Raw genomic sequence first — 141434 nt, forward strand, 5'->3', positions numbered from 1 at the left:
CGACGCGTTCAGCTTGTCCACGTCAAGGAACATGGAGAACAACTCCTCGTCGTTCTCATCCGACAGCGAAGGCCCGTCGCCGCCTCCGGGGGCGCTGAGGTCGAGGTCGTCGGGCAGGCTCAGGATCTCGGAGTGCGCGCGCCGGTGGCCGGCGTTCCGCGTAGGGAAGTCCGGCATGCGGCTGATGTCGAACTCCGGCGGCGGGGTCGACGACGAGGGCGGCGCTCCGGCACGGCGCGTGGCCTGCGGCGGCAAGCCGTCCCCTGAGCCGCCGTTCCCCGGCATCGGAGCCTTGTCTTTGTTCATCTTATTGGCTACAACCCAAGATTCGGGGGGTCAAAGATTGCGCCGCAAAGGGCTCGAGGAGATTCTCGTCCACGAATAAGATCTACGCGCTGGGTTCCCAGAACACGAAGCCGAGCATAAGCGAGAGGAATGATGGGGAGGATTGGAGAGGGAAGGGCTCTGGTCTCGTTTGCCTGAGATTTGAGCTTTGCTTACCTCTAGTTGATCTGCTCGACTGATCCCCTGGTCTGTCAGGTTATCCCTTCGGTTTCGGCATTTTTCGCGTGAGGTAGATGGACATGGAATGCAACAAGCAAAGAACTAAACTCTACACATCAAAGGAGAGTTTATATCCTGTCTTCTTCTAATAAAAAAAGGATAAAATGGGAAAGATTCGGGTCATTTGTTTCGTGTGAATGAGGAGGATACTCCGGTTTTTCTTTTTGCTCAAAGAGAATACTATGCCCAATACAATTTTACAAATCGGAGGCAACGGCTTCAAATTTGAGTATTGACTTCGAGCCATTGGATCACCTGAGCCGTACGGATTAATATCTACGAATATGGCGCCAAAGTATTTTTTTACTTTTACTTTCGACACTCATGTATAGTTTTCTTGCATGTTGATCAATGGTCATTTCTCATTTGGGTCTGAATTGTGGTCATAATGATAATAATAGTTAAATATAGCTCCAGCAACAAATGCGGCGAACACATTCTTGTGTGGAATATTTGTAATGTCAAATTTAGTAGAGAGCTTGTGGTGATAAAAATAACGAGCGGGACATTAACGAGCAAGAGCAACATGCTCATTTTATGTGCTTTTATTCTCGAAAGATATGTCATAGTAGCTATGCCTACATTGGCGATAACAATAACATTGACGATGGGTAAGTTTTTTTGAAGGGGGCATCAGTGAATAATGTCAAGGATAGGTGTTGATAATGCCAAGGATAGGTGGTTGATATTCAAGTAGAGGACGACTAGCTCATCTAAATTAGCAAAAAAAATACAACACCTGGAATGGTTCATTTCAATCAGCAATGGAGGAAACAATGTTAGTTGTCAAGAGGTTCAAGAAAATAGTGTCAACAAATAGAATACGAGAGACCACAACTTGGGCTGCACAGAAAACATGAATTTGTTCAGGTCAATTTAATTAAAAGATAAAAAGAAACCAAGTAAAAGTGGCTGCTATCAGGCGTTGATCTTCCAAAATCTTCCCTCATAAAAGTTCATCGATTTATTCTTTATTTGGCATACAGTTCAAGATTAGCAGCTTGAAGGTTAGTATGGCTGAGTCTTTTGTACTTTTATATGGCAACATTAGTTTTTTGTGGCAGTGAGTCATACAACATGTGTGCCAATTTCAGCAATTTTTCGGTTGGGATGCATTGAAATGATTCGCTCTATTCAATTGGCTTGTCAGCCAGCCAGTCAGAAGTGTTTTTCTTTTACACCAAATCAGCATCAACTACCAGTAGCAATCTTCGAACGGTATGTAATCTGAGGAGGGAAAACTTCCTATAACGGAACAAGAAGCACTCATAGTTGCGTACTTGCGTTGACGAGAAAGGAGAAAAGGAAAAAAAAAAGGGCCAAGAACGGTGCTGTGGTCATCTTCTGGTACCACTCGCGACTAGACAAGCTACAGTGCCCCGCCCCTCTGTCCGTGCAGACCTTGTGACAGCTCTGTTCTCAAGTCAACCCACGAAGCGATGCGAGTGTGCCTTGGTTCAACTATGAACAAGGTTTTCTTCCGTCACGATCAAGAAACAGCAAAAAAAAAAAAAAAAAAAAAACTCTTCTCTTCCCCTCTCGAAGCCTCTCGGTGCTACAGTTGAGAGCGGCGAAAGGGAGGGCTCGCGTCCCCGCCGGCGGAGCCGGTGGTCTCCTCCGCCTCCGATGGCCCGTCGGGCGTCGTGAGGTGGCGGAGACCGCCGGAGTTTTGCCGGCTGGTAGGTTAGGTTCTAGTAGGTTTAGGTTTGTGTCTCCTAGCGGCGTCGTTGAGGCGGAGGCGACGGCGGCGCCATGGAATAAGTCCTCTCGGTCTCTTCCTCCCCTCGTCGGCGTTCCACTCCGTCGTCGACGACGAGGCCGTGGAGGTGGGGTCCGGTTTCACCGGCTCCTGCTTAGGAGTTTGCGGCGGCTGCTGCTTTGCCGCTGTGGTGGGGTGGCGGTGCTCGTGCCGCGTTCTTGCTTGGGAGCGGAGGTGGCTGTGGGTGCGGTGGACGGCGGGAGAGCGGGTCGACCTCGACTTCCCTTCGGCTCCGGTCGATGGCGGGCGTCGATTCGAGATCTGCGAAGCTTGGGGCGCGTCCCCGGCCGACGTTCCTTCAATGGTGTCTTCGTCCCGGCCTTCGTGTTGGGCATCTACTGCGGCTCGATAAAGCCTGTCGGCGATGGAGCTTCGTCAGATCGGAGGCGATGGCGATGGCGACGGCAGCGGCAGCTGCGGCTTCGTCCGACGGCGCGGCTGGATGGGGAAAGGGTCCAGGGACCTGTTTGCAATTTCTGTTTTTGTTGTGGCCCTTTTCGCAAAGTGTGGTGGACAGCTCACCCCTGTATCCCGGATGTATCTGTATTTGTACCGTCCATGTATGTTTTCCTTAAGTCTTAATACAGGTACTTTCGATCAAAAAAAAAAAAGAAACAGCAAAAAAAAAACACAGCACAGTAGTGTGACATGACATGACATAATATATGATCTCAAAAGAAGTATACAAAATACCACCAGGCCACATAAAAGGCCATCCCAACATGCAAACATAAGGCTAGAAAGCCCACAATGAAATATCTATATCAAAATAGTACATGAAAATAAAACGGAGAAAGAGAAAACGTTTCTGGTAAAGCTTGTCTTTAAAGAAAAGCGGAACTGGGATAACTACGCTGATTCCGTCGCTGTCCGGTAGCGGTAGGTGGGTATCAACTAGGAGTACATCCATATCGGGAGGGTAACGACTAACGAGTAGCCACTGACACCATGGGCCGCATCTGTTGAGGCGCTGCAGGAGAGGAGATGAAGCATAACGAGTTGGATTATCGTTCTTTCTTTCTTTCTTTTTTTCCCTGTTTGTCAGAGACAATCCGAGCTGAGATTTGACTTTTGAGGGTACCTACACACAAACGTACGCTACTGTCAGGCATACAATGCTGAAGAATCTGACTTGAGTATGGATAAAGAGAAACGATTATTGAACGCATAGTATATTTGTTAATCACGAATGTACTAGATTGCAGGAAACGCATCATGAAAATCCCACAAGTGCATCTTGCAAGCCATTTTTAAGTCGCAAGATAAATTTAAAAATAAACCGGCTGAAGCCTAAGCGTATGCGACATTTATTTGCCTGGACAGAGAGAGGTTAGACCTAAAGCCTAAAGACCTAAACAGTTGGGTGAAGCAAGCGCTGCAGCTGCATTTGCCACATCAGACACAACACGGTCTAGTGCTGTATAATTCAGCCCAGCTTGACTTTTGACAGCTAGAGACAGTAGCACGAGCACGACTGGGATCCAAAGCTTTTCGCTGGCATTGTTTTGGCGATTTATACCCCCCAAACGTCCGAGAAAAGAAAGTCGTCGTGTCTTCGTTATTCGGGAATTACCCAGTAAACGGGGAGGTTCCGGCGTTGGCCGTAACGATTAGCGGTATCCACGTGCACAACGAAAGAGATCGTGCCCAGGGAGACCGAGGGAGCCAAGGGGGTCGAAAAAGCGTGCGCCGCACGAACCGAATTGTTTTACCGGCAAGCTCTGCGCACATACGATTTTTTTATGATTTCGTGTCAGATACACGCCACAAGATGACGCGCGCAGCAGATAGTTCTACAGATGAGGAACGCAGCAGTGGAACGAACGCAGCTGGACCGGTCGGCGCACAGACGCGGATATGCCCGGAACGAGCGAATAACGAGCCAAGGGCACAATCCTGAACCTGACTACTTGAGTAGAATAAGAAAACGGACACGGTTGATTTTGTTGCATATGGCCGCTAATTACCATAGAATTTTGAACTTGGTGATAAATCCGCTTGTTTATACAGTAGCTTGAACAGGAACGGAACTGGTTCTCACTTCCCAGAATGTTAAAACTTAAAACGTGACACCACAATGCTAACGATGACGGTTGCGATAACAAATGCGCCCTTAGTCCTAAGCTGTACGTTGGGGCTGAAGTTGCCCTGTTTCTCACCTTCACTAGCCAACCAAAAACGTTGATATGAATCGGAGAATCAAAGAACACAGCTGAATGGATCGATGATACCTATGTGTAGCTTTTAGACTTAGCTAAATGGATCATACCAACCACCACTAGCTTTCAAAGATCGCAGTCCACTGGTTGTTCACTTTGCAGTTTCATTGAATCAATAAACTCGATGCCGTAACAGAATAAACGTGAGGCTTGAAAAGTGGATGAAATATTCTACAAGGCCTAAGCAGGTGATCTGGAAGCACATTGTTGTACAATCAGGCATGCTGTTCGGTATATTGATTGTCTTAAGGTTAGCCCAAGGTCAGATGGTCGATCCTACATGGTACATGTGAGCTATACTCAGTACTGCAAACGACGGCAAGGCTAGCAGAAGAAATGGTTTGATGGTAAATGTGTGCTTTACCGAGTAACGCAAATGACCGCAAATATAAGTGCTGTTGTATGGTTTGATGGTTTCTCATCGTGGCATGAGAAATGTGTATTTCCACTGCAGCGTGAGAACCAAAAAACGGCGTGCCAAACTGTTGAAGAATTCTTTTCGTGTTGTTTTATTTCAATGTAACCCCAAGCTTCTCGAGTATAGATATCACAAAGCCATTACATTAAAGATGTCCATACATTTACCAATTCTAAAGAGCTAATGTTGCCTCAAGTAAGGTATGCAGTGTTTTAGCATGCCTGTCATACTGGGTTTACTGTAATGCTAAGACACTCACAAAAAAGATTATGCAGATATCAACATTTATGCAAGCATCCTCACAAAAAAAAAGTAGTATACAAGCAAATACTATTAAAAGCAAGTGTGCAAAAATGGTTTAACTTAACAAGACTTAACTTTCTGTCATTGCAACTAAGTGTTGCTAATCAGAAGTGCTATAAACCCTTGTGTCACGTTTCAGTGTGTTTGATGTGCCTTGTGCCTAATAAGCCAACTTAACATCAGCTATTGATGCCAAGCAATGGTCATTTTCTGGTAATAGTTCTGCTATATTGTCTAAACATAACTATTTTGTGTAAATTCGTATTTTTAACTTAACAAATGCATGGTACTTGTTGGGCTTAAGATTAAGTAACCAATGATTAGCTGAACCATGCACATAAGCAGACAGGATATATAACAACAACAAAAATCAGATGGAGTGGACTTACCTGAAGATATAGTTAGGTCTCATGACTGATTTCCAGATTGACGCTGTATCTGAAGCAGTAGGTTTTGAGCCAACTGGAGGGTCGCCTGGTACTTCTTACTTTTATCTGCCTCATCTGGAGCTTGTGCAGCCCCAGGAGCAAATTGTTGTTGTTGTCCATGAGATGAGGGCTGGAGCTGGGGCAAATTTCCTATCTGATTATTTGCTGGAGGTCCACGGTTTACTTGCGGAAGGGGAGGGGCAGGGTTGTTAGCATTGCTGGCTTGAAGGTTAGAATGGCTACCCGTAGCTAATGGACCATAGTTGCTTTGTGGCACATAATACTGCTCTGGCTGATAAAGCTGCTGGTTCGTCTGTGTGGGCAAACTGTGTCCACCTTGAGATGGTAATGTAATAGAACTGTGTGTTGGTGTAGGATTTGGTGGCGGTGGCGGTAGGTTCAAAGCAACTTCGGGGTTGTAAGCAGTATGCTGTGCTGAGTGCTCCAGAGCACCCACCATGCTCCCATAGTTTGTCAGATGAGCAGCTGAAGTTTGCCTGCTGAACTGCTGCCCTGGCTGCTGAAGATTAGCAATTTGGCCAAAGGGTAAATTTGAAGCTGAAGATTGATTTTCTGGATTCCATGCTTTAGAAAGCATAGATGGATCATGCATCTGTGATTGTCTGTCTGTGGAGTTCATTGGCATCTGACCACTTACCAGAGTTGATGATTGCACACTTGGCATAAGCTTTGCCAAGGTAGCCATAATATCAGGCTTGACTGGAGGTTGAACTTGTGTTGCAGCTGTTTGATTTGTCGGAAAACCTGCAAGAGCTGGCTGAACTGCTTGCCCTTCATCCATCCGAGGCCTTCCAGCTATTTGCCCCAAATGATGCATCGACTCCTCACGTAAAGATCCACGATAATCAGCATCATGATGGCCATTGTCACTGGGAGAAATGATACTATACTTTCTTTGTGAAGTAGGCAGAGTTCCCCTTTCATCATAGTAAGGTTGTAGTTCTGGTCCAGTCAACTGTGGCCTGAGAGCAGCAGCAGCAGACATTTGTGGAATATGCAATACTACACCATAAAGGCGCTCTGGGCCGTCAACTTGCAAGACATTTGTCAAGAAATCTGATGGCGGTACCAAAAATAAAGTAGTCCCTGCATCAACCTTTACAACCCCTGCTCGGCTTTTCGAGCCCAAATAGCGCAAGAACTCAGTATAAGAAACAAAGTCATCTTCACTATCTGGTAAGAAAAACACAACATCAAATCCAGTAGCATCCGCATAGTGCTTTGCCAGCATATCTAATCCCGCCCTAGCTGAACAATTAATAACATCCGGTCTGCAAAATTAAAAAATAGCAAACAAAGATCATCAACGTTGCACAATCAGCTCGATAAAACAATAACATTTGGACAGTGATGCTTGGACTTACAGAGGTATATTACTGCCCTTTGTTATAGGCAAACAACGAGCACGGCAAACAGGAGATCCACCTTTGGAGATATTACCACGCCAAAAATGCTCAAGGTATGATGTTCGATGCACTGTGCCTCGGACTCTAATAGCAGGACTTGAACTCCCCTCGGCATGCACAGTGCTGTCACGATTGCGGAACCCAGTAGAATAAAGACTTGTGCTGCCAGCCCTTACATCGTAAGGGTCAACACCAGCATCAAGCCTCATTCTTTTTGCTTCTCTTGGATCAAATGGTTCAGGTGGTGGAAGGATTCCACCTGGAGTAGGTAAACCACCATAATCAAAATGTCTTGATCTTCCTCCTCTTGGTGGATCATACCCTTGCAAAGTACCACTTCCAAGACCATGACGACCATCACTGGAATATATTTCTGATCTAGAAAATCCAGAAACCGATGTTGGGTTATCTAATTTATTTGGTGCAAGCTCACTGTTTGAGAAAAGAATCTGAATCCTGGGATCATCGAAAAGATGGCCATCTAGATTCGTCTTAGCATTATAAGCTTCCACAACGCTTGAAAACTCAACAAAAGCATACTGCCTTGACTGGAAAATTTTTATCTTTGTAACCACACCAAATGCTGACATAGCTTGCTTGAGCGCCTCCTCATCAATAACTTTATATGAACCAGGAAAACCAACCCAGAGAACATTGGTAGGTTGTGCTTCTCGCGCCCGTGTTCCAGCAGAACCCTGGAAGACAAACAGACCATGATAATGAGCAACAGCTGACAAGGGAGAAAAACAACCAGCACAAAAGAGATGAGAGCAACTATATAAATTTAAACAGAGCATACCTTTAGAGGGGCAGTGCCTCTCTTGTCACCTGGCAGCCCTGATACTCTACCATTGAAGCTGCTCGCTTCTGACCATTCCTGTACAAATCAGCAAAAACAGGTTGTCATGAGAAAATCCTGCCATAAACTTTCGATAGAGGAAATACAAATCCAGTAAATAATGGATACACACCGCTCTTCCCTTGGACCTCTGGAAATCGACACACAATTCTTTGCCACCTAAAATTCTTCCATTCAAAGACCTGTGAGCAGAAATCGCATCTTCCAGTTTCTCGAAATCGATGTACGCTGAAGCCTGATCTTGGGAGAATGCAAAACCTTCAACTTTTCCAAACTTTTGGAACTCCTCCTCTAGCTCCTCCTTTGAAACCGATGGGCTAATGCCACCAACCCACAGATTCCTAACAGCTCTGGCCTGTAAAAAACAAATCAACAAACAAAATCCATAAGGCCTGGTACCCTTTCCAGTTCCAGCAAAACAATGGAAACATATGACCCTCATTCAATCCTGTATTATCACGAAATAGCTACCAAAAATCCTAAGTCTAACCTAACATTAACCATATGTCATACAGGCTATGCACTAAATCTTCAAAGCAAGTTAGAAGCTGAATATGCATCATCCTGCATTCGTGCATAAATCATCACACAGAGAACGATTACTGCATAAGAAATTGCACCCTAAATAAGCATCATCGTTTAGAACAAGGACCTAATCAGCCTGACTGCAAATAGATTAACATAACATACGGCCAGTATCCTCGACCAACACTGCCTGCTGTATACCAGCAGCTCCATGTTACAGATCAGTCTCTATCATCACACATTAATTAGGCGGACCTTTCCTAGGTAGTACAGAAATCAAGTCACGGAAACACAAATCGCAGCAAAGCAACGAGGGGAAATCTAGGGTGGGAGGGAGCAGATCCCAGGGTGGGGCAAAGCAAGAGAGAAATTACCGGCCGCGCGAACTCGGTGCGCATGGCGGCGCCCTTGACCTTTTCGCCCCGGGTGGCCTCGACGGCGGTGCGAGCCTCGGCGGGGGTGCGGAAGAGGACGAACGCGTAGCTGCGGGAGCCGGCTCGGGCGAGGGCGCAATCGAGCGCGCCGTGCGGCGCGAACAGCGCCATCAAATCGCCCTCGCTCACATGGGAGGGCAGGTTGCCCACCCAGAGCGTGTTCGTCACAAGGACCCCAGCAGCGGCGGCGCCCTTCGGAGGGGATGCGGAATCGGGCGCCTCCGGGGACTCCGCGGGCGGCGGCTCCGACGACATCGCAGGCGCGGCGGGGCGGAAGGGGAATGAGATCGCGTGAACCCTAGGAGAGAGAGGATGGGGAATTTTGGGTTCAGTTTTCAGGCGCTCCTGGCCTGGGCTATGGACGGTGGGTCGGGTCGCGTGTGTGTTCCAGTCGGACCAGGTTCGCCAACTTTCCCGCGCCACACCTGGGTCTGCGTACAGGTGCACATTTTTTAATGGAACATGTCTCGTGCACTTTGTGTGTCCTGAATACAGATATTATATATGGTTGTCTCTTATATTTACGTATTACATACACGGTATATGTGTGTTCTCGTAAGATCAAATGTCTATCTCGTAGGACCATATCCGCATATATCTATCCTCTAGAGATATAGTAGCATGTTATCTATCCCGTACGGATTTGTATATGCACGTACCTATCTCGCATTCTCGCATGGCTCCGTATCAATATCTGTTTGTCTCATTAATTGCATATATCCATTAATCCATGTCATATATGACTCGTTCATGTGGAATTTATTTAGTGCGACTCGTGTTTGCATAATCTATACCTAAGACTGACTCCAACGGCAAAATAGCAAATTGGAGAGGCAAATGGGAATTGCCTTCCGTAAATAGTGGTTGAAACAAGGTATTTGTTTAGTCTCTCCAACCGTTGGAGAGGCAAATGCATTCGACGCTTCCGTCGCCTTGCCGCTGAGCTCCGCCAACGTTCGACCTACGTGTCGCCGGCCCCGCGCTCCGCTCGCCCTGTCGGCCATCCGCCCCCTCCCCTCCTCTTCCGGCGAGGGAAGGGTCCAGGGCAGAGATAGCGAGCACTCGGCGTCCGGGGCACCATGGGTGGTTGCTACTCCGCCATCGCGGCCACCAAGCGATGCTTTGCCGCGGAGGGCGTGGCGCCGCCGCCATCATCCCCGTCACCAGCCGCGACGGCCCGTGCTGCTCCCCGGACAACGACGCCAAGGAGAGGAAGAAGAAGGGCAGGAAGCACGCCCCCATCCTGGGCGACGCCGGCGCCGTCGACCCGGACTTCGTGCGACGGTACCGGATCGGCGCGGAGCTAGGCCGCGGCGAGTTCGGCGTCACGCGGCGGTGCGAGGACGCCGCCACGGGGGAGGCGCTGGCGTGCAAGACGATCCGGCGGAAGCGCCTGTTGCTGCGTCGCGCCGGGCCCGACGCGGACGACGTGCGGCGGGAGGTGGAGATCACGCGCCGTATGTCGGAGCTTGGTGAGGGCCGGGTGGTGCGGCTGCGCGAGGCGTGCGAGGATGACGACGGCGTGCACCTCATCATGGAGCTCTGCGAGGGCGGCGAGCTCTTCGACCGCATCTTCGAGTGGGAGCACTACTCCGAGCGCGCCGCCGCCAAGCCTCCCTCGCCGGAAGCTCCCCGGCCACCCCCGCCACCCCTTCCTCGCCGGAAGCTCCCCGGCCACCCCACGCCACCCCTCCCTCGCCGGAACGCCGCCGCCGCCAACCGCCGCAGCTCCGGTCGACTGCTGCCGCTCCAGCCCTGCTCCTCCACCTCCTCCACTGCCGCTCCGCCCCACCGCTGAGCTCACGGCCGCAGCAGGGGAGGGCCGCGCAGGCCCGCCCGCGGCGGTGCTCTGGCCGCCATGCCACGCCGGCCCGCGCCGCGCCACGCCTCCGCCTCCAGCCCGCGCCGCGCCTCCGCCTCCCTCCTCCCCCGGTCGGCTGGATGCGTTTGAGGAGAGAGGCGATGCAATTATGCTTCGCCTCTCTCCTCGAAGGCAGATTGCATCACTGGTTTGCCTCCTCTGTTGGAACTCCTCCCTCGCGTGCACAGTGGCGTTTGGCGAGGCAAAATTGCTTATGCATCATCTGTTGAAGTCAGTCTAAGACTAACATTTGTCATGGACCATTGTTTATAGGGAAGTCGAGGTCTTTGATGTTCTCATTAGTCCTTGTTGATGTTGGGCCCGGGACTAATGAAGCATTTTGTTCCAGGTTTAACGTCTAGCTAGGTGGTTGGGTGCAGGAACATTTAGCCTCGATTGGAGACACCAACCGGGCGGGAAAGTCCCTCAATTGTCCTGATTGCTAACACTAACATGTACTAAATGGTTTTTCACGAATTAATTTAAAACGATAGTATGACAATTAGAGTTACAAGTGTTGTGTAGGTGAGGTGTGGTAACAAAACTATGCACGAGGCAAGAGGTCACATGTTCGAGTTTTAGGTGCGAAGTGGTGTGGGAACCGGGAATAAAACGGGTTAGTCCCGGGTGTGGGAAACGGGAAAAAAAGGGTCGGGAACTGGATCTACTAGCCGATCCTGTACTAGTCGGATGCATGCCCATGTATTTTTATCTGTGTTGTTTAATGGGTGGGGACAGAGAAGAAACAGGTGATACATAACCCCATTGCATTGGAATATATAATTTTCTCACCAAATAAAGAGGGTTTGCCTCGCATGGTTGGATCATAGATCTATGCAGTGGTGAATTGGATTGATATACTTATGATCGCTGATGAGTCATTGTTGGACGATAATATTTCGAATCATCTATGTTCTCCTTATTGCAACTTATGGCTACAATAGGCTACATGCATATATCTATCGGCTATCTGTTATTTGGATGTGATGCACACAGCTGTTTGATACTTTTCTAGAACGCTGAAAATAAGATAATATTTTGGTATATCATTTAGGGGTGTCAATTAGTTATTCTTAGATGCACCTCCTACCATTTTTAGTTTAAAATTTTGTACTACTTCTCCAAATCAGATCTCATTTTGAAAAATTAGTACAAAAACTTTAAACTAAAGGGGTTGGAGGTGTAAGGGTCATCAATTTGCACCCCTATATCTTGTATAGAGTCCATACATTATTCATTCATAAGACTCTAAATTGGTTAATCAGCATACACGTTGTACGGTTCATACAACCCTGAGTTATGATTGTTGGTTATTTACACCACTTTAGTGCGTGTTAATAGAGACTGATGATAGATTATGCATTCTATGATATTCAAATTTGTGTGTGGTACTCACGATTCCTGTATTTTTGCTTTATTATGCCAACGGACATAGGAGTAGCAGTTTTTCTCAACCATTAATTTTGTAATTGCCATCGAAACATATATCTCTGTTGGACTGTGGCACGTTATGGAACAAGGCTCAATGTGGCAACCCTATTGGGAGAGGAAGATGAACGATACGAGCATGAACAACGTGAGAGGAAGATAGACCAAGATTTTTTTTAGAAAGACATCAAAAAGTGTCTCATATCTGATTCATATTAAGAAAAATAATTAGTAGTACAATATAAGGATAACTTAACACAAGACGACATACAGAAAATAAAATTATATCGAAGAGATCTCTGGTCGTCTTCTCCATCTGATTGTTCGTCGTCCACCGGAGCTTGAAGAATACACTGAAGCGACAGTAAGGGAAAGAGACACATGCAAACGCCATCACCACACAAGACTTTGAAGACCACAAAAATCACTCGCTGCTTGCAATGAGATCTAGCAACCGCACAAAGAACATCAGCTGGGAGAAACACCCCAAACAACACAGGTTTGCAATCCCTGACCACCAAAACAGAGGGTTGAAGAAACCAGATCTTGTACAGAATAGATCGAAAGAAGGGGTCGAAGTCCCCACAACAAAGAACAGCCAACCACATCTTCTGATTGACACACCAACAACAAAAACCTGGAGAGAATCTTCGGATCTGGCAAAACTAACTCTTACTTGACCACCCATGGACTTGGTTGCACTATATACACGCGCCCAATCTTTCCAACACGATCCCGCCCCACCTGAGAGCCCAAACTTCTTCAGTACGGAACACATAAATGTCTGATCGTTTAGTACGAGTAGACCATGCGTGAGCACAAAACACAGCAGCTAGTCTTTTTTTTTTTGAAAAACACAGCAGCTAGTCAACGTTGTGAAATCTCATAACAAATGGAGCGACGTTTGCACCACCAATACACTTTGCATAGCATCTTGCTGCATGTCAACTCACGGATTCTAATACAGCAGTAAGCAAATTTGGGTAAATTGTAACAGAACATGTGTTAGCATAAAAGAACTAAGGCCTTTTCATAAAAGAACTAAGGCCTTTTTACAGACAAACGCAATGGCAGCAACACCTTCAAAGAGTATGTCAAATGTGTTCTAGCAACAAAGCATAACTAGGTCATGGTCATGGATGTCTCCTCTAGGATATATATGCCTTCAAAGAAGCTGGCAAACGATCGACTACTCTGTCCATTAGCCACTTGATTTTGACAGAAGCAATTGACACCAAGCTGTCAATTTCTTCCTCGCATTGTTCGTAGACAATGAAGACGATGAACAAGGATGCCAGTACTGCATGCAGGAGAAGAAAGTTGGACGATAAATTTGTCCTACGGCAGTAAATGTACAGTTGAGCACAACTTAGTAAGTGGCAAAATATAATCTCTTACCAAGACCCAACAGCACTCTGAATTGAAAGTTCAACAATAGCTTTGCACTGTACAAAAATGCAAATACCTGCAACACAGAAGAAACTATGGGTTAATCATTTATAAAACACTTTTTTTGTCACAACTGTACCATTGTTACACCAACAGCTACATTTTCCCTGGCATTTATGGATCCGTTATTGATTTGCAGTGAATTTCTTCAATAAAGCCTATCCTTTGGTCGCGGAAACCTGTCACTATTTTGTGCATCCTTCTAAACACCACTAGACAAGAAGGATTATCTAAAAAGGATGAGTTATTAACTGACTGAGATGGAATAGATGATAGCTTCTAACAATAACCAGACTGAGTAGCTTACAAACATTAACCAAACATGAGGAAAGAAACAGTGTATTTTAGATACATGAAGGCAGTTTACCCCAGATATATCACTTAACATGACTGCACATACATCTCTTTAGACAAAAAAAAGTGCAGAAATATCAGTAATGCAAAAAAGTTTGCATATATTAAAATGTGTTAAACAACTGAACCTATCGCATAACTGTCAGAAACATAAAACACGGTTTATGAATATGCTTGACCTAGACCACTTATAGCAAACACCGGAGTAGATCAAATTCAAATGCCAAATGTGGGTTCAAGGAGCCCAAACTTATTAGGTAGCACCTAATGTAAAATGACACATCAAATTGGGTATTCTAATGCCATAAAGCATCCAGGGGACAATTCTCAATAAAGCTGAACACCAACCTTTAAAAGGGTACTCCAGTCTTCGCCTTCTGCTAGAACCCTCAGTTTATGAATGCTCCCATTCCATGCATAAGCCAGGCACATAAGTGAATTCCTCAATGCTGAGTGTGATAATTCAAAATGATCAGAGGTAACCTTCTCAAATGTAAAACCAAAGCTGCAATGCAATAGGAGCTCAACTTCAGTACTCAACCATAATACACTGCAGAATTCTTGTGAGTGAAGTAGGAAACACCCACATCAGATTAGTCTACTCAAAAGATAGCTGAACAACCAAAATACGTACACTTGTGAAGGCAGCACACCATGGATGAAAAGAGCAAGGGATGTCACTAGAAGAAATTTGGCAGCCGACGAGACAAAAGTTCTGTCTGAAAGCAGGAACCAGTAGAAAAGCACGAACAATACTGTCACAAATGAAAAGGTTCTCTTTTCATCCCTCCAAAGAAGAATATCAGCAGCTGTATTAGAAAAGTTACATGTCAACAGGGAAAGAAGATATATACTCCCTCCGTCCCAAAATAAATGCACATCTCGCACTTCGAGGAGTCAAACACTTTAAAGTTTGACCAAATATATATTAAAACAATATTAACAATTATAATACTAAACAAATATCATTAAATTAATCACATCATATATTTTCATGACAAACTTATTTAGAGACACAAATGTTAATATTATTTTTTATATATACAGTCAAACTTAAAATTTGTTGACTTTTCGAAATACGAGATGAGCATTTATTTTGGGACGGAGGGAGTATATCACTATGTAACGAACAGTGAAAAGAATTCTACACAACTGCATACAAAAATTGTTTCCAAGGCTCTTGTTCATTCAGTTTGGTGGAAAGCAGAAAAATATGAGATATATTTTTTTGTCTAAAGAAGAGGGATTGTGTCACCTGTTCCACTTCCTAGCAGTTTATCTGCCTTCGATGGTCCACAGGAGCGTTGCTTCCTTGAGAAGCCCAAATTGTCTGATAATTCTGAAAATGACCCCACAGTTCTCATAATTCCATCCTGATACATGTTAAACATTAGAATGTATTAGCTATCAACATCTGCATTGCAAGAAACAAAAGGTCTTTGTAGAGGTCTCATGTCCCTTTTATGAGAAATATATGCAGCAATACAGATGGGGAGTACCACAAATGATCAAAGGGAACGTATGTAATTGCAATACAGCAAGGAAAAGAAACAAGCTCACCTCCAACGATACAATTGGGTAGTACCCAAGTAATTTTCTAGCTTTTGAAGTGTTAAAAAATCTTGTGCGTGACAAGAAGTATATTGTATCTGGATGCAGAAGAGGAGTTGAAAACATTTGAAAACCAAGCCTGTGATGAATCATATTGGAGAACAGGGATACAAACAATAACATCTTGGCAGGAAGATTAATCCTGGGCCTAAATGGATGAGAAACCATAGCACATGTTAACTTCACGACTTGACTTCAAAGAGTAGAGAGGGGCCAAGAGGGAGGAAGAAATACCTCTGAAAACCCATAGCTTCCATTATGCAGTTCATAAATTCCCATGTTTCCATAGGTTCATCATTGGTGACAAAAAAAGGCTGTAAAAGTTCGGTGCACAGAATTAGTTGTAAAAGTAATATTGTGGAAACATGGATCTTTATCTGTAAAAATGTACCTTCCCAGCAACAGAAACTGCATTTGAACACAAGGCTTGCTCCGCACAAATATTGGCATGGGCCACATTTTCCACATAGGTAAAGTCAGACATGTTACCGCCACCACCTATTACAAACTGAAAGGAACTGCATAAGAAAGCTAGTATTTCATAGATCAATGAGGCTTGCGGAAAGTTTGCAGTTCATATTTTTATAATAGCAAATCCCAGATTGGAGTTGTGGAAACGGCAAATATGCAATTTTCTCTCCAGAAGATGCAGTGGAAGCAACTGCATCAGCTAAAAGGATCCTACTAATTGAAAGAAAATAGAAATCCACATTGCATATCCCACACATAAACCAAGACTGCTCTAGGTCCATTACAATCGCGAAAGATTACAGCTACCAATATCATCTGCATAAGTGACCCCATTTACTAAGAGATGTTAGCCAGAGCCAACTGGGAGAGTAATGTTAAGTCTAGCAGATCCATTAATTCAAATGGCAACCAAGAATTCATGATCTCGAATCACTACTGATCAACAAAACGGAGAAATTCTAGAAGAATTACCAGTTTACCACCAACCAGTACAAACTCTGTACATGCTTTCTAGCATACTCTTGTAACCGCAGAAATGCAATATGAATGGTAAAAACAGCAGAAATGCAATATGAATGGTAACATAATTCTTGATCACATATTGGGATGGAAAATTTATAGGTTTCTACAGCAAAGCTCTATGTATATTCAACAAATTACCAATTATAGCACATAAAACTCCATGCTATAAATAACACCTACTGCATCCATGTAGTTTAGCTCCACTCAGTTCACTAACCATGCTAACACGCAAGACAGAATCTTAATCGATTTCAATTATATGTAGTTCTCCCACAACGAAATAGAGGTGCCAAAATCTGAATTGTGGTGGCAGGTAGTACTGTAGAACATAAACCAGTAGTTTCAGTTTGGAATACCTTGCCCAAGGGAGACCTTGCATATCCAGCAACAAACCTCACCAGGCTCGAATCGCCAGGCCCGAACAGATTGCTTGGGCGCAACACGCACGTCTGCACCCCGTCCACCCCGTCCGCACTCAGCACCATCATCTCCACCTGCGCCCTCAGCTCGCTCACCGCGTTCCCAAACTGCGCCCACAAGCAAAAAATCATGCACCGATCACTCCACGACACCTCCTCCAAAACCAAGGATCCCAAAATCGATCGGATCACGCCGAGGAAATGCAATGTCGCGAGTCAGCACACCTTGTCAGGGTAGGACAGGGAGTCCTCGTCGGCATTGACCACATCCCGGGCGCCGGCGGCCACCACGTCGGCCGAGCCGGTGTACACCACCCTCCCCACGCCGGCCGCGCGGCAGGCCGCGAGGAGCCGCCTCGTGCCCTCGGCTGCGAGGCGGTGGAGGGAGAGGAAGGACCCGTCGCTCCCAGGGACGGCTGCCGTCGTCGCGTCCACATGGAAGACGGCCGCAGCGCCGGCGATCGCGGAGGCGAGACGCGCGGGGTCGGAGAGGTCGACGGCGTGGTGGCGGACGAGGGGGGAAGCCAGCGGTGGGGGAGGGAAAGGGGAAGGGTCGAGGACGGCGACGGCCGACCAGCGGTCCGAGGCGGCGAGCGCGGCGGCGAGGTGGCGGCCGAGGAGGGTGGAGCGGCCGAAGGTAACGGCGCAGGCGGGCTTGCCTGGGGTCGGGCCGGCCTTGGCGGTCGCCATCGCGGGTGGGGTGGGAGTGGGAGCGTGGGACGGAGGTGGGGGACAAAGCGAAATGGGGAGGGGGCACAAGGGGTTTTCGTTCGTGTCTTTTCCAGCTGATTTTCTTTTTCCTGAAATTAAGGGTGTGTTTCGATAAAAAAAACTTTACACTAAAAACGTTATATCAAATATTTAGACACATAAAGTATTAAATAAAATTTATTTATAAAATATTTTGTATGGATGGGTTGTAAATCGGAAGATGAATTTAATGAACCTACTTAATTCATGATTTGCAATAATTAAGTAGGCTCATTAGATTTGTCTCGCGATTTAGAAATCATTCGTGCAAAAAAATTTATAAATAGATTTTATTTAACACTTCTAAATAACAAGATTCTCTTTCAATTTTTTTTACCGAAACATCTAAACACCGCCTATAATTTTGTTTGCCACGTATAGATACAGCAGTTAGATTTGCCACTGTGAAAAACTAGAGCATCAGGGCATACAGCCTGGAGTACATCAGGGCGTCAGGCATTCAGGTTCGATCCCGTCTAGAGCCTGGTCCTGTGCCCCGTGCTCAACTGAACAGTTCCTAGAACAAATATTTCTTTCGACAACCAAAGAGGTAAGTTTTCTTTGATCCAAATGCTAATGGATAAAAGTACTAAATTTTAGCACTAGCTCATCCAAACAAATGTGCTGATGTGGTTGGCTAAAGTTTAGCCAAGATTTGAAAACTTTAGCATGTGTATAAATGCTAAAATTCTATGCACTGTGCTCAACCGAACAGCTCATGGAATCAAGCTTTCTTTCTACAGCCAAAGGGTAAAGTTCTGGTTGGATCTAAGTGCTAAGGCCAGTTTCAGTGGGAGTTTCATTGGCACAGTTACCTAAACTAGGAACTAGGTAACCGTGCCAGATGAATTTCATTGTGATGAAACTCTCCTCACATCCCATGAAACTCTATCCTTCTCTTTCCTTGCCATGTCAGCAAAATTGATAATATTTAATGCTATGAAACCCTCCATAAAACTCCCACTGAGACTGGCCTAATGGAAAAAAGTGCTAATCTTTAGCACTAGCTCATCCAAACGAGAGTGTTAATGTGGTTGGCTAAAGTCTAGCCAAGATTTAAAAAACTTTAGCACGTGCATAAATACTAATAAATACTAATGTATGTTAAAGTTTATCACTCAACACATCCAAACATGCCCTAATCTGCCCCATGCTTTCAGTGAAAACAATAGCTAAACTGATGCAACTTTTGGCTGGTTCGGGGATGAACTGTCAATTTAGACAATTTGGTCGTCGGCGAAAAGCTTTCATACTACGGGCCAAGAGTTAAGCGTGACATAAACACCTAAAAGCTGTTCAGATTGCCAGGATCACGACACTTCGTGTTATGCTTCCTCTTTCGGCAACGCATCACATCGAGAATGGTTGATGATTGATCACAACTTTTTATCAAATGTGACGTAAACTCCAAGCTTGCATTCACACCATCAAGCAAAGGACTCATTGCATGTACCTTCCGTATAAAACAGCCAAGAAGTTCAGTACCAAGCATTGCAATGGGAACTCGGATTCACGTGGCTTCAAAGATTCAATGGATTCATGCAATGTCACATCATCAGTACATTCAGCGAGTAATCACCATTGCCAAACAGACCATCAAGACAATACAAACACAGCAAAGTTAATAATGTATTGAACTGCAAAAACTGAAATTAACTATCGAACAGCTAACTCACATTTTTTTTTACAACGTAGATGATAGCAGAACATGTTTATTTGCAGTAGACAAAAAAAAATCACTGGCTGCTATAGACAAGCACTGCCCAAGCTACATACATTCGACACAATTTTGCCGAAGCATTTCAAAATCTAAGCCCAAACTTATATACCTTTCTTTCCTACATTTCTTGTGTTTCAGGTGTTTCTTTGTCCGAACTTTAACAAGATAATTGGTCATGTCACAAGAGTTTCCTTTTGTTAGTCAGAAGTTATCTTTTGCTCGACGGACAACTTCAAGCACACGATCTTCATCGAAATGATCTGGAATGGACAGAGTTCTCTTAATTTCTGGATTGGAGGTCCGCAGGAAAGGATTGCATTGCTTCTCTCTCCCAATTGTTGTTGGCACCTGGTAAACATGAAACTTGGATTAAAGTCAGGGAAAAGGTGGAAATATGGTCCACCATCCACTTATGCATCATTCAGTAATCCCATCGATGTAATATTGTACGCATCATGCTTTCAGAAATGTGCACAAGAAAGATGGAATCAAGGACTTATTAAGTAATCAAAGCAATAAATGTATAATATTTATGTTTAAGAAGCATTAGCTTATCAAACGAAGACTGTGAATAAGCCATATTACCGTGGGTATATTCTTATTGCGCAACTCAGCTACATTTGCAGCATATTCCTGTAATTCTTTATTTCCTGGTTCTACACTCAGGGCAAATTTTGAATTACTCTGCAGAGAGGAACATTATGGATTAAATGGCGGGGGAGTGCAGTAATTTCTTGACCTGAAATGAAAAAGTACTGACCAAAGTATATTCATGCCCACAGTATACTTTCGTCTCATCAGGCAGAGCTATAATTTTCTGAAGTGAGGAATACATCTGCAGTAAGATAAGGATAAAATGGTCACACAAATCTACGCAAAAGGAAAATGCGTTGAGCCATTGATGATCAACAAAACTACAAATAGTTCACCTTATAAATTCATATTAAATGATTGAAGTCCGACATCTCAGAAGTCCTTTTTTTAACATTTCAGGTTCATATAATGTATTTTACTTGCTCATTGTTTACAGGTATGCGTATTGGTCCCAATTACAACAGAACTAGCTTGTTACAAAGTCCAGTGGGAAACATGAACCACACATCCCAGAATTTTAAGTATCTTACAACAATATACATGAATATGGAAGCATTTGCAAGCCAGTAAAAACAAACCTGCTGTGGAGTCCCTTCAAAAAGCTTTCCACATGATAGACTGAACAAAGTGTCACCTGTAAATATGGCTCCAGAACCAGCAAAATAATAGCACACATGACCTGATAGAAATACATGAATAGTCAGCTGGGTGAAAGAAATCGCATTAGTAACTTCTTTTGCCAAAAAAAAAGATAAGATGTATATTCTATGTTTGCTTTTTCCTAAGAAATAAAACAAGGCTCGACTTACATATTTTAACAGCTTCCATGAACTGAACCACATTGTTCTCCTAATGTTAATGCAAATATATCTCCCATCTAATATGAAACCACTCATGTTTCATTTTTTGTTTTTCATATTTTATTAGTTTTCCCCCTTTTTGTTGGTGGCTTATATGAGTTTCTCCTTTAGCTTACCCCAAATTGCTTGGGACTAAAAGGCTTTGTTGTTGATGATGTAATGAGAAGCTGTGTACATTGCAGTAGTTGCACTTGAAACATTCAAATTGAACAAAAGAGTAAACATAGATGAGTTAGAAGAAATTTCTAATTAAAGACCTGATGTATGCCCAGGAGTTTCCAGTACAAGAACTTGATGACCAGCAAACATCCATGTGTCACCCTCCTTAAGACCGATGTCAATGCCAGGAATTCTATCCCGGTCCTTTTCAGAACCAATAACCTAATTAAAAAATGTTTATGATTGTTAGAAGATGAAAGCAGATGACATATCTATCAACACTTCATATTATGTATTTGACTACTTGAGGGACAACCATTATTATCTGCTGGATTTAAAACTTCAGCTACCTTGTAAATTATTAATCAGCTTGAATTTTACAGATACATTACTGATAAGTATAATGGATGGCAATATAAAAAAGTTCATTGTATGCTCATCCTTGAGTGTAGACTTATAGAATTTAGTTCAGCTCATAACAATACATTTTGATTGTGTCATGCACTGTCTCAGAGTTGCTAAACAATGGAAGAACTGAAAGACCCCAAATATTATACCTTTGCACCATATTTTGCCTTCAGTTCCAAGTTCCCACCAGTATGGTCATAGTGATGATGGGTATTCAGTATATAGGTCAAGTTCTGATTTCTCTTTTCCAATGCATTTATAATAGGCATAGCCTCAGAAGGGTCCACCACTCCAACTGTTCCAGTATCAACGTCGTGCAGGATATATGCATAGTTATCTCGAAGGCATGGTACCTGCACAGAAACAATAATAGTTGCTGATGAATATATAGTGACGCTCAGTAATATGATTGAATTACAAGAAATCTTCAGGTAGCAGGAAGAGTACTATGTAAAGAGAAACAAGCTTGTGCTAAAAACTGATAACTAAAGTCTTTTGGAAAATGAATTGTTTCTCGTTCTTTTATAGTTTCCCTATTTGTGACAATGCCTGCAGTTTCTTTATGTTTCCATTTTATGAAGGGTGCCAGTCTGTGTGGAAGAAGCTATTACCAAATGATTTGCACATTATGTGGCCCACCAATGTATGCTTGACAATGTCAGTCATAAAGATACAGTCTAAGGTGCCTAGTCCATATCATCGTGGTTAGGTAGAGGATAAATGAAAAGCCAAGCATGAGTGAAGGAATAAATGATGGAATGGAAAGGAATAAGAGAGACCTCTGTTCATGAATAAGAGCTCTTTTCAGATAAAAATGGCATTATGACATTGTGTTTCTTCCTACAAAGCAATGACATCCAATCCTAAGAAAAAACATAAAAACTAGTTTCAAAAGTCATCGAAATGACTGTTTTGACTGCAGATTTCTCTCCTGCAGAGCACTCCTATTTCAATACAGCGACGAGGCAGTTACATTGATAAGTGTTATGCAAACATCAGCGACGTTAAGTCTGAAATAAAAAGCTCGGTTCCTGGGTATGCATAGGAGCACTTACAAGCTCAATTTGAAGGGATGATGAGACGCTGGTCATGTTGCAGAGGAACCTCCCTGCGCCAAACACACGCCCTACTCCGTGCAGCGTCCTCAGCGGCATGACCAACAGGGAGCCGATTCCGTACAGCAGGGGCTTCCCGAGCCATTGCTTCCGCACGCTGGGCAGCAAGGACGGCTGCCCCCTCATCTGCAAAATCAACAGAACCAGACCAAAATTTCTCTCACAACTAAGAACTCGCGGAGAACTACAGACGCAGCGATGTTACGGCGGCTAAACACTAATCCCGCTTCATAGCGCGCAAATTCACACAAAAATTAGCTAGAGCCATCGCCTCAGAGGGGACAACTACAGAAACGATAAACGACTGGGCGCATTCGCGATTACGCGGGAAGCCAGGTGCCGGCGTGCGAAACAGCCGAGTTCCGTTGGCTGGAACCGAGGCAGTTGCAGTCCGCGGCAACGCGCGCCCACGGAAATCCTGACCCCAGATCCGAACCCCCGCCGAGGACCCCCGCGGAAAAGGAAGATGGGTAGAGAGAGAGAGGGGCGACCGTGGGGGCGGCGGAGGAGGAGGAGCAGCGCGGAAGGGAGGAGGCCACGATCGAGCACGCCTTCGACAGCATCCTCATCCCCGCTCCCTCCCTTCCCGTGCTCGCGGGGCGCTGCGCCGCTGCCGGCTCCCGAGGAGACGAGGCGATGCGTAGCGTGGGGAGCGAGGAGAGAGACACGGGAGAGGGGCGGGTTGGGACCAGGGTTAACCGAACCGTCGGTAACCGGTCCGGTTTGACCGGTTACCGGTCAAACCGGTCCGGACCGGTACCGGTTCGGTCCGGTATGAAACCGGTCCAAATTCAAAATTTAAATTTGAATTCAAAAAAATGAAAAATTCCCAAAAAATTCCTAAAAATACTTCAAGGTGCAATGAATCTAATGGTGTCAAATTTTCTCCAAAATTCGTTCATTTAGTATGGTTTTCGGAATTTATAAGTTAAATAAAAAAAGAAAAAGAAAAAAAAACCGCGGCCCATTAAGGCCCATCGCGCGGCAGAGGTTATTTAACGTCGCGTGTCCCTCAGCCGAAGCCTCACCAGCGCCTCCCTCACCCGCTCCCCCCTCACTGACCCCTGTCCGCCGCCAGAAGTCGCCGCCCGCCGCTCGAGGCCGGTTAGCCGCTCTCAGATCCCGGCTAACCGGTCTCCCTCACCGGTAAGCCGGACCGGTAGTAGATCTACCGGTCCCGTCCGGTTTTCCGCCCGGGGAGGCCGGTTTACCGGTATGGGGAGGCGGTAAACCGCCGATTAGCGTCGGTAAGCCGCGGTCAGGTTTGTTTTTTTTTCCCTAGGATTTAGGTGTATTTAGATGTTTTGTTTTAGGATTTAGGTGTATGACTTAGGTATATTTAGAATTTAGGGAAGATTTATTTATATTACATGATTTTTTGCACTATGTAGTAGGTTTTAGCTAGATTTAATTTAGGTGTATTAGATGATTTTTGACACTATAACTTAGGTAGGAGTAAGAATATTAGATGATATATTTTTGTTGTGCATGTATGCAGATAGACAATGGCAAGCAGAGATGTTGTGTGGGAACACGGTGAAAATCTTTATCCCGGATGGCGATGTAACTATTGTCGTACGCAGAAAGGAGGAGGTGGTGCGACTAGATTGAAACAACATTTGGCTGGGCGCGGGGCAGAGGTGATCCATTGCAGGAATGTGCCACCTGATGTGCGGGACTTCTTTCAGCGTGAGTTGGATAGGGCAAAGAAGGCAACTGCTGACCGGGCCCGAGAGAGGTTGAGACGGGAGAAGGCTGCAGCAGAGGGAAACTATCCCGGTGATGAAGAAGATGAGGAGGCTCAGGTGCAGCGTGCCATGGATCTATCGAGAGCGGAAGCAGAGTTCCGACGGGGGGTGGAACAGAGAGGAGGTGCATATGAGCGTGGAGGGGGTAGTGGTTCGACGAGGGGGAATGTTATGCAGAGAATGTTTCGAAAGTCCACTTCGCAGAGGGAGAGTCCTGTGGTGGAGGACTATAACTTGGCAGCTGGTGGGAGAAGAGGAATGACACAAACAAGGATTGATACAGGCTCCTGGACGCAGAAGGGTAAGAACGCAAAGGAAGCTATTGGTAAAGCTTGGTCAAAGTTTTTCCATATTGCAGGAGTACCTGGAAGACAGGCTGACAGTCCATACTTTATCAGCGCGGTTAGGGAGACACAGAAGTGGGGTAAGTTTTCTTTCATTGCAATGATACCTATAAACTTACATTTTTGTATCTTATGATTTTCATATGGTTGCAGGTGAAGGTATCGCATCACCCACTGGACGGGATATTGATGGCAAGTACCTTGATCAGAATGAGCAAGACTTGAAGACGAGGTACGTAAAGTTTCAGAAAGACTGGCCCTTATTTGGCATCACGTTAATGTGTGATTCATGGACTGGTCCGACGAGGATGAGTGTCATCAACTTTTTGATATATTGCAATGGGGTCATGTGGTTCCATAAGTCTATTGATGCGACTGGAAGAATTCAAAATGCTGCATATTTGTTCAAGGTAGTCCCTCAACCTGTTCCATTCACATTGTGTATGTTTTGTCATGTTACTAAAAAATCCGTCTTCCATTGCAGGAGATTCGAAAGGTGGTGGAAGAGATTGGACCGGAGAATGTCGTGCACGTAGTCACCGACAACGGCTCGAATTACAAAAAAGCATGCAATGAACTACTAAGTGATGTGTATGACCACATAGCTTGGACACCTTGTCTAGCACACACCGTCAATTTGATGTTGAAGGATATAGCTCGAAGGCCTGAACATGGTGTTATCATCAAGCAGTGCAAGCGAATTTCAAATTGGTTACACAATCATGGTCAGTTGAATACAATGATGAGGAACGCAATCGGTGGTGAGTTGGTCAAGTGGAATGCCACTCGATTTGGAACCAACTACATGTTCCTAGAGAGCATCTATCGGAAACGTGATCGTTTCATGCAGTGGATGGCATCTACTGAGTTCCAACACAGCAAATGGGCGAATACCGAAGATGGTAGATTTACTCATGCAAGTTTTTCAAGTATGGAGTGGTGGGATGCATTGAAATATATCATCGACACAGTTCAACCAATATACAAGTTCCTCCGCTTCGCTGATCAGGACAAGAAGCCGAACATGTGCGAAGTCGTGATGGCCTACCAGACTATGAAACAGGAGCTGAAGTCTTTCTTTGGAACAAATGTTTCCACACTGAAAGAGTATGTTGAGGTGGTGGACGAGAGGTTGGATGATGTGTTCATAGGCACGTATGTGGGTCCAGGTAAGCACACATCAGTCGTCTATTTTTAAACTCTATTGAAATAATGCTTATTTGAAGTGATTTATATTTTGCAGCTGCTGTCCTAAATCCGAGGTATGCCTATACGATGGAACCAACTCAACAAATGTTTCGTGGACTTAAGGATACATTTCAGCGCATGACGGATCTCCAGAGCGCCGTCCAGGCATTGCAGGAGCTTGACGTGTTTCGGCAGAAAATTGGCGAGTATAGCAGTGATATGGCAATGCGGATGGCGATGGACCCAAAGACATCCCCATGTAAGAGTTGTTCCGTATAAAATTGTTATTTTCTCTCTTCGAAAATATTGCTTACATACTCGGTTGCACATGCAGCGTCCTGGTGGATGATGTTCGGATCAAGTACTCCAAAACTGCAGTACCTTGCCATGAGGCTTGTTTCACAATGTTGTTCATCCAGTGGATGCGAGCCACCGACGAGATGGGTGTACGAATGGGAAGACCCCCATTTTTACACTATGTTAGTTCAGGAATGGCAGACAACATCGGCGTGGACGGGCCAAACTTGGCAACACTACAAGGCTGAGCTGCTTAGAGTGCGAGGTATCGCTTTGATGTCCACCGCCGAATACCAAACCGCATCTCAAATGGGGGTCTTCCCATTCCTACGTTGAACTTTTCATTTCATGTGTATAAGTGTATGACTCCGTATTTGTATGCACCCTATTACTATTGTATTTGTATGCATAATTATAACTCATTGCTTTGGTAGGGTCATTTACATTAAAATGTGCATAGCTCATGTCGAAATTTCCTTTTATTTCACACCGGGAATTAATTTTTCAAGCGGCGAAAAAATACTCTAAACAACCGGTATACCGGCCAAACCGGCCGGTATACCGGTGTAACCGGTCGGTATACCGAAGTGAGTCGCAACACAAAACCGGCCGGTATACCGGCCAAACCGGCCGGTATACCGGTATACCCGGCCGGTATACCGGTCGGAACCGCCACCACGGTAAAATTTGAATTCAAATTCGCATTTGACCGGTTCCGACCGGTAACCGGCCTAACCGGACCGGTAAACCGGTACCGGAGCCCGGCGGTTAGGCCGGTCCGGTCGGGAAATTGAACCCTGGTTGGGACGGCACGGCGAGGGGGGGACTATGGGAAAGGAGGCAGAGGGGGTTGGCCGGCTGTGATGGCGCTGGCTCGCCCGCGCCGGGCCCACACGGGCACCCGTGCCCTCTTCGATCCCGACGGTCCGTTGGCTCATCGACGGCGGCCGACGGGGCGCGAAGCGGTGCGTGGCGTGGGGGCCGACGTCAGGCGCCCGTGATCGTTCCTCGGTTGTGACAGTTGGACGGAGCCGCGTGTTCTTCAAGGGCGCCCCGTGCACGGCCGGCGCGTGCCGCAAATTTTTTAGACGGGGAATTGTGTGCGCCTGGTGGCGAGTGTCTGCCGCCTCGCGCTCGCAACCAAGCCAAGGATTTTCCACACGAATTTGCGGCGATTCGCTTCGAATTTTTTATGCGCAAAGCTCTGGTGGACTCGGCCTTTTTCCCATACAGTACACACAGAAACGAAAAATTACAAATGCCCTGCCACGGTGACTACCGTTATAGTACAGGTGTGAAGCTTGACCTCGTTTGTTGGCCTTCAATTATCAACGGGACCGCAGAGTTAAGTGAGCATGTTCCGTGCGAAGTGGCTGGCACTTGGCGTGCACAGATCAGCACGTGACAGAACTAAGAGATTTTCCTCGGTTACTCCGAAGGTCAAAGAGGTTTATTTATTTTTCCGAAAGGTGAATTAAGTGGAGGGCGAATCACGAACGGTCCATATTCTTCTGGCAAAGAATCACTTTCCAGCCTCGAAAGATCAGAAGAAACCCATCCAATCGAGTGATATAATTAATTCAGAGTCAACCAGTCGACATCAGTGATAAATACAAGTCAATTTTTCACCACCTTTTTCTTTTCTCTGTAAACCCCTTGAGGAAAGAAGAAACGGGAACTAGAGAAAATCGCAAAAGCCCAGAAAAAAACAAAAGGAAGCCTACATTAGCTAGCCAGGCCCATTTTTTGGCCCAATCAAATTTCACACTGCTAACGGGCCCAGTAAGGGCCTCCCACCCCATGCCTCAGCCCTTCTTCCCGTTCGCCGGCGCGGTCGGCCCGCCGCCGCCGCCGAGCATTGCGGCGGCGGAGTCGACGTTCGTGAGGAGATACTCGTAGATCTTCTTCCTTAGCCGCTCGATCGTCTCCTCGGGAACGGCGCAACCGCCGTTCGCGGCGACGGGGGCGGTGCTTGCGGCTGCCGCCTCGCCGTCCGCGTCGGGCTGCGGCGGAGGAGCCTCGCTGCGCTTCCCGATCTCGCCGAGCCAGTCATTGACGCGCTTCAGCTGCGGGAGCATCCTGGCCGCGCGCTCGCGGTCCCATGGCGCGGCCGCCGCCACGTCCGCGTCCAGGAACCGCTCCACGAAGCCGAGGAACCAACCCCTCGACTCCTCCCCGAGCCGCCGCACCAGCTCGCCCCTCTCTTCCGCGCCTCCTCCCCTCTCCCACTCCGGCGGCGCGGGCGTCGTCGTCAGCGCCGCTGCGGCCGCCGTAGCGCCAGGGCCCGTCCTTGCCTTCCCCTTCGCTGGGGACATCCGTGACTTAGGCGACGGCGACGATTTCGTCGGCGTGGCCGCGGCCGCGGCCGCGGCCGCAGCCTGCTTCGATGACTCGTCGACGACCACCACGGCCAGCGGCGAGGAGACCGCGGCGGGGACCGGTTTGAGGTTGTACAGGCCGAAGGCGGACAGGTCAGTGGCGAGAGCGGCGCTCACCCATGATGTTGCTCGTCTCCGGCGCTCGGCCGCGACTGCCGCGGCCTCCTCGTCGGTGGTGGAGACCACCGTTCCGGCGTCACTGGCCGCCGAACGGTCCGGCGAGGCCGCAGAGGTAATGGTAGGCTTCGTGAGGGTGTCGGTGATCACTGTTGCCCGCGAAAGAGCGGCGTGGAGGGTGAGAAACTGCTCCACCGCCGGCTGAGGGTGCTGTTCCTCCGCCGTGGAGCTCACCTCGGCGTACGAGCTGCTCGAGCCAACACAAGGCAGACAAGGTCAGTAACTAAACCAAAACTACAATGGCTGTGTTTAGTTCCAAAATTTCTCTCTCCAAACTTCACTATTCACCTATCACATCAACTCTTTTACCTCATGCATGGAGCATTAAATATATGTAAATAAAAAATAATTGCATAGTTTTAATGTATACGACGAAACGAATCTTTTGAGCCTAGTTAGATCATGATAGGACAACAAATACCACAAACAAACGAAAAGTACTATAGTGTGCTACAGTGTCCGATGTGACATTTTTTACCACCATTTTACAGATCTAAACACGGGCAATAAAAAAGATACAGCTAAAAATGGCAGAGTGCTAGAGCTCTTGCTGTAAACTTCCCGACACGAGTTCAGCATCAAGTTGAAATCTAGACATTTTACAGTGAATTCAACACCAGCAATCACATGATTAACGCGAGAATATACTGGAGCTAGCAATTTAAACAAGGTGCTTTTAGTAGAAGACAACAGCACGGAGCTCCTCCAAGTACAGCAGGAGAAACTTCCTGTTTGTTCAGTGCAACATCTGTAAGCATTGGTATACAGTGCAATAGCATAGTTCACGGAGACAGTTCAATAACATGTCGATCCATGTCCTGGACCATGTAGAAGCCAACAAGCAAATCAAACACGCAGCATATGCCAGGGCCAGGACTGTATGCAAACCTGTATACAAGATCTTTTTTTTCGTTCTCTGATGTTGTACCTTCTGCAAGCTTGTACTTTCTAGCAAGCCCAGATTGGGGCTTCACAAATGTTAACAGATGCCAGTAACTTAGAATCCCAAACTCTAGGTTATCTTATGTGAGTTTAGTTAATCTTCATCTGTAAAAACATTCACAGCTAACACCTACCCTCGGATCAGAAAAGGAAGATGGGAAGGAGGGACCACATCAGCATGGGTCTCAAGCTCCAAAAGGGAGCAACCGAGCTGGTTGATGGCATTATTGCAACATGCTGGACAGCTTGAACTGAGGCATTTGGACCATGAGACCAACAGGCTATTCATGATCTTGCCTCAGTGAGGTGCAAGCAGAAACCAACCATGTGACCATGAACAGCAGGCTTTGCTAAAAGCACACAGTCGATACCACCTGTCCTGGCGCCGGATCACCTGTCCTGTATCTAGCATGTTCGTCAGCACGGGAACAGGCAATCAAGGCTGTCTACGGCCAGATGCATGTGAACCCTTGAAGGCTTCGTAAGACTTTTCCCTCGATATGCATAGTTGACTCATTCCTATGAAAGGATTTCCAGAATACTGGAATAGCAGAAGATGCAGCATTTGAACTACAAAGATGTAGCTGGAGAGCAAGAAATTCAGTAAAAGATTGATTCAAACCAAGAAATTTTCTGGTTTGAATTAACTGGAGGCACAGTACGCTAACACCACTAGGTGCCATATCTTTGCATAATTGGATAGAAGCTATCAAAATATGCCAGATTTCCCAATCAAATCACAAGATTCTCTACTATTATATTTTAATAGACAGATCATCAACCATGTAATGCCATCTAAGTGTCAAAACATGCCTCTATAATAAGCTAGGAATGTTGTGCCCAAATTAAGTACAGAATAAAATTGCAGTTTGAAAAGAATGCAAGCATTAGGGATAAAGGAACGGATTGAATAGCAGTCAGGGGGAATATATCAAATGGTATGTCGCAGTCTACCAATAAAAAAATGTACCTAGAACTAGTTAGAAAACATATAAACTTGTCATGATGTCAGGGCTTGTGTCCAGAAGAAAAAAGTACCTCAAACATCTGAGCAAGCTCTCCGCAGCTGAAGCTTCTTGCATGGCTTCAACAGCAGCCATTTGTGCTGATTCCCTGTACCTCAGAAGCTCCTGTCACATACGACATGGTACTCCAATTTAAAATTAAAACGCCCAGCAATGCTTGATCTTTCAAAATATTGTGCAAGGAAAAGTTTAAAACCAAACCAATTGTGTCAATGAACTTTTGCCATACCTTTCCTAGTTTGGCAAGAGATGGAGGGAGTGATGTCCACGAAGTGCTTGCATCTGTTAGCTTTTTGCTGATGGGAGGAATCTTGACTAAATTTGTAACATTTGAGTTGCCCAAAACCCCAGAAGTTCTCTTTACAATAGGAGTATGCTTCTTAACTGTTTTGTCGGCATCGTCTGAAGGAGCACTTGTGGCGCTCTTCCTAGCAGCTTTCTGAATCACACTGTCATCTTTATGTGACACTTTCTCATCCAAGGGTGATTTTCGTCTAGGAGTCTGCATATTAAAAATGTACATATTATCTTTTTTAACATTTTGAGGAAAATAAGTGGTTCATGCAAATGGGGGGAAAAGAACGATGTCACATTTCCTTGCTACGCATGATGTTATAGATGAGACACTAATAAACAGATATGATGAGATACAGGTTTTCTATTATTTATTGCCACTGGAAATTCTAAAAGTTGAACCAGCCTCAAGAGAAAGAAGTGGATATCACTGATCCTTAGCACATACTTAAGTTAAATGCATAGGGTGCAGTTATGTATATAACCGAGGGAGAGTCAATATATTACATACCACAGGGATCTTGATATCAGACTTCCTGTCAGGTTTCACTGTCTTTGATTCTGAATTGCCTTTTCCTTTAATATCCACGTTTCCTTCCCAGCTTCTTCTTAAGGCCTTTGGCCCTGATCCAATACTCAACACAGAGCTACTGATTGGATTACTGGCAGAGGACTTCCTCCCGGCAGTAGTAACCTTCAAAACAGAAGCTGCCTTTTCTAACAAGGAAAGCCTAGAAGATGATGCTTTTTCAGATCCTTTTACTTTATTTCTCTGTTTCAGGTCATTAGAGAATCTATCGAATGATGCAGGTAGAGAATAAACACTGGTTGGAGATGAAGGTGTTGACCTAGTAATAGTTGGTTTCACCTTTGATTTAACTGATTCCTTCTTACCACCAATCCCATTCAATGCTTGTTTTGACAGTGAAGAGTTTGATTTGGTGAGCATCGGCTTCTTATTTTCTGCCCCAGTAGGCTTGCGTGAAGCATTTATTTTCTCCAATTTGCTCGTTTCCTTTTCTAGAGACAAGCTGCTGGCATCCTTCAATCCATTTGTTGGTTGCATCTTCTTGCTGCCAAGAAAATTCGAGGAGCTGGTTATCACAAGATCCTCGGGTGTGCCAACACAAGCATGGCGACCAGGAACTGGCCGGACTCCTCTAAGGATGGGAACTGGAGTGGCTGCCTCTAGGCGGTCCACATGGATGAACTGGCCCAGCTGAATCTTGTCACTCAAGATGAGATCATGCTGCTCCTCTGGAAGGGAAACATAGGTCGCATGGGATGAATCCGACACCTTGAGGTAGAACCCTTGGTTGGTAAAAAGATCGCTCCCGGCGAGTGCTGGAACAATGCTGACAACCTGGAGGAGCGAGGACCGATGTTCGCCGGCAACTTTAACATCAGTGTTCATATGCTGCAGGAGCTTCACAAGGACGCCAGGTACCAATGAAGCCATTGTCGTAGCTCCTTAAGCGCATTACTCTGCACAATCCCACAAAGGAATTATCAAAATAAAGGCGTGGAAAATTGGAACTAAATCTGGCAGGCAGTCTGGCTATTCCTAACGAAAGCGAAACCCAACACCCCTAAATGAAATAAAGGTTGCAACTTTTTCGTGGGTGTAATGTGCAGAAACCTGGCTCACACGGCACTGAGGATTGCATTTACTCATACCAAGAATCACAGGGCAATGCATGTACGGGATGGAATCTTAAGAATGCACAGCGGCAGAAAATAATTTCAAAAATGGTACCAAGAAGAAAATCGATCAAGAAATGCACGGCGGCGAACATTAGTTTCAGAAAGCATACTAGGAAGGAAGTTGAGCAGACCAATCCAATGGAAAAGACCGAAGTTCCCAGACGCGCGCATAGGTGAAATGCAAGAAACGACGCTGCTAGAAATGCAAGTTGTGGAAGGAGTACGTCTGGACTCTGGGTAATATGTGTCTTTGCTTGTAAGGAATTGAATTGAATTGGGTCCGAACCGAAACATACTCAACAAACACCAAGAGATACTACTTAACAATCATGGCATCAAATTCAATGCGGGCGGCGGTGGTCCTGTCGTTTCCAAGCCAGCTTTTCTCACGACAAGAAAATCTTGAAAAAAAGAGAGAGCAATGAGAAAGTGGAAGAAGAACACCACCAACCAAATCTTGCGCAACGTACTACCACTGCTGGTTGCCCTATCAATTCCGGCAACCTTAAACAACCACCAAATTCGAAGCAAAGCGATTAGCAGGGGGGTAACAAGGAGCAGACACCTCGCAATCAACCGTCCGGCTCAGTTGAGCCGCCAACCAAACCAGCCCCCATGGCTGTCCTGACAAAATCTTTCTCCTGCTCGGAGGAAGCGGCAAGCAGACGCTTGAGTGAAAACGCAAAGGCAAAGGCAAAGCGAAATCCTCCCCAGGAATTCAGTCCCTGGCGTGGCAAGCGCTCGAACAGGAAAGGCAAGGGAGAAATCTCGGAACAGCACTGATTAGCAACACGAGGAAAGCACTGATCAGCAACACGAGGAATCGGAGGAAGCGAACGGACCAGGCGCCTGGAGGTCTCTTCCCCTCCGGCTCGCTGTGGGCGCACGGAAGGAGGAGAGGCTGGGGGAACCCGTGCCACTGGCGGGGCTCCTCCCGCCGGCACCACTCGCCGCCCCGGGGGACACTCGGCGAGCAGCTCCGGCCTGCCGCTTCGCTGACTAACGGCGACGCGACCCCGGAACGCGCAGCGCAGCAGCACTTGTGGCCTTGCAGGAGCTGGAGCGACGCCGCAGGGCGGGGTCAGAGGAGGGAGGGAAGGGGCGCGGCTGCCCCCGCGTCACATCCGAGAGAACAACAAGTCAAGGATTCTCCTCCCGCTCCGGACCTCAGGTCTCCAGACTCCACTCCCTCCCTCCTTTTGGCTTGCTCCGGCCCTGGACCGCCGCGTTGGCCGCGCCCGCTCGAGAGAACGGGAACCCGAGCGAGACGAATCTCTCACTTTCTTTTTTTTTTTGAAAAGAAGGAATCTCTCCCTTTCTCTCTCTTTGGGATGGATGGAGCGGTGGAGTGGACTGGAGAGATTGCAGAGAGAGAGAGAGAGAGGCGAGGAGGGAGTGGGGGGGCCAGCTAGCAGTAGTAACCGTAGCGAGCTGAGAGCTGACACACGCAAGCAAGCCGGCCAGCGGGCGCGTCGTCTACCGTGGTTGCGCGCGGAACAGCGGGGCAGTCACCCGTCGTGGGCGGCCTGGCCTGCCTTGCGTGGTGTGCAGTGCTGGGGAGAGGGCGAGAGGCGGCAGTAGTGGGTGACGACTGACGACGGGGGCGGGGTGGGTGGGCGGTGGCAACTGTTGCGGTGAGCCGTTGCTTTCCTCGGGCGGGCAGGGCTCGCCTCCATTCTTTATCCACCTTTGTTATCCGCTCGAGAAAGAGATGAGCAAAAGAGAGAGAGGGAGCCTTCACAACCAACTCCCAAGCGTGTTGCGTTACGAGCGTGAAGGGGAATCAGAGCAGTGCCGGGAGGCATTAGCGGTGGCCGGCGCTGCCACCGGCCGGTCGGAATGATTAGCGGCGGTAATGTAACGATGAGGAGGGGAGCGGAGCCGGGCAGTGATTGGCACCCCGTAACCACCGCGTAATGCCGCGCCGGCCGGTGGATTACACGTAGTGATCAGTCGGTACGGCTACGCTGGTGGTAGTCGTCGACACGCGACAGTATTCTACTACTCCAATCTGCCGTCATCGTGCGCTGGAGCCGGCCCGGCCTGCCATTTTTCTTTCTTTACCAACCGCTGCTGCTAGTGCTAGGTCGTGCCGCAACGGTTGAGCCATGTGCCTCCAGGCGCCAGCCTCCGGGGGCGTGCGTAAGCTTGCTCCCGGGCAGCCAAGTGGCAGCGCGTGCGTAGCTCTCGTACGTCGCCTGGTCCATCGCCAGCCACTTGTTCTCTTCCCGTTCCCGCTACCGGTGCGGGTGGGGAGCTAGGGGAGAGCGCGGAGACATTCCCTTTGAAAAGGTTTTACAAATTAATTTTATTTAATAATTCATGCATAAAAGATTCTCCTCTAAAATGAAATAGCACAACGTGAATGAGACCATACACGTCGTGCTACTGTGGCAGCAGTAGCCCTGGCTGGCGCTGGTACAAAGGCGTGAGGACGAGGCTACAAGCTCGACGGTGGCGCCGGTCAACAGGTCATGTTGGACTGGAGTGAGAGTTCTGTGGCTCCGAACTGCTAACGGCCAGTGACAAGTGGACCAAAAAACGCCGGTACGTTGACGCTCAATGCTCACGGTTGGTTCAGCTACAGAAAGGAGCAACTCCAGGCTACCGAAAGGATCTCTCGCCTTTCCTCTCCTCCTTGTCTGAACGTGGACAGCCGACGACTGAACAATGCGTGCTTGCTATTGATGATGCGTCTGGCCCAGCACTAGACTCCCAAAGTCTGAACCTGACCGGAATGGCCGAGCGCCCTGGGCCACCCGTCCGGTGGCGTCGAGGCGTCGGCATCGACGAGCACATGGACTGACCAGTGGTGCTGTGCTGTGCTGGCCGGTCGCCGGCGTCGGCGCAGGCGACCGGGAGCAGCGTACCGCACCTCCGGGCCGGCTGCGCGCACGCGAGGTTTCAATGCCGCCGCGGCCGGGAACGGGCCCGGGGCCAGCGATCCAGGCTGAGACGTGCGTGCGTGTCTCATGTTTCCCACCAGCGGATTGGGCCATGGCGTTATCTGCGAACTGGGTTCAGCTGGCTGGCATTCCTGGCATGGTTCACGAAGAAGCTCTTGTAGTCATGTTTTAAGAAACAGCCGTGCAATGTATCTCCTGCATGTAATGCGAATGGCGAATGCTAGTCGACCATTCGATGCAATTCCGGTGACATGGAACCACCGGAATTCTTCAGATATCCATGTAGGGCCGACGCATGGAAAATACATTCAACAGGACGCATGAAACTACAGGGGCGCCGATTTCAAGATTTTGGATCAGCTCGACCAGAAATCTTTCATCACTAGTACCAAAGCATCACAACTGTTGTAACGCGGTAACGACCTTAACAGATAAAGTTATCACGGATGAGCACACAAAACTGGAGATAATATTAATCCATGGCGAAGTCTACATTGTTCACGGGCCAATCTACATTGTTGACAGGCCAAAAGTTCCTCAACAAAATTCAGAAGACTTCTGATGATGGCAAGAAAAAGCCCCCGCTACACCACCATCTCTCTCTTGCTTGAATCTTCAGACATCTTGGACACTCAAAGCTGTAGAAATAACGGATGTATCAATTGCGGGATTTACTTGCATAGAGAACAACCTTAATAGCATAGCAGAACCGAAGCAATGATGAACTAGACATTATCATCTAAAATGGGATAAGTGTGACGAAAGCATGTTTTGGCCTTCATGTTCTCGGAATGGGAATCAAAATTTGTATCAAGGTGTATAAGCATATCCCTTAGGTTAATAGGTTTCATATCTATAGTCATCCTGCACTGATTAAACTACTCAAATGTACCAAGGAAAGGATTCATTGGCACGATTAATAGATGAGGATATGGTTTGATGTTAACACCGATTGATAATAATCTCTGAAACAAACATCGTGATCATTGGAACAAAAGGGACTCCACAGAAAGAATGCGACTAAGACAGTCAATTTACAAAGCCACCAGAAGAAACAATTTTGTGAAAGGTAAGAGCAAGCATCAGTTGGAGACAACCCAACATGGTCAATCAAAGTGAGGTTACACGAATAATGTTGTGCTAACTTGGGGGAAGGGATTGCTTCAACTTGTTCGCCTTCTCCGTGTCGAAGAGACGAAGACACAAAGGGTGTGCAGGTACTTGGAGCAGCGCACCTTGAACTTCACAACATCTTTGCTCCTCTTGATTTTCACAGAGCGAGCATCCTTCCTTATAGCAGTAAGGAGGAAGTCCTTGATCTCATGGATCTGCTTCGGCTGAAGCAACAAGCAGTAGTATGACATGTGCAAGGAAATTCTGGTTTACATAGTCCATAGAATATATAAATCACTGTCTGAACAAGACCCATTCAGCTCAACATGGAACATCTCATGTAGTATCAGGCAGCCAGTAATATAAGGAAAACGAAAAACTAACCATGCTTCAAAAAAGAATAGTTGCTGAGGCAAAGATCTCATAGAATGAAGATCTTGCTACTTCTATGTATGTTATGAGATCGCTGGAAACAAGGAGCGCTAACAAAGTGCCTGTCATGTGCAATCCATCAGGGCAAGCTTGGAAGCGCAACCTGGTCAAAAGAAAGAAAGCTGACCCGCCCATTATCCACAAGGCAATATTTCAGAGGAATAGCCCCAAAATTGTTTTCCACCGTTTCCAATTCAACCCTTGAGGCCTTGAGGGGGGCTTATTCCTGCACCAAATTGAAAAACAATGTCAATGTCTTTGTTAGTTTGTTTTAGGACTTTATGTCAGAGTTGTGATAGATACAAACATGGATCAACAGAGTATATGAGAGCAACCTGTTATGTTATAAATTTTATTCATATGCTATCACCAAAAGTCATCTTGACCCTTTTTCTTTCCTTTACTTTCATAACAGTGTATATGCACTTTACAAATTTGCACACTCTTAGCCTACTGCATGCTCAGAATCAACTATTTTCCTATCTTCAGGATAAAAGTTGGTGACAACAGAATGAAGATGTGATAACTTGCAATAAAACAGTCACAATGAGGATTAAGTGAGAGTCCACTTAGACATTACAAAATATTCAATCAGCTTTGAGACTGAGCTATTCATTTATTCAGTTAATATAGCTAACAGATGGGTAGCAATTGGGACTACATATAGAAAACTCAGTCTGCAGGGGGAAGAAACCCCCGAGCATTGAATAAGAGAAGACCTCTCACGCAAGCCGAGAAAATCCCCGAACCCCTGCCCCACCCTTACACGGGGGCGCTGTTACCCGTGTGAGTGTGGGCCGGGACCTTCCTTTCGTGCTTTGGCGTGGCGGCAGGCGGCGGGGTGTTAACCCCAGTCTGAAATTCGCTCCCACCGGGAGTCGAACTCAGGAACTAAGGAGTGCTACTGAGGCCACCTAACCAATCCAGTTAGGCACCCGTTCGCGGGACTAAATATACTAGAGCAATAAATCAATTAATGTGCATGTCAGAGCCTCCCTTGGTCATCATGAAACTTGGTCCATGTGTGCCAGAGGCACTCAAATGCATTTCAAACAAGAAGGTATTATTAAAGTCATATAGAAAGCGCCACTGGAAGAAAAAAAACCTTTCACATTTACAGAAGAATAGCTTAGTAATTCAAGTATATCCTAAATGAGGATGGACCCTATATCTACACGAAAATACTGGAAGACCATCAGAAGATGAACTATTTGAAGATGAAAATGTAATTGACTCGATAAAAGGAACATTACCTTAACAAACATAAGAGGAAACAAGGGACACCTGGGGATGATTTTTTGAACTTGCTGTTAGGAAAATACACTTTAAAGGATGGAGATATCCCATCAATGTGCATTTCCTTCAGCAATTTGGTTATGTCACTGCAGGTGCCATCGACTCTATTGAAGCTCTGATCAGTGTGCACCACACTGGGAGGAACAGTAGTGTCACAAGCACCACTATTCTTCATCGTCCAGGGAACACCGTATCATCCAACAATATAACCAAGCGATTTCAAGTGTTTATAAGCTTGGAAGGCATCCCAGGAACACCCATATTTTCCTACAGCAATCTTTTCGTAAATGGCTTCTATTCCTATCATTTCATCCTTGTCATTGAGAAGAATCAAGGCACCCTTTTCAACCAAGAACCTGCATAGTTCCATCAGAAACTCAAATACTCGAAAAGAAGAAAACAATGACATGGAAATGCATGCATATCTATTAACAAATGGCTCGGACGTTCAAGCACCAAAGGATAAGCTCGGTATGCTGCATGCAAAGCACACCATGACAAAGGGCCAGTACAACCAAATACCACGAGGAATCCGATTATGCTGCACAGCTACGACATTTCATTGAACAAGTGGCGTACCCAATCTCCTCGACGTTGTAGCACAGCTTGCTGCCCCGGGTGACGCCGGTGGTCAGCCATAGCTTGCCCTTGCTCTCCACCACCTCTCCGGCACCAGCCTCTTCCACCCACCGCGCGCGTGAGGCCACATTCCTGCGCCTGTCACCGCAGAACACATTGAGCGGGCGGGTCACACTTGCAGGAGCCAATACAAACTGCCCATGCACAGCAACCGCAGCAAAGCACTCACCTGAACTGGACCCTCGAGGAGGTGGATGGAGCTGCGTCCATGAAGGGGTTGAGATGCTGCTCCTAGCCATCATCGTTTCCGGCGGCGGCGGCGGCCGCTGGAACACGGCTCCTCCTGCGGTGGTCGCCAACGGTCGCTGCCACCGGCGCCATGATTACTTTTCACTTTACCCCCACTAAAATCTTACCCAAAAAAAATTCCCACATCGTTGAACTCAGAGTTAACTCTCACTGAATCCTACGCCCCACATGGATAACGAGGGACCCTACCTGTCAGGACCGAATGACATGAAACACCGATGAGAAGGCCCAGAAGAAGAAAGCCAAAGCTGCACCCCTTTTGTTCCTCCGCTGTTAAACAAGAGAAATTTGTAATTATACCATTGTTAAAAGCGGGTTTTGTCGGAATACCATCCCGCAAATGAGTTTCACTGAAATATAATTATAAAACTAGAACAATACGCTATAATGCCTTTTCTCTCTTTTCCAATTCATTAAATCGACTTTCACTTATTTCTCCATTTAAAGTTCCCTGATTGCCCTTAAGTTATTGATTGAAGCTGTGCAGGTCAGACCGAGCTTGTTTAGTTGTCTTCATTTCTCGCTGCATGTGATTCTATTCCATGCTCATCACGGTTTATTCAAATCATAAGCATAATCAAATTACATCTGCACCAGTAAGTATTGGATAACTCAATGTGTTCGAGTAGTACTGCGTCTATGTGGCACAAAGTAAGATTAAGCAATTTTGGTTCAAGTTTTTAGTTAATCTACTCCATGTATATATACTGCATTGCTCCAGTATCGGCGTCCTAACTAGCAGTTATCATACAACCATGACAAGCCATCTACCAAAAGCTAACTTGAAACTGAAACCACATCTATCCAACAAGAAAAGATATCAAGTTTCAACAACCTTAGAGTAGTTCCTGAGAAACTATGTTTGGTTGCATAGAAATGGCACACAACTACCCTATGATAGTTTTGCATCTCTCTTGCTGACCGAAACAAACAGGTCGACACGACACGCGCCCAATTGAATCCACCGTAGTAGAATCCACCCACATTCCAAATTCCTTCCCCCAATGCAGAATTACCTAACTATACAATCCCCAGAAACAAATCCCTCACATACAAGTAACTGATCAATCGAAAGAGGTAGGATTTGAGCCACTCCTACGTCAGAAAGCACGGATCCTTGTCACATCGGACGAGGCGATGAAAAGCTAGTGGAACGCCTAGCTGAATCGAAATGGGAACGAAGGTAGCGAGCTCACCTTTCCTCGAGGACTGGTGGTCGCGGCGGCGGAGCGTCGTGGGGTGCTGTGGCGGCGGCTCGTGGACGGGAAGGGAGAAACCCTAGCTGTGGGTATTGGGATTTTCGAAAATGCCCCACCGAGGTGGGGAGTGTTGCCGTGGGGACGCTGCAAGTGGGCCCGTTTTATACCACGTTTGCATTTCGGTCCATTGTAAGACTGAGTCCAACAGCTGAGCCATCGAGGGAGGCAAAGCCATTTTTGGCTCACCACCGGCTACTGTGGCGAAAGCATCCATCCCGGCAAACAGGAGACACAAAATTCTTCGGAGGAGAGAGGCGATGGAAAAATGCGCCCCCTCTCTCCTCCGACGCATTTGCGCCCCTCCTCCCCGGTCGGTCCCTGCGGCGGCGGGCCTCGCCGCGGCGCACTCCTCCTCCCTCCGCGCGAGTGGATCGGGCACCATGGCGTCGAGCTCGAGTGGATCGAGCGCCCGCGCGCAACCCCATCTTCTCTGGGCCAGTCCCCGCCGCAGGGGTGGGTCGGGGTTGTGGTGAGGGGCCAGCGACGGCGGTCGTGGCCCCGCGTGCGCGGTCAATGGCGTCGGCGCCTGCGCGGGCGGTGAGGAGCCGACGAGCGGCGCAGATCTGGCCGCCGCTATGAAGCCCCTCAGCTCGCTCCCATGGACTCGTCGCGCCGCTCCATGGGGCCGCCCGCGCGTGGAGAGCTAGCAGGCCACCTCCGCCCGTGCGTGGAGCTCCCGCGGCTGGCCGACCACCTCCGCCCGGGCCTCGAGCTCCCGCCGCTGGCAGTGGAGGAGGTACCGACGGGGGAGAGAAGGGAGTGGAGGGGGTGGCGCGGCGGTGGGCAAGCGGCGCGGCCCCCTGCTCAGCTCCGGCGGCGCGGCCTCCATCTCCTCCGGCGGCGGGCCGCTCCATCTCCTCCGGTGGCGGGCCTCCATCCCCTCGTCCTGCGACGGCGGCGGGCCTCCATCTCCTCCGGGGAGGAGGCGAGGCGGAGGCGCGGGATGGTGCTCGATTCGTGGGCGGCGCGCGGCGGGACGGCGGCTCCAACGACGGTGGAGGACGGCGAGCCTGAGCTTCGGCGTCCATGGAGCTCGCTCCCCTTCTCGTCTCCTCCCCTCCCGTCGCCTCTGCTCCAACCTCGCCGCCTCGCCACCAGCGTCGCCCGCCGCCAAGGGCGCCGCCTCGCCTAGGGATGTCAACGGGTCGGGTAAGGTGCGGGTAGAGCAAATACCCGCCCGCGACAATACCCGAAACTATAAGGCATACCCGTACCCGTGAAGTCTAGCGGGTAAAATTTTATACCCGTACCCATACCCGCCGGGTACAGGTCGGGTTTCGGGTACCCATCGGGTATTTTAATAATAACATAAATAACCTATCATTTGGTCATATTGACTATCATATTTTGAATTTTCATCCATATAAGCGAACACAAAGTATTAGTAGAACTAAACGGATCATCTTGCACCATTTTTTATTTTCAGCATCTATTTTGTAGTTGTATGTAAGTAAATGCGTTGAATTCTAGTCAAGTATTTCACTAAAAAATACAACAATAATCATACGCTTCACTACAAATAATAAGCAAAATGTCAATGTCATTTCCACATCTATTAGTTCACACAATTGCACTATCCGTCTATTTAGTTCATACAATCACAAGAAAATGAGACATAAAATTTATGAATGGTATGAGGTCACTAGATTATTTTTCATATTTCGGGTACCGCGGGTAAAATTTTATACCCATACCCATACCCGCGGGTAAAATTTCATACCCATACCCTCACCCGTCGGGTCGGGTACCCGCGGGTACCCGCACCCGCGGGTAAATTTGCCATCCCTAGCCTCGCCGCGTCCCAAGCACCCAACGCCCACGGCTGCCGCTCTCCCGCCGATTTGCGTTAGTTGTTGGAGATGACAAAAAATGCGTGAGCAACGCATCTACTGTAGAGGATGCAAACACCGGAATGCATGTCCCATTTTGCTTTGCGTTGTTGAAGTCAGTCTAATGCCGTGAGTGCACTGAACTGTATTCTTTCCATCCCGTTTCATAATAGTTCTAGTTTTATTCTAAGCCATTTTTGGAGATTGATGGTCAAAGATATATATATATATATATATATATATATATATATATATATATATATATATATATATATATATATACACGGCAGCGCTATTCTACACCCCATGTGTAGAATGGTATTCTACACCCAACACCCAACCCAATAGCTACCCAGCCCACCAACCGGCCCGGACCATTACCCGCACCGACCCCCAGCCAGCCCACCTTCATTCGCGCGAGTAGGAGCCCCGAGCGGCGCGCAGCGTCGCGAGGGCGACTGCGAGGCGGATCCGCGGGCCGCGAGCAGGAGATTCTACACCCAACGAGCCAAATAGACAACCATCTGTTCCGGCTCGACCCACCCGTCAACTCCATTAGACATCGCGAGCGCGAGCGGCGAGACGTTCCGCGGCGAGCGGCGAGGTGGGAGCAGCAAGCAGCGCGGCGAGCGGGGGATCGTGAGGGGTACCCGCGTAGCTTCTGTGCGCGGAGCGAGCGGCGGTGGCCCGGTGGTCCAGAGAGCAGGCGCGGTGCCTGCCGCGCGGAAAGCACAGGCGGCGGCGGCGCGGCGAGCAGCAGGCGGCGCGGGGGAGGCCAGGTCTACTGGGATTGGTGGAGTGAGATCGGTAATTGAGCTATCTTCTCAACCATAATCTCTCTGCGCTAGTAATTTGTTGACATTTTGGTCGATTCGTGGAGGTTTTTTGGTGGATTGCAAGTTTCTGAAAACCTTACATTTGGATCTGGAAAATTACTGAAGACCGTGAAATCTTCTATTTGTGCCTTGCACATTGTTCAGTATTTGGCCTATTACTGAATTTATTTAGTGTCTTCAGTATTTGATCCACCCTAATATTTTTATCCATTGGGTAGCATTTCGGGATTCAGTAATTTTGGTCTATTTTACACATTATTCACTGCTCAGCACTACGCATGTTCAGTATTCAGTGTCTAGTATTACATCCTTGTGTTTTCAGTATTCAGTGCCTAGTATTTGAAAACCAGATGTTCAGTATTCAAATTTGTAGGATGTTCAGTATTCAGTGCCTAATATTACATCCTTGTGTTTTGCATTTCTAGGATGTTCCGAAGTAGTATTGTGTTCAGTAGTAATGTAGTGATGAAATGTAGTGATGTGTCCTTGTTTTTTCTTTTACTTTGTAGCAGTGCTACGGATATGGAGAGTGATGATATTTCAATGAATCGCTCGAGCCCAGCAATCAGCCTTGCTAGTAGGCGTGTGATGGCATCTCAAGTATCTGTGCCTCCATCGGGAACAGCTCCGCATCCATCCCCGGATTCAGTCCCTGGGGGGGGTGCTGCAAATGACAATTTGTTGAGGACACCAGTGGTGATGAATGCCCAACCATTGAGATGTAGCCCTCCCTGGCTAAGACATGATATGAGGTATCCAGCTGTTATGACGCCACCGCCGTGTGCTGCGCCTTCAGAGATGATTACACCTGACGTCAACCAAACTTACACACATGTGAGTGTTTTGAAAAAAAGAAGTGTAAATTCCCTGCTGCATTTATTTGGTGTCTTTGAAAAAGAATGCTCATATTACTGAATTACTGGATGTGTTTCTGTTGGTAATTTGTTGACATATTCTCATGTCAGGGCGATGATTTGGATCATGAAGTTGTTCCAAATTTTGAGATGAGCTTTGAGTCTTTTGAAGATGCATTTTTGTTCTACAAAAAGTATGCTGGGTGTGTTGGCTTTCCAATAAAGAAGAACAGGAAAAGGGGGACAACTGGAAAGGATTTCTGTTGCTTGTTGGAAGGGAAGCATAACACAAAGGTTAAGGATGGCGACCGTAAGACGTCAAAGACTTCAAAACGTGATGGCTGCAAGGCAATGGTGTGCGCAAGAGAGGCGCGAGGTGGAGGGCGTGTCTTTTTTACACGCATTGCTTTCGAACATAACCACAAGCTGAATCCAACACCAAGCATGACGAAGCGTATGAGGGCGCACAAGGTTGAAGATCCGTCTGTGATGAACCTGATTGACACAATGCATGCTAGTCAAGTCCCTCACCCCAACGTTATGCGTGTCCTACGTAGTGTTGCGGGTGGGGTTGAGAATTTACATTTGACTGAGAGAGACGTTCAGAATAGGTGACTTTCCTGTGGCTATCCTTTTCTTTGGCATGTTACATACTGTAGAAAAATATCAGTGTTCTAAAAAAACATTTTTAAACGTCGTTTAATCTTAATTAAACGCTGAATGGTGGCCAAGCGTTGCGTTTAATCACAGTGTCATTTAATCACAACACACGTTTAATCATGTTCAATCTACGTTTTTTTAGAACCTTGCTAAACATGGAGTGAAAAAAGTCCATACAACAGGGTGTGGTGGTGGTGGTGGAGGAGGAACTGATGTCCTAGAGCTGGATTCATGTCCCTTGCACGCACCAAGTTTCATCGTTCTGCCTTCATCATTTGTTGGAAGCGGGGTTTCGCTGATTTCACGGAGCAAACTTGCCTTGTCATTCCATGTCTCCCGATCAAACAAGTGCTCAACTACACCAGCAGAACCATGTGTGGATTGAGTGTTTTGCTGCTCAAATGAGGGCGTTGCATCAAAGGCAAGTTTCATCGTTCTGCCTTCATCATTTGTTGGAAGCGGGGTTTCGCTGATTTCACGGAGCAAACTTGCCTTGTCATTCCATGTCTCCCGATCAAACAAGTGCTCAACTACACCAGCAGAACCATATGTGGATTGAGTGTTTTGCTGCTCAAATGAGGGCGTTGCATCAAAGGCCGGCACCAATTTATCAATCTGATAAAAAATTATTAGATGGGAGGAATTATAAAACAATAATAATTGGCTGGATTACTGGATCGGTCAAAATAGTGAAAAAAATGCTGAATGCTTGGGGTATTATAATTTACTAAAATACTGGAGATGTCTTGGAAATATAAAAAAAATACTTAACATATTTGAAAGGTAAGTAATGCTGATCCGGAACTATGACTGAATTACAAAGGTCCTAAACATCAAAGTGAAGTCCCTACAGTAGGCAGCGGTGGTGGCGGTGTCCCAGAGCTTGATCCATGTTCCTTTTCCACGTCAACCTGACCACTTCCGCTATCATCAGCATGAAAAAAATATACAATTACTGAACTGTCTCGAAATTACTGACGAATCAGACCACTCAGAAAAAAAAATAATTAAAAGAAAAGCTTGTGTGTGAGTGCACACCGGAGGTGGGGGTGGTGGTGGTGGTGCAGCTGGTTGCGCCATAGAACTAGGCACAGCACCCTTTTGCATTACATCAGCTTCGTGACCAAACATTCCCTAATCATATGGAAAAAAAATGTAAGCCTATAGTTACTAGAAACAACTTTCATAAAAAATTCTGAACAAAAAAAGGGGGCTGCTGAAAAAAGTCAACAATCAAATTACTACTGAAAAAGATTGGAATTACTGAAAAAGAATAATTACTGAAGAGATAGACTTACTGAAAGAATTACAGTTACTGAACTGTCTCAAATTACTAACGAATCAGACCACTCAAAAAAATACTAAAAAAAAGAAAAACTTATGTGTGAGTGCACACCTGAGGGGGAGGGGGTGGTGCTGCTGCTGCTGCTGGTTGTGCCGTAGAACTAGACGCAGCACCCTTTTGCATTACATCAGCGCCGCGACCAAACATTCCCTAATAATAAGAAAAAAAATGTAACCCTATAGTTACTAGAAACAACTTTCAAAAAAAATTCTGAACAAAAAAAGGCAGGGGGGACTGCTGACAAAAAGTTAAATAGTTAGGAAACTGACCGCTCCAACACCTCCAAAGATCCTCTTGATTTCATCAACAGCATGCTTGTGTGCTTCGTTGATTTCAAGTTTCCCTTCGGCTACAAGTCTGCTGCCCTGCTCAAATTTCTCCATCCCCGCATAAATTCTTCTATCACAATCGTGCAGAGCTTTCAAGACATCATTTTGCTGCTTGACATTGCCAATCTGAGAGATGAAGTCAGCGAAATGGGGCAAGAGACGCATCGAGGTAGCTGTGACATCACACGTGCCCCCAGGCGCATTTCCAGTTGGGTACGCAGTGCGCGTGGATGGCGCAACTAATCGTATGCGCTTGCTTACTCTAGGGGCGCTGGGTGCGATGGGGGCAGCAGCTTCCTTTGTCTTTGCACGACTGCGCTTTGGTGGAGGGGCCACAACCTCCTCGGGACTGGGAGCATCATCGCCACGCACATCTTCATAGCACGTTCCTACTTTGCTGCGAAACTAAAAAAAAGTAGTGAAAGTAGAAAAACTGATTAGAAAAAAGGTTAAAGAATAAAGACATTCAAGTGGAGAAAAAAAATTATCGCTTACTGGGAGATTGCCATATGTGACGGTTCCGTCATCCTGGGATTGTTTCCTGTCAGCCTTTGCAAGCTTGTCGACAATTGTCTTGTTGAATAATACAGCACGTGGAGTTTCTTTTGCATCTATGAGCATGTGCGAAGGACAAAAAAGGTTGTCCAAGTAATATATCTAATAAAAGAAAAAGCAACATGTTAAAGAAAAAAAGGGAAAATGCTGCATTTCATATTACTGAAAAACTTCAATGAGTACTGAAAATTAATGCTGAAAACTGCTGAAAATTACTGCTGAAAAATGCTGAACGGCTTGCTTAAAAAAAATTTACTGAAACTGCTGAAAAAATGCTAAAACTACTGTAACTACTAAACTACTGACTACCAAACCCAAAATTGCATGCTTAAGGAGTTACTGGACAAAAGAGGACTACTTAATTTCTTTTGTGAACATGCTTAGCTAAGTATCAAATCCAAAAATAACTGAAACAAAGTTACTGAAACTTTACAAGCTTACTACTGAACACTACAAGAGGGGTGGTACTGCTATAGCTCAAACTACTAAAGCATAATATTTACTCTTGCTTGGAACAACTAAATTGTATTGGTTCAGAAATTATTTCAGAATTATATAACATGGATTACTAAATAAAGATTAATTACAGAAGACATTGCATCGACTACTGAGAATCTGCTGGATTACTAAACATAATTACTGAGAAAGACATTGTACTAAATGTGCAATATCAGTAGTTAAAGAGCTGAACCCCCAGATTGAATACTTTGGAGGTATTGAAAAATGAGGATTACTGAACTATAGCCAATTTCAGAAAGAAAAGAAGATGGGCTGTTGATGTATGATAAAGAATTACTGAACTACTGAAGACATTTGTGTGCTAATGTGCACAAGAATTCTGCAAAAAGAACAAATTGATTTCACATGCATGTTCATATGAACTGGATGCACTTCAAGACATTGGATGGTGCATATGAATTCTAAAATAGCACATGCAGGAGTTGTCAATGTCTCCATTAAGATTGATAGGAAAAGGAACAAATGGCAGGGATATTGTTGCTTGTTCAAAGAAATGCATAAGCTAAAAAAATATACTACTGAAATCACAGAAGTGTCGTCCAAAAAAAAATACTAATGAACATTTAAAATTACTGAGATTCATGTGGATTACATGATTACCGGATCAATGAATTATTTTGATACAGGATTACTGAAATACTGAAATTCGGTAGAATTACTGAACTACTTAAACAGAAAAAATAATACTAAAAGGGCAAGAAAAGGAGCGGTCATACCAATAAAAGTGCGACACAGCCCTGAACTGAAGGTGAATTGGATGATGACGATTTCTTCCATTTGGGTACCTTGTTTGCCAGATCATCGACAACAGCCGAGCAAAGATCAAACTTGCAAACATCATTTATATTCTTGCAGTAAAAATAGGTGTCACTAGTTATCGACAAGCTAGTTGTCGGGAACAACAATCCATCAAACAATGCCATGAAGAAGCAGGTGATGCTCCAATCGTCACCATCTCCATGTTTTGCAAAATATTCTATAACCCACCTAGGGACCTCGTTTGGCTTCAGATCACTGTAACCCCTGGTGTTAGGTTTCTGTAATTGCCTATCATCGTGCAATTCCTCCATTCCTTTTTCATCGCATATACGCCTAAGCTCAATCCGGTGATTCTTCCTTTCTATGCCAGATACAACCGGGAGAGTGTTGGGGCCATTTGGAATGCCAAGCACGGATTTCACCACGTGCAGGGTGATTGGCAACTCCCTCCCTTCAACAGCAATACGAAGAGGGTCAACCTTGAGGTGGTCCATGATGAATATGACCAACGACCTGTCTTCGATTGCATTTAATGAGAACCCAAGAAAATCCTCAAAACCCAAATCCTTCAACTTATCCTTCATAGCATTGTCCATGCCATTCAATATATCAAAAATGGAACCGGGAGCGCAAAGGTATGGTGGCATAGTTTCCCTTCTGTTAATGTCATTACAAATAAAAGGGAGCCAATGAAAAAAATACTGGAAAAATACATGTGCTGCTAGCTAAAAAATACTGGAATTAATGGGATTACTGGAGTACACGAACAAAAAATACATGTGATGCTAGCTAAAAAAATACTGGAAAAATACACGTAACCAAATGGTAGTATTGAATTTAATTTATGACAGATTCCGGATAAAAAAAACTGAATAGTTTTTGCCTAGACAATGAACTAAATACATGAAATTAAGTAACTGAAAGGGCACATAGAAAAAACTAAAAAAAATGCGGAGACAAAATCAATATCATGAGAAGAAAAATGTGGGGGAGAGGGGGGGCGAACCTCGGCAGCAGCAGTGGGTACAGGCTTGGTAGCGGTCCTAGCAACAGGCTTGGTAGCAGCCCTAGCAACAGGCTTGGTACTTTTGATAGCAGCTGCCTTTCGAGTCTTTGAACGAGCATCAACAAAATCAGAATCAGTGCTTCTATTTGTTTCTTGGGAGGCATTCCTCGAAGGGGCCTTCCGCAGAGTGCACCTACGTCTGGTGGATGATTGTGCACCCTCCGCATCTTCCAGTGGGTCATCCATTAATACACCTGGTCAAAAAATGAGTTCAAGATATTTGTGTGATCACTAATGTGGTTACTAAAATTGGTAAAAAAAATACTAGTCTATTTATACAAACCTAAAAGTTACTGAAATCAAGATATACATAGGTAATGAATATCAGATCTCCAGAATACTGAATTCAAGACGTACATAGAAAAATTGCTGGATGTACTACTGAATTACTGGGTTACTGCTTTACTGAATTACTCAGTTCAGATTATCGAAGCTTGGTAATAAGAAAAAATGTGAAAATCAACTAGATGCATGCAAAAAATATGGAAAATACCAGATCTCTGTATTGCTGAATCCAAAATATACATATGTATACATAGGTACTACTTGGTGTATTACTAAATCTACATATGCATAGGTATTAATGGATAACTGAAAACTCTGAATTACTAAATCAAGCATCAAATATTTAGTAATGGTCCAAAAATTATACTACTGCTGACATTGATTAACATAGTGTTGAACCTAAACTAATAAACAACAAAAAAGAACAATTGTGCTGGAAATATCAAATTACCGAACTACTAGACTAACTACTTGATTTAGATTATCAATGTTCAGTAAATGAAAAAAATACTAAAAGCCAACAAACTACATATGGATCATAAAAAAAATGAAAAATACTGAATGCATGTGCTGCTAGCTACTACTGGACTAATGACCTAGTCTAAGTAAGAAAAATCTTTATGCAGGAACTAACAAAATTACTGAGACTTAAAACATAGCAAGTGGACTAACTACTACTCAGTTCATGATCCGTAATTACCAAAATAAAAAAGTGATGCTGGCAATATTACTGACCCTAAGAAAAATAAGAGATACTGAACTACTGACCTAACAAAAATAATAGACTAGGTCATAAATTTAGAGCGAACAACGTTCGGTAAAAATTACCAAGACTTAAATGCTAGCCTACTAGACTAACCACTCGGTTTAAATCATCATCACTCAGTAATCTCGAAAAAAATACTAAATCTAGTAAAAGTCTAACAAATTACTTATTGGTGCTGAAAATCCTAACAAAAACATTCAGTAAAGTCTAACTACTGATTACTACTGGATTACTGGATTGCTTGTTCAAACACTAGCAATACATTGCACGATATGCGCCCAAAAAAAATCGAATTAGAATAAAAAAATTGCATGGAAAATTCCGGAATCGGAGGATTGCACAGCGGAAAAACGCACGCTCATCGTGGAATGTGCAGAAATGGGGGCTAGGCGCGTTGGGCGAGTGGCGCTCACACCAAGCCGCGCTCCCCCACCCCCTAGCAGGGGCGACTCCTCTCACACCTCCGGGGGCGCACCAGGCCGCGAGGGTCCAGGCCGGCCGAGCTTCGGCTCGCTGTGAGGTCGAGGGCGCTAGGGGGGATACCTCGGTTCCGGCCGCCGCCGTTCGAGGGCGCGGGAGTGGATCCCGCCGCCGCCGCACGCCTGGGATCTCGTCACCGGGCTGCGGCCGCGCCTCCGCCGCCGTCCCCCGCCCGCCTGGGATGCGGCGCGCTTCCGTCGCCGAGACGCGATTGGATTAGGTTTTGCGTGGGGTGGGTGGGGGTCGGGCCTTCGGGGTGCTTCAGGAGGGGCAGCCAGGCCCGCGGGGGGGGGGGGGGGGGGGTGAGCGCGAATGGGGGTGGCGTGGGCCTGCGGGGTGGGAGCTGGTGGGTCGGGCCGGAGGTGGTGGGCTGGTTCGGTTCGGTTGTGGCTGAGTGGGCTGATTTGATGTGGCTGGGTGTAGAATGCTATTCTACACTTAGGGTGTAGATTAGCACATAGGTATATATATATGTATATATATATAAGTTGTATAGTTCAACATAATTAAATGTATTTAGTATAATATATAAGTTGAATGTAGTTAAAGTTAACAATATGTATTTTTGGAGATTGATGGTCAAAGATAGATATATTTGACTTATGACAAAGCTAAACAGTTAAGTGTTGCACAGTTCAGCCGGCTGTTGACTGTTGAGCGTGTGCAGCTTTGAACATATGGTGACGCAACCATGGTACCCAATTTGCATTTTACATGTAAGAAGTGGAGAGAAAAAGGGAAAATATGGAAGGATTTTTTTTTTTCAAAAAAAAAACGTGCATTCTAGTTGACGCCTAGGCATCTGTAAGTGGAATGCATGCAGCATTCACATATCTTCAGAAACTTGCACATTGATCAAACTAGACAGAAATTGTCATCTGAAATTGTATCCTTCTTACAACAGATTCAAATGAAATGTTTTTAAGTTATTTTTAGGACATGGAACTTTTATTGCACAACATAAGCCTTTTGTAACTACAGAAATGTACGCTGCACAAGCTCTGATGATTTTCGGGCACATATTTCTCTATTGTTTCTTTCTTTGTTTATCTTTAACAACACAAACTGACATGCCCACAGCCAGCACTATATTTCACGTTTACCCATATACATCAGCCGAAATGTCAGGAAAGGAACTTTACACGATCTACACATTCTTTTGAAAGGCAGCATGTCATGTCTGATGTGGACCAGTTACAAGTCCACCTTCCCTTCTGTGTATAACATCATAATTCATTGTGTCATGCGATGGCGGTTATGATTCAGTGATCCTACATCAGGAGACACAAGCTGAAATAATTATTGGTTAGCAGGCGCTTCGTCTGATGCCATGTTGTCTTGTTGGGTAAGATCACTGTTCTCGTGGTTAGGAGACCGAACTTTGAGCATATAAGCTTGTGCGAACTCTAACATTTCCTTGACTTCCTTCCTCAACTGCAAGATTTCAAAACAAAATGAACAACTCCGAGAATCAAGTGTCATGTACTTTCTAGAAGTTATAGTATGCAGAAACAGAAACTAGAGTATTCCAGAAACTCATATTCTGCATTCTTCTCTGCAATACTTCAGCAGCAGCAACATTATATCGTATACTCATGTGCTACAACCTAAGCCAGTAAAAGCTGCCAATCACCTATGCTATGCTCAACAAGGGCTGAGAATTCATTGAGGTTTCATATTCCACGTGAAAGAATAATGTGGGCAACATGATGTGTGATTTTCTATAGCCTGGTATATTTCCAGGACAAACATGTTTGCTAATGCTGTACTTGTACACAATCCCAGTCACCAATGAAGCTGCTCATGACTTTCAAGTGAGCAACAAGTGCACTGGAGCTTTTATAAGAAGATAGATCAATCTTTTTTAGACAATCATATCTGTATGTGATTATGTTTCTTGAACGCTGTATGTCATTATGTCTAATTGGAATGTGTTTGAACCAATACTCTACATCGGGAGCATCTGGCCAATACTCTACAAAATCAGCATATGAAGCTTTTTTTGTTGGAGCTATTCACTTCCGACCCTGGGAAAGAATCTGGAAGAGCTGGGCACCTGGCAAGTGCAAATTCTTCATGTGGACGGCAGCACACAAAAAATGTTGGACAGCTGAACGCCTTGCAAAAAAGGGACTTCCCCACCCTGCACTTTGTCCTCTTTGTGATCAGGTTGAAGAAACTTTAGACCACCTTTTGGTCTCTTGTGTTTTTTCCCGTCAGTTTTGGTTCAACTTGCTGCAGGGCCTTGGACTGCAAGCACTTGCCCCAGGTTTGGATGATGAGATCTTCAATGATTGGTGGGACAATTTGAGCAGCAGGGTGTCTTGTCAGATCAGAAAAGGAGCTATCTAGTCATTTTGGGAGCTTGGAATCTGTGGAATCACCAAAACATGTGTGTTTTTGATGGGGCTGTTCCTGACCTGAACAGCATCCTGTCAACCACCAGGGAGGATCTGCAGCTTTGGTCTGTCGCTGGGGCTGAGGGAATTTCCTCCCTTCTCGCCCCTGCGACCACCTAGCTTTAGGGAGTTTTTTTTTGTTTGGTCAAGTTTTGGTCTTGCTCAGCAGAGAGAGAGAGAGAGAGAGAGAGAGAGAGAGAGTTTGTGTACTTTCAGAGAGTGTTACAGTCCCTCTATATCTGTAATCCCTTGGGGGGTACCCCTTCTTTCTTCTTAAATATAATGATGCGCAGTTCTCCTGCGCTTTCGAGAAAAAAAAGGAATGTATTTGAACCCAGGAATTAGTCTTAGATAGTTAAAGGAAATGTAACTTGGCCACCGACATTCATGAGTATATAAAGGTTGTAGCCAATTTGATTCAAATCCCACCAATAGATGAAAAAAAAATTCTACGTGCATACCTCATCTACAGCACCACTCTTTATTTTAGATTGCATTATGCACCATTTCTTGAAATGTGCACCTGAAAATGAAGCATGACTATTGCTTTAATAAAATCACTAAATTAATCTGCAGCTCAAGTAGAGAAGAGCATTGCCAAATAAAAGAACACAAAAAGGATATGAAGAAATCACCAACCAACACTTATGTTAATGCTGCACGAGTCAGAACTGATAGTTTTCACAGACCACCTACAGTGTACCTGAAAGGTAGAATATCAGTTACCTAAATTCTAGCATGACAGCTATTGTTGCGCTGTAAAATATTTTCAGATTTACAAGAATTAAAAAGAGGGCAGGAAGAACTGTATACGGTATTATCCATTAATACCTCAAAGAATGAACCAAATGGAACATCATGTACTTGCTGTACAGTTTCAAACACCTACAAATAACAGCGAGAAATTACTTGACGGAGTTAAACTAATGCGACAATATATTTTCTGCCATATTGGAACTTTCAGTTGTTTAGAAACATACCAGATCCATTTTATCAGCTGAAAGAACCATATGCTGCCACTCTGTCATCGCTGAATAAGGAGGGCACATTGGACTATGGCATATTGATTTACAATTAAGTTCCCTCACCTGACCATCATACTCATCTGCAATGTGCCATTGCCCCAGCTGCAAAAGGCAACATTTAAAGGTAGAATATATTGAGTAAAAGAACACAAAAATCATTCAGCTTGCTGAATGCTGATAACAACATAACTTGTTCTCTGCTATCCAGCTAGTAGATTCAAGTCTTCAATTCTACCATATGTTTAGTTGTTTACCATACACTAGCATAAGAGGTTGAAGATTACCACAATAAAAATGTGTGTGGAGGATAAACAGTACATGTGCTGCTTTGGATGGACCAATTTGCATTACCATGTGGCATTGTCAAGCTTAATTGATTCAAAATTCAATAGGAGGTGGAAGGTTATCCATAATAAAATATATGTGGAGGATGAACAGTACAAATGTGGTGATGGCAGAGTGGCTGGAAGTCAACAGCAGAAGGATGTGGCCAGGTCTGGTTGGTGATAACTGGATCCAGACTCGGATGGCTTCCTGCTGTCAACATTAGTTGGACAGGGTTGTCTGCAGGAGGGAGGCTGCCTGTGCATGGAGCAGGCCCAAGACGCGACAGGCGTAGATCAGGGATAGGGATGGGTGGTTACAACAGGGAAAGATGGGAAGTAATGCCAGAGCAAGTGCAATAGTTTGGCTGACAAGGTGGACGATGTTCTGTTCCAGACTTCCAGTTAGTTATTTTTATCAAAGGGGCACATCAGCGGTTGAGAGAATCACAAGTCCACAACTTGTTGTGACAAAATTGGAAAGGAACTTCAGTATGCAAAAAAATGTGCATTAAAAAAACTTGCATATTTCGAATCTTGAAACTTAGACGCTACTCAATTTAGATCCATAGCAACGAGCATACACCATGGCTATTAGTTTTAAAAAATAGTATGCCTATCCACTGCAACGGTTGTATTATGACCATCTACCAATTTCTATCCAACAACTTTGTCGAATTTCTCTTATGCACAACAATCAATGAACTGGGAATAAGTTGGTCTTACAGAATGTACTGAATGTGCAAAAGGCTGGCATTATGCTGGATACTTACATTTATATCTTTATCCTTCCGATCTGTCCGGTATTCTGTTATGTAACTTGAGTCATCACTTAAAAGAATACTAAAAAACTGCTCTGCAGTACATGGAAAAGTTCCCTGAAATCATAAACAATTATGAAATTAGTTAGTGTTTAGCAATCATAATGCAACATTGTCCAAAAAAGAATCATGAAGCTAAGATACTGTTAGCCATTATTACATTGAATACAGGGACTAGAACTTCTTCTTTGACAAAAGGTTGCAACTGCCCTGTTAATGCAGCGCAATCTTCTGGAACATTGATTTCCTTGCTGTGTTTTCTTGAGCTACTGTGTGCACGTAGGGCAGACTGAGCACGTTCCTACAACCCAAAAGTAAAAAAAGGTTATCAAATCTGAAGAATGTCACATTTATGTAAACTCGTAACTATTACGAACAGCAGCATGAAAAAAAAAATCCTGTAAGATTGTGTATAATGCGCGTGATGTATTGCTTGAGCCTCTAGGGAGAATATATAGGAGTACATGGCTTGGAGGGCAAGTAGCCTCTCCTAGAGATATGGAAGGTTATCCCTTCAAAACTAGTGCACTGACAGTAAGGCTGCAGACATGCAAATACACCCTATAACGTACAAGCAAAGATCTAGAGTGTATTGCACACATATGCAAGTACAGTACCTGTTTCTCAGCCTCTATCATCATTTTGAAGTTCTTCACAGCTCGCTGTAATGCTCTAAATGTATGGTTTCTGTTCCAAAACGATGCAAATTTGTACCTGACTCTTCCTACAAAAAAAAAAGAAAGAAAACATGCTATGCAAAACCCTGTCTTATCGGATTACTGTTAGCAGTCCTTTTGGCAGACTACATAAACTGTATTGACTTTTATGCTTTAGTGATCAAGCATGATTTCATAGTGCCAGGAAATGGGTTTGTCAGCTTACTCAGTATTCTATAATAAGAGAAAGGAAGTTGATACATGTCTGCTAAAAGAAGGCCATATATAAAATTCCAGCCGTTCCTTATCAAATGGATTAGAGCAATTCTGTTTCCCTTGATTGTTTTGAGACTTTAATTTGGTCCTGTAGAGTAAGTTGTTGACATTTTGCACTTATATTATTGTTTTATTAGGGTCCTCTCCTGCTGTTTTCCATGAAGAGAGTGAATGAGTTTTGAGTCCGCACAAAAAATGACATGCAGGGTTCCAGCGATTTAAGAATCATGCAAGTGTTAAGAAGATATTACCATCTGGACATCCTAATGGAGGAACACCAAATCCTCCAGCACCCATTCGAAGAAATATTGTGATAGCTGGATTAATGACGGCATGCTGACTTCTCCTGATCTGCAGTATTTGCAAATAAAGAAGCAGATCCTCAAGTGTGTAGAACGGAAATTATGTACACATAAAATAGCAGCAAATAAGAATTACCTCATCGATATCTCTCAAAGGAATCACAACCTTCATATATGGGGAAAAGATGTTTTTAGTCACTCAAATAAATCAAACAAATGTATGCACAAACAAATGTTTAGATGTGAATTGATTTTATTACAAAGGTAAAAAAAAGTGCAACTTCCCTAAGCTCACAAAATCAATCCGATGGGAAAAACATCAATCCGCACGATTTAAGACTATTAAACAGAAGAGTACTGCTAACAACCAGGATTAGTAGCTTCATTGTTCAAAATCAGGAAGAGAAATGGTGCATGATAGCTTGTATGGAAAGTATAAAGTAAGTTGCTATAAAGCTGAAGCGGAAATTCAGCAGAATTTGTTTGTGCAAATTTCAAGCAATTTTCAGACATGTTACTAGCCATGAGAAATGACCTTGTTGCAAGCACTATGCAATGGGAAAAACACAAATCCACATGTATTAAGAGTATAAACAGAAAAAATACTGTCTTCAACCAGGATTAGTAGCTTTGTTAATCAGAATTAGGAAGAGAACTTGTGCATGGCAGCTTGTACGGAAAATTAGAGAGTAGTATTTGCCAGAAAGCTGGGATCCAGCAGCAGATATTTCTAAGTTGCAAGCATTAGTTTCTCAAAAAGACGTAACACATACAGTAAAGTCCATTTAGTTCATGAATGATGGAAACATTGGAAGACAAATAACCATATTGGATTTATGTGCAAGTTTTTATGACCCATTGGAACACATAGCTCAATCAAGAGGGATGAGGTCACATAATCTTTAACTACATCATGTTGAATAACAAAAGTAAAGGGATATCACTTGAATATATATCAACAAAACTGACCAAAGTTAGTGTCTCCCTATTTACTCTGCTACTATATGCTGTTGACTGAGAGCTGGTTCACAAGTTTTATTTTAGATTTGATTTGACAAAAAAGGTAGGTTCTAGCGACGTTCTGCTCTTCAGTGGAAATTTAGAAATTACAAACATTATCAGAATTTGTCATGGTCTCATTTTTTAGATAATGGAAACGAGTTCCGGCCTCTACAAAGTGTACACAGCCCAAAGATTATTACAAAACATAGCCGTCTATTGGCTAGCTAGGGGAATGATTAAAGGGAAAATCATCTAAACCAATTCTAAGGTTATGCTTCCACCCATGATTGGCTATCTTGTCATGGTCTCATGAGCACCATAGTTACTGTTTAGATGGAATATGCTATTAAAATCAATGGGACATTAAAAACTTGAATAATTTATTGTATAAAAAGAAACAGAAGTAAAATGAGGCCTACACAAATAATCAATAGTAAAAGGAATTAATCAATGGATGGAAATTGAGAACTTCCATGTGAGCTAACCTTAATCTGCTTAGAGAAGACGTTTGAATGAAAGCAAATGTGCCAAGATGAGACATACATGCGACCATGATACAGGAATGATCTTTCAAGTGCACATGAATAACTGTGGTCAACAACCTGAAAGGAATAAGACAAGGAAACAACTGTTGCAAGTTGGAACCATTGGTATTAGATCCACAAATGAATTTGAGCAAAAAAGTTGTAGCAGTTACCAACCTCATCTGGAGGTAGTTCAAAAATTGTCTGCAAAGGACCTGGCTTTTGATGAACTACAGTGGGACCCTGCTTATCCAAGGATATCCTTCTACGAGCACCAGCCTCAGCTGAGTTATTTAAAGCCCTAAAGTGGATAAGCGCTTGAATCATCAGAGAAATTGACACCTCATATATTTATTTTATCCTAAGACTAGAAAAAACAAATGAATTTGAGCCACATAAGGTACAGCAGTGCAGGAAGCATATTTAGCATGTTGAACTGAACATAATGCCCTATTATAGTTGGGAACATATCTAGTGCAAACCACCACTTCGTGAAAACTCGTGCAAACCACGGCAAAAAAGTCGTCTAAATTCACCAAATAAATCACACATGTAGATAATATGATGATATACAATCTTGTAAAATATCTTGTCCAAACTCGACTTCATTTGTGAGATATAAAAATAACAAATTTCAAGCCAGAAAGTTGTCCATATGATTTGTTACAAATTTGTTATTTTTATATCTCACAAACGAAGTCGAGTTTGGACAAGATATTTTACAAAGTTGTGTATCATCATATCATCTACATGTGTGATTTTTTTGGTGAATTTATACGACTTTTTTACCGTGGTTTGCACAAGTTTTCACGAAGGTTGTGGTTTGCACTAGATACGTTCCCATTATAGTTTCACTTATGTTGTCCAGAAAGCCAAAGGAAAATAATGAAGCAAAATGGCCAAAATGTATGCCACAGCTCTTAAAACCTGCTATTGTAACAAAGAACAGAACAAAATGCATGCTTTCTGTGTGAACAGATAATAAGATAAGGACGCAGGAAAGTCAATGCTTTAATGGTTAAAATAAAGAAACAGAGTGAGATTTTAACCTGGAGGAACTCTCATGAACTTTGATTGCCTTAATATGAAGACACACCTGATAATACAAAAAATAGTACAGTAAGATAACTGAAATAAAACCTCAGAAACCAAGCGTTTCTGCAGAAATCATCCACCTGGCCTGATGTGCTGTCAAGTGTGTACCAAACTGGTCCACTCGGCCCCTCAGACTCAACTGGAACCGTAACAGAACCAAGGATAGTGCTTTTCCAGACAATGTCCCAGTCATATATCGTGACATTTATCTATGGAATTGTAGAGAACAAATACATCAGAACAAGGGAAATGAAATGTACTGATCTTCCTGCATCTAATTATCAATTTAACAAGGGTATCAAATGCATCAAGACAATGAAAAATCATCTTGGGATTAGACTATACAACTTGTGAATTGCAACGATTTGTGTCAGGGTGAGAAGCAAAACGGAAAGTTAAAGCCCATAAGATATATGTGACAATACTGCTGTAGAACATTGCAGTTGCAGCCAGAGATTCTTTCAACATAAGAATGGTACAATAGTAATATGACTAGCTAATTTGTCACATTTTCCTGTACCAAGAACAAACACATCATCTTTTAAAAGAGACCAAACCAAACTAATTAGGAGAGAAGGAGATGGGAATAACCTTTACAGGAAGGCTATCAACAAAAAAGTTGAATTCCTCTCCCCACATTGGGTTTCTTGAACCAGGAACCATGGAGCTGTAAGGTGTGAAGGAAGACAATTAGACTACTTGAACATGAGCTGCATTAAATACATATGTGAGTTCATCAAATAGACAAGTTTATGTTATATTCAAACGATGGTCATTTGAAACTGTGTTTCTGTTCTACCTTCCACCATTGTTTTTCCCACATCACCGTTTCAGGATAGCATGCTTGTCAATTATTTACACACTAGCCTACCACTATCATCTAATTTCCACAGCTCTCAGCAATTTTAGCAGTTAACACAATCCTGGGGGAAGTCAGCCCTTGTTTCCTTTATTTTACTCCTAGATTCAAATTCATCTTGCTTTTATACTTTACAATCTCTGATGAACCCCACATGTGCCAATTTGCTCAAACCGTCTCAAACCACCCATGATCTCATACAAAAAATTATGGAAGAATGTTTCATACATAATGCTTCCCGTTGAACCTAGCTTATCTAATTTGGATGCACTAGTGTACGCCCTTACAAAGGCAATGAGTCCCCCCTCCCCCCAACTGTTCCAAGCTTAAATTGAACAAAGAAAACCATCACAGCCAGTTCAACACTTTTGCCCAAATCATGGTTTTCTTGAGCAAAGGTCCAGATTGCACTCCATATCCTCGCAAAAGGAGGATAGAATGTGGCTTAGGATAAACAAACTACAGCTTGCCACATTTTTATAGTTTGAGAATTAAGCTAGAAATGACAAATCCCTCTAATGCTACATACAGTTAGTGCTGTGCAACGAAAGTGACACGCCCAGTGCGGATGGGTGCCTAGCACCTTGGCACTGCCTCGACGAAATTCTACTCCCTCCTGCAAGCTCCTTTGCCTTTTCTCACCAGAGGCCGTGCAACGAAAGTGTCGCGCGCTGTGTGCGGGGAGGTGTTCTTCCTCCGCACGGCCTCTCTTGGTGCGTTGTTCTTGGTAGCAACTTCAGAGTTGCTTGGGTATTCGGGGCCAACCTCGGTTGTTGAGTTGACTTTGGCGAATCCAATTGGATGGCAATGACTCGATTCAGGTGGGGCTTTGTCCTCCCCGTTGCCAACACTCACTGGTCTCAAATTGGTTTGTCTTGTTGCTCAACTCCCGTTTGCGGCCTGGATGTCCTTGGATGCTTGGCGGTGGTAACCTCGAGTGATATGCAATATGATCCATGTGCTTGGTGGAGCTCGGCCACTTTCTTGGTTCATGTTACTCGATTTAGCTTGTGTTGAGTGAGCGTGTGCTGCGATTGTAATCCTTTGTGGTTCCCTTTCTCCTTCTACCTTAGTTGTATCATGATTGCCAACACCTAGTGATGGGGTTGTGTACCTGATGTTGTAATATCTCATTGAAGAAATGAATGTCCAGGTGGGCTCTCTTAGCCCCCCGTTGACTCTTAAAAAAAATACATACAGTTGACGATAACTTGAAACAGATCAAACTACCCAGTAAAAACGTTCTAAGATCGAAAGCCTACAAGAAAGGGTATACACCAAACTGTTGGAATCAATGTGATCACCTGAAACGCTTCTCTGCGCCACAAGTGATCAATGCATACGGGTCAGACGTCCCATTTAAGTTGGCCGCCATCAAATTCTTCGCGGCCAACAGCTCGAGCTGAACAGGCGCATCCAATACAAGTCAGGAAACCATCCAGACAAAACTGTCAGCAGCACAACTCGCTGATCACTGATTACCTTCACCACGTACGCAGAGGGGCCGCTCGAGCCTCCCTGTCCCCAATCCAATCCGCAAGCAGACAATTAAACGATCAAAACATCAGCACCCGAGATCACCAGCAGCACCTCGTCGCCCATATCCCCGAAAACCCAAACAGCAGAGCCAATACCTTGTCGGCGGCGTCGAGCTCCCCCGCGAGGAGCCCGTCGGCGGCGTCGCCCCCTGCCTGCGAGGGGCGCGGGCTGAGGAGCTCGAAGGCGGCGTAGAGCGCGACGAGGATCATCGCGGCGGCGCAGGTGACCTCGATCTCCCAGCAGGTCGGGAGGAGGAGCCCGAGCGCCGCCACTGCCGGGGCTGACCCAGCGGCCTGAAGCGCCATGCCGCCCGCGCACGCGCCTGCGAGGAGAGGGTGCGTGCCGCGCCCTAGGGTTTGGGGAGCGGGAGGAGGCCGCGCGCGAGGGCCATGGTGGGGGGCGGCCGAGGAGGAATGGAAGGAGGTGGTTATCGAGGGGGAAGACGAGGCGGAGAAGGTGGGGGGCGGTCTGGTCGGTCTCGCCGGAGGGGGCCCCCCGTGTACAGAAGGGTATTGTGGGATCGGACGGCTGGTACAGCTTGACTTTGAGGCGCGCGTGGGGAGGACGGGCTGTGACGCTGGTCGGATGGGCCCGCGTAGACGCCGGGCGCCGGTTGGCTTGTGGATTTGACCGGTTGGCTGTTACTGTGTTTTTCTTGGAACTTTTCTTGGGTACTGTGCTTTTCTTGAAACTTTCCTTGGGTTTCAGTTTTAACATTCGGGTTTGTTTGTGGTAATTGTTTTCCTATCATGACCTAACTAGTCTCAAAAAATTCGTCTCGTCGTGTACATCAAAACTATACAATTAGTTTTTATTTACTTACATTTAATGCGCTATGCATAAGACAAAAAATTTGATGTGATAGGTAAATAGTGAATTTTGGATTGAGAAATTTTGGAACTAAACACACAGCCGGTGAGCAACTGCGGATTCCTGATAAATTCACTTCCGCAACTTTTTTTTTATCATCGGAACATATCACGTACAAACCAATCTCTACATGCAAACCGTGCAAACTCTAATCTGGGCCACCGAATCAACATCCAATGGGCATATGTAGATTGGGTAATTTTACAATTAACCGCCCACTCTTGAATTAGATAATCACACTTTTGCAAATCTCCCTCCTACTCCCTGCGTCCGCCCTTGAATGTTGATCCGGTGGCCCAGATTAGAATTTGCACGGTTTGTACGGAGAGGTTAGTTTGCATCTGATATGTTTCCTTTTATCATTATTGTGATGACTTCATCAAGTTTGTGGCATGGCTTGGGTTCTTCTAAAGCGGCTGGTGAAGCAGCGATCTAGGATTTCAGCGAGGTATGCCGTGAATTTTCCACGTATACCGTCCTACATATATCATATAGTTTGGTAAATAGATTTTAAAATGCTAATAAGTTTTGTATACAAAAATAAAAAATGCAAATCTCAATCAATAATTAAGCGTGAAAGTTGCATAAATTACAATGCAAATTAATAGTTCAAACATGTTAAATCTAAAACATGCATAATAGGAGCTTATGCACCTACGATGGTTCAAAGATGATTACTCATCTTACGGTCTAGGTTACGTTTTCTTAATGCCATGAAAGAGTCTGTTCCCCTTCATCATCATTTAATAATTCTACAAACAAAAGGTGTAACATTAGCAACAATAGGTACACGAAAGAGACAATCCGGCAAAGAGCAGTTAAGGCATCAGGTAGACACAATTAGAGCAAGGCTAATGATTTAGCCTGTTGTTGGGTGCAATAATCTTTGCAGCTCATTTCTCAGCCATTTGTATAGTGATTCTCCACTATTAATACATGGCTCACTTGTCTATCTCACAAAATTTCTTGATTCTTGTGTTAAAGTTGGTTATAAGCTAACAACCCATTTTTCATATCTCTTCTCTTCTCTTTTCTTCACATCAACATTCAACTTGCTTGTAGTCCACCACAATTCTTAGCTCTTACACCTGTATGAAGTTTTTTTTTTTGAAGCAATACACTTGCACGAAGTAGCATTGGCACTTGGCATGGTCCGTTGGCTGGAGCAGTGGATGGAGCCCTGGACCCTGGTGCTCCCATCCCTGGTCAGGCAGGCGGATACTACGAGAGCGGAGCTGTGGTCGATCGGGCGGAGCCGCGGACGCTGGCTATACTTGCGGACTTGCCACATGATCGAAAAAGAATTGAACAGAAACCGACTCCCAAGGAAAAGAGGACACCAGACGGTCATTATATGTTATGTTGTGTTTGCTTGGCTGTGGCTGGTGGCGCTGGCGCTGATTTGTTATGAGAGAACTGCTGATTGGCTCGTAGCTGATGGCTAGTGCTGATTTAGTATAAGAGAGCAGTATTATTGATTGGTTGGCTGACAAGACAAATGAATAGAGCGAGACTTCGTAAGTTTTGCATCAGTACCCTGTGGACATCAGCACATCAGCGGAGAGAATTTCAAGCAGTGCAGGTTAGCAGAAGTTTTTTTTTACCTATTACACATACTGGGCTGGGCTGGACCACAGATTATGCGGCGGCCCACTCGTCATACCCTGTAGCTCCGTCCCTGGAAGCAGCTCCTCTGGTAAAGAAGAAGCCGTTTTGAAAAATATTTGCCGAAACAACTTATTATTATTTACGAGTAGATAGAAGAGGTTAAGCTATATTTTCTACTTCTACGTAGTGTTTTTCTTGGTTACGTGGGGAGGATGGGCACCGAACACAACCTGCAATTGGATCCTTCTGCCCCAACCAAACAGGCTGTTTACAACATCAAACATGTTTCAATTTGACTTGGATAATTCAAGAACTGGGCTTTAATCCTATATAATTTTGAGCTAAAAATGTATAAGGGTCAAGTTAGATTGTGAAGGAATCATTAAGGTCATGGTCCATTACCACCCTACTCACATGTGCAACCGCGTTGAGCTAGCAAGTTGTTGGGCAAAGTTCACTTTCAGCGGTGCTCAATTTGGAACTTTTCTTCATAATTAAGAAGACTTGCAATTTTGTAGGCCATTGTGACTCGGAGCTTTTCATCTTAGGATCGAGGAGAGTTCTTAGTTCTTAACTATGTGTATTGATCTCTATTGCTAAAAAGAAGGAAATAGGACGAAACCTCAGTGCTAATAGAAGGAAATAGGACGAAACCTCAGTACTAACAAGATGAGCAGAACGAGGTCTGTTAATGGCTTGACATTCGATTGATAGTCCTCCCAATAAGCTAAGGTACATCATATCTATGCACATTAAGTGCACCATGATACTAATATAGTTTCGATGTGTCTATGGTGACCTGTGCGTAATTGAGCCTAGGAAAGATACCGGTACTACCTAAAGATGCATTATCTAAACTAGAGCCTAAGAAAGAGCAGATCAACGTTTTGATTTACTTCATGTCGCATAAGTTGGGGAAAATTCTATGAGTTGAGTGCATAAATAAACCCTTCATTTCAAATAAAATAAACCTGGCAAAATTGTGATCACATAAGCACAATTTGATAATATTTGAGCAAACTTGTAAGTTTGCAACTGTCAGTCAGACAATCCTGCAGTAACCCGTACAAGTCAAATGTTTCAGACATAAGGGCAACGATAGTGCTACTGATTACTTAGATACTAGCAAACTTTGACATCCGATTGATAATACTCCCAGTAAGCTAAGGTACATCATACCTATCCACATTAAGTGCACCATGATACTAATACACCATTAAGTTCACGTGAGAGTCCTTCCCCTACGCATATGGACTTCGTCCAAATCCATCTCAAGTTCACCATGATACCAATATGCTTTAGGCACTGGCCACCTGTCCTCCAAAATATTTTTTATCCAATGTAGGTTAAGTTGTTGAATAAAATAGTTGTAAGTCATAAACAAGTGGAAACGAGAAAATAGAACAAATATTACCTGTTTTCCTCCACCCCTCTAATGGAATCAAGTCGCACAGGGTTAACTGAGCTGTCATCCAACATATTTTTTAAGAAAAAGTTCATTTTTGGCCATCCAACTATTGCCTGAGTTTGATTTTGGCCATGCAACTCCAAAACCGGGTATTCTTGACCATCGAATTATCAAAATCATTCACATTTGGCCATCCGGCTGTTTTGCAGGGCGGATTCGCTGACGTGGACGCCACGTGGCAGTGGGACCCACATGTCAGCCCATTTTCCTCCCTTCTCTCTCATCTCTCTGTTTCTTCTCTCCCTACTCTCTTCGAGCCCAGGCGGAGGAAGCCCGCGACGGGCTTGCGCAGCGACAGGTTGGTGACGCACGGGGTGAGCACGCCGGTCTCGATGTCCGCAGCGAGCTGCTCCCAGTTGAACTGCTCCGCGCCGCCGGTCGCGCCCAGCAGGGCCGCCCCCGCCCTGGGCGTAGGGAACGGGACTGGACGGGACCGCCGGGGACCGAGGGAGCTCGCGGTGCGCCGCTGCCGGGAGTGCTCCGAGCTGCTAGCGCTGGCCATACGCCACCGCTACACGCTCGCCGACGCGCACAACGCCTATGTGAGTCGCGGCGTGCTGTCGTCGCTGTGCTCCTGCTTGTCCGCAGCCAAATCGAGCTCGTTGACTACGAATCGAGCTCGCTGCGATCCAATTTGAGCTCGCCAATATCTAAATCGAGGTCAACTTTATCCAAATCGAACTAGTTATGGCACGATTTATTCTCGTTGCTGATTGGTTGAGTGCCTCCATGGAATGTGGATGATGGCCTTCCGTCTTTGGCTACCTGCTCCGCTAGACCGCTACATGCCTGCGCTAGAGTCCTGCTCGATTGATTCACAGGCTACAACAACATTGGCCGCAAGGAGGAGGTAACGCAGGAGGGCGGGGAGGATCCCTCGGTGCGGGAGTTCAATGCCTGGATGGAGGAAGAAGAGACGGAGGTCCTCGATCTCAGCGGCGGCAACGGTGGAGTCGGTGAGGTCTACTCGCGGCTTCGCTCCACCTCCTCCTCGTGGCCCGGCCGCCGCTCGCGCTTCCTGCCGCAGTCCCTCCTGGTTGCGGTGTCGCTAGCCCTGACGCCAGCTGGCCATGCTGCCGGCGAGGAACACCGCGTCGCCGCCGTGCCGGTTCCTCTGCTGTTCGGCGCTGTCGTGCGGGGTGGAGAAGAAAGAAGACAGGGGCATCGATGGTCCCAGGCCGTAGTGGATGGACCGCGGCGGCGACGTAGAAGCTCATGGCGAGCTCGAGGACGGGGACCCAGGCTGGATGACGGGGAGGCGGAGGGCGGCGGCGCTGGTGGCTCGGCCTCCCCTGCCTCGCGCCCGGTCCGGTGGAGGGCAGAGCAGGGAGGCGGCGAGTAGGGAGGCGGGAGGAGGCGAGCAGCGGCGGTGAGCAAGGAGGTGGCGAGCAGGGAGGAGGAAGGAGGCGAGCGGCGGCGGCGAGCAGGGAGGAGGGAGGAGACAGGAGGCAGGAGAGAGAAAGAGGGAGACAGAGAGAAGAAAGAGAGGGGTATCACTGACAAGTGGGCCTCACCTCTACGTGGCGTCCACGTCAGCAAAACCGCCCTGCAAAACAGGTGGATGACTAAATGTGAACGGTTTTGATAGTTCGATGGTCAATGATATCCGGTTTTGGAGTTGCATGGCCAAAATCAAACTCGGACAATTATTGGATGGCCAAAAATGAACTTTTTCCTATTTTTTAATCACAAGTTAACAGGCTGTAACACCCACAGTTATAACTGAGACATAACAAGAAAACAATTACCTCTCGGATGGTAATATGAGATTATTCGCTCCATATAAAGCATCAACAACCACGTGCCTTGGAAGGAAAGGAGTCACATCGCTTCCATCATAAAAGTTCATACCAACAAAACTCCCATCAAAATCAATAAGAGGGCCACCAATCCCAGCCTAGTACCAAAAAAAAGGCAAATGTAACTGGATAACTTCAGTGGATGAATTGTGATTAAAGAGATAACTCAGATTCTAATGCAATTATTTAATACAGGTTACCATGTAAAACACAGTAAGAGAAATTCAACACACTACCTTCTTAATTTTACAAGTGGAACAGCGAAGCTCTTTGCAATTGAGTTCGCCCTTGTTACCACATTTGACTTTACCCATTGTGGCCATCAATAGTCCATATATAGTGTCACGCCCTATAGCTACTACCTTCTTTTTAGCTGACACTTTCTTTCCATCAAAAATGTCTTCTGGTCGAATAGCATTGAAACCTTTCTTGACACTGACAATAGCAATATTATAGTGTAAATTATACATTTCCAATGTCCCATCACAACGTTGATTCGGTGGGAGAAACACCTCGATCTGCAGTGATTAAGAGATATCAGCTAACCACTATATAACTTAAAAGACCAAGAGTGATAGGAGTACCAACCCTCAAGTTTCCATCGAGTTCATCTTCATTAGCACGACTTCTAACTAAATTTGCAGAAGTCAAGACAACAGTGCGTGTGGCTCTGCTTCCATGCCACTTTATAAGCAACCCTGTGCAAGCAAAGGATCTCGAATAATCACTGTTGAAAGAAGCAAGTGAGACAACCCTACGGGATATATTTGTCACAACTTCCTTTTGAAGTTTCTCCCAGACACACTCGAAATAATCATTGGGCGGAGCACCAAAAGGATACCCTTTCCAAGCACGTAATTCACCAAAACGGTCTTCAAATTGATTAAGCAACTCACCATTGACTGATTAAAAACCAAGATCAGCAGTTAATTATAAAGAAGAGCACAAGGGACATCAGAAATGTAAAAACCAAAGAACTTACATTCAAGCACAAGTGGTGGTGGCATTGGATAACCTAAGGATCTTAAAGTGTAACTAGTTTTCATGAATCCTGATGCAACAAGGTGATTAATATGAGTACTCCGAATGACAACACATAACATTCTGCAGACTATGGTCAATAGGTAACATTTACAATGATGGCTTGCAAGATTATTCACACCTGAAGGGACCACACTTGATACACCTTCAGGCAACGAATAATCACGGAAGTGGAGTTCTTTAGGACTGCGATACAAAATGTCAGTGTCGTTCTCAAAAATAAAACAGTGAAACTAACCAAACAGCAAAAATGAAAGTATAGCCACACATGAAACAACTCATACCAAAGGAATCAAGGTACAGGGAAAAAAATCGGCAATCAGACTCATGCGTATTCAGCGAAAGACATGACAGGAGTAAGCAGGTTCATAAGCCACAAATATAAGTATTGCCCATATCTTCTGAATGAATTGTTTTTGCTCTTTCTAATTTAGACACACTAGCTTCAAATTAAGCATGGGTGCTAATTTAACAATAGGAGAGAGCACTGATGATGTAGGTCTGCACCAGGTCCGTAAAAAGAAACAATTTGTTTCCAGCCCACAAATTGCAGAGTGAAAACCCACAAGGCTCCGATGCAACACCAGAAAAAGGTTAACAAATATAATTAAGTGGGGAAGGTATAGCTCACAGATACTGGAACTGCCAAAGACATACTTGAGTATCTGAAACAACTCCAAGCGTTCATAAAGTGATTTCAGCGATAGGAACTTGGCACATTTCCTATCCTCAAAACCATCATGACAAAGATCAACGATCATCCCATGAAACCTCTCGTCAATTCCTACAAGTGGCCCTCCAAGTGCAGCCTAGAACAAAAGCAAAGTGGCAGGTTTATGAAAGGAAAATGCATTTTACTTTTGTGTATGAATGACACATTAGACCAAAGGTATCATTAATAATGCAAATATTACTTTAAAGCTTTCCATCATGCCTACATTAACAACAAACCTCTGTGAAATCTTCACTATCAGAATGGAAGATGTGGGGAGATTTATTAGACAGAGATCCATGCATGGCCATAAAACTGCCTGAATTGAAGGCACGTCCAGCAGCTAGTACGTGACCATCAGGGCAGTCAGGTGATGCCTGAAGATCGAGATGTACAGGACAGAGATTTAGGTGGTTAATGGATGTAACAATAGCAATATCTTTATCATATAGTCCCAAGAGCCCATCAGTAGTTGTGTTATCAGGAAGCCGCACTTTAACCTAGTGACAAAAGCAGTAGATCAGCACAGAATGGCCACGCTTAGCTTGAATAAACAAATCAAAATGGAAGACAATGATCAGCAGCACCAACCCTCAATTTATCATCTCTATTTCTTTTGTCATTGAATTCTCTAACCAAACATGCTGAAGTGACAAATCTTGTTAGGTCTAGTATAGATTTCCCATGTGGTAGAGCTATGCCAGAGCATGCAAACAACATGTTTTCTTCTGCACAAAATCATGATTTATAATTAATAGCAAAATACCAAACTACAAATTAGGAAAAATCATAGCATACCAGCACAATCACCATCAAACAAAGCAAGTGAAACGACACTGGATCGACAAAGTTCTTGGCCACGTGCAGCTTCAAAACCAAATGGTTTCTCTTTAAAGGAAATTTTTGGAACATCCCGATCGGGAAACCTGCCAAATCGTTCCTCCTCAATAGCACATCGTTTCTTATGAAAATCAGCAATTGCTGCCAGACTCTCTTGTACTAGTTAACAGAAATAGTACACTAAAAGGAAGCAGCAGCTAATTCAAAAGCAATACTCACATTTCCACATTTTTCTTATGCGGCGGCTAGTGCCTTTTGGAAATGAACGTTTTGGGCCATCACTCCCACCTGAAAGCTGGAGTTTGCTCCTACTTGTAGTTCTCTGTTTCCTAGTTCTTAAGGTCCTTTGCGGTCCTGAAGCCCCCCGCTTGTTCTTACGGTCCTTAGCAGTCCTGAAGCAGCGAGTAAATACAAATGTTTAGTAAAGCTACTTAGGCCTTGTTGTAACATTGAACATAAATAATGCCCCCCAACATCAATTGGAAACATTTGCTAACTTTAATGTTCTTAGGCTCACTGATATTAAACAGTGTGTAATTTGACAGGGAAAAGATAGGGAATCTCATTGCACTGGACTAGAGAAGATTTGCTCACACAAGATTATCATTTGCCCCATGCAAAAATATCACTGGAATCCAACCCACTCTGTCCCAACCTAGAACTCTGTCAAGCTGTTAGCACTTTCTTCCTACGGACAGATCAGAGTTGACAACCACCAAGCTTCTTCCTCCTCTACAACCAGATGAAAATCACCACCGTCTGTATTCCCTGCATGCGTCTGTTTTCCCTAACATGCGTCTGGTTTCCCTAACTGTATTCCCTGCATGGCAACTGTCCCCTTCGTTCCAGGTCGCACCGCCTGTGGAGGAGTGGCAGAAACAGCGACTCGGTGTGGGCACCTTAGTGGAGTGAGAGAGCGTGGAAGGAGAAGCAACACAGGATTCGGGATGTGGTCATGCTGGTGAAAAGATTTTAGGAGATGGGAGTTAACAGTGTTAATGGTGAAAAAGGATCCATGACTAATCTACTGTACAATCTGGATTTTGACGAGATGAGTTAAAATAGTTAATGGTAGTACAGAATTCATGTCTAGTCCGTTGGTGTACAAACTACATGAAGAAGATTTGAATCAAATATGACGGTGAGTAATAAAAAAATGGTGCAGGTGCAAGCACTGTTCCATTTGAGTTCTATCAGAGAACTTTAGCAAAAAAATATAAGAAATGTTTAAACTATGTCGGTACCCTGTAGCAGGGATACCCACTTCTATTGCAGCAAGGCAGGACTCGCGTAGTCATCCATAACTACGCCCTAAGAGGCGGAGCAACCGGGCCCAGGGGGTCAGGCTCTTACCTTACCGGGCCAACGGCCCCGGACCCGTTCCCCGCTTTGGGACGGGTCCGGTGACGCCACGTGTCCCTGAGGAGGGGAAGCTCCGCGCCAATAGCCGAGGGCTCGGACCCCCACATAGGGGTCCGAGACCTCCCCGCGTCCGTCCGGACCTCCCACGCACGTAGAACCAATATACCGCCGGGGCGGGGTCCGGGGGCGCCACGTGTCCCGCAGGCGCAGGCGCGAGCGCGAGTCTTCCGCTGGAAGACTTGCCCACCCATCATATTCAATGCGGGGTGGATGAGGCATGCTCTGCCGCCGCGGCACGCGGGGCAGCTTTTGTCAGGCCTCACTGTAGACCGCATATTACCGAGGTACACAGTGCAGCCGCATGCACCGCATCCGCGCAGAGCCCGTCTGTCGCATTAAATGGATACGACGGCACGACACCTCTTCATCATACCGCCGACGACGCAAGCTAAACGGCCCGTTCAGCCACGCGGCAGGCTACGCCGCAAGCTACGCCCTGACGCCGCTTCGACAAGACAGGACATGGCTATGCCGGACGGAAGATTCCCACGGGCAGAGCAAGGAAATCCAGGAATGAGATCTCCGTCGCCTGCAACGCCATAATGTCTGTACAGTATGTTATTCTATACTACATCATTGGGCCCACCTGTCGGGGACTAAACGGCTATGTACGCGGCTCCCTTGAGATATAAAAGGGAGGCCCTCGCTGCACACTCTAGACTCTCGAAGGCCAAGGGAAGGCAGACCCGGGGCTAGACACGCCCACAACACAAGCTCGGATTCACTCTGAACAATCCCATTCTCGACCTCTTGAGAGCGCAAGCAATACAACACATAGTGGACGTAGGGTATTACGCTCCGACGGCCCGAACCACTCTAAACCCTCTGTGTTCATCATGTTCTTGCACCGAGATTGGACTAATCCTAGCTAACCCCCGAGTACTCACCCTCTGGGTTTAGGCGGGTGCACTACGCCACCCGGCTGTGGGTTTGCACACCACGACATTTCGCGTGCCAGGTAGGGGCAGCTTTAGCTGGTCTTAGTTCATCTCTTGCTCATCTCCATGGTTCGGGTGGTTGAGCACTCCCACCATGACGACGACGTGGAGATGACGGAGGGTGTGGCGTCATCCACGCCACACGCCTCTCGCCTTCCTGCGCCAGGGGCAACCGTGCCCGTGTAGCAGCCACCGTCGGCAGCGGCGTGCGCTGCACGTCGGCAAGAGTCAGGGCGCCCGTCAAGGGGCCCCTCACAAGCTGCGAGCGGCGGAGCGCTGGCGGCAACTAGGGAGTTGCTTCGCAACCCTCCGGCTGTTGCAGCCTCGCCAGACGCCCTGAGGCAGTGGCGGGATGACGTTGACCGTCTCCTCTATCTGGCTCAGGCCTCTCCCAGTTCTGCAAGGACTGGGCAACGACCTCCGCCTGGCAATGCGGTGGTACCCTACCACCGGCGCTAGGGCGGTGCGTCGGAGTCCGTGCGCTCCCCCACGGTGAGGGGTGCGCGAACAGAAGACCTGCGGGCGGAGCTCAACCGCAGGCGCGCGGGGTAGGACGCCCGCATCTCCGTGGAAAGGGCGCGAGAACGCCGCCTCAACATCGAGGGCAGCAACCTCAACGCTGACTTGGATGCAGTGGCACCCAAGCCTCCGGGAAACGCCCGGATACAGACGGGCACCCCGGTGGCTGGGGTGGGCTGCGCTGCGCTGGTGGATCACCTCCGCGCGGTGGCATGGCCGTCCAAGTTCCGCCCGCACCTACCGGAGAAGTACGACGGTACCACTAATCCGTCAGAATTCTTGCAGGTGTACGTTACCACCATCACAGCAGCTGGTGGCAACGACGCTGTTATGGCGAGCTACTTTCATTTAGCCTTGACTGGGCCAGCCCAGACTTGGCTCATGAACCTCACCCCTGGGACGATTCAGTCCTGGGAGGAGCTCTGTGCGAGGTTCACTGCGAACTTCGCCAGTGCGTACCAGCAGCAAGGTGTGGAGGCTCACCTCCACGCCGTGAGGCAGAAACCCGGAGAGACGCTCCGGGCATTCATCTCACGCTTCACCAAGGTACGGGGTACCATTCCTCGTATCTCTGACGCATATATCATTACTGCTTCCCGTCAGGGGGTACGTGATGAGAAGATGCTCGAGAAACTGGCGATGCACGAGGTGGAAAGCGTTACCACGCTTTTCTCCCTGGATGACAAGTGTGCCAGGGCCGCGCATGGCACTCGGCCCCCCAAGACGGAGGCGCCAAGGCTGGTGGCTCCGGAGCTACCGTCCAGGGCGGTCGCAAGAAAAAGAAGAACAAGAACCGGGGTCGCGGGGAGCCACATCCCGGCGGTCCAGTCGCTGCAGCAACGGCACCAGCTGCTGTGGCAGCAGCTGGGGGCCAGAATGCGCATGGCAAGCGTCCGCGCCCGCAAGGTGGCAACAGAGGTTCATGCCCAGTTTATCCCACCGCTCGCCACAGCGCCGCTGACTGCCGCGAGATCCAGAAACTCGCAAAGCGGGTCAGTGTACGGCGTGAGCAGGCCTCCAAGGACAGCTCACCCCCTTATCGCCAGCGGTCTGGCAAGGAGAAAGCCTCCGACAGTGAGACCGCTGCCAGGGAGAAGGAGCTGGGGTACCAATCTCCCGCTCGGGAGCTAAAGGGCGTTTACAGCCACGACAACTCCGACTCTGACAACGAGGAGCGCCGCAAGAAGTTGTACGTAATGTACAGTGGAAGCTGGGAGCTTGTCTCCCGGCGGGACGTGAAGACCCTTCGCCGAGAGGTCCTTTCGGCGAAGTCGGGGGTCCCGAAGGCGGCGCCGCACCACAGTTGGAGGAACACCACCATCTCCTTCGGGCCATCTGACTGCCCGGAGAATATGGCCGGGGCTGGTGTACTACCTCTAGTCACCGCCCCTGTCATAGCCAACATCAGGCTCTATCACGTGCTGATTGACGGTGGGGCTGGCCTCAACGTCATCAGCTATGCAGCGTTCAAGCAGCTGTAGATCCCGGAGTCCAAACTGACTCCCTCTCGCCCATTCTCCGGAGTGGGCCCACATCCGGTGTTCCCTCTGGGGAGCATCACTCTGCCGGTCACGTTCGGGACCGATGAGAATTTCCGCACAGAGAGCGTCCAGTTCGATGTTACGGAGGTGAACCTACCGTTCAATGCCATCATTGGCAGGCCGGATCTCTATCGCTTCATGGCCATTGCCCATTACGGGTATTTGGTCCTGAAGATGCCTTCCCCTGCCGGTGTCCTCGCTGTGCGGGGTGACCGCACCGCTGCCGTCACTGCAGTTGAGAAACTGCATGCTCTGACGGCAGAGGCTGCACGTTCTGAGGAGGACCCATCCACCTCGCGAGCCAAGGTGCCTGCCAGGGCACATAAGGTTCAACCGTCCAACCCGGGCAATGTTCCCGTGAAGACCGTGCAGATCGGAGCGGACTCCTCCAAGACCACCCACATCACGGGAAACCTGGAGGAGAAATAGGAAGACGCGCTCATCACTTTCCTCCGGGCAAATATGGACGTGTTCGCTTGGGAACCGTCACAGATGCCCGGGATCCCCAGGGAAGTGATCGAGCACCATCTGAGGATCTACCCCGACGCCACGCCTGTACGCCAGAAACCTCGAAAGCAGTCAGTGGAGCGGCAAAACTTCATCCGTGAAGAAGTCCGCAAGCTGCTACACGCTGGCTTCATCGAGGAGGTCCACCACCCCGAGTGGTTGGCCAACCCGGTCATCGTCCCAAAGGCCAACGGGAAGCTTCGGATGTGCATCGACTACACCAGCCTCAACAAGGCATGTCCTAGAGACTCCTATCCTCTTCCACGTATCGATCAAATTGTGGACTCCACCTCCGGGTGTGACCTTTTATCTTTTCTAGATGCATACTCTGGTTTCCACCAGATTCAGATATCTAGAGAGGATAGAAAACATACTGCTTTTGTAACAGTGGATTGACTTTATTGCTATATTGTCATGCCATATGGTCTGCGGAATGCCTTACCCACGTTTGTGCGAGCTATGAACAAAACTTTCTGTAATTTAATTAGAGATATAGTTGAGGTGTATGTCGATGACATTGTAGTCAAGACTAAGGTAGGGTCAACACTAGTTGAGGACATGTCCCTCGTCTTCGACCGACTGCGCGCGACGCGCACGAAGCTGAATCCTGAGAAGTGCATTTTCGGCGTCTCGGTAGGGAAGTTGCTGGGTTTCCTGGTCTCACATCGAGGCATCGAGGTAAACCCAGCCAAGATCAAGGCGATCGAGGCGATGAGGCCTCCTGGCTGCATCAAGGACGTCCAGAAGCTTACTGGATCTCTGGCCGCTCTTAGCCGCTTCATTTCGAGGCTGGCTGAGAGGACCCTCCCCTTCTTCAAGCTATTGAGGAGGTCCGGTCCATTCTCTTGGACTGAAGAGGCTAAACAAGCCTTCCAGAAACTGAAGCAGCACCTCACCTCACTGCTAGTATTGGTGGCTCCAGAGCCAGGTGAGACATTGTTTTTTGTATCTTGCTGTGTCTGCAGAAGCGGTCAACTTGGTGCTGGTGGCCGAGAGGACGGAGCAAGCTCGCTAGGGGGACACCAGGGTCTCCCCGGCCAAGGATGGTGAGCCGGACCACGGACATGGGGGGTCCGGCAACCACTCCTCTGTCTGAAGGTCCGGACCCCAGACAAGGGGGTCCGGAGGAGCCTCGACCCAGTAGGAACCCAGAACCGCTGGGGGCCCAAGGACCTGACGTGGTGGACAAGGGCGAGCCGGACCCGGTGGCCAAGGTCCGGACCATCTAGAAGCCAGTCTACTATGTCAGTGAAGTCCTCCACGTGGTAAAGGCCAGGTATCTTGAGACGCATTAGCGTATCTATGCCATACTTATTGTGTCCAGGAAACTGCGCCACTATTTTCAGGCCCACAGAGTTGTCGTAGTGACCTCTTACCCGCTGAGAGCGATCCTGCACAACTCCAACGCCATGGGCAACATCGCCAAGTGGGCAGCAGAGTTGGCTGAGTTCCAGCTGGACTTCCAGCCCCGCCATGCAGTCAAAAGCCAAATCCTGGCTAATTTCATAGCAGAATGGACTCCTTCCCCAAGCAATTCTTGGGGTCCGGACATCAACGCCGGACCCCCGGAGCCGGAAGTCAGGACACCAGTCTTCACCGAGCCCCACTGGACACTCTTCTTTGACGGATCCGTTCGCAAGCAGTGGGCTGGAGCTGGTGTGGTTCCCATCGACCCAAACGGAGATCAGCTGAAGTACATGGTGCACCTTGAGTTCAAGGCCACCAACAACATGGCAGAGTACGAATCTTTGATCTTTGGCCTGACACAAGCCCTGTCTCTGGGGGTCCGGCAGCTCCTGGTGAAGGGAGATTCTCAGCTAATCATCAAGCAGGTCTGGGGGGATTGCAGCTGCAACAATCCCCAGCTCGCGACATACCTCATTCACGTGAGGAAGCTCGAGAAGGACTTCGACGCCTTGGAACTGCAACATGTTCCCCGTGAATTAAGCTCAGCAGCAGATGATCTCTCCGCGAGAGCATCTACCTGGGCATCCGTGCCCGAGGACATCTTCGAAAGACGGTTGCTGAGACCTACCGCCCAACCTGCCGAACTGGGTGAAGGAGATCAAGCTAGCACCTCGAAGCTAGCGGTCCCGGCGGCATTCCATTTGTGGTGCCCGCTCTAGGTTCTGTGCGCTGTTGAGGAGCCTGGAGACCTCACAGCGCCACTCCCACCTGCTCAGGGAGGTCCCGATGCATGGATCTCCGAGATCCGGGACTATCTGAAAGACAATATCCATCCTGATGACGATGTGTCCGCTGAGCGCATAGTACGAAATGGCTAAACGCTACGCGGTGGTAGAAGGGGATCTCTACCGCCGTGGCTCCAATGGTATCCTCATGTTGTGCATTTCCCAAGAAGAGGGCCGCGAGTTGCTCACGGAGATCTATGAAGGCGAGTGTGGAAGTCATTCCTCATCTCGCACGCTTGTTAGTAAGGCCTTTCGGCATGGCTTCTACTAGCCGACAGCACTCCAGGATGCAGCTGAGCTGGTAAGGTCCTGCAAAGCATGCCAGTTTCATGCAAAGCAAATACACACACCGGCTCAAGCTCTGCGAATGATCCCGCCCTCATGGTCATTCGCCGTATGGGGCGTGGATATCCTGGGGCCGTTCACCCGTGCCGTCGGCGGGTACCGGTTCCTCTACGCCGCCATTGATAAATTCACAAAATGGCCGGAGGTTACCCTTGTGGTGAACATCACCAAAAAATCAGCAGTCGTATTCCTCAAGTCCATTGTGTGCAGATTTGGCGTCCCAAACCGCATCATCGCGGACAACGAGACCCAATTCAAAAGCAGACTCTTCCAAGAGTACTGCGAGGACATCAGCATCCAGTTATGCTTTGCGTCCGTGGTACATCCCCGCAGCAATGGACAGGTCGAGAGAGCGAATGCAGAGGTCCTTAGGGGACTCAAGACCCGCACCTATAACTGCTTGAAGAAGCATGGTGCAAAATGGGTTGATGAGCTTCCGTGTGTACTATAGGGCAACCGGACCACACCCATCCAAGCCACCGAGGAGACCCCATTCTTCCTGGTCTACGGGGCTGAAGCATGCCTTCCCCCGGAAATTTACCTGGGCTCTCCACGGGTCCAAACTTTTGACAAATCCATGCAGAAACAACTGCGGCGTTACGATGTGGACTTCGTTGACGAACGAAGGTGGCGCGCTGCAATCCGAAATGTACGCTACAACTAGGCGCCCAGGCGTTATCATCAACAGTTCGTGCACAGTAGGGAGCTCCGGGCTGGGGACCTCGTCCTGAGACGGATCCTGAACCGAGCAGGGCTCCACAAACTCTCCCCCAGCTAGGAGGGTCCCTTCAAGGTTACAGAAGTATGCCGACCCGGATGCGTTCGCTTTGCCACATAAGAAGGGGTGCTGCTACCCAACCCATGGAACATAGAGTATCTGCATAAGTTTTACACTTAGACAGAGCAAGAAATGAATTTTTTCTTTGTAATAAGATAGAATTAGCGTGCGGTCCAGAGCGGTGGGGGTCCGTCCTCGTAAAACCGGCCTCTGGCATCCATCGCACCATCGGCTAGCATTAACGCGCGGCCCAGAGCGGTAGACGTCCGCCCTCATAAACCCGGCCTCTGGCATCCATCGCGCAAGCCATGTATATCAAGTTGCAAAGGAAAGATTTGCTCTCAGTTCTGTCTTTGTGTCAAAATTTTATTTCGCATTTCGATTCTCGGGTTTTTTCCTTTCTAACCCCCACGCGGACTTTCACTCTTGTCGCTACAGCTAAGATCTGTATTGAGTTGCCGGACTGCCGTACAGGTCCGGACCCCTTTGCTGCTGGAAGAGGGGTCCGGACCCCTAGGGACCTGCTCTGGAAAGGGGGTGCTTGTTTCCTGGGGTGGTCCGGAGTCCTGTGTAGCCGCTTAGCCGGTTCCGTACTCAAAGCCTACACACTCCACCACCCTGTAACGAGTGCTCTAGTACCCGAAGCTGGGTAATTAGGGACCCGGACCTCGTTCTAGCTCAAGGGTTGGCTTCCTAAGTCCTACACGTTAGTTCCAGCTCCATATCTCAAAGGATCGAGTACGACAGAATGGCCTCACCCACTGCTAGGGAGGGGTCCGGAACGTCGAAGGCAGGTCCGGTAAAGTCATGCTTGTTTGCTGGTGTGGTCCGGAGCCCTGTGTAGCGCCTTCGCCTGGTTCCGTATCCTAAGACGACACACTCCACCACTCTGTAACAACAATCGTGTTGCCTGGACCTGCATATCCGGAGCCCCGGACCTCATACTAGCTTGGGGGCCGGTTCAGAATAGGTCCCGCGGGCCGGCTACTAAGCTTTGACCTTGAGTGGTATGCAGGTTAAGCCTTGACTGGTGGTAGCTAGCCTCAAACCATTGAGCCTACCTACCAGGGGGTCCCGGCATCCGCTTTAAGACTTCATGCAGATCGATGTCCAGTCACGGTGGTAGACAGACTTAAACAATTGAGCCTGTCTCCCAAGGGGCCCGGAGCGTTCGCTTTGAGCCAAACACCAAGGATCGATTCTGCATGCGTCAAACAGCTAAGTTGCAGTATCATTACTACCATCCTAGTGAGTTTGATTTGCCTCTCTGTAGTTTTTTCTGCTATACAGGGAATAAGTCGCTTGTTTGACTTGCAATATATGCTACACCTAAGCCCAAGGACACTTGCTCAACCTCATACGGGGGTCCAGAGCGTCTTCTCGACTCGGATGGCAGATAGGTTCTAACAACTGAACCTATCTACCAGGGGGCCAGGGCGCTGGGGTGCTGCACACCGCAACCAGAGCAACTGACAAACAACTAAGTTGAAATTTCTTCTATTAAAATTTCATCAAGTACAATGTATTTACATAACACAAAAAACAAAAGTTCACCTGCTGTGATGGTCTAGCTCAGGAATCTGCAGGCTCTCGCTTGAAATAAGCAACTACGAAGTCGACGACCTCTCGCACACTTTCCCGAGCGGAGGCCTCCGTCTCCGCCACTGGACCATCGACGACGGGGGCTAGCGAGATGGCAGGGTCGTGGCTCCGGAGGCAGGTCAAAATGTACTCCGCCACCATCCGGCACAGCTCGCGGCTTTCGGCTTCAAGGTGGCCAGCAAGGATCGGCTCCAGGCGCCGGAGTCTATCTGAAGCAGAGTTCAGCACTGGGAGGGCGTCAGCAATTGAAGTTGGCGGCTCCGCCACTTGGATTGGACTCATTCCTAGTGGCACCAGAGCTGAGCTTGCTTCGCTCGCCCAGTCGATGATTCGCTGGGCCCCCATGCGCTGGTCCTCCTACAGCTTCCGAACTGCCTACTGAACCGCCCCCTGCACATGGGCATCCAGTGCCGCCTGAGCCGCCTCCAGCTGGCGGGTCTTCTCTTGGAGCGAGGCCTCCTTCCGCGCCGCTGACTCCTTCAAGGTCTTAAGACACTCGCGCTGGCACGCAAGGGCCTGCTCCATGCTGGTGGTGAGGGATTCCTGCCGTGCAAGGGACTTCCTCTCCCCCTCGAGCTCCATCTCGGCAACAGCCTGCTGGCTGGCGGTCTCCTGCAGCTCCGAGCGCCATTGATGCAGGGACTCGAAGAGTTTGTCGAGCTCCAGCTTGCGGGCCTCGAGCCCCTGGCTGCGAGACTCAAGCTCGGATCGCTGGGCTGCAAGGCTGGCCTCCTCCTTGGCAATGGCCTCCTCCCGCAGCGCCAAGGCTTTCTCCCGTCCCGCCGCCGCGAGCTTCCGGTCGAACACCTTCCGGAGCCCTTTCCTGTAGGACTCGAGATCGGCCTCAAGCTCGGACCGGGCGGTGGCAGCACGGGAGGCTTCAGCCTTCGTGCGCTCCTCCAGGCGGATGTGCCAGTCGACGAGGTGCTGACGCTCGCTCTCTAGAGCTGCCCACTCCCGTTGGAATGCTGCCTCGGCGGTAGAAGTCGCCTCTTCTATCGTCCGACGGACCCGGACCAGCACCCGGGGGACGGGAACCGCATCCTCCTCTGGGGGACCCTGCAAGAGCCGCCTAACAGAGACCACCTCCAGCTCTTCCTCTGCTGTAGGTTGGGAGCTGGGGGTGGGGACATCCGGCACAGACGTCGGGACCTCGGGTACCGAGGTGCTCGCCGTTGTTGCGCCCGCTGCCGCTGTGCTCGCCGTCGCCAAGCCCGGTGTCGGCGCGTCTGCCGCTGTAACCGGTGCCTCGGGGGCCACCGCGTCGGGCGTTGCTGTGCCTGGCACTGGCGCATCTGCCGCCGCCGCGCTGGGCGCCATCGGGTTAGCGGAGGTCGCCGCACCCGAGGTTCCCACATCCGCCGTCGCTTCCGCCGTTGCCGCCGAGGCGCCGGCCGCCTGGACCCCTGCTGACAAGCGAGCGGTGGCAGAAGAGCTGCCTGGGCGAGAGTCCCTGGAAAACGAAGAGAAGAAGCTCTTCAGCAAAAAGCGAAACATCAGGAATAATGGGCGACCGCTGCTGCCGTGGAGGCGGCGGAGGCGCACCTCGTGGCTGTTGCTGCTTCCCTGGTGGCGGTAGTGGTCGTGGAGGCTGCTGCTGCAGTCGGGGAGAGGCACCTCCCGGCGGTGGTGGTGGCGGCGCGGCTACTCGAGGGGTCCCGCGTGAGCCGGGGGCCCGGGAGCTACCCTGGCCCGCGTCCTCAGTGGCCCTCTGACGGTTTGCGGCGGCATCCATAACTGGGGTCCCGTCGCTACGGTGCAACCTGCGCCGGCTCACCTCCTCCGGCGATGCGCTGGAGCTGCTTCGGGCCTGGCTGGGACCACTCGCGGCGGAGCTACCAGCCACGGCCTGCTTGCCCTTGGCAGAAGGGCCAGACCCCGCGGCGCTCGGCACGGCCTGTTCCTCGGACACACCGGAGATCCGGATCCCACGGTCCGGGTCGCCCCCAGTTTGGCACGCTGCCAGCCCACCGTTGTCGAGGATCGGCAGAGTGACCAGCACCGCAGCCCTTAGGCTCGAGTCCTTGCTGAGGGGAACGACGCCCTGAGGGAGGATCAGGTGCTCTGGGATGAAGATATCCCCCGTCACCGCCCGCACCAAGACCTCCAGGCCTTCCTGGGTCAGGTCGCTATCCTCCCCGCGGTGGGTCCAGCTGCAGTCTTGGGGCCCGATGAAGCTCCAGGCAGGACGCGGCCGCTGCTTCAGAGGGGCAATCCGGCGCTTCAGGAAGTCCCCAAGCACGTGCAGCGAGGTGAGGCCACCCTCCGCCAACGTCTTGATCTTGTTTACCACGGGGCCAAACGCCGGCGGCAGGGACGGCTTGGCCCTCTAGGACTGGCGGTCGGAGGCGGATCCCTCGGTCGGCAGGGCGAGGCGCTCGTTGGCTTCGGTGGTGGCGATCACCCACTCCTTGTGCCAATCGTCCCACTTTCCGCTAGTAAGCCCGGGGATGTAGGGCGTCTGCAGATCGCTCTTCGTCTGGAAGTAGTACGCCCCACTTCATCCTTGCCCTTCCCGGACTTCACCAGGATGAAGAAGTGGCGGAAGAGAATGATGCAAGGCCGCACCCCCACGAACATCTCACATAGGTGGACGAACATCGACGTCATGAGGATGGAGTGGGGCGTGAGATGCTGGAGCTGGAGGTCGAAATCCTCCAGCAGCAGCAGGAAGAACGAAGAGCTCGGCAGCCCCAAGCCGGTGGAAATGTGCGAAATAAACATCACAAATTCCCCGGAGCGCAGATCGCTGAGGGGAACCGAGCCTGCTCGAATTCCTCAGGTAGTCTCCTGTGGACTCCACCCAAGCAGGCGGCGCACCATGTTCAGTTCCGCCTCGGTTTGGAAACGACGGGGACGAACGAGGGACGCCATTTTGCTATGGAGGCGAGGAACAATCTGCGCAGAAGGGCAAGGGGCGAGGAGGCTCGAATGCAAAGAGGCACAAAGGTTTGGAAGGAAGAAGACGAATGCGGAAACGTAATTGCGGTATGCGGATCGGCCATTTATGAAGCCTGATACATCCGGCGTGCCCCGGAACTGTCGCTGGAAGCCAAGCGACACTCACGCCTGGTGTTAGCCGCCCAGTCCACGACAAGGGGGCCCAGGTCCGTCTGTTAGGAGAGGCGGGTAACAAACGAAGGTGTGAAAAGGAGGGATCTGAACCGTCGCCCGTGCGCGAAGCGAGGCGGAAGCCGAGCTGACGTGCGCGCACGAAGCGCTGGCAAAGACCAGGCTTTTCGGGAACTGCGCTGGTGGTAAAAATTCCATTTACCCTGGCCGCAACAATGCCGAGCGTCGCTCGCGTGACTAGGTGTACCACTATGTGTGGGGGCCACGAGTCAGTAAGCCGTTGCGACGTGATGAGGCAGCAAAAAACCCGATAGATGGTCAAAACTAGACAAGACTCCTGCAGCGTGCACAGTCTAACGCTGGAGGCTTCAAGTTATGCAGAGCCAGATCACAGTAGTGGCTCCACCTGCGGGTTCGTCGCCTCTCCCGAGGTGGGCCCGGGGGCCACTGTCGGTACCCTGTAGCAGGGATACCCACTTCTACTGCAGCAAGGCAGGACTCGCGTAGTCATCCATAACTACGCCCTAAGAGGCGGAGCAGCCGGGCCCAGGGGGTCAGGCTCTTACCTCACCGGGCCAACGGCCCCTGACCCGTTCCCCGCTCTGGGACGGGTCCGGTGACGCCACGTGTCCCTGAGGAGGGGAAGCTCCGCGCCAACAGCCGAGGGCTCGGACCCCCCCCATAGGGGTCCGAGACCTCTCCGCGTCCGTCCGGACCTCCCACGCGCATAGAACCAATATACCACCGGGGCGGGGTCCGGGGGCGCCACGTCTCCCGCAGGCGCAGGCGCGAGGGCGAGTCTTCCGTTGGAAGACTTGCCCACCCACCGTATTCAATGCGGGTGGTTGAGGCGTGCTCTGCCGCCGCGGCACGCGGGGCAGCTTTTGTCAGGCCTCACTGTAGACCGCATATTACCGAGGTACACGGTGCAGCCGCATGCGCCGCATCCGCGTAGAGCCCGTCTGCCGCATTAAATGGATACGACGGCACAACACCTCTTCATCATACCGCCTACGCCGCAAGCTACACGGCCTGTTCAGCCACGCGGCATGCTACGCCGCAAGCTACGCCCTGGCACCGCTTCGACAAGACAGGACATGGCTATGCCGGACGGAAGATTCCCACGGGTAGAGCAAGGAAATCCAGGAATGAGATCTCCGTCGCCTGCAACCGCATAATGTCTGTACAGTATGTTATTCTATACTACATCGTTGGGCCCACATGTCGGGGACTCAACGGACATGTACGCGCATCCGTGAGATATAAAAGGGAGGCGCTCGCTGCACACTCTAGACTCTCGAAGGCCAAGGGAAGGCAGACCCGGGGCTAGACACGCCCACAACACAAGCTCGGATTCACTCCGAACAATCCCGTTCTCGACCTCTTGAGAGCGCAAGCAATACAACACATAGTGGACGTAGGGTATTACGCTCTGGCGGCCCGAACCACTCTAAACCCTCTGTGTTCATCGTGTTCTTGCACCGAGATTGGACTAATCCTAACTAACCCCCGAGTAATCACCCTCTGGGTTTAGACGGGTGCACTACGCCACCCCGGCTGTGGGTTTGCAAACCACGACAAACTAGTATCAAAGGACTGATTTAAAAAATGAAAAAAAGGCTCCCCTAGTTATATGGCAAATCAGCAAGTGGTGAAAATATCAGCAGCCAGTTCCTAGCAGCTGGTCAAGACCGCCAAAAAGTATGCAAGCCGAAACAAAACTATTTAACTGGACACACACACACGCATAGATGCTAGAAAGAATAGAAATCCTAATGTAACAAGGAGGAAAAGCCCATATGTACGGATGTTTTAGCTTAGAGTAGAGTATATAAAGTGTATAAACTCGATGCGAACTGCTCCGTGAGCAACTACGACTACGCAAAAGTAAATTGATACTCACATCGCGCAACTTTTGTTAGTCACTACGCAAAAGTAGAGTATATGTACGGATGAAGCAGGGGAATCGGGGATGGGTTAGATCTAGGATTGAGGGGAATTGTTAGTCGTGAGATACGTCCCCGAACACCCCGTCTGCAAGATGCGTCACGCCGCTGGTTTGTACAGGCCGGAGCCGCCGTCGACGGGGAGCTCGTCGACGGGAGGAAGCTCAGCGGCGGCCTCCGCCGCGAGTCTGCGCCGCCCTCTGACGCGATCCCGCGCCGCCCTCCGCCGGTACTGCACCCTCCGGCGGCGGGAGAGGAACGCCAGGAGGGGAGCGCAGGGAGGGACGCGCGGGAGGGGAGCTCGGCGGACTCAGATTATCTAACATGGCATGTAACATTGAAGCGATCCGGAGCCTTGAAAATGAATCCAACGATCCGTTGCGCCGGCCCACCCCTAGACCTCCGTTTTGACCCGCATACTCCGTTTTCCTCCCATTTACAACCGTCCGAGCGCGCCGCTCCCGCCACTGGGAGGGAAGGGAACCGTTGCCGTGGGAGGCCGGGGGTGCCGGTAGCGCGGGACTCCACTGGGACGGCGCCGCGGATGCTGCAGATCGCCTGCATCTTGCGGCACCCGCCCGGTCCTGCCTCGCGCGGCGTCCGCTCCCCGCGCGTGGAGGTGGCCGCGGTGGCCCTGCCGCCGTGGTGCTCTGCGCTCTGCGCCGCCCTGCTGCCATGGTGGTCCATCTGTGAAGCAGACTCCTAATTGGAAGAAGCCCAGGCTCGCTTGTCACCGGGCTGCTGCGACGGCGATCCCGGCTCCTCGCCGACGAGGCAGTCCGCGTCCATGGCGGCGTCCTCGTCAAGGTCTAGGCACGGTCTCTTGCGAATTATTGATGGATTTTTGGCAAGTTCTTGAGCGCGACTTGTGCTCAGATGTAAATGGGGTCGGAAATAGATTCAAGAATTGAAAGCGAGCTTGGTATTTGGTATGGAGTTCGTGGGGCCTGGCCTCCCAATGCGCAGGCGAGGGGCACGACTGCCTCCCGCCCAACGCGCGGCGGCGGCAGGGCAGGGGCCCCGGCCTCCTACTCGCGCGGCGGCGGCCTCTGCTCGCGCGGCGGCGGCGCGCCGGCGTCTCCCGCAGGATGGGACGTTCGCGGGACGCGGGGCTGGGACGAGCGCAGGCAGACAGGCCGATTTGGCGCCTGTTTAGCCCCAAACGGAAGATGCAGGTGAAAACGGAGTTCAAGGGTGGCCCGGCGTAGCAAACCGTTCGATCCTCCTTCCACGCTTTCGGATTTCCCCGATGTCTCATGGTGACAAGCTATAGCAATGTCCGAGCGAGGGGATTCTTTTTTCCAAACCGAATACCGAGCGGGGAAGAATAGCTAGGTTGTTGGATACACATTTTTGAGGTTTTTATAAATATTTACCTATCCAAAAGATTTTATGAAGTCTCTTGAAACTGCTCTTACTCACTTTTAAGTAGTATAGCTTTTTAGTTTGGACGAATGCACAATCTATTGTGGTTTAGAGCTATCGTACGACCCCTTCCACCCGTCTATTCTATTCCTCTAGTCACAAAAAGACAAACTTATTCCCCATGTCTATTCTATTTCTCTAGTCACAAAAAGACAAACCTATTAGTGGCCGCCACCCTCTCTCATTCTATCTATGGTGTCTTTCCTCATTCCTTACATGTGGTCTGTTATCACTGTCTCTGTCTTATGTTGCTCTTCTTTAATGTTAAACTAGCTTATTTATAAAAAATATTTTATCTCCTTCATATTACTTCTATTTCATAAGCCGATTATACCATTGTGTTCTACACAACGATACGAACAAAACTATACCACACTTACATATGTTTTGATGATATTTTACACTAATAGCAATTATATGATGACTTGCTCTTTTTTATAGCAACTTATGTATATATCGACTTACTGTGGTGACAACTTAACTTATATGTATTGCAACTTTTGTTTTGTGTGTGTATGATTGATTTTATTTTGTGTCAACTTATGTATATGAGTGTATGATTGATTTTTTTTTTAACTTATGTCTTATATGTGAGGAAACTCGTGTGTATATAATATATTCTATTTTTGTGGCAACTTTTATTTTACATGTGTGAAAACTTTTATTTTTTTTGACTATTTGCATGTTAACTTATATACTAGTAGCAACTTATGTATAAATTTTAAGTTTAACATTATTGAAGTAGTTAACATACATATATAAGTTGTGAGTATGTAAGTGTCGATTTACGTGCATAGCATGTAAAAAAAAAGTGGCAACATAAAATAGAATATATATATATATATATATATATATATTAACTTCTTCAATAGTAATAATATTGAAGCTCAAATTTACATAAAAGGTGCTACTAAAACATCTTCATAATCATTTCTACAAAAATTGATTAACAACGATTTTTTTAGCAGCTTTGAGGCGGGCATAAATAATGACCGCCTCAGTTAATACCCACCATTAACTGAAGCGGTCATTTCTTATTAACGAGGCGGTTAAGAAAATCACCTCACAAAATCGATTAACAGAGGTAAGTCACTATTACGATGACCGCCTCTGTTAATACTCCTATTTTCGGAGGCAATTTTCTTATAAAAACCCATCTCAGTTAATGGGCTGAGCCCAATAAAACCCATATATCCAAGGCAAATCCTAACTCCAATCTCTCTCTCCCTCCCTCCGCTCCGCTCCAGGCCGCCGCCCCTTGCTCCGCTCGGCTCTGCTCGTGGTCGGCATCGGCGACCGCGGGCGTGGAGTGAGGCAAGCGCGTCGTCAGTGTGAAGCGATGGTCTTCCTCTCCCCCTCGCTATTTTCCCTTCCTCCTCTCCCATCTCAAGAGTCTCCCAGCCTCCTCATTGCACATCCCTGTGGCTAAGTCATTTCAAGTTATATCATTATGATATGGTTATTTGCATTTAGAAACTTTCAATTTAGTTGTAGGAAGGTCTTTTTAGTGATTTCAAATCATTTGACGGTTATACATGTCTTTAGATTATATTCTCTTTTGGGAATTTTCTATCTGAGCATTTGTTTCCATTAGAGAAAGAGCTCGTTGACTAGATCCAGTGAATGCACCGTTCATCCTCCTGTGTGCTATAGCTATTGATTACCTCACGTGATACAGTAATACTCAACTTTTTATCTCGAGTAGTTGACAACCAGTTAACCCTGGAATATCCCAAGTTAAACTTTAGCATAAGGTATCATCGTTCGTTCCATATTATTCTTTAAAATCATGGAACAAAGCTGAACACAATGCATCATAGGAGTATTTCGTAAGCGCCTGCGCATGCATGACCCTGTCTCCGGGGCGGACGCAAGCGAAGCGCGTCACCCGGCCTAGTACACGTACCGGCGGGAGGAGAATAGGAGATTACCGGCGGCGGGAGGAGATCACGGGAGGGACGAGGGAGCTGTGAGGTGGCCACGCGGGCACGTCGGCACGTGCGACTAGAGTTTTAGTTGGGCCTAATGGGCCTAGTTTTAAAGAATAAGGGTCCGAAGCCTAAACCACATGGCCGGCCCACGCATTGTCAGGTATTCTTGAAAAAAAACGAAGGATTTCTTTACATTCTTTAACAGTCTCTATTCAAACTTACCGTTCATGCTACATGACTTGAGTTGAGCTGAGGAACACTGCCAAAATGGAACATTCGTTATTACTGTCCACGTGTACTAATTAACAATTTTTTTTTTGAGACAACTAATTGACAAAATATTGGGGATTCAGCTAAAAGCCTAAAACGGAGAAAGACAGCTCCTTGGCATATGCTGATTGCTGAGGCCTGAGGGCATATGTTCGTAGCGCCTTATCCAGTCTCAAGCTTTGCAGCCAATCGGAACTTGACATGGCACATGGTGTGTGGGCCATTTCTATCTCCACTCTTGGTTGCAATTGCAACGCTACAACTCATGACCATAGCAGCACACAGCGCACTCCGTAGATGCTGTTCGGCGCCAAGGCTGCAATGGCGCATACCATGCCTCCCCTTTCAACAGCACAAAGCACAACCTCCACCCTGAAGGTTGCTCCAAAATCCCCTGCTCTGAAGAACAGCAGCAATCTTTCTTTGGGAGCGAAATGCGACACCAGGAGGTCCGTGAAGTATATTCAGTTCGTTTTCTCTTCTGAATGTGTTGGGTCTTCCCCCCCCCCCCCCCCCCCCCCCCCCCCTCTTATTACAACTTCGATGCATTGCTGTTACAGGGCTATTCTATGTGGCTTGATTGCTGCTGGTGCTGGTGCAATGCTGGGACCTGACATTGTTTCTGCGGCTTCGAAGAGACGGCCTCCGCCGCCGCCGCCGACAGAGGAGAAGAAAGACCCGAACGTTAGCGGCGTGCAGGCTAAAGTGCTTGCCAGCAAGAGGAGGAAGGAGGCCATGAAGGAAGCTGTGGCCAAGTTGAGGGAGAAAGGGAAGCCTGTTGATAAGTGAAGAGCATTACAAGTAGCCCTTTTGTTGGAGAGTTGTAACTTACTGAATAATGGAATTCTTCAGTATATGTGTACAGTTGACCAAAAAAGAGAAAAAAAAGGCTGCTGCAGTGTAACTATGTGAGCTCCAGCTTTGCTGCTGTTAGTTTTCAGAAAAAGCTTCGCTGCTGTTCTTCATGCCTTTTCTTCCCATGTAAGCTCAACTGTATGGATGCAGTTCAATAATTGATTCTTGTATGGTGTGCTGCTACTGAAATATCATCTCAAGTACCGTCCTATCCAATGATTCGATGCAAGGATTGACAATATTGAATGGATACAGCTACATTTGACAAATTCAACCGTACCGGACAAGGAAGCTACCGTACCCTGCATTGGACATATTATGCGAATTAATACACCTATTTCATAAAACAATCCTCCAAGGACCTCCAACTTTCATATTCACTGTTCTATTGTTGTATTGTACCCTTCGTGGGGCTGGTTGGTGCAATCGACTTGCCAATGAGGAATTTGGGACGTCTGACATGCCGATTAACTTGTGCTTGCAATATGTTAATCAGATTCTCTTTCTCACCACAATTCTTCAGAAGAAGTTCATTCACCTTCTGAAGGTGTGGCACTCCGGACAAGCCAGAGCTGTCGTCATGAAGTGATGGGCATTTGTTAACCCAAAGTTGTTCAAGCTCAGGCATTGCACCTTTCACAATTGTCACTGTTTCAATCACCTTTAGCCCGTCCATGTCAAGGAACTTGAGTTTTGGAAATGTACCGGAGAAGAAACGCAACGACGTGTCAATGTATGAGTTCTCCCACAGACCTAGCAAAGCCAGATTACGCAAGTTCTGAAGGTGTTCAATGTCTTCCTGCTTCAGCCGTGTCCCCAACAGCTTCACCTTTGCTAAATCATTAAGTGAACTGATCCACATAGGCATATTGCTGAGATCACCACAAAGCCTCAGTGAATCTAAACGTCTTGGCATTCTGAACGGATTTTGTGCTTCTTGATCCATTCTGCTAAGAAATTTAAGTGAATCAGAGCGCACTTCAAGGCATTGCAATCGTTTGAGCTCACCTATTGATTCACACAGCTCCTGCCCTTCTTTCTTGGAAAGCCCTGTAACCCCTAATGTTCGCAAATTTGTCAAGTTGGTCAAATTATTGAGCCTCCCTACCACACCATTGCCTGTGCCAACATTGACCAACCCCAACATGTGCAAGTTCTTTAACTTCTCAATACCTTCAGGAGCTCTTACGCTGAATTGGTCCATGTTGAAAACCTTGCAGCACTCACTACTGTTGCAGCATAGACATGCTCCTATGTTCCCGAAAAGGCTTGTTTTATAGCTCACCTTGCCTGACTCCCCCATCTTCTGCAGCAACTCTTTAGTGAAGCTGACGCCAGAAATAAGATAACGCAGTTTCTCAAGTTTGGCGACGCCACTAGGAAGTTCTCTCACATGTGTGTCCTGGATGTCTAATGTCTCCAGATATCGAAGGTTCTGCAAGGAAGATGGAAGTTTGGAAATGTCCGTTCCTCGGAGGCAGAGATACTTTAGGTGATGTAGCTCCCCTATGTGCTTGAGATCATCATTTTTCAGATTGCTTGTGTCCTCCAGGTCCCACACTCGCAACAGCCGCATTTTTGGAGAGATGAGAGATGCAGGGCATTCCCCAAAGATTGTCAAAGATCGAATGTATGAAGGGTTTATATTTTGCAGCTTCTCATCTTTCCTCTTCCATCTGGATACCACCAGGTGGCGTATCTTACTTTGTGGAACATCATTGGATTGCTTCTCGATGAGGAGTAGTTGGTTCTCCTCAATGGATTTCGACAGTATGATCTGCAGCAAAATGCTATGAACCCGGCAGTGATTAGCTCTAACTCCAGGGTTGGCCTTGGAAGGTTGAATCATGCTTCTGTTAATGAGCTCACTGTAGAAACGCTCGCCTACATCCTCCACAGGCATGTCACGGTTCTTTGCTATGTGGCCTTCTGCCATCCATCGCCTAAGCAAGCGACTGCGTCTGATCTCATGGTTCTCAGGCAAGATACTGAGGTACAAGAAGATTGATTTCAGGTGATAAGGCAAGCCATCATAACTTGAAACGATCACTTTGGTGATATTGCGGAGGTCAGATTCTAGCTCTGCTCCAAGGTGTTCATGCAGGTTCCTCCATTCTATGCTTGTTTTTGGCCTGTTGGCTAGGAGACCTCCGATTGTAGATATGGCAAGTGGAAGCCCACGACATCTCCTCAAGATACGCCTGGCTTGATCCTCCATATCAGTCGGACAAACATAATCAGTTGTCTTGTAGACCTACAAATGATGGAACAGAACAATGATTGTCCTAAAAAAGTTGAATGGTTAATGAGAAACAAAGCATCATGGTGGTTACTCTGATAAATGGATGGTTTGATGCATACCCTGACTAAAAACTGGAATTGGTAAGGTCGTAAGGACCTGATCATTACTTACTTAAAAATTTAAACTGGAGTTATCAGAGGCGCAATCTGTGTGGCAAACTATGATACGAATTCATCTCAGTTTTCTAATACTGTTCCATTTATCTGTGCTGCCCTTATCTGGCAGCACAAGTGCGCTCAGCTACATGCTATCAGCAAAAGAAAGTTTTAAAGGCCATATGAAATTGGTGCCTCCCTGCTTCATGTGGGTTGTGGGATGCTAGTGACATCTGAATTTCCAAGTTACACATTTCGTCGAACATGGTGAGGGCGTTGGGACGTCCAGTCGCGGGAAAGGTTGCGGAACTCGACTGCTCATTGCTCAAGGTGGTTTTTGCAAGCGTCCAACGATTCGCGCCCTCCCTTCAGCCCTTCCAAAGCCTCTCGGCCCGCCTTCACTTGACCACCAGCGCCGCCGCCGCCGCCGCCGCCGTCTTCTCTCTCATCTAAGGGCAAACATGTGAACATCACAGCAACGCAGCCACCAATACGTGTTGTACGCATTCTACATCCCTTCTCGCTCTCCTCCTCCCTCTCTGCCACTAGTGCCACAGGCAACATATGTGAACATCCGACATCTCAGCACGAGCGGATGGTGGAGGTGGGGGACAGCGGAGGGAGGAGAGGGGGCAGGCGAAGGGAATGAGCCGATGCAGCCAGCACGAAACTATGGAAGAACATGGTCAAACCGGACATTTCGTTCACAGTCAAATATTTCCTTGTGCTGGACATTGCTGCTGTTGATAAACCGGACATTTCTACTGGGATACATAAAAGTACCTTTCAAGCTGTTCTCATCGGGCACCAGTATGCCATCCTCCAGTACCAAATATAGATGATGGAGTGCTGCACCGGGCTACTGGGAGGGATAAGCTTTTTAGCGTTGCGTCCCGGATCCGCTATTTCCAGTGGGATAGAGAAGGCGCGTTATGCACCTTGTCGGTCCCACCTCGCCTCCAGCCGTTGGTCCCTGCGCCCACGCCGGCCGATGCTGCTGCCCCGCACCATGGCTGCAAGGACGCGGCCCAACCCCCCACGCCGCCCCTGCTCCTCCACAGGCCGGAGCTCGAGCCCTCGCCGGCGCAGAGAGCAGAGGGAGATGACGGAGCGTGGCAGGGCGGAGCTGCACGCCCTGGCCGGCGCGCGGAGCGGCGGCGCGTTGCGGGGTGGAGCTGCAGCTTGCGGGGGGTGAGCCCGCACCGACCATGGCGCGACAGCGAGTAGAGAGGAGAGGGAGAAGTAGCGAGTGCCGGACTACCGCACCCCGCGCGCGCGCCGCCGCCGCCTTCGCCCCGCCGCAACCGTGCCCGCGCGGAGGAGGATGCGGAGAGGGAGGGAGGAGGGGCGCTGGTGCGGCGCGGGGGAGGGTGGAGGTAGGGGCGGTAGAGGGAAACATTTTGAATTAGAAAATCTAAGAGTCGGATTTTAAAAAAGTTGGGCTCTAATTTTATATAATTTTGTACTAAAAAATTTAATAGTCTTGTTGGACTGTGAAGAAGCCACTAGGGCCATGGGCCATTACCACCCCTAGGTGGAGGGGCGGCGGAGAGGAAGGGGAGGGAGGAGGTAGAGAGAGAGCAGAGGAGGTGGTAGAGAGAGGGGGTGGCGGGTGGGTGTGGATAAAAAATGTATGATTTGTGGGCTGGTAGTTAGTATAGAGGATAAATTTAAAGAAAGATGGATACGGAAAAACAGAGTATAGAGGAGAGAATCTTGATGATCAAGATAGAATATTTTTTAGAGGATGGAAATAGAGTATGATGGGTGCGGATAGCCTCGATGCAAATCCATAAATATGATTTTTTTCACAATCAAAATTTTAAAAAGTTTGATAAAATCTTTGGTCAAATTATAAGTAGTTTTTAAGTGAATGGAGTATCGAGCATCATGGACGTATTTTTCACAAGAAATGTACTTAGGTGTATAAAAGGGTACGTATCCGTATTTTATCAAACCATTTGTACTTAGGTGTACTTTCATTCCATGACTACATAAACGCTACTAAGACATTGCATTTTGCTTCATAGCCAAACTTCAATACACAAGGCAAGTTTAAAATTTACATGTTGGTTGACAAGTTATTTTTGTTGTTTGTCTTTCTTTTAGCATCATTGAATTAAATTCTTGTCACATAATTCATTCATGGCGATAAACTCAAGAACTACCTAATCTATTACTATCACAATTCACAAACAATAATGCTAGGAATAGGATGTCCGACATGCAGAAAAATTGGACGTTCTGATCTATGTTGCAAGAGTCAAGTTTCGATGTTGCAATTTTTTTTTATATTGCGCTATGGATGTTGCATGAAACATGACGTTATGTTACGGTTGGAATTTTCCATCCTCGAACTGGATATTAAAGTAATTTGTATTTTTTTAATACAAGCATTGATTTCTGATTTTATAACTATTATTTATTAATGTTACATGGTCCGTCCAATGAAAATGTTGGACCTTAGGAGTGCCGATTCACAAATGGCTTGGACATGATTTCTGCTACAACAAGCCTAATTTGACTGTTGACTAGAAGAGGAAGAGATCAAGAGAATTGAGTGGCGCACGCACACGTACCTTCTGGCAGAGGAGATCCATGGACTCGCCATCCCCCAATTGCTTGAGCTCGTAGACATGCCCTTTCCACTCTGCCACATGCTCGGCGCAGTGCCAGGCGACGTCCTCCCGCCGCGTCGTCACGATGATGCGGCTGCCCTTTCGGTTTCCCGGCTGACGGTAAAAGACCTGGCAGATATTTTCCCATTCCTCCTGGCTGTGGAGGTCGTCGACGATGACCAGGTACCGCTTCTCCTGGAGGTACTCCGGGACGCTCTGGTCGCGCGCCAGGCCGAGCTCCTTCCTCAGCCGCCGCCGGAACACCTCGGCGCCGTCGAGCGGGTGCGGCACGGTGATCCACGCGCCGCAGTCGAACTCGTCGAGGAGCACCGGGTCGTTGTGCACCATGCGCACCAGCGACGACTTCCCCATGCCGCCCATGCCCCACACCGACACCACGCCCACCGCGTCGTTGCTGCCGGAGATCAGCTCGGTCAGCTGCGCCTTCTCGCGGCCCCGGCCGACGACGTCCGCCGACGCCTGGAACGCGAGCTCGGCCGACGACTGCGCGTCGTGGTCCGGGAGCACGGGCGGCTGCTCCTCGCCGCCGCGGGGCGCCGCCGCGGGGCTGCCCACCACGACGTGGTAGCGCAGGTTGCGCTGGTTCAGCTCCTCGACGCGGGCCTTGAGGTCCCGGATCCGAGCTGCGATGCGGTGGCGCGCGGCGACGGCGCCCGGGGCGAGCCAGGAGGAAGCCCTGTCCGCGTAGAGCGCGAAGTCGAGGAGGCACCGAGGCAGTCCTCGACGTCGTACGCGAGGTCGCGCACCTGCTTCACCCACGTCTTCACGGTGTCGTTGCGCGCGGCGGCCTCGGGATGGGCCGAGGCCACCTTGAGGAAGGACCGCATCATCTCCAGCTCGTTGCGGATGAAGTCCACCTCCTTGGGCACGCCGACCAGGCGCGCCACCTCGTCGGCGACGGCGGTGCCGGCGCTGCTCAGGACGCCGTCCAGCACGGACCTCGCCAAGCTCACGGCCGTCGCCTCCATCTCTCTCTCTCTCTCTCTCTCTCTCTCTCTCTCTCTCTCTCTCTCTCTCGTTGCCAATGGTTTGCGCCAATGGATTAAGCGTTCACGAGGTTGCTTCGCCTATGTAACTTCGACGAATTGTCTCGCATGCATGCATGTTCCAGGTGCAACCGCGTCGACATAGCAAGTTTGTCCGGCAAACTTCGCTTTCAACGGTGCTTAATTTTCTTCATTTATTTAAGAAAGAAGACTAATTAACAAGGTTGTTCGGCCATCATGACTCGGGAGTCGGGACTGTTCATCTTAGGATCGAGGAAAGTTCTTAACCATATGTAACATGGTGTTGTAACGCACGACGTACAGCAGGTGTAACTGACTAACTGGCCACCGCGGGTGCTGGTGGGCCGGGGACGACTACTGAACTTGGAATTAAAATGAGGTGAAATTCCATAGGTCCTTGCAGTAGTTTTTTAATGCGACAAGAACATTTCGCGCGCTTTGCGTGCTCCATCAACACTCGGTCTGAATATGAGATTTAAAAAATCCTATAGATGAAGGAAAAATATTGCATCATTTTACATTTTTGGCATTCTGTCAACAGAAAAGAGAGCTAAAGTAAACTTAGCATAAGGAATTTACCACATGAAGAAATTGTTAAATGCTCTGGATCGACTAGATCCTAATAGATCACATACACATTTAAATCAAGGTATAGGCATACCTTCTTTAGATGTAGAAGCCATCTAGATATGTAGATGGTATGTGTGACTCTTTGATTGCAATAGATGGGTTTGATCAGGAATGAATGAGAGGAAATAGATAGTTATCAATTGATTATGACCATCTCCTCTATTTATACTATTGTGCACTAGGGGAACCAACACCAAAACTATTGGCCATTGCCTACTGATCATAGGCAAAACCATTTGAGACTCAAATGGTTTTTGGCAAGACTTAGGACTTAAGTTTTGACTAAACTTGAGGGCCAAGTTTCTAGCAAAACTTGGGGCTCAAATGGTTTTAGCAAAACCATATGAGGCTTAGTGGTTAAGATCCTAGCCATTCAATTATGTTTAACGGTTGAGATCATTTCCAACAGAAATTAGTAATGTTTCTGATAGAAAGATATTATGCAAAATTCTAATAACCTAACTCATACTACCTCCATATCTTTTTATATGACGTTTCAGACCAAATAATTGTACTAAAATAAACTAAAATTTTATGTCCTAACGACATGTAAAAAGATATGGAGGGAGTACTACTTAACAATGCTATAACTTTCATATGTATAACCTACCTCTCTGTGACCTCGCTCAACTCAGATACATGCATCTCCGATTTGGTGAATATGGACGTGCGAAGGGTGCTGACGCCGAACACGTTGGCAGCATCGAGGAGAGCCTCTTTGCTAAGGACCACACGGAGCTCCTTAAGGCAGAGTGAGCACGCACGAGTTCGACTGGACCAGCAGGTAGCCGGCGGCGACTGCATATGGCTTTCCGCTTCGACTAGACCAACTCTACTACTCTAGCAACTGGAAATGGCCAAGTCCTGACTAATTTTGCTTTGAATCACTTAGCATAGTTTGATACGAAGTGGCCGGACGGACTTGCAAGAGGCAAGACACTTAATCCTGCTTAGTTTGTGGTCCCTGCGAAAACTCTCTCTCTCTCTCTCTCTCTCTTTTTTTGCCAAAGAACAAGGATTCTGATTTTTTGCTTCTTTATATCTAGTAAGTAAATTTTATTAGGGAGATAAAGAGTAAACTTATAAACTCTTTTACCTTTGATTCCAACCGAATTATATAATAGAATAAATTCCATTAATGTGAAAGACTTTATTGCAAAAGAGTAGGAGACACGTGGTAGTGCCAGAAGCTCTGAGCGCTCTGAGCGCATGAAGCCCTCGCTGGCAGCGGGCAGAGGAGCGGCGCGGCGCGGCATGGCCAGCGCAAGGAGTCCGTCACTCGCCGCGTCGTGGCCGCCGGCCGCCCCTCGCTGGAGCCACAAGGCACAACCCGTCACCTGCCCCTACATGGCTACATCGTCGAAGCTCGTTGGACGTGGATGGATTGGAGCTTGGCGGAGAGGGGCATCAAGCCAGGCAGCGCTCGGGCTGAGCTCGGAGAGGCACGCGATGGAGCTCGGACGGCACGAGAGCTCCTGCAGGGCGGACCTTGTGTAACAGCTCAAAATCTCACACAAATAAAAATCGTTTGAATTCAAAATTCATTTTCAAAAATCTAATTCGAAGACTGTTGAACTCATCTTCCTTTGCATGAAAAATCTCTGACCAGCTTAAGTTATCTAATTTCTTTCTAACAAATATCATCAAATCACTATCTTTTCCTCTCTTTATTTCTCTAATATCTCTCATCCTTTTTCTCTTTGTGGGCGGACAAAAATATCGAAGCAACAACAATACACAGGCCACGTGGTTTGCAAAAATCCAGCGCTGCGTCGTCCAACCGCGCCGCCCGGGGTAAGGACAGAGAACTGGCGCGCAGCCTTCAAAGCCGTGGTTGAGCACCGAGCTAGCCGCCATGCTCGAGTTGTTCATCCTGTCCACCTCATCACTGTCCCCCGCTGTAAGCCCTTCTCTCTCTGTCGGCAAGACGGCGAGTAAATAATCAGCAGCGGTAGCACGAGAGCACCATCAGCTCCTCCTTGCACACAAGCAATTCAAGCAAACAGTAGCAGCATTAAACTCTCGTCTCTCACTCACTCCCTGCACACATGCATGCACACGCCACACACATTTCCCTCTCACACGTCTCTTTCACACCTACATGCATGCATGATGCATGTGCACCTCTCTCTTTGCACACTCACGCAGAAACAAGAGCAGCACGCCTCACCCTTCCTCTCTCCACTCAATCACTCTTCTTTGCTCCTCCCCAGCGCAAGTAGCTGCAGCACTAAAGCCAAGAAAAACCAGAGCCCTGTTCCTTCCTGACGACGACCCACCGCTGCAAGCTCAGCTTCAACAACGACGCTGCCAACCATGGCCTTGCTCACCGCCGCGACGTCAAGACGACGCCGCCGAGCTGAAGCCGCTGCCGGGAGCAACGACGACGTTGAGGACCGCGAGCATGAGGAAGCCGAGCCGGAGATCGACGCCGATGCCGCGAGCCGGAGAACAACGCCAAAGCCGAACAGCAAACATGCCGTCACTGCATCACCACACCACGGCCTCACTTTGCTCCTTGTCTCGCCTTGACCTCCGACGAGCCCTATGGTGAGCACTGACTACCATGGTACATCTCAGCCTGCTAATCAAGTAAAGTGGCCGTTTTTCTTTATAGAAATAAAATTTAAAATACACCCTAACCAAAAGCTCTAATCATATATGCAAAGTGGGTGTTTTTCTTTAGAAAAATAAAAGAGAAATACACAAATTTCGAACATGCGTAACTTGCCACGAGCGGACACACGAACTGGCCATGCCGGTCACCGTGCGCATGCATGCTGCCGGAGGCGTCACGATTGCCACCATCCTCGCACGCCCCGGGCACGAGCCAAGTCGCCGTGGACCCGTGTCGCTGGACACCACGAGCGCAAGCCTGCACAACGTTCTTTTTATAAATAATTTAAAATTACATTCTATCTGACCGTGCACATGGCACGCTTCTGTTCGGTAGAACGGACGCCGAGCCATTCCCCGGACGAAACGTTGCCGACTCATTTCCACATGCCAACATCCTACTCAGGGTGCCCCTCGCGGTGCCATCCCCTTTCGATGAGCCCACGACACGCGTGAACCACACTCATGCACGTCGCGACACTCTGGCCCCACGATGAGACCGCACATCACTGTTCGGCAGCTTTCGGCGCCACTCCACAATGTGGCACCATGATGCTTTGCCGCCCGTGCCGGCTTTGCCGTCTCGTCACATGTGTGTCGGCAACGCCGCTTTTCGCTACAGTATTATCTCTGTTCTCGCACCAGTATCCTGTCTCGCCGTTGTCGGCCACTGCCTCCTCTTGGTCGATAAAAGGCGCATTCGCGTAGCTCCTCCATCACTCCAAACTCATTTCCGACCAACCCGGCTACCTTCCCAACCTGAGCTCACTCGCCCTATCTTTTCCGCCAGAGCAAGGATTTGCTCGTCGCTCTTTCATTCTGACGAGCTGCTCATCGTGCTCTTGGTAAGCACTGCATGCTATCTGGCCCGACTCTTCTTCCTAAATTCATCAAAAATCAAGCTCCAACTGTCTTTGTTAGTTTTATAAACTAAGGAGTTCAGTTTATTATTATGGATACTTTGTTTATTTGGTTTGTGTCGCGTAATAGTCGCCGAGAGTTCGCAAATGACGACGAGAAGAAGCCTGGAGTCTGGTGCCGCGAGTTAGGAAGTTCGTACCGCAAGCAGAAGCCCGGAGTACGTACCGCGAGCACGAGGACTAGTACCGCGAGATGAAAATCGAAACGCGTACCGCGAGTTGAACTACCCGTTTGTTGAGCGAAGGCAAGTCCAACATTTTCCCTTTTGATCATGCTTATCCCAGTTTTTAAAGTGCATTCAATTTGTATATGAAACCTTGAACTATTTTACTGCTTGATGTAGTTAAATACCCATTTGAAAGGCCATACCTTGCTATTGTTTATATCCCGATTATCCCTTGACAACCTAAGATTTATCTCTAAATATGATTAGCTCTGTTTAGATGAATGCCTTGATAAATAATATTAGCATGCTTAGGATTTATTTATGCAATCTTACTCACTGTTATTTACCAAATGCAATCATTTACAAATGAGAAAAATGGGATGGTTGTTTTTAAAAGGTGCGAGTTAATTTTTTTAAAAAGTATAATGAACATGAGGACGATGATGATGATTACCCAGAGATGGGGCGGAATAGGGTCCATGTGTGGGACCACTGGAGATTGGACTCGAGCCTGTGTAGTACGGTCTTATAGTTATCCGCCTTGTCTCGATTAAGGACCAGTAATTGGCAGGATTCTTGTCAAGTATTACAGTGCAACCATACGGCTAAATGGGCACTAGCCTTAGCTTATTAAGTCAGTCGGCCCAAGAGGATGCTACCGTCCAAGTGCTCGAGGAGCTCATCGGTGTCGGGGTAGCTAACCCGGTCAGATGTACGGAGCCGCGATACTCCGGCAGTCTGTCGTGTAGCATATATTGGGTCCGGTTGATGTAACGGCTTTGTCATGTTCGCTTGCCGACACATCAAAGGAATTGTGTATATGCGCGTTAGCCCCGCGCTGGCATCAAAGCGAAACTGTTGTCAGTCGAAACCCACCGGCGAGCAGCGACGAGCAACACGAAGAGCCGGGAGGTCTCCGGGGCGCTGGCAGGCACTGCTCCCTCGTCGACGGCCCGCAATTCCGTCACGCGCCCGGAGAATATGTGGAAAGCCGGCGTGCCACCTGACCTATACCCGATCAGGAGGGTGCGAACGTACTCCGAACAGTTTCCTGCGTACAAAGACACGTGTAAACATAAGTCCGAGCCGTGGTCGGCTCCCCGGGACGACTCTTGCATCGGCTTTAAAGAGCCGATCGAGTCCCGGTGTCAGAGTGGATCTATATCTATCCAGATATTGATAAATAAATCAAATAACTATAAAACTGCTTCAATCAAATCTAATTAATCTAATCCACGATGGTAACAGCTTCACTGCTAGATCGGAACATCCTACACGTGACTAGGCCTAATGAACGTAACAGACAACTGAACCGTAACCCAAAACAGAGGCCTAAGAACTAGCAAGAGCCGATTCTCGGAACAATCCCTATCAAGGCCAAGATAAAGCATCTACTACACCACCGGATCATCCAATCCGTTTGCAAGGCCTAACCTAGCAGATATTACGCAAACTCTTAAGATAAGAGCAAACCATAACAGATTAGCTACTAGACATAAAAGAAACAGGGTGTTGCCTTTGTGCAACTAATTCTATGCGACAAGAACTAGCATAAGATTGAAACGTGACTGCACAGAGACAACATGATATTCGTAGATGATAAGCAACGAAGCACAATAGATCTGCTAAAAGCCAAGCTACGAACATCAAGATAACTAGCATTACTCGCCATCAAAAACGCTTCAGTACGAGTAATACCAAGGTAAAAGCAAGAACAATGCTGCCCTGATCGCAAGAAGCGATCAGGGCAGCATGGCGCTTACTTGGATGAAACCCTAGGATTAGGGGTGGCGATGCGCCGAGAGTTGTTGTTTGCGAGACGTGATGACGCTCTCCTTCATGAATAACAAAGGGTACATATTTATAGTCCGGAGACTTGGGAAACAACCTAAACTAATCTTGTCCCGATTGGACTCTATCTCTAATCTTAAACTAAATCTAAGGATACAAGGCCCATGTGGCCCAGATGCTCACGCATGAGCCGATTTACAAGTCTTCTTCAATCTTCTGCTTTAAACCCATCTTGCTTTCGGCCCATAAATTAATCATATTAATTTACGGCGATAACACATGCCCCCTGGTTTTGGCAATGATAGTTCCAAAATCAATCTGTCGCTTCATCTTCCCGTTAATGCTCATTAAACACACTGCAACCACCAAGGAAGACGCAACGTCTCTGCAACTGGCTCCTCGTAGAATGTGAAAACTGCCGATTGATCTCCCATTTTTTTCGCTATTTAACCTCGCCCCGAATCGGCTCTTCTTCACAGCAAAAACTCCTTCTTCCTCCCAAGCCAGTAGCACAGAAACCCCAATCCTTCCACAGCCATGGCCATCTCTTCCTCTTCCGACTCCAACTCCTTTGGAGACTCTTCTTCCTCCTCTTCTCCTTCTTCTTCTTCCCCTCTCCCTACTTCTTCCATCGACTCCATTTCGGAGAGTCGGGAGTCGACACCGGAGTGGGACCCAACCGCAGCGTATAAAGCGCTGGCTCTTCTGCATTGGGATGCAGAGGAGTTCGACTTCGGGGTCGTCTCCGAGGAGGACGAGCCCATGACTGAAGGAGAAGACCTCCGGCTCCTGTTCCAGGAGGAGTCAGAGAGCGGCGAGGAAGAAGACCCCTCTTCGGACGGAGTCGACTCCTCCTCGGAAGAGGAGATCGACTCCCCCTCCGATGATGACGAGCCGATGGGCGGCAAGCCCTTTCGGTTCCTCGGGTCCTCCGAGCAGGACAGCGAGGAAGAGAAGAGCGGCGGCGGCGGTGGCTGGAGCGACTTCGGGTCTGAAGGCGGCAGCAGCGCCTTCAGCAGCGATGATGACGACGACGACGGCACCGACGACGACGACAGCGGGGATGTGCAAGCCCGAAGCCCTAAGCGCCGTAGGTACTAGGTACCTACGAACAGTAGTAGTAGCTTCGTAGGGGTAGGATCATAAAGCCGAAGGATTAATTCCTTTGTAACAATCGGCTTTCCTTGTAATAAACTTTCCATTAATGAAATCGACTTTCCTAAATTATGTGTGTCTGATATTTACTTCCCAAAAAGCCGATGGCAACGCATCAGGTTTCTATAAATATCCAAGAGCCGACTGAATTCAAACTAGAAGCAACCCGCAAAAGAATAGAGTAATACTTCCAGCCTGAACTGAACTCGACGAACTCTCGAATCCGAGCGCAATTCAAAAACCAAGCTCTACAAATTCGAGCCAGAACTCTCCAAGCAGCCGGAATTCGAATCAGAACCCACAGCAACCAAACCTTAAGTCAACGGATCTGAACCATGGCGGATTCTGCAGCTCAGACGACAAGCTCTGCAATCGATGATGCGGCATTCTACGGCCTGAAGGTAATATTTGGCCTAATCCTTTAGTTTTCTTCAGCTTATCAAGCTTCTGAAACTGAAACTCTGAAATATGACACCATACGCATATTTCTGAATTTCTGAACTTCAGGTGTCAGACATCCTTCTGCCGCATCCCTCCAATCCAAAATCTTTCTGTCTTGGCCCACAAACCCATGAAAACCCCATAGATTTGATCTCTTGTGAAGCAAATAGGATCCCTTTTGTGAGTCAAAACATCGATCTGAACCTCTGGGCCGACTGCTTAAGAGCCTGGCCTAATCCACCGAAGAGCTGGATTATATGGTACAGCAGAGTAGCAAAAGCTCACATGCCCTTATGGCAGGATTTGAACATAACCGATGCACTTAGCTTATCACTGTCACCCCTTGACAAAGATGAAAATCTTCTGAAAACCATCGGCTATTTCTGGTCTGATGCTCTGAATTGTTTCCTCTTTGGTCATTGACCCATGACCCCTACCCTGCTGGATGTCACCATGATCACTGGCCTAGACATTAGCTCTCCTAATCCTGCTGCTCACAAAATGGCAGAAGTCCCCTTCAAACTTTCTTCCAAAGTCAACTGCACAAACTGGGGCACTTACATGAATCAGCACATGAAAACAAAAGGTCCAGTGACTGAAAAGGAACACACAGCCTTCTTAAATCTTTGGCTAGAGCACTTCATCTTCTGTGGCCCTTCTTTAGCTCCAACAAAGAACTATCTTCCCTTGACCTATCACCTGGCCCATGGCAATCACACCGGCCTAGGCAAACTCTTCCTTGGAGAAACTTACAGATATCTCCATTTGATGACATCTAACCTGCTTAACCACAAGAAACTGAGAACTGGAGGCCCTTGGTGGTTTATTCAGTTGTGGGCACAACTGTACTTCCAGCATCATATTCCCAACTTCCAAGGCCTGACCAAAAACTCCTTCCCTGATGAAAATGGCAAACCAATCAGATGTACAAGCTATGGCCAAGCTTTATTTAGTCTCCCTGGAAGTAAACTAAATTCAGCAGATGCAGCAAACTGGTTCAGAGTCTTCTACAAAGGACTAGATAATCCCCTCTATTTCCCATTTACTGAATCTGAATCCTTTGAGAACCCAACTGCCTTCAGATTAGATAACTTTGCCGATGACGACAACACTCGGCATCTGTATTCTTTGATGATTCGACCTGGCTTCCTCCCCGTTGGCATCAGCACCTCTAATAGAATCATCAAGCCAGGTTACGAATCTTACCAACCAGTCATAGCAGCTCGGCAATTTGGCCTAGGACAGGTCCCTCCCCACTTCCATATTCACCATTTGGTGGAGAGCATAGCCGATCTGCCCGATGGTCTCACCAGCTCGAGATGCTACAGCATGTTTGATAATCTCCACATTCCAATACCAGCCGATCTGTCCTTCACCTCTTCATCAATCGGCTTTGATACTTAGTGGAACATGTGGAAAACTCATGTCTTCAGAAAAGCTCTAGGTCCTCGACTGCAGCAAATCGATCTTGAATATGTAATCCTCAAGGAAGAGGTACTGAATTTATGCACTTTGCTCTCTCCAGATCATCCATCTTTCCATTTGTCTAATTCTGACTCACCCTGTTTGCAGCAACAAGATGGTCCAGAACCTATGACCAGCAACGGGGAGCCATTCCACTTTCTTCCAACTGCTCCTGATGTACTCTTCTGCAAAGGGTCACCACCAATGAAGAAAGTGATAATGACTGTTCAGCCAGACTTACTTTAGTCGGCTTCCAAGCGAAGACAAACTTCTGCAAGCGTTGCCCCCCGAGTCTTGACCAAGAAAAGAAGATGATCACGATGCGAGTGATCAAGAAACCAGTACCAGCTTCCCCAAGTCCATCAGAGTACAACACCAACCATGTAACTTATCTTTCTAAATCCTCCTCTTTATTTCGTATACATATACTCTGGTTGACTGTAATTCTATTTCCAGGACGCAGCCGAAGACATCTCCAATGCAGAAAGCCCAGTACAACATGAGATGACTGCAACTCTGACGGAGGCAAACGAGGAACAAGCGGATATGGTTGATGTTCTTGACATCAACACCAGCTCTAACAAGACGGTTGCTCCTGAACCGCCCAACACTTCTTCAGAACAGGTAACATTACAAAACCAATTCTGAACCAGCCGATAGCTCCATAAATGCATCTTGCTCTAACTCCAGATATGTCCATAGGGCTTTGATATTTCAGGTCTGCTTTCCTTCGACCCGGCATCAATGGGTCTGACTGTCACTGGAGCAGAAACACCATCTTCGCAGCAATCGGCTAACTTGGCACATCAGCTGCAACTCATCAAGTATCTACTATCTGCTCCGATCACCGCTCTGGTTGATGATTCCAGCAAGATAAAGAACATCTTCGAGCAAATAGAATCCCAACTCCCGGAGCCATTGCAAATCAAGCTCTGGCCAGCCAGCAACCTTCCATTCTTTCGGATAGAAGTGAATAAACCACAACAACGGATGGAAGCACGTCGCTCTCAAGCTTCTCTGAAAGCTGACATTACCCAAAAGTGCAAGGCCCTTAACCAGAAGAAGGCAACTCTAGATATCAAAGCTGATGTGTCTGCCAACATGAGCCGACTCAACCTCCTGAAGAAAGAACTGGTGGAACTCGAAGAAAAAGTCCGCACCACCATGGAACTCATCCAGGCCGAAGAAGCTTCCATTGCAAACTCCAAACAAGAAACCCAGGAAATAGCCGAGCAGATACAAGCAGAGTTTGCAGAGATAAGCACCTTGAGTCGGCAAATAGTAATAGGCGATGACAAGGATGACGAAGCAATCATAGCACGAGCAGACACCGTCCGCACAGAAGCCATCCACGCAATAGAAAAATTCCTGAACCAGTAAATAGGCTCGAGAAACAATTAGTACTGCCTGTTAACCTGAAACTTATAACTATTTTAAAAACATCTTAAGTCGATGGTTAGACATCGGCTGTCTTGCTTTTATATATATTTTACTAGCCAACTCAACGTGTTGGCCCCTTCACTTTTCCTCTTTTTTTTGTTGTTGGCCAACTCAACGTGTTGGCCTGTCATGATTACAGCCAGATGGATCTCATCGGCTCTTGTTACTCGCTTTCCCACATGCTCGGGAAATACTTCTTGAGGTGCTGACCATTGACAGTGACAGGAAACTTGACACCGTCCAAGTCCTCGAGCATGTATTTATTCCCAGGCAAAACCTGATCAACCTTGTATGGCCCATGCCAAGTTGGAGACCATTTACCAAACTTTTATCTTTAGTTCCTAATGGCAATACTGCCTCCCAAACCAAGTCTCCAACCTGGAAATCCTTAGGCTTGACCTTCTTGTTGTACGCACGAGCAACTTTAGCCTTATTTTCCTTGATCTTCTCCAACGACCAAAGTCTTAGCTCCGTCAGGTCCTCCACGTTGTCATTCATCAAGGCTGCATACTGTTCAGTTGATAGATCATTCTGAAACTCAACACGCCTTGATCCAGCCGTGATCTCCCATGGTAGCACAGCATCCTGGCCGTAGACTAAATGGTACGGCGATGTCTTGGTGGACCCATGACATGAAATACGATATGCCCACAAAGCTTCTGATAACACCTCATGCCAGCGCCTAGGATATTCATCGATCTTTCTCTTTATGAGCTTGATGAGGCTCTGGTTGGATGCTTCAGCCTGTCCATTAGCTTGGGCATAATATAGAGATGATCTGATCAGCTTAATCCCCATGTCATCGGCAAACTTTCTGAATTCCTCTGATATAAAGACCGATCATCCATCGGTCGTAATGGTCTGAGGGATCCCAAATCTGTGGATGATGTGTTCTTTGACAAAGCTGATCACATCTCTCGATGCTACTGACCTCATGGGCACTGCCTCTACCCACTTTGTGAAATAATCTGTGACAGCTAAGGCCCATTGGTGACCCTTGCTAGACGACGGGTTGATATGTCCAATCATGTCCATGCCCCAACCTCTGAATGGCCACGGTTTGATGATAGGATTCATCACTGATGCTGGCACTATCTGAATTTTGCCAAACCTCTGACATGCCTGACACCCTTTGTAATATTTGTAACAATCTTCAAGCATAGTGGGCCAGTAATAACCCGATCGCCTAATCAGCCACTTCATCTTGTGAGCCGATTGGTGAGTACCGCAGGCTCCTTCATGAACCTCATGCAAGAGCCGATTTGACTCTGAAGGTCCCAGACATTTAAGTAGTAGTCCTTCCAAGGTCCTATAGAACATGTCATCCCCTATCAGAACATACTTCATGGCCTTGAGTCTTATCCTTCTGGGTGCCCCCCGAGCCGAATCCTTCAAGTAATTGAAGATATCGGCTCTCCAGTCTCCGGGTTCTAGAAACTGAACTTCCACGTCGACTCCGTCGGCTGTCTCCCTGTAGCCAGAGGCCATCTGTGCCAAATCATTGGCTTCATTGTTCAGAGTCCTGCGTATCCAGTGGAAATTGATGTACCTGAATTGTGACATTAACTCATGGCACTGCATCCATATCGGAAATAGAGCCTCGCTCTCACATCTATATTCTTCCATGAGCTGAGAAATCACCAACTTTGAATCTCCAAAAATTTCCACCGCTTCTGCACCAGCTTCGAGGAGCAGCTCCATCCCTTTGCGAACGGCTTCATATTCCACCAAATTATTGGTGCATGGGGCAGTCATTCTGATGGAAAAGGAGTAAGTCGCCCCACGCGGCGAGACCAACAGAATTCCCACACCGCACCCATCATCACAAGTCGATCCGTCAAAAAACATAGCCCAAGCACGAATAAATAATGCAGCAATATCAGTGCTGATCCTGTCTGCAACAAGATCCGCCAGTGCTTGTCCTTTGACCGCTTTCGCAGGCTGATACCGAATATCAAACTCTGACAATGCAAACATCCATTTTCCCAGCCGGCCTTTCAGGACAGGAGCCGACAGCATGTGCTTTATGACATCCGATTTGCATATGACAATTGTTTCCGCCGAGAGCAAAATATGACGAAGCTTTGTACATGTAAAGTATAAGCAAATGCAAAGCTTCTCAATTTCAGGATACCTGGTCTCGGCGTCTAACATGCGTCTGCTGAGGTAGAAAACCACCCTCTCTTGGCCGTCATGCTTCTGGACTAACACCGAAGCAATGGACGTGTCACCCACGGATAGGTACACATAGAACGACCTATCTTGCTGAGGAGGAACCAACACTGGAGGCTTTGATAAATATTCTTTGATTTCATCGAAAGCTTGCTGCTGTTCTGCCCCCCAGCGAAACTCGTCATCGGATTTGATCTTTACTAAACCCATGAACGGTTCGATGCGCCCAGACAGATTAGAAATAAATCGTCTTACAAAATTAATTTTACCGATGAGCTTCTGCAACTCTTTCTTCGTAGTAGGTGGTTTCATCGTTTTTACAGCTTCTTGACTCTTTAGGCCGATCTCGATTCCTCGCTCATGCACCAGGAATCCCAGAAATTGACCGGCCGATACTCCAAAGGCACATTTCTTTGGGTTCATTTTGAGCCCAAACCTTCGAGTCCGCTCCAAAACTTGGCGCAGATCTTCTAGATGCCCCCAGCTGATTTGGACTTGACCACAACATCATCAATATAAATCTCTACCAGTTTGCCCATGAAATCATGAAAAATATAATTCATGGCACGTTGGTACGTTGCACCAACATTTTTCAGTCCGAAGGTCATAACCAAATATTCGAACAAGCCGACTGCGCCTGGTACTCTGAACGCAGTCTTGTTCACGTCTTCTGGGGCCATGAAGATCTGGTTGTAACCAGCATTGCCATCCATAAAACTCATTATTTTGTGGCCGGCAGCTACGTTGATCAATGTTTCTGCAACAGGCATCGGTTATTCGTCCTTTGGTGTTGCTCTGTTGAGATCTCTAAAATCGACGCAAACACGCCATCGGCCATTGTAAGGATCGATGGACCAAGAGGGGGGGTGAATTGGGCCTTTTTCAAATTTCTAAGATAGTTAAAACAACCTTAACCTATGCAATGCTAGTAAGGCTCAATTGACCAACCGGCTAAACAAAGCAAACTACACAAGCTAACAAAGATATGAAACTAAGCAAGGTATAGCTAAGCTATGATCTCTAAGGTCAAGCGCATGAAAGATTGCATGAAAGTAAGTGCTTGAAATGAGAGAGAGTGCAAGAGACAACCGGATTTTTTCCCGTGGTGTCGATGTGTTGGCACACACCCCTAATCCACGTTGTGACACTCACTAAGAGTCTTGTCACCTCCCATGTCACCGAGACTTGGGCGCTCACTAAGAGTCTCCGTTCACCATCCCGGCGTGGTGGAGCTCAAGCCACGTACAATCTTCTTCTCCGGGCTCCCACAATCCTTGGCAAGCTCCGCAAGAAACACCTCGATCACCAAGATCGCCTAGGTGATGCCAATCACCAAGAGTAACAAGCTAGGGCCTTCACTTGAGCAAGAACCGATCACCAAGAACGGGTGCACACAAGCTTCTCTCTACTCAAGTCCTTAGTCTTGCTTCTTGATTGATTGAATGAACAAGTATGTGAAAGATGAAGCTCAAGGTGGCTCTCAACAATGTATGAGTGTATGAATGTGTACTGGTGTTAAGAGATAGTCAAAATGACCCATTGGAGGGGTATATATAGGCAGCTCACACGAATAGAGCCGTTGGAGAAAAGCTGCCAGAAAACTGCGTAGCGCCGGTTAATCCGACGATCCTCCAATAGCCAGCGTCGGTTTAACCGATGAATGTAAACTGCCCCTTCTGAAAACTAGCCGTTACAACTTGGGCAGATTAACCGACGTATCATCGGTTTAACCGATGAGTGTAGTTGTCCACTGATCAACTGAAAAACGAAGTCTCTGGACAACTGCACCGACATTAACTCAAAACCATCGTCGGTTTAACCGGTGAGTACAACTTCAGAAATCCCTGGAAAAACCATCTCACTGGCCAATTACACCGACGTCCCAATTCAAACAGCATCGGTTTAACCGGTGTATAGACTTGAGACACCCTGGAAAAACCAACTCTGGACTAATGCACCGACGTTAAAATCAAACATGTCGGTTTAACCGGTGTATTGACTTGTCCAGACTCTGCTGATTTCGTTTAACCGATGTATAGAAAAATGAAAGCGTCGGTTAAACCGGTATATAGACTTTTTCCTGATTTTGCCTTTTCTGATTTGAGTCTTGATTGAAATCCAAATATTCTTGAGATATAAGTTGAAAACCACTTATTTGAACTTCTGGAAACCTGAGTGACCATAGTGTGCATCCATTTTTGATTGACCATGTCCATGCTCAAGTTACTTGGCCTTAACCCCTCTTAATAGTGCGATCACTACAAAACTATAAAACCTATACTAACCTAAGTGTCCTTCTCAACCTTACGACACTTAGGACTAGAAAGATCCTTAGTCTTGTTATAATCTTGAGTTGAATACGAGATCGCCTTTTTGAATAATGAAATTGAGGGGCCTCTTTTGACATATGACCAAATGAGCGATAATGATCTATTAAGCTGCACAAACTCATTAGTCACAATAATGGTTGTCATTAATCACCGAAACATACCTTGAGGGCCTAGATGCTTACGGCCATCCTTCTTTTGCACCGGTACCACACTGGAGATCCATTCTGCATACCGGCACGGCCTGATGAACCCAGCATCCAGCATCTTCTCCACCTCTTTCTTAACTTCTTCTAGGACTTCGGCCTTCATCTGACGTGCTCGTTGCTGAAACGGCCGAAATCCTTTCTTGATCGGGAGCCGATGCTCGACGATGCTTCTATCCAGACCGGGCATCTCGGTGTAGTCCTATGCAAAGCAATCCCGGTACTCTTTCAGTAATGCAATCATCTCCTCTCGCAAAGCCGGATCCAACTTCTTGCTGATAAATGTCGGCCGTGGCTTATCCCTAGGACCGATGTCAACCTCTTCCAAATCATCAGCCGATGTGAATCTGTATCCGAGTTTGCAGTCGTCTGAAAAACCAGCTGCGAACGCAAGCGAGTCTTCGTTATCCACAAGATCAGCGGCAAACACTGGGAGATGACAAAAAAAATTATTTGGCTAACCGCGTGGGCTGGCCGCTTCTATACTTCCATTATTATTCGAAACCAAATAGTCGATGAGTGGCCTACTGCCAGAGCAGGCCATCGTGTGTACATGATGTAACAATTCCGAACCAAAACATGATTTTTCTATTTTTTGGGGCCGATCGCTGGGACCGGCCTCTCTATTTCTATTACATCCCGTGGCATGCCAGGATGCGTCTACTTTGTGAGGCCAGTGGATAAGACCAGCCTCAGTCCATTTTTTGTCGCCTCGATCCGATCACAGTCTTCCAGGGCAATCCCTGAGATCGGCTCTTGTCCTTCTGCGTCCCAGGCATTCATGTCTGCGAGCGAGACTTCGCTGGAATCGTCTGCACGGACCACCTCCACTTCGTCGCCATCCCATTGGACGAGATACTGATGCATTGTGGAAGGGATACAACAGTTGGAGTGAATCCAATCCCTCCCAAGCAATACCGTGTATGTACTTTTGCTGTTAACAATGAAGAACGATGTTGGTACAGTCTTGCGGCCCACTGTCAACTCCACATTAAGGACCCCCATTGCCTCTGATGATTGTCCGTTGAAGTCATTGAGCATCACATTGGTCTTGATCAGATCGGTAGAAGAACGACCCAATCGGCGCAGCACAGAATACGGCATCAGATTGACTGCGGCACCATTGTCGACCAACATCCTATTCACAGGCTTGCCATTGATGAAGCCCTTGAGATACAACCCCTTCAGGTGCTTGTAGCTCTTCTCATTGGGCTTCTCGAAGATGATCGGCTGTGGGCCCAGATCCAGCTGTGCGATGGCCGATTCTTCCGGTTGGGGTGCCCGAAACTCCGACGGGAGCACGAACACCATGTTCACATCAGCCGAAAAACCTCCCTTCGTGGTCGCCTGACTTGCTCCGCGAGATCCGGACACGCTTTCCTCAGCACGTCGAGGTACTTTGCTTCTGCCTCTTCCAGATTGCGCAAGCGCTGCACCCTGCGCTTCTGCGAGCGATTAAGCCCGTCAGGACACCACCGTGGACGATGGTACCTGTCTTCTTCTTCTTCTTGCTCGGAATCACCCCTGGTCGGCCTCCTCACATGGTCATCATGACATGTTCTGGGCCCTAAGCGCCAGAACACCGATGTCTCGTCCTGCTGGTGTCCTCGAGGCTTGCACTCCAAGCAATCATCTATAGTAGGCAATCGGCTCATGCCGGAATTCCAACAGTACCTGAAGAACGGGCAATGCCAGTGGTCGCGTATAGCCTGGCGTCTCCCCAGTGTCCTTCCTGAGCGGTGCTCGTACTCGTCTTCTTCCGATTCGTATCGGCGGCGCAACTTGTACTGGTACTTGTACTTTTCCAGAAGCCGATTAGAAGCTGGAAGCTGATTGCGGATGTGACGCACCTGCTCTTCGGTCACATGCTGCTGTTCTAGTTTGTGTCCACCCTGCGGCCATTTGCCAGAAACGGCCTCTCTCCTCTGCTTGTCATGGCGGCGCATGGGTCCCACCATGTTGACCTGGAACGCCAAATCCTGGCCTTGGATCCGAAATCTGATAGCTCCACCATGTTAGCTTGTGGGAAGGGCTTTGTGTCAACCTTTATTGTGTGTTGAGCCAGGATTAATCGGCCTTGCTCGATAGCCGATTGTATCTGACGACGTAGCTCCTTGCATTCATCCGTGGAATGAGTGAACGAGTGGTGCCACTTGCAGTACAGTCTTCCCTACAGCTCTTGTGCCGTCGGAAACTTGTGATTCTCTGGGAGCTTCAGCTGTTTTTCTTTGAGGAGCAGATCAAATATCTGCTCTGCTTTAGTTACGTCGAAGTCGAAGCCCTTCACAAGCCCCTGCTGTTTGACCCACTTGCACGGGACAGGGTTTGCCCCCCGAGTCCACTCTGCCACGGCCACTTCTTGCTCCTCGCCAGAGTCGTCAGATTCATCCGCCTGGGCCATGTTTACATGGCGCTTGAACTTGTCCTGGTACAGCTCAGAATGGTAATGTTCGTATGATGTGAGCTTCTGCACCAGGTGCGCCAGAGATGTGAACTCTAACTGAAAAGCCGCATCCTTGATCGGCTTAGCAAGTCCCAGGACAGCCAAATCGACTGCCTCCTTCTCTATGATGCGCGACGAGTAGCATCAGTTCTTGACCTCCCTGAAGCGCTGTATGTACTCTGACACAGTCTCTCCTCGCTTCTGCCTGACTTGGGCGAGGTCGGCAATTCCAGCTTCAGCAGCCTCCGAGTGGTACTGGGTATGGAATTGATCTTCGAGCTGCCTCCAAGTTCGAATCGAATCCGGAGCCAGTGATGCATACCATCCAAAAGCTGGGCCTGTAAGGGATTGGCCGAAGAACCGGACCCTCAACGGATCTGACACTGAGATCATCCCAAGCTGCGTTAAGTATCGGCTCACATGCTCGATGGAGTTGGCTCCTTCTGACCCGTTGAACTTGGTGAACTTAGGAAGCCGATACTTGGGTGGCAGTGGGATCAAGTCATAGTCACTTGGATACGGCTTTGAATAGCCGATCGCTTTCCTCTTGGGCAAGATGCCGAACTGGTCTCTCAGTATTGCACTGACCTGCTCCACTCTAAGAACTCCTGGGGCCGATGGCTCAGCACTCGGCCCAGTAGCGTACTTTGCCAGCCACGCTTGTTTCTCCGCGTCTGCTCCAGAAGCTCCTGGGTTTACCATCTGCACCGAGCGTGTTGGATTGACGCTGTCTGGGATGTAGGCGCACATGTAGCCATGCGGAATCTCATTGGGTGGCTCGGTGAGGAATTGGCCTTCTCCAGGATCACCGCCGATCTTGTGGACAACGTAGATCGGCGAATTTTGTGGTTTTGGAGCCGCAAACGAGAACGGCAATACCGGTCTAGAATGCAGTGCAACTTCCTCTGAGTGACTCCCCAGGGTTGGCCCCGATGGAGAGTACTGGTTCTTGATTATCTCCTGGATGACGCGATGCGCCATGCGCTCGTGTTCGTTCATCAGGCTCTGAGAGTGCCGATGAAGCGCATGGGCCACCATGTAGTTCATCTCCTGACGCAGGGCTTTGGTGCGCTCTTCTGATGGCACAGATAGATCTACATTGTCGAGAGCGCCTTCTGGTGAGAACCCCTTCCACCTGATGCCATGGTTGCGGGTCCTCTCAAAAGAGCCGATGAGATCGGCTTCCAGCAGAGCTTTAATCTCATCATACTTCTTCTTGTGTTCAGGAGAGAGCTCTTCATACGTGACGGGCTTGGGAGCGGGTTCTTGATCTTGAGCTCCAGTCATTGTTGCAATGGACGTTGTTGCCGAGAAGTGTCCCACCGGGCGTGCCAGAATGTGTTGTCAGTCGAAACCCACCGGCGAGCAGCGACGGGCAACACGAAGAGCCGGGAGGTCGCCGGGGCGCTGGCAGGCACTGCTCCCTCGTCGACGGCCCGCAATTCCGTCACGCGCCCGGAGAATGTGTGGAAAGTCGGGCGTGCCACCTGACCTATACCCGATCAGGAGGGTACGAACGTGCTCCGAACAGTTTCCTGCGTATAAAGACACGTGTAAACATAAGTCCGAGCCGTGGTCGGCTCCCCGGGACGACTCTTGCATCGGCTTTAAAGAGCCGATCAAGTCCCGGTGTCAGAGTGGATCTATATCTATCCAGATATTGATAAATAAATCAAATAACTATAAAACTGCTTCAATCAAATCTAATTAATCTAATCCACGATGGTAACAGCTTCACTGCTAGATCGGAACATCCTACACGTGACTAGGCCTAATGAACGTAACAGACAACTGAACCATAACCCAAAACAGAGGCCTAAGAACTAGCAAGAGCCGATTCCCGGAACAATCCCTATCAAGGCCAAGATAAAGCATCTACTACACCACCGGATCATCCAATCCGTTTGCAAGGCCTAACCTAGCAGATATTACGCAAACTCTTAAGATAAGAGCAAACCATAACAGATTAGCTACTAGACATAAAAGAAGCAGGGTGTTGCCTCTGTGCAACTAATTCTATGCGACAAGAACTAGCATAAGATTGAAACGTGACTGCACAGAGACAACATGATATTCGTAGATGATAAGCAACGAAGCACAATAGATCTGCTAAAAGCCAAGCTACGAACATCAAGATAACTAGCATTACTCGCCATCAAAAACGCTTCAGTACGAGTAATACCAAGGTAAAAGCAAGAACAATGCTGCCCTGATCGCAAGAAGCGATCAGGGCAGCATGGCTCTTACTTGGATGAAACCCTAGGATTAGGGGTGGCGATGCGCCGAGAGTTGTTGTTTGCGAGACGTGATGACGCTCTCCTTCATGAATAACAAAGGGTACATATTTATAGTCCGGAGACTTGGGAAACAATCTAAACTAATCTTGTCCCGATTGGACTCTATCTCTAATATTAAACTAAATCTAAGGATACATGGCCCATGTGGCCCAGATGCTCACGCAGGAGCCGATTTACAAGTCTTCTTCAATCTTCTGCTTTAAACCCATCTTGCTTTCGGCCCAAAAATTAATCCTGTTAATTTACGGCGATTGTCGTATGGGTAAAGTGTACAACCTTTGCAGAGTGTAAAACTATTCGAATAGCCGTGCTCACGGTCAAGAGCGCTTGAACTAGACAGCCGGTTTAGAGCTTTTAAAACTACTTTGATAAAATGGGATTTGGGTCTGATTTTGAAAATGTCCAGCAAGAGTGCCGTGGGCTACTGCGGACGGAGTGTCCGGTAGAATTAAAAGTTGAACTCACTTCTTTTTAAAATACTTATAAATATGACTATATTACTCTTTTGCTAAAATGCCTTTAGAAAATTAACCTTGCATGGATAAAAACCTGCTTTTCGCAAAATAAACCCCAGCCACTTCCTTGTACTCCATTATGCATGAATTTTTATCCCCCTCCGTAGAGCGGGGTTGGTCTTGCTGAGTACTTTTGTATTCACCTTTACATGCGTTTACAAAGACGGTTCTACACCGGAGAAGTCTACCCGTAGTCGTCGCGTCCGCAGCCGACTTGCCTGTGGCGTGTGCCTTCACGATGCTGAGTTGCGATGTTGACTGCTTCATCAATGTTGTTTCAGCTTTAGCACTAGCTTATTTTTTTGTTCTTCTTTTATTTTGGATTGAAATTCATAAACCGCTGCCATACAATCGGCAATGATCCATTCTGCCGAAATGTGTGTACCAACCTTCTGGGACTGGAATTGTACCACATGTGACTCCTGTGTAACCGGGGGTCGCGACACCTTGGAGCGGTGAGGGGCAGAGCTCCGGCGGGCGCGGAGCTTCGAGCAGCGCTGGCTGGAGTCTGGACCTCGGGCGGCACGGCAGAGGCACGTCCGGCGCGCGTGGAGCTCGGGGGCGCGGGCGGAGCTAGCCAGTGCGCGCGGACCTCAAGGAAGGCCGGAAAGCGCGGCCAGTGTTGGAAGCTCAGGCGGCGCGGAGCCATGGCCGAGGCCAGGGAGCTCTACGGTGGGAGAGAGAGGGAAGGAAAGGGAAGAGGATTGGTGACTGACGGATGGGTCCCATATAACGGTGGTTAACGGGGTGACTGTTCCTTTCTTCATACATCCAACTAAATAAGAAATAGAACGGCTCCGTCACTCTAACCAAACATTTAACATAGAATGGTCTCGTTCCTAAATTAGGAATGGAGCCATTCCATTTTAACCCGCTCTCTAACCAAACATTACCTAAAATCCCCGATTCTGTTTGTCTGGAGAAACAAAGCAATATAAACAATACACGCATGAAGTCATGTTTTCTTTTTCAGTAATAGCTCAGAGTCATGGATGGATGCATTGTTGACTTCTTGTTGCTGTCGAGGGGCGGCGGAGACGCGGAGTTAGCCCAGTAAACAGTGGCAACTGCTAGTACACGGTCACACGGGCCGGTTTGTTTAGTTCATTTGGTCAAAAGTTTTTGAAACAGAATCTGGCTATTTCGGACTAGTAAATGAAGTCTATTTATAAAACTTTTTACACGGAGGAGTTGTAAATCGCGAGATGAATCTAATCGACCAACTTAATTCATGATTAATTCATAATTAGCGAATTGTTACTGTAGCATCACTGTTGCAATTATGGATTAAGTATGCTCATTAGATTCGTCTCGCGATTTACAACCCATCCTTACAAAAAAAAATTGTAAATAGACATCATTTAGTACTTTATGCACGTGTCCAAATATGTGATGTGATGTTTTTTGCCAAAATTTTTTGGCATCTAAACAAATTGCTGGGCCCAACGTGGGTCCGCCTCTATCATAGGGCATTTTCTTCTGGCATGATTGCTGCTGTAGTGCTGTTGTTGGTACAATGCTAGGGCCCTGAATCCTTGACATTAGCACATTGTTTCTGCTTCTTTTAAGAGATAGGCCTCCACCATCAGCCCCGGCGTTAGCAGTGTAAGGAGGCCACGAGGAAATTGTGGCCAAGCTGAAAGAGAAAGGAAAGCCGGTGGATAACTGAAGACTAGAACCAGCAGCCTCATTTTGGCTGGAGCATTGTTACTAAGGTACAGAATTCTTCACCTTTTGGGTACAGTTGACGATGAAACATGCAGATGCAATGTATATAAGAATCAATTTATTTGCTGTTGCTCATGCTATGTTTCATGTGAACTCAACTGTAAGGATCCAGACATCCAGTTCGATCAAAAACTGCACCTAATATAGAAGTCAAATCCCCTTCAGCAAGCATGGAACAAAAACGCACCTTTATTCAGCAATTCAGTGCAAAGAAAGCCAGTGTCATATTAGTGCCATTACAATTGTTTACATTCGAATACAAACATAAGCATACACAAATTATAGCAAATCCATACATGTATATGAAATAATTTGCTATGGCGTCATCTTCATTGATCAGCTTTCGGCGTGCTTGGATGGGCTCGTAGTATGATTGACTTGCCAACGAGTAACTTAGGGCGATTTTTGTGATCACTGATCTGTCTTTGCAGTATCTTTACCAAGTTCTCTTTCTTACCACATTTCTTAAGAACAAGCTCATTCAGGTTCAGCAGGTCTGGCACTCCATACAAGCCAGAATCGTTGTCATTCAGTGATGGGCACGTGTTCACCCAAAGTTTCTTAAGCTCAGGCATCGCGCCTTTCTCAATTGTCACTGTTTTAATTTTATCTAGCCCATCAATGTCGAGGAACTTGAGCTTTAGGAATGTACCTGCGCAGAAAGACAAGGAGTCCCCTATGTAGGACTTCTCCCATAGGCCTAGCAAAGTCAGGTTGCGCAAGTTCTGAAGATGATGAATATCTTCCTGCTTCAGTTGTGTCCCCAACAGCTTCACCTTAGCTAGATCATTGAGTGAACTGATCCATTTTGGAAGACTGCTGAGATTACCACACAGCCTCAATGAAACAAGATATCTCGGTATGCTTGGTGGGGTTTGGGCCAGAAATGCAACTGAATCAGATCGCACTTCAAGCCGTTGCAATCGCTTGAGCTCACCTATCGATTGGCACAGATCCTGCCCTTCTTTCTCGGTAAGCCCTGCGACCCCTAGCCTTCTTAAATTCGTCAAGTTTGTCAGCTTCTTGAGCCTCCCTGCCACACCATTGCCGTTACCAACATTGACCACCCCCAACATGTGCAAGTTCTGTAACTTCTCAATTCCTTCAGGAGCTCTTACACTCAAGTTGAGAACCTTGCAGCACTCAACAGGGTTGCAGCATAGGGAGGGTAAAAGGGTGTGTTCACCGTTGTCCTTCTCTGACTCCATCTTTCGCAACAAATCTTTGGAAAAGTTGGTGCCAGCTAGAAGATAACAGAGCTTCTCAAGTTTGGCAACACCGCTGGGTAGTTGTGTCACCTGTGTGTCTTGGATGTCTAATGTCTCCAGATATCGAAGGTTCTGCAAGGAAGATGGAAGTTTAGAAATATCCGTTCCTCGCAGGGACAAATACCTTAGGTGCCGTAGCTCTCCTATGTGCTTGAGGTCACCATTCTTCAAATTGATCGTGTTCTCCAGGTCAAGCACTCGCAGCAGCAGCAATTTTGGAGAGATGAGAGATGCAGGGCACTCCCCAAAGATCGTCAATGATCGGATAAATGACAAGGTTATGTTTTGCAGCTTCTCATCCCTACTCTTCCATCTAGATACTACCAGGTGGCGTATCTTACTTTGTGGAATGTCATTTGAGTGCTTCTCGATGAGGAACAGTTGGTTCTCCTCAGTGAACTTGGACAGGATGATCTCGCGCACCATGCTATGAACTTGGCAGCGATCATCTCCAACTCCACGGCTGGCCTTGGATCCTTGAATCATGCTTCTGCTAATGAGCTCATTGTAGAAACGCGCTGCTACATCCTCCACAGGCATGCCACGTTTCTTTCCTATGTAGCCTTCCGCCATCCACCGCCTGAGCAAGCGGGTGCGTCTGATCTCATGGTTCTCGGGGAAGATACTGAGGTACAAGAAGATGGACTTCAAGTGATACGGCAAGCCATCATAACTTGAGACAATAACCTTGGGGATGTTGCGAAGGTCAGACTCCAGCTCTGCTGCAAGGTGTTCGTGCAGATTCCTCCATTCTATGCTTGTTTTAGGCCTGTTGGCGAGGAAACCTCCTATTGTGGAAATGGCAAGTGGAAGCCCCCGGCATTTCCTCAAGATATAGTTGGCTTGATTTTCCATGTCCGGTGGCACAAGATAATCACAATTTTTATACACCTACAAATGATGGAACGGAATAGGTCAATGGACAAGCTATAAAAATATAATGGATCAATGAGATATAGCATGCAACGTCATGGAGATTCTGCGAGTATATGTTTCGACACTGTACCCCATTGAAAATAAAATAGTCAGATGCTAGGCACAAAAGAAAGCTTCAAAGTTCACATACTACATCGGTCCTTGGTGGACCCGATAATACCAGCGACATTTCACATTTCCAGTTTATGCATTTCGTCGAACAGGTTGAGGGCGCTGACATGAGGTTACTGGAAGCGAGGTGCACGCCGCTCCGGTCTAATCTAGCCTCCCCCAAAAGAGGCGTGCCTTCCCTTCTGTTATTCCAAAGCTCCACTCGCGGCTCGCCCCCACCGCCGCCACTTCCTTTGACCAAGAGAGTGCCGCGGCCGCCGTCTCTCTCGTCTCGGGTGATCAGATCATACATGCCACCGCAACGACCACTCTCTCTACAATCTACGCCCCCATCCAGGATCCAGCCATCCTCACTTCCTGCTTTCTGTCGCTCTCCCTCTGCGCGCCAGCGGCGGATGTGATGTGGTGCCGTGAGGTAAGCAGCAGGGCATGGGGAATCGGGGAGTGCGGACTGGAGTGAAAGGGAATGCAATTACCAGGAAAAGCACATTGTCAAACACTCAAAAGGGATCTCCAACCTTTAACTATAAATCACATAACGAGGGCTATCCAAATGACGAAACCAGACAAGTTTAACCCTTAATGTGGTTTAAGGTGATTTTGTATTTTTACAAAAAAAATTAAAAAATATTTAGATTAGAAAACAAAAATAATTTATTTTAAATTAGAAAAATATGAAATGGGTTATTATAATTTTTGTAAAAATGTATCCTATCCATTATATATCAGTTGGAATCTTCTTTATTCAAAAATAATAGACATAAATACATAACTACAAGTAAACAAACATTAGGAACATGAAAAAATTAAAATAGAATAACTGAGAAGTAGAGTACCAATAGATAGGTTACATTTCTAAAATACTCTTGGTACTAGTTTCTTTTTTTCTGATTTAAAATAAATCAATTATGATTTTTGTACTAGTTTCTTTTTTCTGATTTAAAATAAAGTAATTATGATTTTTAAATTTAAATTTGAACATTTTTTATTTTCTTAAAATAAATAAATCACCCTAAGAGCTAAATTTGCTTGATTTCCACAGTTAGATAGCCTCCATCATCCGGTTTTGTAGTTGAATGTAAAAGAAAAAAGGTCAATTTTCAAAGTATAGCCAAAGTATGAATAACCTCCTAGCCTATAACTTAGTTGAATTTACCCTCTAAACTATGCCATTTAGTTCATTTTACCCCTTAATATAATTTATCTTTTTTATTTCTCCAAACACATGTTGAATTTTAATTTTAAATTTTACAGAGTAGTGGTGGACATCAAAATGCATATTTAAAAAAAATTTATAATTTTTCCATCATTATTTTTCATATGATTTTGAACTTCAATAGTTAATGTATTATTAAATTTTCTAACCTATCAAAATAATGATAAAAATTATGATATGTTTTCTCACATATGATGTGTACTACTATTTTGTAAAATGTCAACTTAAAAATCCACCAATGCATGGAGAAATGAAAAAGGATAAATTGTATTAGGAGGTGATTTGAACCAAAGAGTATAGTTTGGGGATAAAATGAACTAAACAATAGTTTAGTAGGTTATTCGGACTTTGACTATTGTTGAAGGGAGTAATTTAGACTTTTTCCAATGTAAAAAATGGGCCTTTTGTAATAGTACAAGGGTTTAAACTAAGCTTTTCCTATTATAATATTACTTTGTGAGCTGCAATCTACGGTTAAATTCACTTCTTGTATGTTAAACTGTTAATTGAAAATTTAGATATTGGCGTCCCTAAGAAACTTGTTTTTTGGTTAATACAATTCTAAGCGAAGTCTGCTAAGGAGTGAGGAGGACGCACCTTCTGACAAAAGAGGCTCTTCGCCTCCACATCATTCAGTGGTTTCAGCTCGTAGATAAGCTCCTGTCCGTCCGGCCCATGCCCCGCCGCCGCGCAGTGCCGGGCGACGTCCTCCCGCCGCGTCGTCACGATGACACGGCTGTCCTTGTCATTAGGGAACTGAAAGACCTGCCATATATTTTCCCACTCCTCCTGGCTGAGCAGGTCATCCAAGATGACCAGGTATCGCTTCTCCCTCAGGTGCTCCTCGATCGTCTTCTGCTCCGGTGTCATCCCGCGCTCCTTCGACAGCCGCTGCCGGAACACTTCGGGGCTGTCGAGTGGGTGCGGCACGGTGATCCACGCGCCGCAGTCGAACCCGGCGAGGAGGTCCCGGTCGTTGTACACCAACCGCAGCAGCGACGACTTCCCCATGCCGCCCATCCCCCACACCGACACCACGCGCGGCGCGCCGTTGATGCCGGAGAGCAGCATCAGCCTGATCACCGCGTCCTTCTCGTTGCACCGGCCGATGACGCCCGCCGACGCCTGGAACGCGGGCTCGTCGTCGTGTTCGGGGAGCTGTGCTTCCTGCACTCCGGCAGCGGCGGCGGTGCCGACGGCAAGGTGGTACCTCTGATTGCGCTGGTTCAGCGCCTCGACGCTGGTCTTGAGGTACAGGATCCGCGCGGCGATGCGGTGGCGCTCGGCGATGGCGCTGGGCATCCAGGAGCCGACCCGCGACGACGACGTCCTGGCCGCGTAGAGCGCGAAGTCGAGGAGGCAGTCCTCGACGTCGTACGCGAGGTCGCGCACCTGCTTCACCCACGTCCTGACCGTGTCGCTGCGCCCGGCGGCCTCGGGGTGGGCGGAGGCCATCTTGAGGAAGGCCTGCATCATCTCCAGCTCGTTGCGGATGAACTCCACCTCCTGCGGCACGCCGAGCAGGCGCGCCACCTCGTCGGCGATGGCGGTGCCGGCGCTGCTCAGGACGCCGTCCAGCACGGACCTCGCCAAGCTCACGGCCGTCGCCTCCATCTCTCTCTCTCTCTCACACACACACAGAGAGAGAGAGAGAGAGAGAGAGAGAGAGAGAGAGAGAGAGAGAGAGAGAGAGAGGCGCAGTGAAGTGCGTGGGTGTTTGCTTTGCATATATACGGGCACGCGTGCGTTAAAAGACTAAAACGCATTGACCTAGCAGCTAGTTTGTCTTTGAATTGGCGCCTCTCGCGGTGCTCGAATTCGAGTTTGCTGCTTCATCTTCGAAACAAGACGACGACCTGCAAGGTTTTACGGTCATGGCGATTCGGATCTTTATCAGAGAAGGCATCACAGAAAGTTCTTCGCAATTCTCGGTGATTGGTGACCCGTGCAATGCGCACATGGCGCTGTAACGTGAGGTGGGGGTACGGCCGGTAGGTACGAGTATGACTACTCTGAACTTTCGAAGAAAATGAGCTGGGATTATTTCAGAGGTCATTCGCGTGCTCTTTTATGGGATTTTGCTTCCGCGAAGATAAGCTCGGAGGAGCACGCTCCTATAGTCCAGGGAGAAGAAAGTGATGTAGCATACGCAGTAGGGGTCCGCATTCACATCCTGTCGCATGCAAGAAAAGGTCTAAATACAGAGGCTTGGTTTTGTCAGGGAAACAGAAGCCGTCGATGTCAAGTGGTGGAGTGTCGGGGATTCGACCTTCGGGTCAAAGCCCTCACCCTCGGAAATGCTCCCTAACCTGTTTGCAGGGCCCCAATAAGATGGAGCCACGCATACCCGAATGTATCGGATGAACACTAAGAATCGCAAGTTCAAAGACCATGACATTCGGTGCGAAGGATATCACCTTCTGTAGGCCGAAGGTGACGGATGGCTGTCCAGAAACGCAAGCGCAAACACCAAAACCTTCGGCGATGAAGGATATCGCCTTCGTCCGGCCGAAGGTGACTGTAACACCCCGGGTGTTTACACAGTAATTAAATAGATGTCTGCACAGTAATTGTGTTTGTTGCTATGCATCTTGTGCTTGAAATGCGTAAAAAGGATCTTTTTGTAATTATGAAAGGTTATATGTGTAATTATGATTTTATGCAAGGTCCTTTTTGCAGTTGTGTTGAATGGGTTGTGTAATTATAGTTTTAGTGGAGGGTGTTTGTGCAAAATTTCAGTGCATTTAATGCATGGTAGTCATTTTGCTTGTAAGTCTACATTTGAAGTGATTTTGCTTTGAAAAAGACAAATTTCCTAGAATTCAAAATCTCTTCAATGATTTTAATTTTAGCTCTTGAGTCTTTGGTCAAATAAATTTTTGCACAACATCAAAGTTGTAGATCTTGAAAAGTTGAACAACTTTCATGTTGGGCACTTTTTCATTTGAGCTTTAGTTTAAAAGTTATTGCTTGTTTACAGAAAGGTCCCTGGAACTTTTGGAAATTGCAAAATCGCCCTTATGACCATCTCCCCCTCCCTGCTCTGCTTCTCGCTGCCGGCCACCGACAGCGCCGCCCGCCGACGCCTTCCCGGCTTTCCCGGCCATTACTTCGCCGTACGCTGGCTCCCACGCGTCGCCGGCGAGCTCCTCCCCCTCCTGTTGCCTCGCGCTGGAGCCTCCACCCCTCGCCACGCACCCCCGCCGCGCCCAGAACCTCCCCGACGGCCGCCACCGCGACGCCGCCGTGGAACGGCCGCTGCAGAGCACGCCGCCCTCTTCTAGCGAGCGCTTAAGCACTACTTAAATCCCAGAGGTCGATTTCGCTCGTCCATTTCCTCTCCCCTCGCTCCCACGCCGCAGAACGCCGCCGCCGCCCTGCTTGAACCCCGGCGAGCTCCACCCCACCGCGGAGCCGCCAACCCAGACCCGCTCCACCCCTACTTCCCCCACCATTAGCACCGCCTCGACCTCGCGCAGCTCCCAGACCATTTCCCCTCACCCGAACACCACCGGAGCCATCACGCCGCCGTGCTCCGAGCCCGCTAGCCGCCGTCCATTGCCGACCGCCCTCCTCCAACCCTCTCCCGACGCGCCAAGTACACCAGGAGGTCCGCCCTGGCCTGCTCTCCGTTTCCCCCAACCCCACCCTCGCCGCCGGCGATCGCCGTCGCCGGTTTTGGCCGGTCAAACCACCGCCCCCTGCTCTGACTCGGCCGGGGACTTGTTTGTTAGAATTAGAGAAAGGCCAGGGGGTTATGTGAATAGCCTATGACTCATTTGAATAGTGCCACTAAGGACTGCTTTGTAATGTTTTTCAGTGATCTTTGAAATTCAATATCAATTCGTAGAAAATTCGTAAATTAGCAAATCTTGATGTTTTAGAATCCTCTTGAAGAGCTCTATGCAGTAGAACTATAATATGTTAGGCTTTAGTTGCAAGTTTTTGCTGTAGGTGTTGTTTTGTGTTACTAGGTGTATAAATACTAGTTCTTTAATCTTTTTCTTATGTGATACTTGAAAGCTGATATTGCTCTGAAATTTTGGTGGTAGTTTAATCTTGTTACACTAGCTTTGCTATAAAAATTTCATGATCAGTTCTTTGTTGTAGCTTGTTATTTGATTTAATCCTTGTTTAGTATACTTTATTTATGATAAATAGTTTCTTTTCTTGTTAAATCCTGAAAATATTCCTGAGTGTTCATATGGAGTATATTAGTTTGATCAGGAAGTTTGAGCTTTAGTTCATGTCTAGAACAGGAGTTAAAATTGAATCTTGCTAAACTGATGTCTGTTTTGTTCATTTTCTCAGAATAAATTCTTTGTAGATAAACTCATGAAAAATTCACAGTAGCTAGATCATCCCTGTGTAGATCTCCTGTTAAATTTTGAGCTTCTACTTTGCTATATTTTAGTCTGTATAATTCAAGCTTGTGCTAGGTGTTGCCTGCATAAATGATTTATTGTGATTAAATGGTTACATGTCTTGGCATGATTTTTGCAGGGTAGCTTAGTATGTTAATGTTCTATTTAGGGTAATTTTAGTAGAATTTATTACTATTTGTACTCTGATTTGTTGTTTTGTTTACAAACCATGACTTAGTGGTATAGTAAATCACCACCACTCATTTTATGAAGTTAGTTAACTTCTTTTGTGCTGTTGATCATGATGCTTTGTGTAGTTAAATTTGTTATTTAACTACTCTATAAACGATTGCCCATGTTTGTTTATAATGTTGTTCTTGCATTACATATAGATACGACTACTTTGTCAGACGGGACGTACGAGCTGATCCCGGAATCTGACGGAGGTGATCTCGAAGCTCAAGTAAACACTGCGGAACTAACTGAAGCCCCGGACCAAAGTTCGGAAGAGCCTAGGGCTGAAATAGTTAGCAACTACCGAGAAGGCAAGCCCCGGACATAACATATACTTCAAATTAATATCATTTACTGTATTACTTACTTGTGCATTTACAGTTCTTAGGATTTGGATTGAAACCCTAGATGCATGATCCTAGGAACCTATGTACTGAACACTAGACTTGAGTTCGAGTAATTGCTAAGCTTATAGGAACGGTAAAAGTCGAGTGATTGCCTGTCACTCGCGAGCTTTATAGGAATTGCTTGTTTACTTTCTGTTATCAATATAAGGACGACGGACGGGGTTGTGTTCGATATCATGTCCTATGTGAGACCCCGTCTGTGTTGATGAACTTGCTAAGGTCGCGGTGTGTGGTAGTGCTGGTTAAGTTTTTGAAAGTACTAGTCACATGCCGTAATATATGGTACGCGGCAAGCCTAGTAGCCGATTGGACCGGGGAGTGGATATACCTCCCACTCTCTCAGTAGGGATAGGTTTTATTATCTGTTGCGCAACACTACGACTTCTAGGGACAAGGTTCGGCCTTGGAGCCCTGTAGTCGGGGAGAGTGGCACTATCCACAAGCCGGAAAGAAAGGTTAACGGTTGTTTGGGAATGACCCGACGGTATTCCAGACGTGTGTGCTAGGTTACCCTTGCAAGGTTGAATTTCGATTCAGAATCGTCCGCCTCTCACGATGAAATGAGACTGCTTGATCTCTTTGCCACACAGAGTAATAAGAGCAACAATATTCTTATTAATCTTGATGTTTGCTTAGAAGTTCCACCATGATTGGTTAGTAGATGCTTACATAGAATGGTTAATCAACTAGAATCTTGCAGCTAAAACTTCAAAATAAGGACCTACTCTTTATTGCTTTTCAGCAAAGGAAAACCAGAGCCTTACAAAGCCTTGCATAGTCTAGCTAAGGTGGGCTACTTATACCCGTTGTCGGTTAAGTCTTGCTGAGTATTAGAATACTCAGCCTTGCTTTTGAAAACCCTTTTTCAGATATGAGTTTTGAGGATCAGATCGCTAGCTTGACCTATCCTTGCTCGTTGCCTCCTGGCTGGTCCGTAGAGTGGGATACGTCTGTGACCAGCAATGACTATGACGAGTGATACCCGGCTTTGGCTAGCCTGGTGGTCCTTTTTGCGACGTGTTGTAGACATCGTGTTTTATCTTCCGCTGTTTTAAACTCTGAACTTATAGTTATGGCTGGTATAACTGCTTTACTTAAGTTGGCTTTGTAATAAGTCTTTCAACTGGTTTGTAATCATTACTATGCCTGTGTTGTAAAAATTTTGGTTGTAATATCTCTGGACTCGCCTTCGTGCGGGGTATGCTTGTTCGATCCAAGAATCGGTGGTTGTATCGGGACGTTACCCGACAGACCAAAAATTGTTCCGTTTGAAGTGCGTTTAAGCTAATGTTGCCTTTATGGTGATGGTTTACGCACTTGAGCCGGGATAATTTAGGCGGTTCTGCCACAGCTGGTATCAGAGCTACAAGCGTATACCAGAGGTGTTGGAACCTTAAAAATCGCTTTCCATATAAAATTGGAACCATAAAGAATTTCGGAAAACTACGTTGGATTCGTTAAGAGTTGTGTTTAGAACGTAAAGTCCTAGGGAATTTATGGGAATTACTAGGTGGTTATTTTTTGTATGGTTTATATTATCTAACTTCCAGCACTTTACTTTTTGTCAAACCATACTCACAAGCAACTCTTAATTCCTGTAACGACGCACCTATGTTGAGGTAAGATGGTAAGGATCCTCAGTCAGCTGAGGGAGTCTGACCTTCCCGTCGGTGATGCGAACCGAACGCTGCGCTCAAGCAGTGGCCTACTTGAGCTGCTGCCAATATACCGACCTCGGTCGACTATATTGGGAGTAAAGAAATTTGTGAATACGCCTCTGAGTAGCGTATGCTAACGTTGGCCATACGGCGGAAATTGTATGGCTGCCGCTTCTATAGTGAGCGGTAATGTTTAGGAACGCTTTCATGAGTGCTGGCATGAAAGGTTCATTGGGGTTATATATTTATGTTCTGTCAATCTTATGCAGGTACGCTAACCACGATTCGATAAGATAAGAACGGTTAGAATGTATCGACTAGCTATATAGGGAGAGCCGTATTTCTGTATGCCACCGTGCTAACCACGTAAGCCCAACGATAGTTGGCAATTGTTTATCTTGTGAGGAACGAACAGGACGTGCATGCATATCTAGTTGATGTTTGATTTGTTCCTAGTACTTGAAGTTGCTACATGAGCTTGTTAAGGAAGTTATAGTATGAATCCTTATAAGATAAGTGTTAGTGTGCTTAAAACATGAGTGAGTGAAACTCTGATGTTAGTAGCATATTAGTAAAATGCTTAGGTTTCCTTAGATGAAAAATATGGTTTCGAGTCATGCCTTCCTCCTAAGCCCCATCTTGTTGTTATAAGGATCTTTTCATTCCTTAGAATCTCAAATGATGAACCAGTACCAATTGTGGTTTATTATTCTTTGAGTTGGAATCATATCATCTTGTGAATTAGAATCACATTTGTTTTACCGCAGTCTTCTTAAAGCTTTATTTGAGAAGTCTTGAGATAATTGTATTACTCACATTTGAATCCTTTTTTATTCAGATGGCGACTTGTTCCCAGATCTTTTGGGATGAGGAGGGAAATGCTCATACCGACTGTCTGTACTGGGAGGGTTTTCCGAGGATTCTTTGGGATTCACTTCGTATCTTCCACTACCCAGATCCACCCCAGTACACGGGATGCCAGTTTTTGGAGGATGGAATTAAGAAGAACAGAGTTAAGATGAGCATTCCTCAGCACCCCACCTTGGAGTGGCCACCGATTGAGATCGAGGTGATTGGGTACCGTCTTGTGGATGTGTTTGAGAAAGCAGCTCTCAACGCTATCACCACTTTTTGTGAGCACCATCCTGAGGAGGTAGCAGCATATCCTATTGGTTTGTTTCCAGCAGTCCGTACTGGCGATGCAGAGTGGCTGTTCAGGGTCACACACTTTGGGCACTTGATTGGAGATGTAGCGGATGAGACTATCGAGGCAGTAGTCATATATATGAATGCTCAGTCTCATTACCAGATACTTCAGCAGTGACACATGGACCAGGTGATAGACTTGGCCCAGAGTTTTCAGCGAGGCCTTCGTTTGAAGGATATTCAGATTGAGGGACTTCAGGATGCCGTTGCTGGGAGGGACACTGCTATTGCACAGTTTGAGCATCAGGCTATGGAGTATGGTGCTGAGATAGAGCAGCGCAACACAGTTATCGGTTTTATTCAGGCGCAGGTGAATGAGCTGCAAGCAGATTGGGCTGATGCTTTAGCACATGTTGGTATGCTCCAGGAGCAACTAGATGCCCCAGCTGAGCCTGTAGCAGCAGAGGAGGACCCAGAGGAGATTGAGGGAGTATCTGACTTAGATTCAGAGCACGCACTTGCTGAGCCTAACCCTCAGCCGGACGACTCTTCTTCCGGTAGTGCCTCTTCTGTGGGCAACCTCGACGACTTCTAGGCGTCTTAGACTTGTCCTAGATAGTTGTGTTCTCTTGTTGTAGCATATGTATATAGGAAAGAAATGTTGTAAGATAGCCCTAGGGAGGAGTACCACTTGTTGTATTATATGTGGTAAGGGTGAGTGATGTTAGGTTGTAAGAAAAATGCTGCTTTGGATGTAATATAAGTAGCGTCTACCAGTTTGGAAATCATAATCTTCTTATTTAGCAAATCTCTTCATTTGTGCATTTTCACGCCGTTTGATGAATGCAAGAGGTTGCAAATTTTTGTGGCATATGTGCTCATCAAATGTTAGCATGTTGAATCTGTGAGACTAAATTTTAGTCCAACCCCTTCTATGATCTCTGTTGTTTAGCAACATAGCACATAGCAATGAAGAGCGAATTGATAGATTATTTTCTTTACCCTTTGCTCTCAGCATTGAGTCTCTATACGATGGAGCATGAAGCTATCTAGCAGCTGACCAGTTTTGATTTTTGTGGGTTGCACATTTATGTGTTGTGCATATTGTGCTACACCGCATCTAGTTACATTTTTGCTGATTTTGTTTTATCCAAATGTATGATCATTGCATGTACCATTGATTTTGGAAGCGAGAAATATGTATCTAATGGACGTCTTCCATGATTACAGATGGTTGGTCATACACGCGGAACTCCTGATGGCTTCGGTTGTGAAAATGGCAGTGGATCTCAGCAACCACCGCCACCCCCGTCGAATCTGGCCGAGTTAATGGCCATGCAAACAGAGCTGCTTCGCCAGCTAGTCCAAGGGCAACAAAATCAGCCACGCCAACAGTATGGAGGAAGGGAGGCACAACCAGCGGGTTACCAGGAATTCTTTGGTACCCAACCTCCACTTTTCAGCAAAGCTGATGACCCATTGGATGCCGATGCTTGGCTTCGTACAATCAATTCCAAGTTTGCTTTGTTAGCTGTACCATGTATTGATGCGAACCAGGCCCCCTTTGCCGCCCAACAGCTTCGCGGTCCTGCACGTATATGGTGGGATAATTATTGTGAAATGCAGCCTGCTGAACATATCATATCTTGGGAGGAATTCAGAACTGCATTCAGATCACATCATATTCCGGAGGGACTAATGGAAAGAAAGTTGAATGAATTCTTGGCTCTAGATTAGGGAACCCGCACTGTTCTTCAATATGCACAGACCTTCAATCATCTGTGCCAATATGCGGGTCATCATGCTGATACTGATGCCAAGAAACGTGATCGTTTCCGTCGTGGCCTCAATACTAAGCTCAAAGAACGTTTAAACTTGGTTCAGCCCAATACCTATAATGAGCTGGTTAATATGGCCATTACACAGGAAGATTGTATTGCTGCACATCGTGCTGAGAAAAAGCGGAAGGCACCAACGGGACCCTCGAGTGCCCAGCCACCGAGGTATCGCCTGGTGCAAAATACTCCACCTAGGCCTCCACAAAGAAATGCCCCAGTGGGTAGGTTTGTCTTTAGGCCGCCTCAGCAACAAGGAGGATTCAGACCTCCAGTGCCTCAGCAACAGCAACAGCAGTAGTTTAGCCCAAGGCCGAATGCCCCACAGTTCAATAGTGGGAATAGTAATAATCGATGTTTCAACTGCGGCAGTGCTTCTCATTTTGCCAAGAATTGTCCACAACCCAGAAGGAATAATCCAGGGCAAAACTCTAATCAGAACAACAACAACAACAACAACAACAACAAGGGCAAGGGCAAGAGGCAAATGGTGCAAGTCCGGCAAGGGCGAGTTAATTTCACTACTCTTGCAGACCTTCCAGCAGGAGCACCAGTAATGACGGGTACTTTCTCTATCCACAATAAACCCGCAGTCATATTATTTGATTCTGGTGCAACGCATAGTTTTATAAGTGCCAAATTTGGAGCAAGATTAGGATTGGATTTTTGTCATACTAAGGGATCTTTTATGATAACAACCCCTGGTGGGAAGATAGCTTCCAATCAAATCACTAGATGTGTGCCAATTAAGCTGGGTAGCAAATTGATAAAGACAGACTTGATCTTGCTAAATTTAGAAGGCATGGATGTTATTCTAGGCGTGAATTGGATGACTACACATAAAGTACTATTAGATATCTCTTCCCGAGCTATCGAGATAGATTCACCACATCAAGGAGCCACCATACTCTATCTACCACAACGAGAGTACATTAACTCTTGTGCTTATGCCGCAAAAGAAATTAAACTTGAAGATATCCCTATTGTGTGGGAGTATGCGGATGTATTTCCGGATGATTTACCTGGAATGCCTCCTGATAGAGACATCGAGTTTGTTATCGAACTTCAACCCGGTACCGCCCCTATTTCTAAGAGGTCGTACCGAATGCCTCCAAATGAATTAGCAGAATTGAAAGTCCAACTCCAAGACCTTCTTGACAAAGGTTTTATACGTCCAAGTTCTTCACCCTGGGGATGTCCAGCCCTGTTTGTGAAGAAGAAAGACAATAGTTTGAGGCTATGTGTTGATTATCGACCACTCAATGCGGTCACTATTAAAAACAAGTATCCTCTTCCCCGCATTGATATCCTGTTTGATCAGTTAGCTGGAGCTAAGGTTTTCTCTAAGATTGATCTTCGTTCTGGCTACCATCAAATAAAGATCAAGCCTTGTGATATTCCAAAGACTGCTTTCTCTACCAGATATGGACTATATGAATATTTGGTTATGTCTTTTGGCCTTACCAACGCCCCAGCATATTTTATGTACTTGATGAATTCAGTCTTCATGCCGGAGCTGGATAAATTCGTCGTGGTTTTCATTGACGATATTTTGATCTACTCCAAGAATGAAGAAGATCATGCTGAACATTTGCGTATTGTTCTTCAACGATTACGAGATCATCATCTTTATGCCAAATTCTCCAAGTGTGAATTTTGGTTGGACAGTGTGAAATTCTTAGGTCACACTATCTCCAGTGATGGTATATCAGTTGATCCAACTAAAGTACAAGAAGTGATGGATTGGGAATCTCCTATTTCAGTTCATCAAATTCGCAGTTTTCTTGGTTTAGCTGGATATTATCATCGGTTCATTACTGATTTCTCCAGAATAGCCAAGCCTATGACGGAGTTATTGAAGAAGGGAGTGAAGTTTGTTTGGAATGATAAGTGTGAAGAAGCTTTCCAAACTCTCAAAGCAAGATTAACTACCGCTCCAGTATTGTCTACCCCGGACAGTACTAAACCTTTTGATGTCTATTGTGATGCTTCGGGTACGGGACTTGGTTGTGTGCTTATGCAGGACAACCGGGTTATTTCTTATGCATCAAGAGCTCTCCGGGATCATGAGAAGAATTATCCAACCCATGATCTGGAATTAGCAGCTGTCATTCACGCTCTTAAGATTTGGAGACATCATCTTATGGGAACTCACTGTAATATTTACACTGACCATAAGAGCCTCAAATATATCTTCACTCAAGCTGATCTCAACATGAGACAGAGACGCTGGCTGGAGTTGATAAAGGATTATGATCTAGAAGTGCACTATCATCCAGGAAAGGCTAATGTGGTTGCGGATGCACTCAGCCGCAAGTCACAATGCCATTGTCTATCTGTAGAACCATTCAATGAAACTCTATGCCAGGAAATGATGAAGTTAAACCTGGAAATGGTACCTCAAGGAAGTTTGAACCATATATCGATTGAGCCTACACTTCATGATAGCATCATCATGGGGCAATTACATGATGAGGGTATCAAGATCATCAAGGAAAAGTTATCACAAGGAGAAGCAAAGTATAAATGTTTCCGAGTGGATCATCGAGGAGTTCTATGGTTTGAATCTCGACTAGTTGTACCAAAGAATCATGAGCTTAGAAAACAAATCCTTGATGAAGCACATCTATCGAAGTTTTCGATTCATCCCGGTGGTACCAAGATGTACCATGATCTCAAACAAAATTTCTGGTGGACTAGAATGAAAAGAGAGATCGTCAGATATGTTTCTGAATGTGATGTTTGTCAAAGAGTTAAAGCTAGTCATTTGAAAGTAGCTGGTACTCTCCAACCTTTATCTATTCCATCCTGGAAATGGGAGGACATCAGTATGGATTTTATCGTTGGTTTACCCACTACTCCTCATAAGCATGATTCTGTTTGGGTAATCGTTGATAGACTCACCAAGACCGCTCATTTTATTCCAGTACACACCACTTATTCTGCCAAGAAGTACGCAGAGATTTATCTCGATCAGATTGTTCGTTTACATGGCATTCCAAAGACGATTATTTCTGATCGTGGGCCTCAGTTTATAGCACGTTTCTGGGAGCAAATGCAGGAATCCCTTGGAACAAAATTGATTCGTAGTTCAGCTTATCATCCACAAACAGATGGGCAAACTGAACGAATCAATCAAATCCTTGAAGACATGTTGAGGGCATGTACTATTCAATATGGCAAGAACTGGGTTGAGTGCCTAGCATTGGCAGAGTTTTCATACAATAACAGTTATCAATCCAGCTTGCAAATGGCACCATTTGAAGCATTATACGGTCGAAGGTGTCGAACTCCTTTGAATTGGTCACAAGCTGGAGAACGCAAAATTTTTGGGCCAGATTTAGTCTCTGAGGCAGAGGAGCAAGTCAGAGTTATCCAAGTTAATCTTAAAGCAGCCCAATCAAGACAGAAAAGTTATGCAGACAAAAGAAGAGATCCCTTACAATTCGAGGTAGGAGACTTTGTATATTTGCGAGTATCTCCTACTAAAGGTGTTCAACGCTTTGGCTTAAAAGGGAAATTAGCACCCCAATACATCGGACCATTTGAAATTATCGAAACTTGTGGACCCGTTGCCTACCGACTCCGTCTTTCCTCTCAGTTGGCCGCCGTTCATGATGTCTTCCATGTCTCACAACTTCGGAAGTGCACCAGGGTACCTACTGAAATCCTTGAACCACAGGATATCGAGATTGAATCCGATCTATCTTATACGGAGTATCCAATCAAGATTCTTGACACAAAAGAAAGAAGTACTAGAAGGGAGAAAGTTAAAATGTACAAAATCCAGTGGAATCAGCATACTGTAGAAGAAGCTACTTGGGAGACTGAAAATTTTCTCCAACGGAACTTTCCCGACTTTCTTAGAACCAATCCAGGTACCGAATCTTTGCATCCTTTTCTTCCTGTAATCTCGGGACGAGATTCCTTTTAGGGGGGAAGGCTGTAACACCCCGGGTGTTTACACAGTAATTAAATAGGTGTCTGCACAGTAATTGTGTTTGTTGCTATGCATCTTGTGCTTGAAATGCGTAAAAAGGATCTTTTTGTAATTATGAAAGGTTATATGTGTAATTATGATTTTATGCAAGGTCCTTTTTGCAGTTGTGTTGAATGGGTTGTGTAATTATAGTTTTAGTGGAGGGTGTTTGTGCAAAATTTCAGTGCATTTAATGCATGGTAGTCATTTTGCTTGTAAGTCTACATTTGAAGTGATTTTGCTTTGAAAAAGACAAATTTCCTAGAATTCAAAATCTCTTCAATGATTTTAATTTTAGCTCTTGAGTCTTTGGTCAAATAAATTTTTGCACAACATCAAAGTTGTAGATCTTGAAAAGTTGAACAACTTTCATGTTGGGCACTTTTTCATTTGAGCTTTAGTTTAAAAGTTATTGCTTGTTTACAGAAAGGTCCCTGGAACTTTTGGAAATTGCAAAATCGCCCTTATGACCATCTCCCCCTCCCTGCTCTGCTTCTCGCTGCCGGCCACCGACAGCGCCGCCCGCCGACGCCTTCCCGGCTTTCCCGGCCATTACTTCGCCGTACGCTGGCTCCCACGCGTCGCCGGCGAGCTCCTCCCCCTCCTGTTGCCTCGCGCTGGAGCCTCCACCCCTCGCCACGCACCCCCGCCGCGCCCAGAACCTCCCCGACGGCCGCCACCGCGACGCCGCCGTGGAACGGCCGCTGCAGAGCACGCCGCCCTCTTCTAGCGAGCGCTTAAGCACTACTTAAATCCCAGAGGTCGATTTCGCTCGTCCATTTCCTCTCCCCTCGCTCCCACGCCGCAGAACGCCGCCGCCGCCCTGCTTGAACCCCGGCGAGCTCCACCCCACCGCGGAGCCGCCAACCCAGACCCGCTCCACCCCTACTTCCCCCACCATTAGCACCGCCTCGACCTCGCGCAGCTCCCAGACCATTTCCCCTCACCCGAACACCACCGGAGCCATCACGCCGCCGTGCTCCGAGCCCGCTAGCCGCCGTCCATTGCCGACCGCCCTCCTCCAACCCTCTCCCGACGCGCCAAGTACACCAGGAGGTCCGCCCTGGCCTGCTCTCCGTTTCCCCCAACCCCACCCTCGCCGCCGGCGATCGCCGTCGCCGGTTTTGGCCGGTCAAACCACCGCCCCCTGCTCTGACTCGGCCGGGGACTTGTTTGTTAGAATTAGAGAAAGGCCAGGGGGTTATGTGAATAGCCTATGACTCATTTGAATAGTGCCACTAAGGACTGCTTTGTAATGTTTTTCAGTGATCTTTGAAATTCAATATCAATTCGTAGAAAATTCGTAAATTAGCAAATCTTGATGTTTTAGAATCCTCTTGAAGAGCTCTATGCAGTAGAACTATAATATGTTAGGCTTTAGTTGCAAGTTTTTGCTGTAGGTGTTGTTTTGTGTTACTAGGTGTATAAATACTAGTTCTTTAATCTTTTTCTTATGTGATACTTGAAAGCTGATATTGCTCTGAAATTTTGGTGGTAGTTTAATCTTGTTACACTAGCTTTGCTATAAAAATTTCATGATCAGTTCTTTGTTGTAGCTTGTTATTTGATTTAATCCTTGTTTAGTATACTTTATTTATGATAAATAGTTTCTTTTCTTGTTAAATCCTGAAAATATTCCTGAGTGTTCATATGGAGTATATTAGTTTGATCAGGAAGTTTGAGCTTTAGTTCATGTCTAGAACAGGAGTTAAAATTGAATCTTGCTAAACTGATGTCTGTTTTGTTCATTTTCTCAGAATAAATTCTGTGTAGATAAACTCATGAAAAATTCACAGTAGCTAGATCATCCCTGTGTAGATCTCCTGTTAAATTTTGAGCTTCTACTTTGCTATATTTTAGTCTGTATAATTCAAGCTTGTGCTAGGTGTTGCCTGCATAAATGATTTATTGTGATTAAATGGTTACATGTCTTGGCATGATTTTTGCAGGGTAGCTTAGTATGTTAATGTTCTGTTTAGGGTAATTTTGGTAGAATTTATTACTATTTGTACTCTGATTTGTTGTTTTGTTTACAAACCATGACTTAGTGGTATAGTAAATCACCACCACTCATTTTATGAAGTTAGTTAACTTCTTTTGTGCTGTTGATCATGATGCTTTGTGTAGTTAAATTTGTTATTTAACTACTCTATAAACGATTGCCCATGTTTGTTTATAATGTTGTTCTTGCATTACATATAGATACGACTACTTTGTCAGACGGGACGTACGAGCTGATCCCGGAATCTGACGGAGGTGATCTCGAAGCTCAAGTAAACACTGCGGAACTAACTGAAGCCCCGGACCAAAGTTCGGAAGAGCCTAGGGCTGAAATAGTTAGCAACTACCGAGAAGGCAAGCCCCGGACATAACATATACTTCAAATTAATATCATTTACTGTATTACTTACTTGTGCATTTACAGTTCTTAGGATTTGGATTGAAACCCTAGATGCATGATCCTAGGAACCTATGTACTGAACACTAGACTTGAGTTCGAGTAATTGCTAAGCTTATAGGAACGGTAAAAGTCGAGTGATTGCCTGTCACTCGCGAGCTTTATAGGAATTGCTTGTTTACTTTCTGTTATCAATATAAGGACGACGGACGGGGTTGTGTTCGATATCATGTCCTATGTGAGACCCCGTCTGTGTTGATGAACTTGCTAAGGTCGCGGTGTGTGGTAGTGCTGGTTAAGTTTTTGAAAGTACTAGTCACATGCCGTAAATATGGTACGCGGCAAGCCTAGTAGCCGATTGGACCGGGGAGTGGATATACCTCCCACTCTCTCAGTAGGGATAGGTTTTATTATCTGTTGCGCAACACTACGACTTCTAGGGACAAGGTTCGGCCTTGGAGCCCTGTAGTCGGGGAGAGTGGCACTATCCACAAGCCGGAAAGAAAGGTTAACGGTTGTTTGGGAATGACCCGACGGTATTCCAGACGTGTGTGCTAGGTTACCCTTGCAAGGTTGAATTTCGATTCAGAATCGTCCGCCTCTCACGATGAAATGAGACTGCTTGATCTCTTTGCCACACAGAGTAATAAGAGCAACAATATTCTTATTAATCTTGATGTTTGCTTAGAAGTTCCACCATGATTGGTTAGTAGATGCTTACATAGAATGGTTAATCAACTAGAATCTTGCAGCTAAAACTTCAAAATAAGGACCTACTCTTTATTGCTTTTCAGCAAAGGAAAACCAGAGCCTTACAAAGCCTTGCATAGTCTAGCTAAGGTGGGCTACTTATACCCGTTGTCGGTTAAGTCTTGCTGAGTATTAGAATACTCAGCCTTGCTTTTGAAAACCCTTTTTCAGGTATGAGTTTTGAGGATCAGATCGCTAGCTTGACCTATCCTTGCTCGTTGCCTCCTGGCTGGTCCGTAGAGTGGGATACGTCTGCGACCAGCAATGACTATGACGAGTGATACCCGGCTTTGGCTAGCCTGGTGGTCCTTTTTGCGACGTGTTGTAGACATCGTGTTTTATCTTCCGCTGTTTTAAACTCTGAACTTATAGTTATGGCTGGTATAACTGCTTTACTTAAGTTGGCTTTGTAATAAGTCTTTCAACTGGTTTGTAATCATTACTATGCCTGTGTTGTAAAAATTTTGGTTGTAATATCTCTGGACTCGCCTTCGTGCGGGGTATGCTTGTTCGATCCAAGAATCGGTGGTTGTATTGGGACGTTACCCGACAGACCAAAAATTGTTCCGTTTGAAGTGCATTTAAGCTAATGTTGCCTTTATGGTGATGGTTTACGCACTTGAGCCGGGATAATTTAGGCGGTTCTGCCACAGTGACGAAGGGTTGCTCCGAAGCACAAGTTCGAAGAACAGGACCTTCGGGTCAAGGGATCAATTTCGGGAACGAAGGTGGCGGCTGATTGCTCGTTGATGGAGCCTTCATGGCTCTGACTCCCGGAGGTCCCCGAAGGTTGTTGGAACCTTCGTCGGTTGTAGATATGTGTGTGAAACGTGAATATGTGAGAATGTCGGATTTGTACACCTCTCGAATACGTGAGAAGGTCGAATTTGTAAACATCTCACCTTGTAATTTTACCCCGAAGCCGGCTGAGAGTGTAAATGAGTTGGGAGGGGGCAATTTAGGAAAACCTAGCCGAGGGCTAAGGGTATAAATATCCCCCTCTCCACAGTATAAAGGGTTAAATTTTCTAATCATTATTGGAGAGTTCGGCACCTACTTTCATCGTCATCATTCATACTGTTCATGCTCCCTGTCTGGGCGTCTAAGAAGCTAAGATCCCAACAGCGGTGCCCACCGTGGCAGCACGAAAGACAACCCACGATGGCCCCAGCAAAGAAGAAAGCCACCGCCGGCACCACAAGCACTTCCACTGAACCTGGCCACATCCTCGATGGCCCTCAACCGCAGCACGAAGGAGCCAACCCACAAATGGAAGACATCACGAACGAAGCTGCTCTTCATGGAGACTTGAATGATAACACTGAAAACACCGAAGCTCATCAACTCACAGAAGCAGCACTCAAGCTCAAGGCCCTTGAAATGGAGAAAAAGAACATCGAAGCTCAGCTTGCCACCAAAAAGAGGGCACTGGACCAAGCAAACAAGCTGGCCGAGGCCAGGCGCAGGCTAGCAGACATGGAGGCAGAAGTTGAGAGCTTGCAGAGGGCATACCAAGAAATGCCCGAAGGTTCCTCCCAGCAAGAAAATCGCGTCATTCTCCAGACAGCCTTCGCTCACAATGAAAACCAAAGGCCACCGCCGGTCAACCTCCCATTTGACCCGACGTCGCCACTTTCAGTCGCTCTGCAGCGAACTTCATGGCCGCTTGAATACAAGCCTACACAGCTCCCCAAGTACAACGCTACAACAGATCCAACTCAGTTCCTCATGACCTATGAAGCAACCATTGCTTCGGCCGGAGGTGACGACTCCACCATGGCCAAGTCCTTCGTCATGGTCTGCGAAGGTTCTGTGGCTAACTGGTATTCATACTTGCCTCCGCAATCAATCAACAATTGGTATCAGCTGAAAGAAAGGTTCCTCCAGGACTTCCAGGGCTTCAGAAGGCTCACTACCAGCACTGTCAAAGATTTCAAATGCCCCCAGCATGACCGCGAGCCTCTCTATGACTACTTCCGGAGGTTCGTCCAAAAGAAGGCTCAAATTCCAAACTTTCCAGAGAAAGATGCGATAGAGAAATGCATCGAGGGTCTCCTGCCTGGTCAGCTTGCTTCCCACCTCATAAGAGAGCCTCCGAGGACTCTAGAGGTGCATTATTCAGAAGTAGAAAAGTACGCGAAGTCAGACGCCGACCACCGCAGAAGGGTCGAGCAAAGAAGAATCATGCGTCAGGCTGAAAAATACAACCAGCAAACATGGCAGCAAGAGAAGCAGCCTGCTCACCAGCTCATCTTACCTCTGGAAACTTCGCACGAAGATGAGGATCAGATAACCTTCGATCCCTTCATAACACCGCCAGAGTTGGAACTCCAACACTCAAGCGACAAGCAACCTTCGTCCGGGGCACGAGGCAGAGGTCACGGCAGAGGAAGGGACCGAGGTCGTGGACCTCCGCGTGACCCCAAAAAATTCTTCTGTCACTTCCATGGGTCTAACTCCGACCACAGAAAAAACCAGTGCCCGGAGAAGAAGAAAACCCTTGACAGAATGGAGTCCGAGAAAAAAGCCAAGCTAGTTGGGCACACTACATGACCTCAGACTCCATAAGCTCGTCAACAAATACAGTACACACAACCTTCGTTCGTTCCACCCCCAACATTTACACAAGCATACCGCCCACCCATGTTCAACTACAACTACCACAACTGGCAGCCGCAGCCAAACCCTCAGACGCAACCCAGTCAACTCACCACCCAAGCTCAACAAACCCTAGACCAACTACCTCCACCCCCAGCCAACCCACCGAAACAAGAAAACCAAACCACAAACAGCCAGCCCGCGGCACTACCTTCCTTCGGGATGATCATGCCCATCTCCGGAGGTTCCACCCTGGACTTCGAAAACAAGAGACAGCGCAGAGACTACTTCAGACAGGTCCATTGTATCGTCTCCGAAGGTCCAACCAAGAGAACCCAGTGGTCACACTCTCCGATCACCTTCTCCGAAGAAGATGTCAACCTCATTAGCTACCCACACACAGATGCTCTTGTCATCGAGGCAAACATTCAGGGCTGGAGGATCGGCAAGATACTAGTTGACACTGGCAGTTCTGCAGACATCATCTTTTCCGACACCTTCGATAAGATGGGTATCGACCGAAGCCTGCTTCAGCCTTCGGATATCCCTTTAATGGGATTCGGAGGAAAGAGAGTGAACACAATCGGCAAACTGTCACTCCCCGTGTCCTTCGGAGACATGGCCAACGCAAGAACAGAGCACATCACCTTCGATGTGGTAGAAATGCCCTACCCATACCGCGCAATCTTAGGAAGAGGGAGAATCAACAAGTTCGAAGCTATCGTCCATCAACTATACTTGTGCAT

General features: G+C 47.1%; 9 protein-coding genes, 1 long non-coding RNA gene and 2 pseudogenes across 15 annotated transcripts in view; 2 read left to right on the forward strand and 10 right to left on the reverse strand.

Annotated features, from left to right (window-relative positions):
* The window catches only part of LOC120661241 (transcription factor RF2a-like), a 4619-nt gene extending 3975 nt beyond the window's left edge, over positions 1–644 (reverse strand). The window contains exons 1-2 of one of the 2 annotated variants that reach the window (XM_039940005.1): positions 502–644; positions 1–314 (exon numbers count right to left, since the gene is read on the reverse strand). The exon at positions 1–314 is cut by the window's left edge and continues 254 nt beyond it. In XM_039940005.1, coding sequence (XP_039795939.1) covers positions 1–306 — 306 coding nt within the window. In that variant the 5' untranslated portion in view covers positions 307–314; positions 502–644. The other variant, XM_039940004.1, reaches the window with a different exon arrangement.
* A 2318-nt stretch (positions 645–2962) lies between these two features.
* LOC120661242 (flowering time control protein FPA-like) lies at positions 2963–9353 on the reverse strand. 2 transcript variants are annotated; one of them, XM_039940006.1, is made up of 6 exons: positions 8877–9353; positions 8090–8332; positions 7918–7995; positions 7077–7813; positions 5653–6983; positions 2968–3404 (listed from the first exon to the last, which is right to left on the reverse strand). In XM_039940006.1, the coding sequence occupies exons 1-5, from the start codon at positions 9189–9191 to the stop codon at positions 5672–5674; spliced, it is 2685 nt and encodes an 894-aa protein (XP_039795940.1). In that variant the 5' UTR covers positions 9192–9353; the 3' UTR covers positions 2968–3404; positions 5653–5671. The 2 variants fall into 2 exon arrangements, with proteins under 2 accessions (XP_039795941.1, XP_039795940.1); XM_039940007.1 differs by having other exon boundaries at positions 2963–6983; positions 8877–9293.
* Positions 9354–13111: 3758 nt separating this feature from the next.
* On the reverse strand, positions 13112–17777 carry LOC120661244 (3beta-hydroxysteroid-dehydrogenase/decarboxylase-like). Its single transcript, XM_039940008.1, has 10 exons — positions 17277–17777; positions 16989–17159; positions 16031–16147; positions 15874–15953; positions 15589–15787; positions 15284–15401; positions 14663–14837; positions 14377–14533; positions 13624–13690; positions 13112–13525 (listed from the first exon to the last, which is right to left on the reverse strand). Exons 1-10 carry the CDS (start codon positions 17739–17741, stop codon positions 13374–13376), a joined length of 1701 nt encoding a protein of 566 aa, XP_039795942.1. The 5' UTR covers positions 17742–17777; the 3' UTR covers positions 13112–13373.
* A 1539-nt stretch (positions 17778–19316) lies between these two features.
* On the reverse strand, positions 19317–23340 carry LOC120661245 (probable hydroxyacylglutathione hydrolase 2, chloroplastic). The gene is made up of 8 exons (XM_039940009.1): positions 23149–23340; positions 22598–22783; positions 21692–21895; positions 21233–21356; positions 20694–20794; positions 20282–20356; positions 20107–20205; positions 19317–19869 (listed from the first exon to the last, which is right to left on the reverse strand). The coding sequence occupies exons 1-8, from the start codon at positions 23224–23226 to the stop codon at positions 19723–19725; spliced, it is 1014 nt and encodes a 337-aa protein (XP_039795943.1). The 5' UTR covers positions 23227–23340; the 3' UTR covers positions 19317–19722.
* A 4437-nt stretch (positions 23341–27777) lies between these two features.
* LOC120661246 (flocculation protein FLO11-like) lies at positions 27778–34137 on the reverse strand. Of its 2 annotated transcripts, none has more exons than XM_039940012.1 (5): positions 32865–33036; positions 31562–32535; positions 30986–31258; positions 30770–30861; positions 27778–28976 (listed from the first exon to the last, which is right to left on the reverse strand). In XM_039940012.1, the coding sequence occupies exons 2-5, from the start codon at positions 32507–32509 to the stop codon at positions 28040–28042; spliced, it is 2250 nt and encodes a 749-aa protein (XP_039795946.1). In that variant the 5' UTR covers positions 32510–32535; positions 32865–33036; the 3' UTR covers positions 27778–28039. The 2 variants fall into 2 exon arrangements, with proteins under 2 accessions (XP_039795946.1, XP_039795944.1); XM_039940010.1 differs by lacking the exon at positions 32865–33036 and adding an exon at positions 33597–34137 and having other exon boundaries at positions 27781–28976.
* Positions 34138–36539: 2402 nt separating this feature from the next.
* Positions 36540–40742, reverse strand: LOC120661247 (annotated as a pseudogene).
* An 11105-nt stretch (positions 40743–51847) lies between these two features.
* Positions 51848–62226, reverse strand: LOC120661248 (BAG-associated GRAM protein 1-like). 3 transcript variants are annotated; one of them, XR_005669849.1, is made up of 19 exons: positions 61848–62223; positions 61696–61731; positions 61518–61615; positions 59946–60021; positions 59435–59563; positions 59309–59355; positions 58437–58560; positions 58221–58337; positions 56870–56899; positions 56683–56782; positions 56117–56223; positions 55660–55800; positions 55452–55556; positions 54311–54457; positions 54162–54215; positions 53970–54033; positions 53792–53853; positions 52988–53628; positions 51848–52365 (listed from the first exon to the last, which is right to left on the reverse strand). XR_005669849.1 is itself a non-coding variant. In XM_039940013.1 (18 exons), the coding sequence occupies exons 1-18, from the start codon at positions 62055–62057 to the stop codon at positions 52231–52233; spliced, it is 1782 nt and encodes a 593-aa protein (XP_039795947.1). In that variant the 5' UTR covers positions 62058–62226; the 3' UTR covers positions 51848–52230. The 3 variants fall into 3 exon arrangements, 1 of the variants encoding a protein (XP_039795947.1); XM_039940013.1 differs by lacking the exon at positions 52988–53628 and having other exon boundaries at positions 61848–62226; XR_005669850.1 differs by lacking the exons at positions 61518–61615; positions 61696–61731 and having other exon boundaries at positions 61848–61975.
* A 2970-nt stretch (positions 62227–65196) lies between these two features.
* LOC120661250 lies at positions 65197–84919 on the reverse strand. Its single transcript, XM_039940014.1, has 13 exons — positions 84910–84919; positions 70310–70482; positions 70049–70249; positions 69842–69978; positions 69490–69750; positions 69196–69347; positions 68660–68724; positions 68480–68548; positions 68086–68399; positions 67734–68015; positions 67447–67595; positions 65645–65695; positions 65197–65543 (listed from the first exon to the last, which is right to left on the reverse strand). Coding segments are annotated over exons 1-13 (1947 nt in total). The 5' UTR covers positions 84912–84919; the 3' UTR covers positions 65197–65452.
* Positions 84920–88819: 3900 nt separating this feature from the next.
* LOC120661251 lies at positions 88820–89627 on the forward strand. Its single transcript, XM_039940015.1, has 2 exons — positions 88820–89027; positions 89139–89627. Exons 1-2 carry the CDS (start codon positions 88876–88878, stop codon positions 89365–89367), a joined length of 381 nt encoding a protein of 126 aa, XP_039795949.1. The 5' UTR covers positions 88820–88875; the 3' UTR covers positions 89368–89627.
* On the reverse strand, positions 89512–95466 carry LOC120661249 (annotated as a pseudogene).
* A 2664-nt stretch (positions 95467–98130) lies between these two features.
* Positions 98131–100006, forward strand: LOC120658919. Its single transcript, XR_005668882.1, has 2 exons — positions 98131–98656; positions 99713–100006. It is a non-coding gene; the product is annotated as an uncharacterized LOC120658919 (long non-coding RNA).
* A 17953-nt stretch (positions 100007–117959) lies between these two features.
* Positions 117960–122996, reverse strand: LOC120661253 (disease resistance protein PIK6-NP-like). Its single transcript, XM_039940016.1, has 2 exons — positions 121917–122996; positions 117960–119947 (listed from the first exon to the last, which is right to left on the reverse strand). Exons 1-2 carry the CDS (start codon positions 122931–122933, stop codon positions 118118–118120), a joined length of 2847 nt encoding a protein of 948 aa, XP_039795950.1. The 5' UTR covers positions 122934–122996; the 3' UTR covers positions 117960–118117.
* Between the last annotated feature and the right edge of the window lie 18438 nt (positions 122997–141434).

The sequence above is a fragment of the Panicum virgatum genome, chromosome 2N (assembly GCF_016808335.1).
Source record: "Panicum virgatum strain AP13 chromosome 2N, P.virgatum_v5, whole genome shotgun sequence".
NCBI classification, from domain to species: domain Eukaryota; kingdom Viridiplantae; phylum Streptophyta; class Magnoliopsida; order Poales; family Poaceae; genus Panicum; species Panicum virgatum.

Coding starts and splice junctions, on each gene's coding strand:
- LOC120661242 (XM_039940007.1), bottom strand. CDS start 9,191: ATGTCGTCGGAGCCGCCGCCCGCGGAGTCCCCGGAGGCGCCCGATTCC. Junction 8,333..8,876: donor GCACCGAGTTCGCGCGGCCG/GTAATTTCTCTC, acceptor TGTTTTTTACAG/GCCAGAGCTGTTAGGAATCT. Junction 6,984..7,076: donor AAGGGCAGTAATATACCTCT/GTAAGTCCAAGC, acceptor TTAATTTTGCAG/ACCGGATGTTATTAATTGTT.
- LOC120661244 (XM_039940008.1), bottom strand. CDS start 17,741: ATGGCGACCGCCAAGGCCGGCCCGACCCCAGGCAAGCCCGCCTGCGCC. Junction 17,160..17,276: donor CCCTGTCCTACCCTGACAAG/GTGTGCTGACTC, acceptor TTGTGGGCGCAG/TTTGGGAACGCGGTGAGCGA. Junction 13,691..14,376: donor ACTGGAGTACCCTTTTAAAG/GTTGGTGTTCAG, acceptor TCTGTGTTGCAG/GTATTTGCATTTTTGTACAG.
- LOC120661245 (XM_039940009.1), bottom strand. CDS start 23,226: ATGAGGATGCTGTCGAAGGCGTGCTCGATCGTGGCCTCCTCCCTTCCG. Junction 21,896..22,597: donor CATCCCTTCAAATTGAGCTT/GTAAGTGCTCCT, acceptor GTTTCTGTGCAG/GTACCATGCCTTCGAGATAA. Junction 20,795..21,232: donor AACTCCTGGGCATACATCAG/GTCTTTAATTAG, acceptor TATTTCTATCAG/GTCATGTGTGCTATTATTTT.
- LOC120661246 (XM_039940012.1), bottom strand. CDS start 32,509: ATGGCTTCATTGGTACCTGGCGTCCTTGTGAAGCTCCTGCAGCATATG. Junction 31,259..31,561: donor CTGATATCAAGATCCCTGTG/GTATGTAATATA, acceptor TTTAATATGCAG/ACTCCTAGACGAAAATCACC. Junction 30,862..30,985: donor CTCTTGCCAAACTAGGAAAG/GTATGGCAAAAG, acceptor CGTATGTGACAG/GAGCTTCTGAGGTACAGGGA.
- LOC120661248 (XM_039940013.1), bottom strand. CDS start 62,057: ATGGCGCTTCAGGCCGCTGGGTCAGCCCCGGCAGTGGCGGCGCTCGGG. Junction 59,356..59,434: donor TTGACAGCACATCAGGCCAG/GTGGATGATTTC, acceptor TTGTATTATCAG/GTGTGTCTTCATATTAAGGC. Junction 55,557..55,659: donor TTCTAGTCCCTGTATTCAAT/GTAATAATGGCT, acceptor TTATGATTTCAG/GGAACTTTTCCATGTACTGC.
- LOC120661250 (XM_039940014.1), bottom strand. Junction 69,979..70,048: donor GTTTGATGGTGATTGTGCTG/GTATGCTATGAT, acceptor GATTTTGTGCAG/AAGAAAACATGTTGTTTGCA. Junction 69,751..69,841: donor ATAGAGATGATAAATTGAGG/GTTGGTGCTGCT, acceptor TTTTGTCACTAG/GTTAAAGTGCGGCTTCCTGA.
- LOC120661251 (XM_039940015.1), top strand. CDS start 88,876: ATGCTGTTCGGCGCCAAGGCTGCAATGGCGCATACCATGCCTCCCCTT. Junction 89,028..89,138: donor GCGAAATGCGACACCAGGAG/GTCCGTGAAGTA, acceptor TTGCTGTTACAG/GGCTATTCTATGTGGCTTGA.
- LOC120661253 (XM_039940016.1), bottom strand. CDS start 122,933: ATGGAGGCGACGGCCGTGAGCTTGGCGAGGTCCGTGCTGGACGGCGTC. Junction 119,948..121,916: donor AGAGCCTCTTTTGTCAGAAG/GTGCGTCCTCCT, acceptor CATCATTTGTAG/GTGTATAAAAATTGTGATTA.